The sequence below is a fragment of the Eucyclogobius newberryi genome, unplaced genomic scaffold, assembly GCF_026437365.1.
Source record: "Eucyclogobius newberryi isolate DKJ021-1_F unplaced genomic scaffold, fEucNew1.0.hap1 SCAF_20, whole genome shotgun sequence".
Lineage (NCBI taxonomy): Eukaryota > Metazoa > Chordata > Actinopteri > Gobiiformes > Gobiidae > Eucyclogobius > Eucyclogobius newberryi.
The window spans coordinates 23,078,218-23,222,396 of NW_027315835.1; the positions used below are offsets into that span (position 1 = coordinate 23,078,218).

The 144,179-nt window shown below is 40.2% G+C and overlaps 1 protein-coding gene across 2 annotated transcripts; it reads left to right on the top strand.

The window, feature by feature from the left end:
- Window positions 1-10,951: 10,951 nt before the first annotated feature.
- On the top strand, window positions 10,952-108,293 carry LOC140369159 (ras-related protein Rab-26). 2 transcript variants are annotated; one of them, XM_072456422.1, is made up of 9 exons: window positions 10,965-11,250; window positions 12,972-13,082; window positions 53,314-53,355; window positions 62,769-62,835; window positions 77,612-77,664; window positions 98,528-98,593; window positions 101,762-101,818; window positions 105,449-105,525; window positions 108,091-108,293. In XM_072456422.1, exons 1-9 carry the CDS (start codon window positions 11,065-11,067, stop codon window positions 108,191-108,193), a joined length of 762 nt encoding a protein of 253 aa, XP_072312523.1. In that variant the 5' UTR covers window positions 10,965-11,064; the 3' UTR covers window positions 108,194-108,293. The 2 variants fall into 2 exon arrangements, with proteins under 2 accessions (XP_072312522.1, XP_072312523.1); XM_072456421.1 differs by lacking the exon at window positions 53,314-53,355 and having other exon boundaries at window positions 10,952-11,250.
- The last annotated feature ends 35,886 nt before the right edge of the window (window positions 108,294-144,179 follow it).

Consider the following 144,179-nt stretch of genomic DNA (forward strand, 5'->3'; position numbering starts at 1 on the left):
CAGATAAATTGTATTAACTGGTCCAACTATTCATTGTTAAAATTTGTTTTCGAGGACATTTTACAATAGATCACGCAACCATTTATTCAACTCAAGCCACATTTCTTGTGACTTGAGTAGGATGTGGAGCAGATCAGGACAATGAGCTCATCCTTTGAATCATGAGTCACCAGAGACTCTATTCAGGAAGACTTTCACTGACAGTTTATACCAACCACAGCGGTTCAACGTATAGTGTATTTATAATGCATTAGTCATATGTTGTTACAAACTATACAAGAACATTGCAATCATATTCACTATACAATGTTACAATACAAAGCATTCAATTCAAAATACAAAGCATTCAATTCAAAATACATCAGGAAATGGCCAACAAAGAACGGATTAGTTACGCTCTCTGGATTATCTGATGTTGAATCATTGCAGTGTTCTCAAATAGAATATTTTATACCAAAATAATAGACGGTTTTAGAATTAAATATGTCTTCAGATAATCTTCCGCCATTGTGTCCTTGGGTAAGTCAGGCACTTTACCCACCTTGCCTAAAGGAAGGTGATTGTGGAGGCTGTGGATGCAGTTTGGCTGCCACATCAACAAATAACACATTTGCCTCAGGCCAGCTGTGACTTTTAGAAGTTTTAATTGCTATTAAGGTTACTGAGGAGAAAATTAAAATGTAATGAAGTTACAAGAGCTAAGCAAGACTAGATTTTTGTAAGAAAGGTATTAGTGGGTAACATTAGAGTCTTCTCTGTGATCTTCACTGTTCAGTCGAGTCTGTCTGAAGCCTGAGCTCAAGGTTTTTGAGTCTGACTATGGGTTCACATAAGCCAGCCTGAGCAGCTCCATCTCCTTCAGTTTGTTCAGGACGAGGCACCTCCAGATGATCAGCTTTTCTGAAATCCCTCCCACACTTTTCAGAGCTGCAGCTTTTCTCTTTATACCTGCAGATTTTAAAATGTTTCTGACTCGACCCAAATCCAAAAGCCTTCCTACACTTTTCACAGACAAATGGCTTCACTGATGTGGACATCATGTGTGATGTTAGGTTGCTTGAGTGGGAAAATGCCTTCTCACAAACATCACATCTGTTTGTATGCGGAAAAATCTCTTCCCACACTGGCCACAGCGTTATGCCTTTCTCGTGTGTGGGTTTGGTGGTGCTTGGAGAATTCCTGTCTAAAAGTCTTCTCACACTGGTCACATTGGTGGCAGACATGCTAGTGTACTGAGAGCATCTGATTGGTCGTGAAGGTTTTTCCACACTGGTCACACTCAAACAGCTTCTCTCCAGTGTGGATCCCCTCGTGTTCTTTGAGAGCATTCCCATAGCCAAACTTCTGAACCATAAACAGCGCAGTTGTAAAGTGATTTCTGCTGGCATCTTGAAACTCTTCTCACTCTTGTACAGCCTTTGTTCGATGTGGCTTCTCATGTGAACTTTATATTCTTTCCCACATTGGTCACTTTCAAATGTTTTCTCTCTAGTGTGAAACCTGTGAGTTGGTTGATTATGAAAATTCCTTCTCACAAACATCACAGCTGAATGGCTTTTTTCCAGTGTGGATTCTGGTGTGGCATCTGAGATTACTTGCGCTAGAAAAACTGTTAGCACACAGGTCACACTTACACATACGGTTGTTCTCCTGTGTGAGTTCTGTGGGCTGCTGATGTTATTGATTTGACATTTCTGTTGAAGTTCAAGTCTGAGGCCATTATTACCCCCAGACTTCTACCGGTAACTTGATTTGAAGGTTTTAGAGGAAGACTCTGGAAGTGACTGCTAACACTCTTTGTTTCTGTGGACCAAAGACATTGATTTCAGTCTTGTTTTAGTGTTGATTTGCATCCACACACTGATCTGTTAGATGCAGTGACAGAGTGAATCCATTGGTCCATATTCACCTGCCGACAGTGAAACATAGATCTGAGTGTCGTCTGCATAATTGCATGTAAAGGTTGAACAGAAGGGGTCCCAGGATTGACCCTTGGGACACCCCACAGGTCAGGGGCAATTACCAGGACAGTTACCAATTTCAACAGAGTACTTCCTGTCTCCCAGATAGAACCTTAACCAATTTAGGGCAGTGCCAGTGTTGCGCACCCAGTCCTCTAGTCTCTGAGTTGAGTTAATAAACAATTAATTTGATGTTTTTCAGTCAGGTTTTAGACCTCATCACAGCACACTGACACAGGCAAAGACTCAGTCTTAATTCTGTTAGATCTGAGTGCTGCTTTTGACACTGTCGATCATGGGATCCTCTTACAGAGACTAGAGGACTGGGTGGGCATCACCGCTGGCACTGCCCTAAATTGGTTACAGTCCTATCTGGAAGACAGGAAATAACTGTGTCTCAGACCACATGCCCCTGACCGATGGGGTGCCCCAAGGGTCAATCCTGGGACACCCTCTGTTGAATTTTAACATCCACATCAAATCAATAACAGCAGCTTTTTACCATAAATACCATTGTCAAAATCAAAAGTATAGTGTCTAAACCAGACTTGGATAGACTATGCGTTTGTCTCCAGTAGATTAGACTACTGTAACGGCCTGCTCACTGGCCTCTCCAAACTAGCTGTAAAACAGCTGCTGTACATCCAGAATGCTGCTGCTTAGGTCTCTGCACTGGCTCCCTGTGGCTCAGAGAATAGACTTTAAAGCAGCTGAGCTTGTGTACAAGTCTCTCTATGGCCTAGGACCAAAGTACATCTCGGACATGTTAGTGCCATATGAACCATCTCGGACTCTGAGGACCTCAGGGACCGGCCTCCTGCTGGTGCCCAGAGTCATGCTAAACATGGGGAATCAGTGTTTCAGTTTTATGCAGCTAATTTCTGGAACAGTCTTCTTGAAGCTGTGAGACAGACCCCTACTCTGACAATGTTCAAATCTAAGCTAAAAACTGTTTTGTTTAGCTGTGCATATGACTTCTCTTCTCTTTTAGGTCTTAATCTGTTTTGTGATTTCTGTCATGTCTTTGTGATTTGAATGCATCTTTTCCTGTTGTGTGAAGCACTTTGAATTACCTTGTGTATGAATTGTGCTCAACAATTAAAATTGCCTTGCCTATTAAGAGGAAATCTGTGGGCTGTTGGTAAACAACCTTTTCAAGGACTTTGACCCAAAAACTGCTCTTCTTTAGGAGAGGCTTTATGACCGCAGTTTTCAAAGACATTGGACATGTTCCAGATTGAAGCTACATGTTATCTATGTGAGTGAATGGTGCTGCAGCATGTAGATGAACTTCGACTAGTGATGGTCTCCTGGACAGTCAGGACTTGGTGGTTTTAGGCTTATTTTTTTGCAATGTGAATTTATCGCATTCTTAATGTCCTGAACTTTGTCTTTAAAGAATAATGCAAACTCATTACACTTTATGTGGAAATTAGTTCTAACGGCAGCTGAGCTGGAGGGTTTGTTTATCTCTTTACTGTGGCAAACAGAACACGCACATTGTTACTGCAACTTACAATTTTTTCAGAAAAAATATATTTAGCTAGTTCTACATAAAATTAGTTTGTACATGCACAACTTCTCTCTGTAAATCTCTTTTTGAACCTGGAGCTTTGACTTGCGCCATTTCCATTCGGCCCTGCGGCACTCCCTTTTCTGTGCCCTGACTGAATCATCATTTCTCCATGGCACCTTCTGCTTATTTTTAACAATTTTAGCCTTCATAGGGGCAATGGTGTCCAGAACACTAAAAACACTACAACACATAATTTCATTAGAACATGCAACATTTTCAAAGTTTATCATTAAATTTTCCATAAACAGTGCACCTGTGCCATCATTTATATGTCTCCTCTGAACAACTGCAGGACCAACCGGTAGTTTGGGAAAACAGACAAAGAAGATACAGAAATGATCAGATAGAGCAGCATCGACCACATGGACGTTTGAAATATTAACCCCCTTTTTAATTAAGAGATCTAGAGTATGCCCTCTGCTGTGGGTGGGGCCACTCACATGCTGAGTAAGACTGAAGGTTTCAAGGACAGCATTAAGCTCTTTCGTGTTTCTGTCACAAATATTATCAACATGAACATTAAAATCACCAGTAATGACATGAGCTCAGTGACTAAGGAGCTGCCGCTTTGTGCCAATGGCCAAATCTCCAGAATATTGACATGAAATGATTCCATATTATCAATTGGGTTGTACTTTAGGCGACTAAGGCTAGCGATCTAATTCTGTAATTAGCACGGTCATTAGCAAATAGCCACCACACAAATACTGCAATGCAAGTCACTGTTTCACAAATGTTACTGAAGGTGTGTAACACAAGTGTAAAATACATACCAGCAATGCAACTTCAAAATAAATACATTTATAGTCTATTAAGACTGCAAAACTGCATGTTGAAATGCCTGCTGCTTTCATGGTTTGCTGTTACTTGTTGTTTGATAAAGTTCTATTCAGCAGCTCAACCTGCAAAACCAGAAATGTCTGCTATGACCTTGTACACAAGCACAACTTAATCAAATCAAATAAAGGGTTCAGTGCACATACCTTCAACAACTTTAAACTACTTTTATATCCATAATAGAACAGGACAGGTCAACATTGACTAGGACCAGTCCAGGATTTGGATACAAGGGGGTGCTGTCCTGTCACCCTCTTGTAAGCTAGAGAAGTAACATTCTAGTGTTCATGAGTTCTAGTCCAAATAATCAAATATTCAGCTTTGATAATATGGAATTATTTCATGTCAATATTCTGGAGATTTGTCCAAGCACATGTATGCAAGCCAATAGACTCTTTCATGTTTGTGAAATTCATGTGCAATCTATGTGCTGTCGTGACACATATTCATGTGCAATTACTGTCGGGATCACATGCAATGGTATTTATTTATTTATTTATTTGTCTATGGGAGTTTTTATTTATTTATAGGAGATCTTCTACTGAAAGTGTTTTTCAGACTTCCTATAAGTGATCTGTTCTTCTGTATCTACCTCTGTATCTACCTGCGTTGCACCAATGAAATTTCCCCATGTGGGACAATAAAGGAATATCTTATCTTATCTTATGTTTGTATTAATTCTTATTCAAGGAAGAAGAAGCTACTTGAATGAGTGGCGAAACATTTATTCAAGTAAGTTACGTGGTGAAAAGTTTTAACTTTTTTTATCCAGTTGAAAGCATTCAATTCTCTTTTGTTATTCAACCAAATATTTGGGATTAGTTCCATGAGATTATCTGGTTTTCTGATAATTTATTCTAAGAGATTATCTTTTTGTTCATATAGTTTCAACTGCTCTCTCAGTCATCTTCAGAGGGGTCACGTGATGTTGCTGTGACATGTCTTATCAGCTGATTTACACGGCTAGGACTGTAAACGGGGACAAGGGCCCCTTTTTACCCTCCCACACCTGGGATACTTTTCTAAAGAAGTCAGACTGCAGATGGCGCTGTCGTCCTGCCTCTACTGTAAGGAAGACCGTTCTAAAACCTGTATAAATAGGCCCTCCTCATGAGACCACCCGGCTTGTTCAGATTGCCATAAAAGTGCAGATCTTTCCTTCTTGCTTTATTAAATCTCTGTGGGATTTAGACACTCGTTCATAAAAATCTAAATACAATAGATTTGACAGCAGAAAGTGAGTTTCAGATGGATAATCACTGGCAGTATGTTAAGACTTTAGCGCACATGTAATATGTCAAAAAAAAAAGAAAAAAAAAAAAAAAGACATTTATAAAAGTGTTTTTGTCTCAAAGCTAAAAAGCTAACATACATTACCTTAAATATAAAACAAACAAACTTGATCAAAGTATATGGAATATGCCAAGTTGAGTGTTTTTGTTATCAGATTAGTTCAGTTTGTGGTGTTATTTTAACATTATTGAAATAATTTACTGTATTAGCATTAGCTTAGAGAACATATAGATGGCCCCAGGTGAAGTATTGACATGATACGTAAAGGCTTTAACGTGCGGCCTGTGATAATCCATTTGTAATTCGCCCTCTGCTTTGTGTTTATTAATTATCGATTGATCTCAGTGAGACTCAGCTAATTCCGCATAAGGAATGAATGGAGCAAGAAGTGGAGCTCCGCAGTTTTAAAGTAACCAGAACTGGTTATGTGAAAAGGGACTAATAGCTGGCAAGACAAGTGAGTAAGTTCTGGAAGTTTTTGATTTATAATTTGAAGTACTTGGCAGGACAAAACATGAAATAATGCACAAAAATCAGGAATTTACAAGAGATAGACCCCCCAAAAAATAAACAACCATAACTAAAGGAGCGATGCAAGACATTTAAATGATCAAATCATTTAACAAAGCACTGTTACTCAAGTAAGAATAAAAGAGTGTTGTCTGAAAACTACATGAGAAGTAAAACTGTATTTTCCGAAAGGTTTTGAATCCTTGGCCTATGGACTTCAATTTGCACTTAGCTTTTAGTTCTCTCTCAAGGTATTGAAAGCTTCATGCAAATATCCTTTAATCTGGAGTATTGCATTTCATTTATATGAACTGACACTCGGCCCTTCTACCTATGGGGAAGTGAATGATGAGAAAGTGTGTACAAATACTGAAAAGTTTCAACTTGAATAACTTTGAACTTGTGTCTGTAGGGAACATTTTGACACATGAAAATTCACGGCTCGAGTGTCTTGTTTGATGTGCTCCAAAGAATTTCCTGCTTCCTGCTAGTTTAAATTCAAACTGTGGTTATTAGAGCCTTGCATAGTCAGGTACAGAAGCAGCAGCCTCATTAAAACTACTGCAGTGGGCTACCATGGGCTCCTGTTCTTTGTTACAGGAGAACAATGGATTGGTTCGACTCCAGGAAAGAAGCAAAGAGCAATAGCTGGGAGGAGGCAATTTGTTAAGGCTTCCTCTGCTGTTTTCACATTTGCAGTGCACTAGTAGCTTGGCAATGCTGAGTATAAAGTGAAAGATGCACGTTTTGTCAATATAGGCTTTATTGAATTATCATGCAATGTATGTATAATAAGTTTGGTTATTTTAAGTGAAGGAACACGACACCTCGTGCACACCTCCTCCTTGGGGCGAGGCAATTATGACCAAAATAAAACAAATATTTAGTTTAGTTTAGACGCTTTATTTGTATTGTCATTGGCCTTTAAAGTGCCCATGACAGGTTGGACTACTCATTGAACTAAAATGCGTTAATGTTTTACATATTTTAAATTTGGCTAAAAATCATTTAATTTTTTTTTTTTTTTTTTAATCTCAGAAGAGCTAATTTTATAGGTTTATAATTTAATTTCCTGTTTGAAATGGATGACATCACACAAGGAAATTACCCTGCGTGCCGATCACCTCCTCAGAAGCTCTAAACCTCTAAGACCTTTGTCTACATGATCATCATCATCCAATTCATATTTTCTTATTCTGAGGAAGTGGTCCTAGCCATTGAAAAAACAAAAACATTATTAGAGCCAAAGAAAACAAATTCCTTTAATAAACTATTCATGGGTTTTAAGTTGGTGGCTGTGACATTTCAAACGATAGAAATTTTGTTTTGTGAAATGGCAATGGTGCTCATTTTTTTTTTTTTTTCTAAACTTCTAGGACTAGCGCTTTACGGGGTGTACAGTAACAAGGGTGAATTTGTATATGTGACGGAGCCAGTCCGTCTTTAACTGGTGTCGGCGCTTATTTGCTGAGCAGCCGCGCGGCCCTTCATGCCCGCGCGCACTTTCCAACACACACTCATACATTCCCCGCTCCCTGCGTTTCCCTCTGTTTCATTCATTCGCATCAGACGCTACACACGCATCTTTCCCCGCACTCCTCCGTCACTAATCCGCCAAGGGTGCACACTTGCGCGTGTTAGGTTAAGTCTAAGCATACACACGTCAATTGTTACATGTTTTGTCACGAAGCCGCGCTCCGCCGATGCGTCGCGTTGGGTCGAAACCGAGCCAGGACTTCCTGGAAGTTTAAATGCGCGTTGTTCGCGCCGTGGTGCTGACCATGTGACACCGGGTATTCTATGTGTTTTATATTGCTTTATTTTGAACATGTGTATATAATTAATGATGTATTATGTTGTAGGAAGAGGCCACAACAGTTTATTGTCAGTTTATTTGGGATTTGAATTATCTAGTTATTTTGCTCAGTGGGAGGGGCAAGTGAGGAATAAAGGCGAGCCGCTCTTGGCTGGGGGGAGTCTGTCTCCAACAACAGAGAAGGTAACAGTGTGAGAGAGTGAGTAAAAGAGAGTGAGTAAAAGAGAGTGAGTAAAAGAGAGTGAGTAAAAGAGAGTGAGTAAAAGAGAGTGAGTAAAAGAGAGTGAGTAAAAGAGAGTGAGTTAAAAGAGAGAACGAGTTAAAGTTGAACTCATAGTTGGAACTCTGTAAATATATGTTTTTGGATTTTTGGACCTTTTTGCTCACTGTATATATTTTGCACTGTTACACTATTTTTGCACTTCGGTTTTGGCACAATAAATCCACCTGAGCACTTGAAATCTGACTTTGCCATATTTTTGAGAGAGAGCCCCGCTACAGTATACTCTTTGTTTTTTTTAAAAAATGATCATTTGTAGAAAATGTTGCCGGGTTATAGACATAATATCACTATTATTGACAATATACTAGCCTACTATAGTGATCGATAGACTGATTTGCCTAATACCTGTGTTAGGGGGTGCTCGGAGTGTGAGCCCAAGATTAGGGCAGGGGTTTCCAAACTATGACTCGATTACCAAATGCGGGCCTCAGATCATGTTGGTTGGCCCTCAGCCTTTCTTCTGCCCAAATACTTTTTGCACATTTAACAAATTTTGACCACAGTAACATAAATTACTTCACAACACATACCCATCTAAGTCTTATTAAATGTATGGTGGCTCTTGCTCCCATCTGAAGGACTCGCTGTAGGCTATTGACCAGTGTCAGTGGCCAGTTCTCAGAATGTTTGCTTTTGAATAAAATCTTTTATCTTAAAGGGGCACTATAAAAAAAAAAAAAAAGCTGCATGTTAAGAAAAACGTATCCTCTAAACATCATTAACAGATAGATGTTTACTAGTGTAAGCTTAAATTGATTAAATCATCATTGCCCTTTCTATGAGAGCACTTTTGATTGAAACGACTACAGCCTGAAGCTGCCCACAACAGCTGCCATTTGGGAAATGTTCTGACCAAGTTGTCCTCGTTTCAACTTTTCAACATTGAGGACCAAATGTAAAGTTGTTTATTTGTAATATTGCTTTCAAAATATTTGAAGATTTTCTATCTTTCTTGTATGTGTGTTTTGTTTTATGACTTTACAAAAAGTTCTGATTTTCAATGCATGTTTTTTTTTTTATTGTGCCAACAGTTGCCTTAAATGGCTGTCTCTGTAGCCAGGGTGTATACATTCCATGTCATTTGGAGCTTCAAAGTTAATCTCGTCCTCTAATGAAGGCTCCAAAGGCACAAACGGAGTGCCGGGAAGCATGATGATTTCCGCCAAAGTCTCTTGAGGGGCATTCATAACATCAACGTCTGTGGAAGAGGAATGCAGCTTCCTGAATCTAATATTTTAAAACATTTTTCTTCGGATGCATCCCACATTCAATTCAATTAATTTTGTAACACCCAAAATCATAACAGCTGTTGTCTCGGAGGGCGACAGTGAAAAATGAATTAAACAATGTTCATAAGGACTTGGCAATGTCCCAGGGTCCCCTGTCCTTGACCCTCCTTCTCGGCTACAAACTACAAAACCTCCTGGGGAAAAAGTAGAAACCTGGAGGAGTTCCACAGTGAAGGAGCGATCCGACTCCGTCAAAATACATTTCCATGACTCATTTCCCAAAATGAGTTGTGCAAGTATTTAAATAGTTTTCATCTGGAACAGCCAGCTGAGATAAAGCAAATTAAATCTTCTGCAAGACAAATTATCAAGTCAAATTTAAGGCAAACTGAGGTGTCTAAATCCATGATGTTCTTGTTAAAGTGTATCAGTGTGAAGTATTCATTTCTTGTTTCTATGTACCATGTGATATGATACCTTCCCTTTTTCTTTATCTTCTCTGCATAACCAGGCTCTGGCCGAGTCGAGGGTCACGCTGAAGCCCCTCTCTGCTCAGTATCCACTCACTGCACTCAAGTAGTGATCTCAGATATTTATCTTCTCCCACGACCATGCCCAGCACAAGCATTTCCAGTCGGATCAGTTACATTAAAGGGAATTACGTCTGATTTGTGCATTAAAGAGGTATTTCAGATTTTTAGGACAAGAGTAGGAATTATTGAAGGGCCTGTGACCAGTACAGCTGAAGGTCTAATGACGTGACGTCCCTGCCCTATAAGCTTTGAATAACCTATGTCAACAGGTTTATGGGGTATTCGAGTTAAAACAATTTTAGATGTCTTTGAAATGTGTCTCTTTGTTTAGGCTGTTAACTCAATAGAATTAAACATTTGCCCTTTTATAGCCAACTGGCCAACTTGGCTGTCAGTGCTCGTTATAAAAGGAGCGCACGTCATGGGCAGGCTATACTGCAATCTGCCATTTTACCATCAGGTGTCGCTTTCAGACCGAAGTCCCTTCAATGAACTATTCAAGTTTTAAAATAAATAGACTACTCCAAGTAAATCATGCGAAATCATATGGGCTAATAAGCATAGAATGTCTTAAATGGCCAGTCTTACAGTCTTAGTCTTGACTTGCCTATTGAAGTAAATTATTGAAACCCCCGTTTGTTTTACTCAGAAAGAATAAGAACTAAACCATTGTAAAATAAAAAAAGCATTTACAAAGTTGACTTTTAATAATAATTCGTGTTTTTTGGTGGTTGTATGGTTCCTTTAAGCGCACCACAACAACACGCAGACTGTCGTTGCGCGTCTCTCTACACATCCACACTCACAACACGAGACGACACAGACGGCACATCCGCCTCGTCCCCGCGCCGAACTCCCGCAGCTTTTCATCCGACATGCTCCTAAACCACAGGTGAACCCATTTCCCCGAAAACGACCCAACACCCGCCCGACCCGCACTTTCAGACACTCTTCGGCTACTTTATATTCTCACCCGCACCCAGCGCCGCTCGTTTTTTAGCGGTTTTTGTCTTTCTGAGAGACATCATGTCACGGAAGAAGACAGCGGTGAAAGGCAAGGGGACCGCGGCCACCAAGAGCCCCAAAGCGTCGCCGAGCAGTGGGAGAGCGGCCAAGGGTCTCGCCGTGGCAGCCTCTCCGTCCTCCGGCGTGGTGTACCCGAGCAGACCGTCCATCAGCAACAGCGGGGAGTTTTACGACATCTCGTTTAAGGTAAGTAAGCGGAAATAAACAGCTTTTTGATGATAAACACGGGATTTGTATGCACCTTTTTTAATTAATTTTTTTATCTGAGTCAAAATTGCGCGCAAAATTTCACTTTGACGATTTGGTATAAGTACAAATGTGAAATTAAATGTTTTTTAAAGGTATTTTAATGTGACATTTTCTTTTTTCACTTTATATTGTATGTCATTTGCTTGCAGTTTGATATCAATATATATAATTTTGCCATTTTCAATTAGTTAAAGGCGCAATGGACGATTTTTCGGCGATTTGAGAACACAGGCGCACTCCCCCGTGCGGACTGATACAACACACACGTGTGTTTGTTTATCAGCGCGATGGATCACATCACATCGCTCGTCTCCCGTAGATTTCTGTCCACTTCTGAGTCAGCTCGAACAGTCTTTCTCCGTCTTCATTTTGCCCCGTACACTGAGGGAACTATATTATGATAGATCAATGCGCTTAGACACGCGGAAATGTGGGACGATCCGCACGCGGCTGCAGGTGAGCGGTAGGTGCGCTTTATGATTGATACATGGCAGGACTAATCGGCAGTAGACGCCACGAGGATATAAAACTCAGATTTATGCCAAAAAAATCGTCCATTCAACCTTTAATTAATAATAAACTGCAACGCTTATTTAATTGAGTAATTGGGACTAGTCGACTATAGGTGTTAAAACATAATAATATTAAACATATTTTTATCATTGTTATCTGGACTATACAGACAAAAGAACAACATACAAATAGTCCTTTCATAATAAAGGTAGTGACATTATGACAAAATGTCTCATAGGAATAGACTATTTACATCAATATCATTTGTAAATAAAGAGTATCTATCTATAAATGTTCTGTCACAATATTTAAAACTCAATTTGCTTGATAATGTATTCAAAAAGTCTCTGGGACGTTTGTTTTGAAGTTTTTGTGCCTTAGTTAAAAACGTATTTATTCAGACTGGCTTTTAACACTATGTAATGTAATGACGCTTTATTTTGTACATTTTGTATAGTTGCAGCCCTAAATCATTTATTAACTAACTGACAGGACTCAATATTTGGGCACAGGCTAAAATACCCAATACAACATTATAGGGAAATATACAAAGAAAAAATCTGAATGTGTCATTGGTGGTGGTGATAGGCTGTAGAATGGCAGCCACATCACTCGTCAATCTGCCCCAAGACAGCCGCGGCCAGGAGCATTAGTAACATCTGAGAGAAGACTGAAATATCAACTGAAAAACAAATACAAGATTCATATGCATTTCAGAAAATCTTTTCAGGTCTTAACTACTGGTAGAACAAGAAAACCTTCCACTGTCCAAACAATTGCAGTCTTTGCACAAACTTTGAGAATCTAATAATGAAGTTTACAAAGTGCCGTATAAAACAGAATTCTTAAGTTTAGTTAGCTTGTTAGACGGTGGGGGAAAACTGAAGCTATAGCACAAATGGTTTGGATAAAATAAGAAGCTTTTTGTAAGGCTGTTACATAAGTTTGCGCACAGCTGTGACCATGCCTCTGTCAGCTACTGTTGACTTTACTGAAACCTTTCGCAGACACATTTTTGTTTGAGTTTTCCATGTCTACCTGCTCTTGACAACTTCCCACTGACACACTTGCTGACGAAAAAACATAGCCCTGACTTTTATGGTGTGAATCTTTTTTCCTCTCTCTGTGTTGCCGTGTGGTCTCAGGTGATGCTGGTGGGGGACTCAGGGGTGGGCAAGACGTGTCTCCTGGTTCGCTTCAAAGATGGAGCCTTCCTCGCCGGCAGCTTCATCTCCACTGTGGGCATCGACTTCAGGGTAAGAACACAGGCATTACAGTAACATTTAACAGTGGCCACGTAGGTTATACATTTCAGGTAAGTACAACATTTGCATTTGATGGTAATCATGATTTCCACCTATTGTTTAGAATTATTACTGATTTGTATTCCTTGGCCATACCTTATTTACCTTATACTGTAAGTAAAAGTATGTATCGTTCATATACGCATCTCAAGACATGAACGTACACATAAATAGACAATTAGACCTGCATTTGAATGACCTCCATGTGTTCAAGTTTCCCAAGCAATACATATAATACATAGGGCTGGGACAATATACTGCAAGGTTTTGTTGTGATACGTACACGTATTATATTGGTATTGTATTGGTAACGTGTATCGCAACACTGAACTGATAGCTTGAATAAAGGGGAGTGAATTCTGCTGGACAGACGAGTACAACTCAAGTAAGTACTTACTTACTTACAACTCACTATGGAATGTTTGTATTACAACTCCAGTCATTAATGTGCAATTTTAGAAATAGAAGATTTTTTTTAATGTAGACTATAGGCTTGTATAGGCTACTTATATAATATTGAGAAATGTGCTTTTTATCTGTACATTTAAGCCACTGTAATGCTGTTAATGACTTTTGCATTTGGTGAGGCAACAACTCCTTTGTATCTGTACAGGGTCAGAACATGATGGGCCGAAGTCAGAGCCTTGTTCATTGATAAGAGTGAGAGACAGGGAGGGGAGGGAGGGAGAGGGGTAGAAAGAGGAGTGCGCGTGCATGAAGCTGTGGCTTATCTCACCACTCCAAAAAATACTTTCAGCATTAACAGTATTGAGAATACGTGGGAGTCCTTTCCTGCGCTGCCCTGAGCAGCAGCATCAAAACGCTCATTCATTTGACGACTTCACACAATACATCAAAAATCTCCTAGTTTGAGAAGCAATGGGCAAGACACTTCACCCACATGACCTACACCAGCGATAGAATAAGTGGCTTATTATGAAAGGCTTCTTATAACAAACAACAGCATGCTACTGGTTTGCTTTCGCAATCATGATTAAATGAAAGAGAGATACAAATCTAAATTTAGAAGGCTACTCAATAAAAATACATACTGATCATGCCTTCTATAAAAGGTCACCTGCTGTAACTGACAACATAATGCAGTTTACTCTTGGAGAAAGAATACATGAATATGGTAAAAGCTACTACTGTGCAGTGTAATCTGTGCCTGCAAAATTTTGTAGCAAAGCCTCTGACTTTAAATAAAGTTTATCAATGCTCAAGTTAGCATCACAGCTTGTGATGTTTTGCGAGTTTAAACGCGCTTTGGGAGTTTAGACCACAAATGTGTCCACAGTACACACGCCTCCATCGCCGTGGGAACACCTCTGTTGTGAGCTCAGGCTCTTCTTATAAGTGATTCAAAAATATTGTGGTTATTGTTGCTTGATTTTAATTCAGTAGGAATAATCGCAATAAAATCGCAGTAGCAAAATTGCAATTGTGATTGCAACAGCTTACTTTACTGCTACTGGAATGTTTAATTATGTGATGTTATGATAAATACAATTATATCATGACTTGTAAATGTCCTAAACTCTTCAAAGTAAAAAAAAACAACTATCAAAGTACTAAATAACACATCAATTGACTATTCAATTCTCTCTTGATTCTTTCTTCAATTATCTTATCTTATCTTATCTTAATTCATTCACATTTTTTTTTTGTAACGCCCATAATCACAACAGTAGTTGCCTCGAGGGGCGACAGTGAAAAACAGATTAAACAATGTTCATAGGGACTTGGTAATGTCCCAGCATACCAGGTCCTTAGACAGGGGAGACGTCTTACGGCCAGATAGACACGAGCTTCTGTGGAAGAAATGTTATCTTATTTGAATGTTTACAGTTATCGTTAGCCCTTTATTGCCATAGGTATTCATAATGACCAAGCGTTCTAAAGCCACTTAAGCTCCAGCCTTCCAGCAAACATGCTATACAATGAAGACTTTACAAAAGATTGAACTCTTGTTCTCTCTTCAATTATGTGAGCACCACTCCAAGGTCACAATATAAGGTATACAACCTATACCTTATATTGTGACCTTGGCATATCAACCATACAATGATCTGAATGTAAATCTGGTACTAAGATTGGTTAATGATTGAGTCTTTTAGCATTCGAGATCTAGTTGTCACTTACACTGCAGAAGATGATGTGCAACCAGCAAGGTGTTCAAAGTGTTAGAGACTTTGATTCCCAACTTTGCCAGAAGCAGTAATGCAGGAAAATAAGATGTCAGCTCAGTCGACGTTCAAAACAACTGTCTGAGGCAGAATGAAACTGTATTTTCAACCAAGTATCTAAAGCAATGGAGATAAAAATAGAGATCTGTGATCAGTTAGAACTGGCCATGAACACATCCAAAACAAACGACACATCCAGAAAAGCTCCTGCGTCAAACATGTCTCTGTGGACTGACTCAGCCTCAGAGAATAAACCTAAACAGCCCTAAATGTGATGTTTATTTGAGTTTTCTTCTGAACGTTTTATGATTTTTAAGTTTGGTTTTTCAGTGACACTATAATGACTTAGGCGTAATGCAGAGAAATGTGATCAATCCAATTATAGCGTCTTTATTTTAACCCAGTTAATGGTGTGCTATTTTAGATATGAAGTACAAAATAATTGATAAAATCTGACCTCACAGGTTGCATATCGCTGTTTTTCCTCTTTGTACCATTGGGTTTAAATTTCTTTTAGGGTTGTTATGAGTCATAATGAATTACTTATCTCAGTGAGAGGTCTTACTTATTTCTGAGGTCATACTTGTCATCTCACTTGGCATGTCGTTTTCCCCTCCGCATAGTCTTTAATGATGGAATGTTTACAAGCAGAAAAAGTCCCATATTGTTTGGCTTCCTTTTCGCAATCTGTGCTGTGTTGGAGCCACTGCTGTGGTAAATGATTAAACCAGCACATTCCTGCTACATGTAGCTCTGTGGCCTGTTTCCTGACAGTGGGAGACTGCTGACCCGAACCCATTAGAATGTGTGGAACTGCTTTACATGTGTGACTGCATTCATTTCTGTTATGGTCATAATTACTCTTAGTACACAAAAACCTCCAGAAATAAATCTGGTTGACAAGTGTTTCTGCATTCCAACATTATAATTTTTTTTGGGAAAATATAAATGTATCCAGTCATATGTCACTTCCTGTGCCACCTGAATGTCCCCGCCTCCTTTTGGGTGAAAACAAACAGTGTTAACTGTGTTAACATTTTATTGTTTTGCTCCGACATACAACTAAATATTGGTACTGGCGACACAGCACACATCATTTTGAGTCCAGAATACACACTTATGAACAATTGTCACCACTCGAACGCAAACTCAAACAGAATCTTGTAATAAATATAATTATATATATTTCAGTGACACATGCGCAACATAACTTATTGCTCATCTATCATTTAGAATAAAATCAAACTTCTCCACAGGCCAGTTGTGAGTTAGATTTTTCTCTGTGTTTTATTGTGCTGTTTGGATTGGATCCATTGAAACATATTGAACACAACGACATTTGGAAGACTAAAATTGAATTGAATTGTTGACAGCTTGCTTTAAAGACCCTAGCTGTAATTCTTCATATATTATTTTTTACACTCTTACATGTGCAGAGCCTCGTGTTTAAGCCCTGGCTCCCTCCTAGGTTTAGAATTATCAGTCGGGAGAGTAGTGCTGGGTCCCAGAAGGCCTCCATCGATCTGGGACATTTCTTTGAGTCGCACTGAATGTTAATTTCCCACTGACCACTGTAGCTGAGTTCAGAGAAATCTATTCAGCTTTATTGTAGATCAGATCTTCATGCTATCTGCTTCCTGTGCAATTTGCAATTGACCAATGAGGACAACACTAGTAGTCATAGAAACAATGCACATTGAAGGACATAAGGACACAGTACAATTGAGTACAAAAATGACCCAAGGTTATTGTTCAGTGTGTCAGGACCATATCTAAAGTGATATAAGAACATGAGGTTGTGTTTGTACATCTCAGGTGTTGAATGTATCTAAATGCCATTAACACAGCTTCACAAATATAAACATTGTATTTGCTTATGGCAGAGTACCCAGAATTTTCACTGTAGCCCCTCGAGGCAACTGCTGTTGTGATTTTGGGCGTTACAAAAAGTTCAGGGTATGAGGCCCAATTTGGATTTTTTGTTTAATTCTGCTCCCAAAAAGGAGATAGTGGGTTTGATTCCCGGGCCAGACCAACATCTCATGATCTTTCTGGGTGGAGTTTGCATGTCCTCCCCTTGTTACTGTGGGTTCTCTCCGGGTTCTCCGGCTTCCTCCCACCGTTCAAAGACATGCATATGTTAGGTAAAATTGGCAACTCTAAATTGGCCCTCGTGAGTGAATGTGAGAGTGAATGTTTGTCTGTGTGTCTCTGTCTCTGTCTCTGTGTTGGCCCTGCGACAAGTTGGCCCTTGTCCAGGGTGAACCCCACCTAAGGCCCAAAGTCACTGGGATAGGCTCCAGTCACCCGCAACAAGCAGTAGAAAATGAATGAATGTTTAAATCTGACTTTTTTATGTGTTTGTTCACTGGTTTGTGTTTGTGTCTGGTGTGGCGGAATGCAGCTCGAACGTCACACGTAGCACACTGTTTACGGAAGTAAAAAAGGCACGTTACCCGGCTTTTTTTGATGTACTTGATGTATTGATGTACTTGATGTATTGATGTATTGATTTACTTGACTACTTGAACTACTTGTAGCCAGGAGCGCTTAATCCCTCCCTCGCTCGGCCAACTCCTTCACAATCTCCTCAAATGCCGCCCGATTACGGGACGAACCCCTCTATTTTGTTCTAATTGATTTGTCACCCCATATATTGATTGACTGACAGTTTTTGGCTCCTTCATCTGCCATTTATCTTCACTTTGACACAGAATTGTGACGTTCATGTCAGATCTGGGGACCTGAGCGTTCAGACTGAGTTCGCATTCGAAAAGTGTGTCTGCCACTGTCCGCACCAATGATCTCCATTGACTGACCATTTGGAAGGGTTCTGTGTATCATCAGAGTCAATACAAACCATGGAAAGAAACTTCCCTTCACCTTTAAATGTGACATAGTAGACATATTTAAATGTGACGTTTTTTTACATACCTATTAGCAAGTAACTTTAGCTGCTGTAAACACGCCCAATCTACAGCCTGACATTTTATGCACTTTTGTTTGTTATGGACTGCCAGACAAAGACAGGTGCTATGCTATGAGATGTATGATGTAAAGCCTATAATCATAGTTACACCATAGTTTGACTTTAGTCATTGTTTTGTATGACTTCTCGCAGAGCCTTGAAAACTGTTTCACTCATTTCTCAGTATTTATGTTGGCAATAGCAGATGGTGAGGTTTCGGCAAATATCCACAAATGTGCTGCTTGACTATAATGGCTTCCCCTTAAAGGAGATGAAGAAGAGTAGAATATTGAGTACGCACCTCAGGGCCTGCTGTTACCTCCTTGTCTCCAATACAAAATTATAATGTGCTGGGTATTTATGAATAAGCAGAGTTCCGAAACACGCACATGCTAATGAACTGCAACAGGACAAACCTAGAAAAACAAAAGTCTCTTATCTGAGTTATTTTATAGCTCGTCAGTCGAGTTTGTTTTATTTCATCTCTGACTTCTTGAAGCTCTGTGACCATACTATAATAACTTCACCCTTTTGAGATGATGTCATTCGGAAGCACAAAGTAAATTTCAGTCTGTCGCTGGTCTTCACCTTTTCTCATTGCGACTTACCCAGTTCCCAGAGTTCCCAGGAAACGGTTGTTATGGACAAGTTACTGTAACAGTCAAGCAAATCATTTTTGTGGAAAGTGCGTCGACCAGATTTGAGTCATTTGCCAGGCTTTTTTGACTCTCAGAATATGGCCTCTAGCTACCTCTCTGTGTGTAAAAGACTGCTTTCTAGTGAGTATTGCCAAAGGCCACAGAGCTGAATAATGACTACTAGTGATGACTGCTACTAAGCACTAGTACAGAGCTCAGGCTTGATTGGCAAGGGCTCTGTGTGCCCCTGTGGTGCTCAAGCTCGTGTTCCTTTGCCTTGTGTCCTTTAGATGCCCTCGTGGTCCCATGAATGAAGGAAGGCTATTTGCAAGTTGTACAGGAACCCTGTGTAAGCAGCTACTGACATAATATTGTCTGTAGCTTCAATAGCGCAAATTACCATTTTCTATTGACTTTTCATAAAAATAACATAAGATATAAGTCCAAGTGTCTGGAATAAGGTTTTTGACCAAATATTTTTGATAATACAATGAATAGTTAGTAGGACATTGTTAACACTAGGGTGTGTTACTTTAGTGTAAGCTATATCTATTAAGCATTAATAAGTAAATCTACATCTCTGGGGCAACTAGCCCTTAAGTACACCCTTATTACCAAAAAGCTTATCAGGATCATAATTTATTGCAAATATATATTAGTCTCATACTAATCATCAGTTATAATTTTAAGAAATGAATAAGGGTTGAATAAATACTAATTAACGACAAATAAACTGTGTGCACAATAAACCTGCGACGGTACTTCCGTGACTAGCTTGTCCGTGATGCCCTTCTGCTTTAGTTTTATGCTTATGGGGTTTTCACCCCAAATAATTAATATTTATAGATTATGCAGCAGACAACAAGTCACAGGTGACATTGTGTTAAAGTCTAACTTACGATGTGACTATTTCACCAGAGAATACGTGTGTGTTTATTAGTGTTTGTGCCTCAATGCTTTCATCAAGCACATAAACTGTGATGATTAGCAGTATTAATAAGTGTACTATAAAATAAAGTATCACCCATCTATTATATTGTTATCACACACATTTCCGTGTTATCTAATTTATACCGTGATAAAACTGTAGGCCATGTCGCGCGCAGACCTCCTGTAGATCTTCTGACGACCCACTTTAGTTTTCTGAAAATGGCTTGTTTGTTGCGGTTAACTTGCACAGCCTGGACCATAACTCACTGAGTGGGAGTGGGGTGAGCCTGCCAAACATGGACCTTTGGGCTGGCTGGGTCCCTTCACAAATCTGAGTCTGTGATACCTCCCAACTCAAACAATTTCCTGATGTCTTCCAAGTTTTATTTTTATCCAGTGGAAGTTCCTCCTTCACCTCCTCCAAAACTACTAAGATGTCCAGATCCTGTTCATCTGGCAGAATGTCAGACTCTAAAGCCTCTGAAACTTCTGAAACTTCTGAAGCTTCTGAAACTTCTGAAGCTTCTTCCTGGACAATTTCAGCCCTAGGGGCCTCTGCATCTTCCAAAGTGGCAGGAGTTTCAACCGACATATTGACTTGTTACTTTTCTGCACTGTAAGAATAATGCGCATTTATATACAGTAAAGAGCTGGCAGCAATATTTGCTTGTAGACTGTGGCAAATTTGTGGCGAGCTTGCAGTGGATGAGATAACTGCTTACCATGAAATAAAATAAAATAAGATTTACCACCCGCTACTGTTGGTGAATGTATAGCTTCTACTGTTAGAGGCTATTGTGCTTTTCAAAATAAAACTCCTTCATAGACAGTGGCTTAGAAACAAATGATTTTTATTAGAAATACAAATCTTTGTACAATAAATATCACAAAAATCAAACTATTCTATTGCTGGAACATTATTCATATTTTAGAATTCATACATTAAAAGGTACAGGCTCAATATAGAAAGACCTATTAAATCCTCAGCTCAACTTCAGATCACATAAGTATTTTTCTCTTTCAATTACTGCATTTACAAAAAAAAAATAATGTATAAATACAAATAATAAATGAATTAGCGCCGATTCAACACGTGTAAATTAAATGGATGGGATTTTACCTCCCTGAATACATGAAAACAATCTAATCAAATTATTTCTATTTTAGTAGTATAAGTAATACTATAGTTCGAGGGGCTCTCATGAGTTAAAAACACATCAAAAGAGGAATGTGTGTTTGTGTTGGAAAACTTCCCCCTCAAACCCATTTGGAAATGTTATGCAGTCTTGTGCATACTAACAAAAAGTATTTGCCCAAATTTAACACTTAACCCTTAACTTTTATTACAGACTCAGGACTGGGCGATATGTGTATATGAATATTTATTAAATATATAAATACATTGGCCGTAATTATCAGTTAGTTAGTTATTAACCTTTATTTAACAAGGGGCAAAGTGAAAATTATGACAGCATACGAGTCATGAAAAATATTTACACAATTAAGAGATATTTAAGACAAAACAAATAAAAACACAGAATATTTTTTTAATAATTATTTTTCTTTTCTTTTTTAAATTAATTGAAAACCACTAAGTGAGACCAGTTCCCCCAACCTCAAGTTCGCTCACAGGGAGTTCCAAGCTGTGTGAGCAGCGTAGGATTGCTCTTTTTCCCCAGTCAGTCCATACACGAGGTACTGACAAGCTAATACTGCGGGGAACAATAACCCTCCACTCTCTGTGTTAGGGCACACAAGTAGGTAGGTGCACATTTACATTTGGTTTATACACTTAAAACATAACATTTTTTAACTTCCTGGCACCTTAAGAAGGCGGGATGCCTTAGCATAGAGTTCAAGGTGGTGGGATGGGCCTGTCACAATCTGTTGTGAATCTCAAATCCTAGTGCTATACAATATCCAAGGATTTCAGACTGTATAGTGTAATTCTGTTTTGTGTGTTCTCCACTGCTCCGCCTCCTCCTCTCACCCTGCACAGACCGGTCGCAGGGTGAGAGGTCTGTGCAGGATCCTCTTCTTTGGACTAAACTGCTCACTGTCCACCGTGACCCAAAGGAAAATCTTTCCAGAATTTATCTTACGTTTGAGTTGTCAGAAAAAGGCGTTAACACGTCGATGGCCCAGCACTCCATTCGCTTTTTCCAAACACTCCTGTGTCCGCTGCAGCTTTGTGTTAGACAGCTTCAGTGCGAAATGTGCCCAGAAACTGTCCTAAACTTACTCCGTGCTGTGCTCATGCAGAGCACTGGGACGTGTGGGCTGTACTTTCTCTCATAAAAGTTTTCCAAGAAGCGAAATTATTAGCTAAGCTTTGCTGGATGTGCTGAACTGCCATGTTTCGCTTTCCACCTGCTAGAATAAATCCTATCAAGCGTGAATTACAATCAAGATGAGAGAATGAAGAGTTGATCAATTAGACTTATTATTTGTTATGGGCAAAAAGTATTATACCCTATTACCAGTAGTTTATAAGACCTGTGTGATGCATAATTTTATATTTATTATTTATGATAGATTGAATTTGAATCACCTCTCCTTGAACCGACACCTTAACGTGGTGGAGGGGTTTGAGTGCCCGAATGATCCCGGGAGCTATGTTGTCGGGGGCTTCAAGCCCCTGGTAGGGTCTCCCAAGGCAAACAGGTCCTAGGTCAGACAAAGATCGGTTCAGAAGCCCTTTATGATGAGTTCACAAACAAGGCCGATTACGTCGCCCGGATCTGCGTCACCGGGGCCCCATCCTGGAGCCAGGCCTGGGATGGGTGCACCATGGCGAGCGCCTGGTGGCCGGGTCTTACCGCACAGGGTCCAGCCGGGCACAGCCCGAAAGAGCGACGTGGGGCCGACCTCCCGTGGGCCCACCACCCGCAGGAGGATCCATAAGGGGCCGGTGCAGAGAGATCTGGGCGGCAGTCGACGGCAGACCTCGGCCTCGGCGACCAAATCTCCAGACACAGAGACTAACTCTGGGCCACGTGAACTCCACCACGTGTTGGAGTTCACCCGAGTGAAGAGGGTCGCGTCCCTCCTCCTTCGGGTGGGGGACAGGTCTCTCACTGTTGTGGCCGGACAGCAGTGCAGAGTACCCGGCCTTCTTGGAGTCCTTGGAGGGGTACTGGACAGTGCACCGACTGGGGACTCCGTTGTTCTACTGGGGGACTTCAACGCCCACGTGGACAATAACAGTGACACCTGGAGAGGGGTGATCGGGAAGAACGGCTTCCCCAATCTGAACCCGAGCGGTGTTCAGTTATTGTACTTCTGTGCTAGCAACGGATTGTCCATAACGAACACCATGTTCAAGCACAAGGGTGTTCATCAGTGCACATGGCACCAGGACACCCTAGGCTGGAGGTCAATGATCGACTTTGTTGCGTGTTTCTGACCTCCGGCCGCGTGTCTTGGAGGTCGTGAAGAGAGGGGAGAGTTGTCAACCGATCACCACCTGGTGGTGAGTTGGATCCGCTGGCGGAGGAGGAAGCCGGGCAAAAACCCGGGCCTGGGAGGAGTTCGGGGAGGCCATGGAGGAGGACTATCGGTCGGCTCCAAAGAAATTCTGGCAAACCGTCCGGCGCCTCAGGAGGGGGAAGCAGTGCCTCACCAACACCGTTCACGGTGCGGGTGGAGGCCTGCTGACCTCGACTGGGGATGTCGTCGGACGGTGGAAGGAGTACTTTGAGGATCTCCTTAATCCCTCAGTCACGTCTTCCGAAGAGGAAGTAGAGACCGGGGACTCGGAGGCTGGCACATCCATCACCCAAGCTGAAGTCACTGAGGTTGTTCGCAAACTCCTCGGTGGCAGGGCTCCGGGGGTGGATGAGATCCGCCCTGAGTACCTAAAGTATCTGGATGTTGTAGGACTGTCTTGGTTGACACGTCTCTGCAACATCGCGTGGCGGTCGGGGACCGTGCCTCTGGACTGGCAGACCGGGGTGGTGGTCCCTCTGACACACCCTCTGACCGGAGGGTGTGTTCCAACTACAGAGGGATCACACTCCTCAGCCTCCCGGGTAAGGTCTATTCCAAGGTACTGGAGAGGAGAATCCGACCAATAGTCGAACCTCGGATTCAGGAGGAGCAGAGCGGTTTTCGTCCCGGTCGTGGAACACTGGACCAGCTCTATACCCTCCATCGTTTGCTCGAGGGTTCATGGGAGTTTGCCCAACCAGTCCACATGTGCTTTATGGATCTGGAGAAGGCTTTCGACCGTGTCCCTCGGGGTGTCCTTTGGGGGGTGCTCCGGGAGTACGGGGTCTAGGGCCCTTTGCTCAGGGCTGTCCGGTCCCTGTATGACCGGAGCAGGAGCTGTGTTCGCATTGCCGGCAGTAAGTCAGACCTGTTCCCAGTGCATGTTGGACTCCGCCAGGGCTGCCCTTTGTCACCGGTTCTGTTCATAATTTTTATGGACAGAATTTCTAGGCGCAGTCAGGGGTCGGAGGGTGTCCGGTTTGGGGACCACAGGATTCCATCTCTGCTGTTTGCAGACAATGTTGTCCTGATGGCTCCATCAAACCCGGACCTGCAACATGCACTGGGACGGTTTGCAGCCGAGTGTGAAGCGGCTGGGATGAGAATCAGCACTTCCAAATCCGAGGCCATGGTTCTTGACTGGAAAAAGGTGGCTTGCCCTCTTCAGGTGGGTGGGGAGTCCTTGCTCCAAGTGGAGGAGTTCAAGTATCTCGGGGTCTTGTTCACGAGTGAGGGAAGGATGAAGCGTGAGATCGACAGACGGATCGGTGCAGCGACTGCAGTGATGCAGTCGCTGCATCGGACCGTTGTGGCAAAGAGGGAGCTGAGCCGAAAGGCAAAGCTCTCTATTTACCGGTCGGTCTACGTTCCTACCCTCACCTATGGTCATGAGCTTTGGGTAATGACCGAAAGAACGAGATCGCGGATACAAGCGGTCGAAATGAGTTTCCTCCGCCGTGTGGCTGGACGCTCCCTTAGAGACACGGGGGGAGCTCGGAGTAGAGCCGCTGCGCCTCCACGTCGAGAGGAGCCAGCTGAGGTGGCTCGGGCATCTGTTCCGGATGCCTCCTGGGCGCCTCCCTCGGGAGGTGTTTCAGGCATGTCCCACCGGGAAGAGGCCCCGGGGAAGACCCAGGACACGCTGGAGAGACTATGTCTCTCGGCTGGCCTGGGAACGCCTCGGGATCCCCCCGGAGGAGTATTTACATTTCTACTAATTAAATTATAGGCTTTGCAAAAAAATATTGAATTTTACAAAAAGATACACTATAGTTACATTAAGAGTTACACAATAAGACTACTAATATCAGTGGTGCACCGGTACCCATGTTATGGAAATAGCTTGGGCCAACAATAACCGATATTGGGCCAATATTTTCAATATACCGGTACGATGTTTGGTTATTTGAAACACTTAAGCACATAATTTTAGAAAATATATTCCATTCTATGAATTTCCTGTTTTGTTTGTATTATATATCAGACTAAGGTGTCTCTCTGAACGTCTCCAGTTGTGTGTCATCATCGTGTTGCTGTGCCTGCTCCTGTCACAGTGAGTCTCTCTCCGCACTCTCGCTTCTCCTTCTTAAAACATGTCTAAATAGATTCTTTAAGAGGAAAACGAGTCACGGGTGAATTCATCGCGCTTATATTTATTTATAGGTATATATTTTGTCTAAAACTTTGTCATTTCTGGGTCTTTCAATTCTGAATAAAGACTGGATTAAAGTTTACTGTCTGTTCTGTTATAATATAGCAGCCTCTGTCCACGGAACTGTTGTTTTCTTTCTTGTTTTCTTCCTGTTTCTGAAGGGACGGCAGAGTTAAAAACTCTTTCAATACCGGAGCGTAATATCGGCGTATTGATATCGCTGCTTTTGGCTGATACCGATATTACTCAGTGAAGTGAATATTGGCTAATACCAATACTGGGCCAATATACTAGTGCATTCCTAGAACGTGAATATGGTCAGGTTTAGCTGGCATGCCACATGATTAAATCCAAACCATTATCTTGTCTTTACTCTCCACTCTGAGGGCTTGTAATTTCCACATTTTGTCAGTCACTTGAATGTTAATACACTATGACATCTAATGATGTTGTAGTGGTGTAACTGCTGGGCTTTGTTCTGTTTTTGATAAAATGAATGAATCCATTTTTAATAGAAATCAGGAGTATTGCTTGTAGAGATCCATTAAATTGTCTGTAAATATGAGACCTATATTTAGTTTTACACCCAGTTCAATACATTGTGCAGAGCTGTTGGATGATTATAGATGATGTTTCTGTGTGCAGAGTTAGTTTGTGCAGAAGAGAGGGCCTGACAGTGACTAAATCAGTGCAAGATGGATTAGACCGGAGAGGGCTGTTAACAAACTCCTTTGTTACGCCATTGTAAATTCTGTTGCAAAAAGGAGAGTCTGTTTCTAATTTGTCACTGTTGTGAAGAATCACAACACTGCTGTATTCACTTCTGTTCTCTCCATCTGCTTCATATAACTATTCAAATATTCAGATTATGAGCCCTAGTAGTTGCATACACGAGAACAAATTCATTATTTCTTACTTAAAGAAGTTATATATTTGCATTCAGAATAGATCTGTTTTTATTAATGGCTTGTGTGTGAGGTTTAAATGTCCAGTCTCTGATTAATTGGCCTAACAAACAGTATGTTGCATCTCTGAGTTATAAAATGCCCGTCCCAAAAAAGTTGCCACAGAAAAAAAGCCACACACTAAAATATTATTTTGTTGTACTGTCTTTAGCTTTGGTTACTGCATGCATTCACTGACATTGTTTTAATAAGCTTCTGCAATGTCAAAATATGCATTTAATTCCAGTTTTATTGTATTTTTTCACCGAAATCTTGTGTTGACCTTGGCAGTAACTGCGCAAAACCTTAACTAAAACAATAGCCTGTATTTTATTATAGATATTTTTACTGCGCTAAAAGGCTTTAAAAACATTGTGCCATTTTTTTATCCCAGTAAAATGAACACAATAGTTTTGGAGGGTTGAGGTAGTGCCTTGCAAAACAATCTATGTTGCTGTGTCTTGTATGAAATAATGTTGCAGTGCTATCTCCTTCTCGTCCCACAGATAATGAATAAAGACTAAACCGCACTCATATTTACAAATCACTTCTGTGGACAAGCTCCGGCAATGCGCTACGTTGTATTTTAATTTATCCACTTCAAAATGGCAGCAAGATTACCTCCATATTTTTTTTTTGTGCACATCCATAAAGTGATATAGTTATATTTTCTTCTGCTAACAATATTATTTAGATTAATAGGGACAAAGATACATATATAAGTTTTTATAAAAGTCATCAAGTGTTATTGTCTGAACAAAATTAATGGTATCGGTTCACACATGTACAGAGTATTTAAGTATTTCTTAAGAATATTTTTGTACTTTGTTAATAATGAAATATGAAGGTTTGATATTTCCGTTAATATTAAAAAACAAATATGGATGTGTTGGGCTAGATTGTTGAATAGGTCTGTTATAAAGATGCTCAGATGACTCACCACATATTGTGACAGTACCACCACAGCTACCATGGGCAATCGAACGAGAACACACTTATAAAACCCTAGACTGACCCCTGTAGACAGCTCTGACCGCCTCTGACATCAATAATCCACACAGTTGTACCTTTAGCTTGAATTGGTTATTATTTTATACATACATCTTGTCAAATTCATGTACACAGTGCAGTGCTCTTCCTGTTATGACGGTCTGACACTTTCACCGCTGACCCTAGAGATCAAGGATGAGCTGCTGAGCTTTAACGCACACAGGCAGTACCGTAAATGCAACAGAATACATTTTGCATCTGCCCTGACGCATTGAAGATCCCAGTCACTTCATATTTCCCCTCTCTAAGAAACCCATTTGTCATTTTTTTGTTGTACTGCCTCCAAAGTATTATTTTCTGCTACATGGAAATGCAACAATTTCTCTTAGTTAGTGGCCTGGGGGGGCCCTAACTTTTCAAAGTTAGGGGCCCCCAAGCAATTTCAGGGGCCCACAAGCGCGCGCGGCATCGCGGCGTCATAAGAACAAGATAAATGTGTTGTTTTAAACCTGGTTATTAGCATGTAAAAGAATTTAAAGTACTTTTATCTGTTATTTGATATGAAGAGCACAAATACTGAATCATATAAACCAGAGATCATGATCTTTCAATACTGTTTAATTCAATATAATAATGTTTCTTATATACAAAATAAATACTGTTTACAGCATTTGACACAAGGAGATCTTGTGGAATATATGAAATCACGTCCTACAAAATAAACTACTAACATACATTGTACCTGTAAATAAGAGTGTTCTATTTTGTTTTTATTCGGTTTACTTACCTGCTAATAGTATTACCTAGTCTTGTGCTAGCTATTTTTACTTTATTTTATTTTTTATTTTATTCTATTATCATTATTTTATTATATTTATATATTTATTTATATATTATATTTTATATATATTTATTTTCATTTATCTATTTTATTTTATTTCCCCCCCTCCATTCCCTATTAAGATAGGAGAGGAGTTTTTGTTAATAAGAGTTTTTTGTTTTTGTTCATAAGAGTTCTATTAAGAGTGTGTTTTTGAAACTTCCTATAATCTGTCCTTTCCTCCTGTTCTACTGCGTTGTAACAACGAAATTTCCCTTTGTGTGGATATTAAAGGATTATCTTATCTTATCTTATCTTACATTGCCCCGAAAATTAGACCGGGCATTTCCGAGAACACTTGAACGCAACATGAACGCAGTGGCCAATCAGATGCCTGCTTTCATCGATATTACATCATGGAGACCGCTCGGCCAATGAGAAGCGTGTCTGTCAAAACGAAACTTTAACGATGAAAATGCCCCGAATATTGCCAAATTACTAGTTAAATCTTGATTTTTTTCGAGGAGGGGCACGGCGGGCCCCCTCCTATTTCAAACCGCGGGCCCGCCGGAGATTCAACTGCTTGCGGGCCCCGGGCCCCCGTCTATTTCGCAGCCTGCCTATATCTAGAAAAATGTCTTAAAGCTTTTTTTCTTCAACAAGAGATAAACAGTGACTATCCATCATGCTGCCACTTTTATACTTCCAACAGACGGCTCCAGTATCACAGTAGATGCTCTGAATACTAAGCGAAAAGCCCTTTCCCACAGTCATTTAAATAATGAGAGACATTGGTGGGACTTAGAGGAAGGTTTGGAAGACTTAGTGGAGGGAAGCGACAAGCCCTAATAGGATTTCCAGCCTATTGTCGGGATATTGTTATCATGGCTAAGCAATGACCAAATGGTTTAATAGGGAATTACATGCACACAAGAAGTGATGTTAAGTGTAGTCTAAAGCCCAGACACAGCTCATTCAGAATATCCTTCAGAATGTCTTGGACAATTAATTCTAAACCTGTTTCTCCTAACTTTCTGGCTGATCATTAACTTGGCATTGATTAATAAATTAAGGAATTGAAATGCACAGGAAAGTAATGCAGCTTCTATGAAAATGTGTGTGTTTAATAAATTACAAAATAAATTCCTGATTCATATCTAACAGCTAGATTGAATTAAATAAAATGGAAAATTTCATAATACAGTTTCTAATCCGAAATATTCCAAGCCCTTTTCACAGATGGCATAAATGCACCCAAAAGTTCCCAAGGTTAGATCACAATCTTGTGCTGTTTGTTTGTGTAATGTTGTTGTTCTTGCAAGGGTAATCAATGACAAATTAAGAACTTACATATAATACTGAGTGTATTGAATTCAACTGTTTCTAAGGTTATATGTTGTGATATACCATAGAAGTGTAACGATGCATCATGTCACATGTCTCGATCTGTCTCGATGTGAAATTGAGAGATGCATGCTGAAAAACATTAAAACAGCACTGCAGCCATGTCCGAGGAGCCTGCTGAGCACCCGTGTCTCTGTGTGGCAAATGACTATCTCCTTAAAAGTGCTTGTGTCCGCGCAATGTACTCGACAATGCTCTGATGACGCACAGAGTCAGAAACTAACTGCGATTGAGATACAGGCGAACTGTGAGCAAGAAGCGCGCACACACACACACACACACACACACACACACACACGTAGGGACAAATCAGACGGTGGTCAACAGCATGTAAGTGTTCCCAACAAATACATCTGGCTAATATTTTCACCATTTGAGGTGTCATATGAAGAAGATCAGTCTAAATGTAACTACAAGAGGACTATTAAACTAAAAAAATAAACTAAAATATAGCCGCAAGCGGCAATGATCGGCCCTCGCCACGCCGCCGCCACGCCGCAAGAGGAGGGGGCGCTAACGCGCCCCAATTGTCCTTTTATTGCGCCTACTGCTGAATCTGTGACGCTGTCACATCTTCTCCCCTTTGTTTTACCACTCTGCGCTTTTGACTTGATAAAGATGGCGCCCTTATTGTGTGTTGAATAAAAAAAGAACTTGACAGACGGCGACACATTGGACATGGCCAATCCAGTGCAAATGAACACAAGTGTCAGTCAAATTTGCTGCGCCGCCGCACAGAGACCGTAGCACTTGGAATAAAAATATGGATAGCTTTTGATGCCCCGTTTGTGTAGATGATTTTCCCCAAATATGAGCTTGATCGGGCAATCGGCCTAGGAGGAGTTCGTTAAAGTGTGAAGCGTAAAAATGTGGTGATTTTAGAGATTTCGCTGTTTTCCCATTTCTGACATTTATTTGCGGGTCCGCCACACAGAGACCGTAGCACTTAGAATCAAAATATGGGTAAGTTTTGATGCCCCGCTTGTGTAGATGATATTCTCCAAATATGAACTTGATCGGACAATCGCCCTAGGAGGAGTTTGTTAAAGTGTGAAGCGTAAAAATGTGGTGATTTGAGCGATTCTACGATTTTCCCATAAGGATAACATGGGATGTTTCTGTCAACGCTACGGTTACGCCGTACAAAATATGACTTTGGCTCTCATACTTTTATGATCAGGATGGCAAATTAGAATTTTGTTCAAAATATCATGTCATTTGGAAAAACTCTATTGTTAATAGGCCACTCTGAAGGCCAAATAGTCAGAATTCTGGGAAACGTTTGCGGCTCCGTCGCACAAAGACCGTAAAAGTTATCCTTAAAATTTGGATAACTTTAGATACACCACTTGTCTAGAGGACGTACACCGATTTTGAGGTTGGTGGGCAAAACGCACTAGGAGGACTTCGTTAAAGTGTAAAACATAAAAATGTGGTAATTTGAGAGATTTTGTGGTTTTCCCATAGGGATAACATGGGAGGTTTCTGTCATCGCTACGACTACGGCGTAAAAATTTAGGCATTTTTGTGATTGGCTTTTGTGATCGGGACGGCAAAATAGAATTTTGGGTAAAGTTTAGACAATTTTGGTAAAACAAATTTTTGACCTTCAATGTTAATTTAAAGGTCACTCTGTAGGGGGCGCTATCACTGCCATTTCAATTTTGTCAGCCTAAACTGGTCCAAACTAGAAAGTTTAACAACTGATTCAAATTTGGTCCTAATCGGACTGGTTTTGATCAAATGGGAGCAATTTTTAGACCTGCAATATTCCAAAATAAGTTGTCCAACTTTGCGGCTGCGCCGTACACAGACCGTAAAAGGTATCTCAAAAAATTGAATAACTTTAGATGCCCCACTTGTCCAGAGGACGTACGCCGATTTTGAAGTCGGTGGGCAAAACGCCCTAGGAGGAGTTCGTCAAAGTTTGACGTAAACAAAATGGCTAACTCAGCTTGTTTTCATTTTCAAAGGAAGATGGCGGCCATAGGGTAAGTTTGGGGGCGTGGCCACAATGATTTTTTTTGTTTATCCTCACGAGAGGAATGCGTGTCCCGAATTTCGTAGCTTTACGCCAAAGTTGACCTCGGGGCGTCTCCCATAGGCGCAATGTATTTTGACTTTTGTCGGTGGCGCTGTCGCGCCATTTTTTAACGAAAAAAAAAATGGCCCAGAAAAAACAAAATTTTTCGCCGATTCTGAATTTTGGGCAAAGTTTGGTGAGTTTTTGAGCATGTTCAGGGGGTCAAATTAGAGATCAAAGCGCTGAAGAAGAACAAGAAAAATTAAAGCCGCAAGCGGCATCCAACGGCCCTCGCGGGCCGCCGGCCTTCCGACTCTGCGCTTTTGACTTGATAAAGATGGCGCCCTTATTGTGTGTTGAATAAAAAAAGAACTTGACAGACGGCGACACATTGGACATGGCCAATCCAGTGCAAATGAACACAAGTGTCAGTCAAATTTGCTGCGCCGCCGCACAGAGACCGTAGCACTTGGAATAAAAATATGGATAACTTTTGATGCCGCGCTTGTGTAGATGATTTTTCCCAAAGTAAAGCTTGATCGAGCTATTGCCCACGGAGGAGTTTGTTAAAGTGTGAAGCGTAAATGTGAACATTTCAAGGATTTGGCGTTTTTCCCATTTGTGACAGTATATTTGCAGCTCCACGGCACAGAGACCGTACCACTTAAAATCAAAATATGGATAACTTTTGATGCCCCGTTTGTGTAGATGATTTTCCCCAAATATGAGCTTGATCGGGCAATCGGCCTAGGAGGAGTTCGTTAAAGTGTGAAGCGTAAAAATGTGGTGATTTTAGAGATTTCGCTGTTTTCCCATTTCTGACATATATTTGCGGGTCCGCCACACAGAGACCGTAGCACTTAGAATCAAAATATGGGTAAGTTTTGATGCCCCGCTTGTGTAGATGATATTCTCCAAATATGAACTTGATCGGACAATCGCCCTAGGAGGAGTTTGTTAAAGTGTGAAGCGTAAAAATGTGGTGACTTGAGCGATTCTACGATTTTCCCATAAGGATAACATGGGATGTTTCTGTCAACGCTACGGTTACGCCGTACAAAATATGACTTTGGCTCTCATACTTTTATGATCAGGATGGCAAATTAGAATTTCGTTCAAAATATCATGTCATTTGGAAAAACTCTATTGTTTATAGGCCACTCTGAAGGCCAAATAGTCAGAATTCTGGGAAACGTTTGCGGCTCCGTCGCACAAAGACCGTAAAAGTTATCCTTAAAATTTGGATAACTTTAGATACACCACTTGTCTAGAGGACGTACACCGATTTTGAGGTTGGTGGGCAAAACGCACTAGGAGGACTTCGTTAAAGTGTAAAACATAAAAATGTGGTAATTTGAGAGATTTTGTGGTTTTCCCATAGGGATAACATGGGAGGTTTCTGTCATCGCTACGACTACGCCGTAAAAAATTAGGCATTTTTGTGATTGGCTTTTGTGATCGGGACGGCAAAATAGAATTTTGGGTAAAGTTTAGACAATTTTGGTAAAACAAATTTTTGACCTTCAATGTTAATTTAAAGGTCACTCTGTAGGGGGCGCTATCACTGCCATTTCAATTTTGTCAGCCTAAACTGGTCCAAACTAGAAAGTTTAACAACTGATTCAAATTTGGTCCTAATCGGACTGGTTTTGATCAAATGGGAGCAATTTTTAGACCTGCAATATTCCAAAATAAGTTGTCCAACTTTGCGGCTGCGCCGCACACAGACCGTAAAAGGTATCTCAAAAAATTGAATAACTTTAGATGCCCCACTTGTCCAGAGGACGTACGCCGATTTTGAAGTCGGTGGGCAAAACGCCCTAGGAGGAGTTCGTCAAAGTTTGACGTAAACAAAATGGCTAACTCAGCTTGTTTTCATTTTCAAAGGAAGATGGCGGCCATAGGGTAAGTTTGGGGGCGTGGCCACAATGTTTTTTTTTGTTTATCCTCACGAGAGGAATGCGTGTCCCGAATTTCGTAGCTTTACGCCAAAGTTGACCTCGGGGCGTCTCCCATAGGCGCAATGTATTTTGACTTTTGTCGGTGGCGCTGTCGCGCCATTTTTTAACGAAAAAAAAAATGGCCCAGAAAAAATAAAATTTTTCGCCGATTCTGAATTTTGGGCAAAGTTTGGTGAGTTTTTGAGCATGTTCAGGGGGTCAAATTAGAGATCAAAGCGCTGAAGAAGAACAAGAAAAAATATAGCCGCAAGCGGCAATGATCGGCCCTCGCCACGCCGCCGCCACGCCGCCGCCACGCCGCAAGAGGAGCCCCAATTGTCCTTTTATTACGCCTACTGCTGAATCTGTGACGCTGTCACATCTTCTCCCCTTTGTTTTACCATCAAAAAGCTATTTTATTTTGAATTCTTGGCAAAATGTGCGGCTTTGCCGCACAGACACCGTGACTCTTTGAATGAAAATGTGGATAACTTTTGATGGTCTTGAAGATGAGTCTCACCAAATTTCAGGTTAATAGGGCTGACGCCCTGGGAGGAGTTTGTGAAAGTCTAAAGTGTAAACATGAAAGGTTTCGGTCATCGTTACGGCAACGCCATAACAATTATGACATGAGTCATTGACTTTTTTGATGGGGATGCTAAAATTGAGTTGTGTGTCAAATTTCATATAATTTCGCAAAACTAAACATTTAACCTCCATATAAAATCTGTAGGGGGCGCTGTGGCGCCAAATGAATTTATTTCACTTCAAGTAGGTTTAGGGCAAAGAGTTTAACAACTGATTCTAATTTGACGCAATTCGGACTTTATCTGCGCAAACGGCAGAAATTTTAAATATGGGAGATTTCTGAAATTCTAGCTACAGTTTGCGGCTTCGCCGCTCAGAGACCGTGAGAGGTATCAATGTAATTTGGATAACTTTTGATGTCCCACTCCTCAGTAGCATTTTCACCAAATTTCAGCTTTTTAGGGCCAACGCCCTGGGAGGAGTTCGTAAAAGTACGACGTTTGGAAAAACTCCGAAGTCATGTTTAGCCATTTTTGAAGCAATATGGCCGACATTTGGTTGGGCGGACGGCATTGCCGTAATAATATTTTTTACTTCTCTTGTCACCATCTACCTCTGCGCCAAATTTCATGATTCTACGATCAGATTTTTTTTGGGTCATTTCCCATCTCTCAATGCATTTTTGGTACATTTGGTGGCGCTGACTATAACAACAAATGATACATCGTTTGAAAGCTCTAAGCCTTCCCGATGCCGCCATGGGGTGGAATCATCATTACGAGCGCTTACGCGCTCGTCACTCCCTATTCCGTCGGGATGCCCCGCCCACTCCCCATAGACTTCCATTGATTTGAGCAGATACAAGCATGGCCCATGCCTGCGGCATGGATTCTCGCGTACGGGACGATGCCAGGAGGGTTTTTGGAGGAATGCAGCGCTTCGCGCTGCTGTTGTCAACAATTAGTGAATGGGCTACGCCCATTCACTAATTGTTGACTATTTCTGTCATAGCAGGAGTAAGTATGCATGATCCATGCCTTCGGCATGGGTCAGACAGTTGCAACGCTGCCTTCGGCAGCGTTGCGGGAGCAATAGGCCCTCCCCCTGCTGGGGCTCGGGCCTAATAATAATATTTTTAGCAAAAACAATATAGCCGTTTTACTATAACAACAAATGATACATCGTTTGAAAGCTCTAAGCCTTCCCCATGCCGCCATGGGGTGGAATCATCAGCACTAACTATTTCTGTCATAGCAGGAGTAAGTATGCATGATCCATGCCTTCGGCATGGGCTAGTTCACTGTACTTGCCAGGGGCGACGGGGTACCAAACATGCGGGCTGCGCCCGCATGTTTGGTCAGACAGTTGCAACGCTGCCTTCGGCAGCAATAGGCCCTCCCCCTGCTGGGGCTCGGGCCTAAAAATAATAATATTTTTAGCAAAAACAATATAGCCGTTTCCACTATAACAACAAATTATACATCGTTTGAAAGCTCTAAGCCTTCCCCATGCCGCCATGGGGTGGAATCATCATTACGAGCGCTTACGCGCTCGTCACTCCCTATTCCGTCGGGATGCCCCGCCCACTCCCCATAGACTTCCATTGATTTGAGCAGATACAAGCATGGATTCTCGCGTACGGGACGATGCCAGGAGGGTTTTTGGAGGAATGCAGCGCTTCGCGCTAATTGTTGACTATTTCTGTCATAGCAGGAGTAAGTATGCATGATCCATGCCTTCGGCATGGGCTAGTTCACTGTACTTGCCAGGGGCGACGGGGTACCAAACATGCGGGCTGTGCCCGCATGTTTGGTCAGACAGTTGCGGGAGCAATAGGCCCTCCGCCCTGCTGGGGCTCGGGCCTAATAATATTCCGATGCGAAAACAATGTTTCCCATTTTTCAAATATCATAAACTATACATTTTCGGAAAGCGCTCGCGCTTTCCTACCTCATGGTGTGGGTCCCTGGTCACTGACGGGTACTTTCGTTAATTTTGAGTGGGCTCCGCCCACTTTGTGTTTTTGGCCCTCTATACAGTAATAATGTTCAATTTTTGCATTACATGCTTATATGCACGGAACATGCAAGAGATGGGGAACGTATTCGTGAGCTACTTAGGGCAAATGAGTGCTTTATATGGGGATGACGACCGCGAAGCGGTCGTCATCCCAATGTAAAGTGCTCGTTTAGTGCGCACTTTTGCACGGGCTTCGCCCGTTTACAACGGTAATGTTCCATTTTCCTACTATTAATTAGTATGCACGGGGCGTGCGTGCGAGTGAAGGAGTGCGTTAGTGAGTGTTTGGAAGTGGGCGAGCGCTTCTCGCTCGATTTCGTGCGCACTACGTGCGCACTTTCGCAGCCGTGCTTCGCACGGCCTTACGAGATTAATAGGCCTCTCGCCAGCTTGTGGCGCTCGGGCCTAATTAGGCTATGGTTGGGCAATTTACATATTCCTGGTATTATTGAAATAAATAATTTAGCTGTTTTATGTCCCTAAAAATTACTAGAAAAACGATTAGAATTGTGACAGAATTGTAATGAATCAAATCGTAGGTCCTAAATCGAGGATTGTACAGAATTGTTACAACCCTAATATACAATACCTGTACGTTTTTGATCTACAGTTTCTATTAATGCATTTGGGTTAACTTAAGTTGATTCACTGAATATCCAGAGTGAAGGCCTTTTTTTGTCTTTGCACACGGCTCCTACAGCACTGAAATGATTCACAAAGTGTCTCCTGGTTTAAGACTAATACTCCCTCTTGAGATTGAAAGAAAACAAGCAAAGCGGTCAAGCTTTAAGTGGACATGTCAGGATTTCTGTGGTTCACTGCCCCTAAATCGGCTCCAAGATTTGTGACAGTAAAGAAATGAAGAAAAAGTTAAAGCCCTGTGGGTCCTTGGCGAGGCAAAGCTTAATCCTCACTTTTTAGACAAGCCAAGCCTTTTATTTCAACCAACGTTGTATGATGCCAGCGAGCTTGTAAGTGCGCATAGAGAAGCAAATGACCTGCTATATCAAAGGGCAGTGAGTGAAGTTGAATACTATAAGGCAACAGTTTGAAGACCAGAACAGACCATAAGGAATGGTTTTGTTTTGATGGACAGTAGAAGCTGTGTGGTAATTCATTGAGAGCAGCAGCAAAATAGAAGTCTAAGGTTGTTTTTACACTAGTTAGAGCGACGTACAAGAACTTTCTCTTCGAGAGCATGGCATCCGAAAGTCTGGACAGCAGTAAACGGCCGCTATGACAGTGCATAAAATAGCTGATCTCGGAGTAGCATCTTCCATATTCTGGTGTGGAGCGAGGGTGATGTGAACTCAGCCAACTTCGGGCCGACCTAAACTTGCAAAAGTGCTTGGAATTTGATGAAAAACGCTTTGATCATGAATAAACCTCTGCCTCTGCGCAGCAAGTAAAGACTCTGACAGCTTTTTGTCTGTCAGCAACAGCGCGCACGGTCCTCATGGTGCATTAACCCAAAAAACACCACATAGAGCATTGGGGAAGTAACATCCCTGTGCTTGAAGCCTATTGTCATGGAAACAAATGCGGTGGTCAGCCAATAAGAATTGTGTCAGAATCAGGATCAGTGTAAACTACTGAAAAAGTAAGTGCTAACAGGATATTGGAAGAGAGCAAACAGTTCATATTGTATTTTTTTATTTTTTTTAAATCAAAACCATAGTCCAAAACACTTATTCTGTTGAGTCACATTGACAAAGGTGTTAGTGGACTATATATTAATTATAATTGCAAGTGAACTATTGAGTGATAGGTCTAGAGTCATGCTTTTAAAATAAATTGCTATGCTTATCAATTGTGATTTCTCAAAGTATTGTTAAATATACTGTAAATTGTTGAATTAAGATTTTACAATACATTACCAGTCTGCTGCTATGCATACCGTACTCTGATTCATCAACTGCTTTAGTCTAGAGATGCACCGTTCAATCGGCCGCCGATTTAAAAAGCCGGTTTTATGCCGAATCGGCCAGAATCGGTGACCGGCCGGTCCATGTCGTAATTGCCGGTTTTCGGCCGATCCAAACTGACCCGCATGCGCGGTGCGTAGGAGCTCAGCGCGCCCAGAGCAAAACAGCTAAAAACTAGCAAGACTCTTTTGGCCAAAGTGTCTAGTTTACATTCAAAGTCCATGTAAACGAGCGTCGAATACCTCCTGCGTTTTCCGCGGCGCGATTTCTGCTTTTTCGGCATGGAGCGCGGCGCAGAGGGTGCGTTTTGCCATTTTCCGCTCTAGACAAAAGCTTTGACAAGCGCATAAGCGTCAAGGCGTTAAAATTGTTCGTCGCAGAAAAGTTCAGATTTGTTCAACTTTGGTGGAATATAAGAAGGGCCGAGCCTGGAGGAGGATCCGTGAGGAGACTGGACTGTGGGGTAAGTTATTACAACTTTGAGACGATTCAAATCTACGTGTTGATAGTTGAAGCGGTCCAAATAATTTGCGCTGGTTTGTGTTTGACGAGTTCATGTGTTTATTCAGAGTTATCTGCAGAAGAGTAGGGACACATGAAGGGGCCAGAAGAAGCAGCAGCAGGGCTGTCAGAAGAGTTGTTGTTCTGCTCAACTAGCAGAGAGCTAGGCTACGAGATAATGCTAACAAGAGATCTCATCCACCTGAAATGAGACTTTAAAAATACTTTGATGCATTTGAGACATACATTACGTAGACACAAAACTTAAAATTACTGACCCGAACAGCGAAATGAGTGACTACAACCTCATCATCAAATCAAATCAATTTATTTTTGTAAGGCCCAAAATCACAACAACAGTTGCCTCTGAGGGCCACAGGGAGAAATGACCTCAGGCCTATTTAATTGTCCCACAGCCTCAAATCAGCTGTGCTCTAGATTCTATAGTGCACAGCTAATTGTGCTTCTAGTGAGAGTGTGAAGTTATCAAAGAGCTGATGAAACTGGAAAATGATACTGGCAACATTTAATCATTTAATATACTGTATTATAATAGTAAAAGTTTGAATAATATTGCAGTAAATGTACTGGGCTAAAATATAACTGCTGTACAATGTTCTTTAAGATCTGGATTTGCCTTCAGACCTCCCTGTTGCTCCTGCCCCTGCCCCTGCCCCTGTTGCCCCTGCGCCTGCTCCTGCTCCTGCTCCTGCTCCTGCTGCTTCAGGGGATGCTTGCCCTTCTGCTGCACCCACAGGTGTGTAAAAGCATTTGGTTGGATTACAATTTGTTTTTTAGCCTGTGTCATCTAAATTGCAATGTGTGTTTTTTTTGTAGAACCACGAGGAAGAGGACCTGGAACCAGAGTCCTCCTGCTTTGAGAGGGAGGCCCTGGCAGCGCTCTGGGACTGACCCTCCTCATGTTCCATCTGCTTCCTCTCCTGCAGAGGGTTCCAGCTCATTCAAAAGAATGTGTAAAATTACAAATGTATAAATTACTGTATGAAAATAGTTCATTTGATTTCAATCTGGAACCATTGGCGCATGAAGATGAGATAAATGAGCTGCATCTTCTGCAGGAGAAATCGACTCCTTTTTCCTCTATGTGTGTCCCCCACTCTTCTCCAGGCCATATATTATTTAATATATAGTTCTGCATATATATATATTATTTTTATATATAGTTATTTATTTTTCTATTTTTCCACAAAATAAATTACATTTTATATTCTAAAACGTGTGTCCTGTATACATGCACCTTTTTCATATATATAATACTGGGTAGTTTGTGGGAAAATCAGTGGCTAGATAGAAAATCGGTATCGGAAAAATCGGTTTTGGCAGGTCAGACCTCCTTAAAAACCGGAAATCGGTATCGGCCAAGAATTTTGGAATCGGTGCATCTCTACTTTAGTCATGTCTTCATCTGTTAAGATAAATGTGGGTGAGGTGTCTATGGCTTTATTTCAATTATTGAGCAGTCGTTTGATGCCAGCTCTCATAAGATTTTACTTCTTGGGGATGTGGAGACGTTCTGTGGTGTGTTTTGCTGCTACTATTGGCTGTAGGACACAAACACTAGCCTCAAAACTTAAATAGTGTCAGTCATCTCACCAATCCCCATGTAGACAAAGAATGAGTCATAAAAACACATTATACAATTATGTAATTTCTTTGTCTGTTTAAATACAGCTGCCAGAAGGAGAGGAAAATAGTTTGGAAATTTAAAAACCCTATTTTTTCCTGGAATTCGTCCAGCTTTAATCTTTCTTTCCAGGTTTTGTTTTGGCTAATATCCTGTTTGGACCCAGTTTTGAGACTTTGGACCTGGTTTATTATTGATATAGTCCATTAAAAACATAGAAATGTGAACCATACGAAAGCTTTTGCATCTGATCGATCTATGTGGAAAATATTGAGGCCAAATCTCAATCATCATTGCTAGGAAAGTTACTGTATTTAAACAGATAGTAATGTCAGTGTCACGACACATTCAACCTTAGAAGTCAGATGCAACTGGGAATAACAACTTTACATTTTCGAGTGATTTCTCTAAAGACCTCTTCAAGTCTTCACAGCAGTAAACCGTGTAGCATTAAATGTGTCAACAGAGTGAGAAACAAGCCTGTGTGTTGCCGCTAATGACAAACCAGAATACAATTTTTAGACTTAATTTCATTACTTTCTGCATCTTGGCTTCAATTGTTAGTCTATTGACTCAATTTGTCTAGATGTATTTTCTGGAAGCTGTCTCAAAGATGATAATCTAGGGCATAATATCTTAAGAGACACAATTTCAATGTCATTGATTTACTTTTGCTTTAATCTGCTACAATTATTGTAGATGAAAATGTGTTAGTGTTAAACAAAGACTAATGGGCTTCATTCAAGTGTTCTTATGCACAAATGTGGACTTCAGGTTTTTGGCATTCATAAAAAATGTTTCTTAACTGAACAAATCCTACGAATAGTAAGGAGCACACTTATGCACATACATCCTGTTGATCAATATGAAAATGATTGCAACCAAATTCCTACATGATTGTTAGTTTAATATATTTACAAATTATTTTATTTTTTTTAAAAAAGGAATGTTGATACTAACAGTATGATCTGTTGTGATATAAAGCACAGTCAAAAATAGACACTCAGCGGTCCCCGCCTGTCTGACCACGCCCCCAGTGCCTCTGTATGGCCCACAAGACTCCAGACCCCCTGTCATCCTGTCATACATATTAATTTTTATGTAAATAAACAAGTAAAGGAATGATGTAGCGTTCTTACCTGCATGTTCTTTTGGCGCAACTCTCATTTGAGAAGGAATTTGGCTTCTTAAAAGCGTATCGAGGATCTGGCTCACAGAGTTCTCTAAGTGGAAGTGACATTTTCTTAGAAAACATTCTTGAATGAGGCCCATTGTCCTTTTGAGGCTGTCCTTGAATTTCATATCAATTGACTCCTTATTTTCTTGAGATGCACCTATTGTTCTCCTCAAATATGTGTTTGACAAGTGCTTCCATTGCAGTACTTGTCAGTACAGAGTTGCTTCATTCATCCTATGAGCCTTTTTGAATAGCATATCCATAATATAGTTGAATAGCTTATTTATTAAGATATTTTTAGTTCTACTAAGTAATTCTGCACTTTTCAGCTCCTGGAATTGTTTTACATTACAATCTGAGGCTGAACTTTACTAGCTCAGAATGGCAAGGAGCCCTCACAATGTTTGAAAGTCAGAAAGCTAAATGTTCATTTGGCGTTTATCTCTATGACAATCTCAGATCAGAATAAGTTTATTGCCATTTATCAATGAACAGGATTCACGGACATAGGAACTTGTCCTGGCTGTTCGGTGCAACACAAACATTACACTGAACAATAAATACAAAAACAATGGACAATAAATAACAAATAACTACCGGGTATTAAAATGGTTAGGTAGAGTTAAAAATAGACATAATTTGTACACAAAATAAAATATGTGGTGCAATAAAAGTGGACAGTACAGTGAGTGCAAAGTGCTTAAGAACTGTTCATGAGTACAACGGCAGAGGGAAAAAAACTGTTCTTATGACGGGAGGTTCTGGTCCGGATGGACCGTAGCCTCCTGCCTGAGGGGAGTGGCTCAAATAGTCCGTGTGCCGGGTGAGAAGGGTCGGCTGTGATTCGACCTGCACGTCCTAGAGTCCTGCAAACGTACAGGTCCTGCAGAGATGGAAGGTTGCGGCCGATCACCTTCTCAGCGGAGCGCACAATGCGCTGTAGTCTCTGTTTGTCCCTGGCTGTGGCTCCAGCGTACCACACGGTGATGGAGGAGGTGAGGATGGACTCGATGATGGCCGTGTAGAACTGCACCGTGATCTCCGCTGGTAGCTTTGCTTTCTTCAGCTGCCGCAGGAAGTACATCCTCTGCTGGGCCTTCCCGGTGAGGGAGCTGATGGTGAGCCCTCACTTGAGGTCCCGGGTGATGGTGATACCGAGAAAGCGGAGGGAGTCCACAGTGGAGATGGGTGAGCCCCAGACGGTGAGGGGGAGCTGGGGGGCTTTACCTTTCCTGAAGTCCACGACCATCTCCACTGTTTTCTGGGCGTTGAGCTCCAGGTTGTTACCGCTGCACCAGGACACCAGTCGGTCCACCTCCCTCCTGTAGGCAGACTCATCCCCGTCCGAGATGAGCCCGATGAGGGTGGTGTCGTCCGCAACCTTGATTAGTTTGCGTGGCTGGAGGTGCAGCAGTTCGTGTATACTTTCACTCACTGCTCAACTGCAAGATGACCATCAAATTATGTCAAATAATTCTTAGCATCAGGGCCACATAGAGATGAGTACAAGTATGAATGACCAGAGAGTCCCGTAATTCTTCCCCTAGTCACTAATCCTGTTCAAGTTTTCGCTAAAATATTATCTGTCCAGGATCAGTAGTACAGGGACAGCTCCAAACTGCACCTGAGGCAGAGAAAACCGACAGACCAAGCACCCAGCACTACACACACAAAACACATTCAGCAAAGCTATGGCACATGCTGATCAACATAGAAGTCGCATTAATCCAAAGTCTTTCAAATGTGTCCATTTTCAAATTAAGTCTGAATGTCATTTTCTCCATTTGTTTGTTGTCTGTCACTATGTCAGTCCAGTCCTTGATCGTTGTTGAGATCTCAGCCAGCTCTTTGTGTTGGCCTTTTTTCCTGCTGCAAAGAGTATGGTACCCATTTATCGTGTCCAGTCGAGTCTTGAGGCCCAAGTACATAGTTCTAAAATTAGGAGGGATGGCATTCTCAAAAACAGTCTGCAGTGCATTATTAATTTCAGTCCAATATTTTCTAACAGGACAGTCCCAAAACACGTCAGCCTCCTGGCTGCCACAGTTTCATCAACAGTATACATTTCCTTCTGTATAATGAGCACTTTGACATGGACTTTGTGGGCCTCCACTGGGATGGACACACACTTTCCCACTCTTTCTCCGTCAAAACAAGGTTGCTCTCTTTTTCCCATGTGTTTTTAATATTTTTATTTGCATAGCTGTCCAGATTGGCAATGCATTGGTACAATTTAGATATTATTGTAAGTTCTGATTTGTAAGCTTTGATAAAAATTTCAGTCAAAGGGTTATAGTCCATCCATCTTCTTCCAATTTTCAGCAGTTTAACCAGTTTCAAACTATTATTCCAACTCCCCTGTTATGTTTACCTTTGTATGTGGAATAGTACAGTAGCCAAAGTTTTTGTTGTTCTAGGTCATTTAAATGGGTTTCTTGTAATTAAATCATGTATTATTATTATAATGTATGTATATAATATTTTTTTCTTTCCTCATTTTAGTTATTTTCTTTGATCTTTTAATTGGGCTTAATATGCCGTTAACTTTAAAGGATGCTTTTCGTAACCTGTCAATTGTCAATTTTATTGAATTCACTCTAATTAATTTACCAATGGTAATAAATGATCTGGTTGAAAGCAACACATACATACAAGAACTGCAAAACAGGAAGAAAAATAAAATTAAAAATAAAATATTCCATGCCAATCAAATTGGCCAAATAAAAGCTCAAAAGTGGGAAGAAAGTCCATTCCTAATGAAGGGCCCTCCAAGCTAAGATCCCCCACATTCTCCAGGTACCAATCCTCTCAAAGAACCTCCCCAAACCACTATGCTCTGTTTTCAGTCGGTCAAGATTTATTTGTATAGCACCATTCATACAAAACATAACGCAGAGTGCTTTACAACTGTAAAAACAAATGGAAATCTAAGTACAAATTACCTCACAATGCAAAGAATTTAAAAACACAAATAGTCACATTAAACTATATTAAAAATAGGGTTAGGGTGGGATCTGAGTGTCTTGATTGATTGATACAATTCCCTCATGTGTCATGTCCACAGCTAAAACTATATATTTATAGCCTAGATTTCAAATACATTGTTAAAGTAGGGGCCTGTCTCACAACCTCAGTAAAGCTATTCCAGAACTTAGGTACGTAATTAGAGATGAAGATTCCAAAATTCTTGGCCGATACCGATTTCCGGTTTTTAAGGAGGTCGGACCTGCCAAAACCATTTTTTCCTATACCGATTTTCTATCTAGCCACTGATTTTCCCACAAACTACCCAGTATTATATATATGAAAAAGGTGCATGTATACAGGACATACGTTTTAGAATATAAAATGTAATTTATTTTGTGGAAAAATAAATAACTATATATAATAATAATAGATGTATACAGAACTATATACTATCTAATATGGCCTGGAGAAGAGTGGGGGACACAGAGGAAAAAGGAGTCGATTTCTCCTGCAGAAGATGCAGCTCATTCATCTAATCTTCATGCTCCAATGGTTCCAGATTGAAATCAAATTAACTATTTTCATATAGTAATTTATACATTTGTAATTTTACACATTCTTTCGAATGAGCTGGAACCCTCTGCAGGAGAGGAAGCAGATGGAACATGAAGAGGGTCAGTCCCAGAGCGCTGCCAGCACCTCCCTCTCAAAGCTGGAAGACTCCAGGCCCTTGTGGGCCTACAAAAAAACACACATTGCAATTTAGATGACACAGGCTAAAAAACTAATTGTAATCCAACCAAATGCTTTTACACACCTGTGGGTGCAGCAGAAGGGCCAGCATCCCCTGAAGGAGCAGGAGCAGGGGCAACAGGGAGGGCTGAAGGCAAATCCAGATCTTAATAGTTGTGAGCAGTTGGTACACAAAACGTTGTGACGAGCCCCAGTGCGTGTCTTCGTGCTTCGTGCGCATTTTACAGGCTGACTACATCCCGATGCCGTCTGCACCTTCACTTTAGCCCTATGAGGGACTATCGGACTAGCGAACCTTCGGACCAGCGAACCTTCGGACTAGCGAACCTTCGGACTAGTGAACCTTTAAAACCTTCGGACTTGTGAACCTTCGGACTCGCAAACCTTCGGATTTGTGGGGGGTAACCGATTCGACATAAAACCGGCTTTTTTAATCGGCGGCCGATTGATCGGTGCATTTCTATACGTAATGTTGAAATACTGATTCCCCACGTTTAGTCCTGACTCTGGGCACAAGCAGAAGGCCGGTCCTTGATGTTCTCAAGAGTCCAAGACGGTTCATATGGCACTAACATGTCCGAGATATATTTTGTGGGAGGCCATTGAGAGACTTGTACACAAGCAGAGCTACTTTAAAATCTATTCCCTGAGCCACAGGGAGCCAGTGCAGGGACCTGAGCACAGGACTAATGTGTTGTTATCACTCCTAGGTGTATGTATAAAATGCCAAACATGTTCACATTACATCAACAAATTAAATGTATTGAGCATTTATGTCAATATAAATATGATTGTCATTCTACTGTCACTATTATCACTATGACACCCAATTGTTGTTCTGGCAGTACGAAATAATGTCAAAAAAGAAAAACAACTATGAAATAAAGAAGGCTTAATAAAATATATAGCATTTTAGAATAGCATCCTCACAATCTGCTTCATAATAATATTCTAATAAAATTAGATACCCAAAGCAAAAAGATTATGAAACCACCATGTGGGCTTCTTCAAAATAACAGAATGGTGCAGCATAGATGTGAATCTACCTAGGACTCTTCTGTCCCCCACCTCCTGCACCGAGTCCAGAGCGCAGCCCAGGACGGAGCTGGACTTCTTGATGACTTTGTCCAGCTTCTTCCTTTCCCTCTCTGTGATGCTGCTGCTCCAGCAGACCACATCGTACAGGAGCTAATGCCAACACAGAGTCGTAGAAGGTCTTCAGGAGTGGCCCTGTCACTCCAAAAGACCTGAGTTTCCTCAGGAGGTAGAGCCGACTCTGGTTCTTCCTGTACAGTGCGTCTGTGTTATGAGTCCAGTCCAGTTTGTGGTTCAGATGAACACCCAGGTACTTGTATGAGTCCACTCTCTCAATGTCCCTTCCCTGGATGTTCACTGGTGAGGGGGCAGCAGAGTGGCGTCTACGGAAATCCACCACCATCTCCTTGGTCTTTCCCGCGTTGATGAGGAGGTGGTTCCGCTGACACCAGTCCACAAAGTCCTGTGCCAGTCCCCTGTACTCCGCGTCATCGTCGTCCGTGATGAGTCCGATGATGGCAGAGTCGTCAGAGAACTTCTGCAGGACACAGCTGCCCGTGTCGTGTCTTGAGGTCTGCAGTGTAGAGGGTGAGGAGAAAGGGCGCGAGGACAGTGCCCTGGGGCGCCCCCACACTGCAGGTCGGAGTGTCAGACACACAGTCCCGGGCTCTCACAAACTGGGGTCGGTCTGTGAGGTAGTCCAGGATCCACTCTGCCAGGTCATACTCCACACCAGCAGTCTCCAGATTGTCCCTCAGGAGCAGCGGCTGGATGGTGCGCTGGAGAGATCAAAGAACAGGATCCTCACAGAGCTGCCAGGCTTTTCCAGGTGAGAGAGAGAGCGGTGCAGCAGGGAGATGACGGCGTCCTCCACTCCGATGCCAGGCCGGTATGCGAACTGCAACGGGTCCATGGCTGGGCTCACAGTGGAGCGGAGGTGGTCCAGGACCAGCCGCTCGAGTGTCTTCATCAGGTGGGACGTGAGAGCCACCGGCCAGAAGCTGTTGAGGTCTTTGGCGTGCGGTGTCTTGGGCACAGGTACCAGACAGGAGGTCTTCCAGACCTGTGGTACCACCCTTAGCTTCAGGCTCATGTTGAAGAAATGCTCCATAACTCCACACAGTTCTGCGCAGAACTTAAGGAGCCTGGGGCTGATGCCGTCAGGTCCTGCTGCCTTCCTCACTTTAATCCTCTTCAGCTCTCTTCTCACCTGTGCTGCTGAGACTGTCAGTGGTTGGCAGGGGGACTGTGTGCTGGGGGGATGGGTGAGTCCAGGTGAAGTGGGGGGATGATGGTCCGGAGCAGAGGTGTGAAGGGGAACGGGGGTGGGCAGTTGTCAGACTGTGGAAGAGAGGGCATACAACTGTGCAGGGGGAGGGGTGGGTGATTGATCAAATCTCAAGAAGTGAGTATTTAAATCGTTCACCCACTGTAGGTCTCCCTCTGTCTGGGCAGGGGGGGTTTTGAAGCCTGAAATGGTTTTCAGGCTTCTCCACACTCCTTGAATGTTCTTTTGCTGCAGCTGCTCCTCCATCCTCCTCTTGTGAATAAGGAGGATTTAGCAACATATTCTTATTGATCTCGGGGCACCAGGATAAAATCCAAAGCTAAAATAAGGTCCTTAATCACGCTCGTTAAAATAATCCGAAGGGCTGACTTCACGATTCAGGGACTTACACATAGTCTAATCAAACAAACAATAGTCAATAACTTTTTTGTGTAGTTTATTTATCAAAAAGGCAATCAAAATGGCACCGGAGCAGCTGATTCATGCAGGTAAATCACAGGTGATGTTCGTATCAGATTTAAACAGCAGATTCATGCAGATAGTCAGGTTAAACCAGGGTTTTTGCCTTGAATAATCAAACGTGTCTATGCTAATCTATATCAAAAAGAGGGAAAATGAGGAGCTAAGGGATGAGGAAGGGTTACCAGATCTACCCAAATCACGCCACACTGCAAATTAAGACCACACACTGAGATCGGCTTACGATTTGTAGAACTCGGTCCGTCTCGTGTGCGTGTCAGCAGGAGGAGTCCGTGACGAAGGCAGCGGCGTCCGTGGCGCGGGGCGGCGGCGTCCGTGGCGCGGCAGCGGCGTCCGTGGCGCGGGGCAGCAGCGGCGTCCGTGGCGTCCGTGGCGCGGGGCAGCAGCGTCCGTGGCGCGGGGCGCGTTGCTTGAAACTGGTCCAGAGTTCCTCTCTTAGCGATGGAACGCGTTAGCGGCGTGTTAGCTCCTCACACGGCCTTTACTCAGATGAGAACGTAGTGCTGATCCACGTAAACGACGTAGATTACTTCAAAAGAAAATTAACGAGGTAGAAAAGAAAAACTCTGTCCGGTTAAGCGCTTAGCTTAATTCCAGGTGTTTCCAGGTGTTTTCAGAGGTCAGAGGGCAACGTAGCTGGCCTAGCGTTGTCGACCCACGTGTCGGACGCTTGTTGAGACAAAGGAAGGGTCAAAGCTCGTCCGTGGAGACGGCTTCAAAAGAGAAAGACAAAAGAAAAAGAATAGCGTTTGCCTGCGGGCGCTTCGTTTTTGTCTAACGCTCGCAGGGGCGGCTGAAAGTGGAAGGACAAACATTCATGACATTATCACATAAAACATAATTTTCATCGACGGCAGTCTTCCTGTAAGGAATGTTTGTTAGGGGAGAATGTCTGTTATCACTAAAGTACCACAGCCCTCCTGTGGTGAGGAAAGAGAAAAAAAAACATTGTTCAGAGAGGTTTTCCTGTTATCTTGCAGTTGAGGAATTTAACATTCATTCCCCTACACATGTTTCAGCTCCAAGACTAAACATGTTTTATACTACCGGTAATCTCAAGCACTTAACCTGTCTCAAGCACTTTTTGTCATAGATATTAATGCATTTGTGAGTAAACTGCAAACTATGTAGACAAAATTGTATACTTAAAACTGAAAATTCGAAATTTCAGATGGTCTCATAGCTCAGAGAAATAAAAAAGTAATTCTCCTCAATAGCATAAGCCATTTTCCAGCCCATTGCAGGTGGTAGATTGCATTTCAGTCCAATTACCCTTGGTCTGCTCTGGTCAAATCTGCTTTTGTTTAGGTCTCCATTCAGGTCTGGCAGCCCTCCTCTGTTGTGCACCTCTAATATATTACATTACACCAGATAATATTCAAACTACAGGCCAGACAAGCTCAAAGTATAATTGTTTTCATGAAACCCCTTTTTAAGTTGACTTGGTTATATGACATAAAGTTGAAGCCTAAGATTTTCCCCACACTTGACTTAGTAATGCTTACATTTGTATAGTTAAACAAACAGGTATCAAAACCTTATTGAAGAACAATGGAGGATAATTTTATGATACAAAAGAAAATTAACAAATTGTGTAGTTTGCTATAATAGCTGGCTTCCTGTTATTTTTTACTTTACATCACAGTGTTTGGACGTTTGATTGCGCTCTGAAAATGGACTCATATACCATCTTGCTCACAGCTGAATTGGAGCTACTTTCTAAGGCTTTGTGGACGTTAGGCCTTGTTCCCCCTACTCAAGGATTTGATATTGTTATATCAGGTTGGGTTCAGGGTTCAGGTTTTTATTGCATTTTTATTAAGGATGTTTTTTATTACTCTTAGTTTAGTCCTGTACGTTTATAATGGTTTAAGAACGCAAGGCTAAATCTTACTCCACTTTAATTAAATCATTACCTGAATAAAAAACACAATAGGACGACGCGGTGGTGCGACACAGGCTTTAATCAGTATTCCTCTGCTTCACACTGTAAACCTGCCAACTGTTTAGTTCATGGCAAAATGTAGCCTCATTTCTATGCTGCCCTAGTCTGTGTGTGCTTATATGTCCTTGGTGCATTTTTTCAGTCTTTTTGAACAGACTAATGAATAAAAATAAAAATATAATAGACAATAAACAATGTGGCTGCATGTTTAAACATGTTATGTTATGCAACAAATTATTTAATATCTTTGAAAAATGTATTTTTAATCATGTGAAATTTAATCATGACTCGTATTATGATATAATACAATAAAACCCTTAGTACAGTTCCGAGTTTTACAACAGGAATACAGAATATTGCTTTATTAGTATTTCATGGGTCAGTATTTTTGGGTTGTCAGTAGCTTAGTAGTGCTCGTCTTCTAAGCCCGGAGGTCGGCGGTTCGACCAACAAAAACGTTGGTTGGCTGTGCGTTTGCAGCTGCCTCTAATGAATCCTGCCAATGCTTAACACTTAACCTGCCCCACCCCCAGTGGTTACGAACAACTAGTGTGTGAATGTGCATGTGAATGTGCATGTGAATGCATGAGTTGTTCCTTGAAGAGTGCCTTGAAGGTAGAAAAGCACTACATAAATGTGACCATTTACCATTTAATAGTTTGCATTTGGTATTGTTTCCTGCATAGGATTACTAAAGAATTGCAAAAACTTTGGGTTCTTATAACATCATCCTGATAAAGGATCATGCTGGACCCCCTGCAGTTTGCCTACAGCGCCAACAGGTCTGTAGACGACGCCATCAACCTGGCACTCCACGGGAACCTATGCAAGGATCCTGTTTGTGGACTTTCAGCTCTGCATTCAACATCATCCTCGCTGCTCTGCTCCAGGACAAGCTCTCCCAGCTCAACGTGCCTGACTCCACCTGCAGGTGGATCACTGACTTCCTGACGGATCGGAGGCAGTGCATGCGGCTGGGGAAGAATGTCTCAGACACTCGGACGATTAGCTGAGGAACTCCACAGGGCTGTGTACTTTTCTTCTGCTCTTCTCCCTGTACACAAACTGCTGCACCTCCAGCCACAACTTTGTAAAACTGCAGCGGTAACAATCTGGAGTTCAATGCCCAGAAGACAGTGGAGATGATCGTGGACTTCAGGAAAGTCAAGGCTAAGCAGTGACGTGCATTCAGGGGAGGCAGGGGAGGCAGTGCCTCACCTGTCAATCTTGGAAAAAATAAATAAATGAATATATATATATATATATATATATATATATATCAGGGTTCAGAACAAGCGGTATCGCATCGCAAAATGCGACGAAATTTCTCTCAAATGCGATGCGTTTGTCAGAAAAAAGTGCTTTTGTATCGCAGCTTTTGCGATACAAAAATGCTTGTTCAATTGTATAACCAAAGCGCCTAAAAGTACTGATCACTCGTCAATAGATCGTCAACAACGGCATGACACATGTAGGACGCTGTGTTGACATGACGAGTCCCGCTGCTGTCACAGATCAGACTCTGAAAGTGGGAGGAGCCACGTGCGCTAAAGTTAGCATCACAGATTTGGACTTCCGAGGTCAATAGCTCCTAAACGCAAAAGTCTTTGCAGATCATTCAAATGCCAAAATACAAAATACTCACATTTACACAGCCAAGTGACTACAACCTCGTTTTTAACAATCAGATGCGTATTTTGGGCGCAGCGAATCACACGGATCCGAATGCGCAGCCGGAGCCAAGATGAGCGCTTAGGGACCGTCATCAAATGTGCAGCTAAAGCCGAGACGAAGTACTTAGAGACCATCATCAAATAGCCACAGCAACCTTTATTTTTCCATCAGAAGCTTAACACATATTTTTCGTGAGTGTAAAGATAACATTTTTGTCATCTGGTATGTATTATAAACCCCCTTTTCGTTTGAATCCAATATTGAACAATATTTTATCAAATAAGAATGCCAAATGTTCAGATACAGGGAGGAGGCAGCACCTGCTCTGCCTCTGGGAGCACACACACACCCCTCACAAACTGAGCTGGTGCAAAGCAAATGATGTGTCGCTCTCTCCCTCAGTTTAAAACAAATAAAACACCCTGACGATGTGCTCTGTGCTTCCATATTCTAAATAATGTATGAAATGTATTTCTGAAACGTGTTTTAGGCTTACAGATTCATTATAAAACCCCAGTAAAAGTTCACTCAGCGAGGCATCATTACATGTGCCGCATAAAGAGGGCGCTTCTGATCCCGGCCGTGTGTGAACAGGTCTCTATCTTCTTCCTTATTATTTTGTATGCAGAATCCGGACAATATGGACGATTACATTTCCAGGTTAAAACGTTTTGCAAATCTGGATTTTCAATCAAAGCAAGAGGTTATAACTAAAGGAAGACCTACACCGGAGTTGAACGTGTTGCTTCAGGCAGAGTTATATGTCTAAAAACGCTAATTCTGTTAACAGATCCCTTAGCCTATTGGTTAGCAACACAGCCTGGAGTTCAAAAGATCGTGGGGTTGACTCCTGCTTGCCCCGAGTTTTTTTTTTGTGTTCAAACTTAAACTTTTTAAACTTATAGATTGCTCTGTCTAGTTTGTTTTGGGATGAGTTATGCCAGTCAGAGATGAACGGAGGCAATGGTTCTTTAACATTTTTGATAACATCAGTGATCAGATTAAAGTCAGGTTTGATCATTTTGGTAGCTAGCTTTCCTTGGTTTAAACTCAAGTGGATTGCACAACATAGTGACATGTCCCAACATTTTGATGACACAAACTGCAGAGCCTGTCAAAATATGCAAGATTTTTTGACTTTGTGAGACTAAGGGCGGATCTAGTTGGACTGTATAGCAATGAATGCAAGTCTCCTGCACAGCTTCTCCTCTTCCAGAGAATGTCCAGAATGTCCTGTTTAAGGTGCTCTTTTGGGTTCATTCACGTTTGTAAATCTGATTCTGAAAGAGTTGGTGTCCTGAACCTCACCGCACGTCACCGAGGCCAAGCCCCCCCTCACAATCACAGACTCCCCCATCACCACCGTGGACTCCTTCCGCTTCCTGTGCACCACGATCACCCAGGACCTCAAGCGGGAGCCCACCATCAGCTCCCTCATCAAGAAGGCCCAGCAGAAGATGTACATTTTTCTATTTTATCATGCTATGCAAGCCAAACTCAATTTTGGAAAAAAGGAAAGATTTTTGAATACTTCAGACAAGCTTACGCTATCTCTTCTTCATATGCTCACTAACGGAAGAAGAACGACAGAAGAAGATGTGTAAGGGTGTATCCACAAATAATAATAATAATGATCAATGATAATAATAATCATTATTATTACTACCATCAATATTATTATTATTTTCTTATTCAAAATGCTAATCCTTTCAAAAATACTGTTCTTACAGATGTTTACTTTTTTGTTTCCTTTGTCTTACAGAATAAAGTGCTGACCATTGATTCAGTAAAGGTCAAGCTGCAGGTGAGCATTTTAATCTAATTGCTCCTGAGCTTATGTAAATGCCAGTCTGTGCACACTCACTTCAGTAAGCCTGTCTCGAGTGTTTGGATGTAATTTTATTAACAAATGACTGACAACGCTTTCCTGTGGTGTAAATGCCTCCCATATGTCTTCATAACCTGCTGCGGCGGTCGGCCAAACCAAGGCCTTGGTTAATCTCTATCAATCAATTTGCCCAGCTCAGAGTATCAACAGAAAATGCATGGGGATACAGTTGGTCCAGTATATACAGAGTTTATTTATGTAACCATAAATTAGGGCTGTACTAAAAATATTGTTACAGCAATATATCACGACTTCTTAGCAATATGCGGATTAATACAACGATGCAGTAAACTGGAGACACCCTATACAACATTCACGTTTAGTCCCTCTCAGTCGCAGCTGCTTCAGTCACCTAGTGTGAATCAGGAAAAGATGCTTCTAGACTCTAGAGATTTTGGCTGTGCTCCGGTGCAGCGGCATGTTTACTACATGTAACATGAAAAAACCCATGTCTGGGCTATAACTTCTGTTTATGTCTTTACCGAAATAACAATGCACAAACAATGACAACAGCGAGACATATGCTTAATATTACTGTCTAAAAAAATCATAATATAGAAACAGCACATGCATTTTCTTCCTCTTCCTCTCTCATTAAATGATCCAAATGACAGGTTTTCCTCTGATAAAATCCACAGAAACACTTCTTTTCAGATCATCCAGCAAAGTTAGCATCACTGCAAATGCCAGCTCTAGAGATGTTTTAATTATATTTTTTTATCGCTACAACTGTTTTGACCAGGGGTTATATGACGCTGTTTAACCAATGAAAAGTAAGGAAACATGACAGCCTAAATAAAGCATTAATGCACTTTATAATTATTATTATTATAGACTGTTGTTTTTGTGGATTATTGATTGCATATTATAGGATAAAAGTAGAGCTGGGTTGAAATAATCGATTTTCCAATTTTTAATTGATTCGCATATTAATGACCGATTATCGATTCGTACGTCCAAAGATGGATTTTTTAATTATAATTTTTTTTTTAATTTTAATTTTTTTTTTAATTTTTAATTTTTTTTTTTAAATTAAAATTATTTTCTACGTTTCCCTCAGTGAACTTCAATCTACCTTCAAGAAAGATAATTCAGAACTCCTGGATTATCTTTCTTGAAGGTAGATTGACCCTTAACCTTTTCATCAGTCTTCCAGCCATCAGTAACTACCAATACTTGTAAGATTTGCTGTTTAATATTGATATAATACTAGTTTTAATATTTTGCTTCTCTACACAGTCATGAAGTGAAGGAAACGGTTCAAATACATTTGTAATTTTTAATAACATTAACCCCCGGATCGAATCGAAATCGGATCGAATCGGAAATCAGATCGAAATCGGAGCGAATCGGATGGGATCTGAGAAATCGGAAAAAAACTATTTTGAAACATAAAAATCGGAATCGAATCGATTCTTGAAATTTGAATCGAAACCCAGCTCTAGATAAAAGTGTCTTCAGTCTCATGATTGTCAGTTTTAAGTGTGGACCTCAAACTCAGTCCAATCATATAGTGAGGACCCTTCTCAACTTTCTAAATCTCGCACAACTGGAAAGTCGTGTGTCCCCAGCTTCAGGAGCTACTTTTAAACAGCATCAGTTCATTATAAACTGCAGAGACTCACCTTAATGCATTAAGGTGGAATCTGCTGGGCTGAAAAGGTACTTCGTATTCATAAACCTGATATGAAAGGCATTGTGGACATGAAATTTCAATGCATGTTGTTATTCTGGATGAAAAATTGATGAATCAAGATCTGAATAGGGAGTGCAACCAAGACCTGTCAGTATGTACATAATAAAATAAAGTTTTGTAGTGCAATAGGAAGTGAACAGTGTAGTGAGTGCAAGGTACTTAGGCCGTGTTCATGAGTTCAACGGCAGAGGGAAAGAAACGGTTCTTGTGACGGGAGGTTCTGGTCCGGATGGACCGTAGCCTCCTGCCCGAGGGGAGTGGCTCAAATAGTCTGTGTCCAGGGTGAGAAGGGTCGGCTGTGATCCGACCTGCTTGTCCCAGAGCCCTGGAAACGTACAAGTCCTGCCAAGATGGAAGTTTGCGGGCGATCACCTTCTCAGCAGGGCGCACAATGCGCTGTAGTCTCTTTTTGTCCCTGGCTGTGGCTCCCACACGGTGATGGAGGAGGTGAGGATGGACTAAATGATGGCCGTGTAGAACTGCACCATCATCTCCGCTGTCAGCTTGGCTTTCTTCAGCTGCCGCAGGAAGTACATCCTCTGCTGGGCCTTCCCTGTGAGGGAGCTGATGGTGGGCCCCCATTTGAGGGTCCGGGTGATGGTGGTGCCCAGAAAGTGGAGGGAGTCCACAGTGGAGATGCGGGAGTCTGAGATGGTAAGGGGGGGGCTGGGGGGCTTTGACTTTCCTAAAGTCCACGATCTTCTCCACTGTTTTCTGGGCGTTGAGCTCCAGGTTGTTCCCGTTGCACCAGGACACCAGCCGGTCAGACTCATTCCCGTCTGAGATGAGCCCGATGAGGATGGTGTTGTCCGCAAATTTAATTCGTTTTACATAGTCGTGGCTGGAGGTGCAGCAGTTTGTGTACAGGGAGAAGAGCAGGGGAGAAAGTACACAGCTCTGTGGAGATCCTGTGCTTATAGCATGTCTGAGACATTCTTCCCCAGCCACAAGCACTGCCTCCGATCTGTCAGGAAGTCAGTGATCCACCTGCAGGTGGAGTCAGGCACGTTGAGCTGGGAGAGCTTGTCATTGAGCAGAGCAGGGAGGATGGTGTTGAATGCAGAGCTGAAGTACACAAACAGAATCCTGGTATAGGTTCCCGGGGAGTCCAGATGCTGCAGGGCCATGATGCACATGTCCATTTCCTCACTGTGAATGTAGTAGCTAACTATCCACACAGATGCTATGGACGACAACGTGCAAAGTGTCTTTTTAATGTTGATGAACGTTCCGCTGTCTGGGACGAGTCATCAGCCACAAGCAGGTTCAGTTTGAGATCTTAGAGCACTCTCTCGGCCCCGCTTCACAACCGGAGCCTGCACCGATCCGGGGCTCTGCTTCTGTTGTACCTGACATGTTTGTGCTGCTTTGGTCATGTGTTGGTTTGGCAGAGATACATTTCCACAGATTTCCTGCTAATCTGATCACAGTACCAGCAGGCCCCTCTGTAGAGAATCCCTGTCATGCCTACCCTTTCAAAATGAAGGACATGGGGAAGGTCTAAAAACAAAGAAATGGCACGGCCCTTGTTTGGTTCTCAGTTAAATTTTCATTACAACAAGTAAAGTAAAAAAAGTGAGGTGTTATAATAGAATATGTCTAAATAATTAACCTATATGATGATGATGACTATATTGATTTGTAAAAAATGCTTGTGAACTTCAGCAGACTGATGCTGTAGTTATTGGATGTTTTTATTTGTGTTATTTAAAAATAGACATAAGATTTTACATTTTGTGTAGCCTATATACTCTATAGTCAGGTTGGTCAGAGCAAAATAAGCAGTGCAAATGGATAAATTGTTGACGTGCTCATTAAAGTGACAGATTGTGTTCAAGAGGGAAGGAAACTGTTCCTATGGTGAGAGGTTCTGGTCCAGATTCACAGTAGCCTCCCGCCCGAGGGGAGTAGCTCAAATAGCCCATAGTCCATGTATAGAGTGGGAAGGGTCGGTGGTCTCAATCTCTGCTTCCTCACAATGTCTCCTCTCTACAGACAGGCTGTCTCCCCGCTCTGCCCTCTCACTCAGACCATTGCAGACCCCGGACACACTGCGGCCTCACAGCGGGTGCAGAGAGGCTGTCTCCCCGCTCTGGCCTCTCACTCAGACCATTGCAGACCCCAGACACACTGCGGCCTCACAGCGGGTGCAGAGAGGCTTTCTCCCCGCTCTGCCCTCTCACTCAGACCATTGCAGACCCCAGACACACTGCGGCCTCACAGCGGGTGCAGAGAGGCTGTCTCCCCGCTCTGGCCTCTCACTCAGACCACTGCAGACCCCGGACACACCGCGGCCCCACAGCGGGTGCAGAGAGGCTGTTTCCCCGCTCTGCCCTCTCACTCAGACCATTGCAGACCCCGGACACACTGCGGCCTCACAGCGGGTGCAGAGAGGCTGTCTCCCTGCTCTGCCCTCTCACTCAGACCACTGCAGACCCCGGACACACCGCGGCCTCACAGCGGGTGCAGAGAGGCTGTCTCCCTGCTCTGCGCTCTTACACAGACCTTTCAGTATTTCAAATCTAAATTGCAATGGCACACTGCAAATAAAAACTCTAAAGAGCAACATTTTGAATTCAAAACTATAATTTAAGTGCTTATTAGTTACTTCTGTGTGTTTATTTAATCAGAGTATTTTCATATTTTACTGAAACTCCACCTTTCCCTTGGTGTGAGCATGTGCATCTGAATTGTTTGCATTTGAAGGGGTGTGCAGCCCTTTACTTAGGTTGTAGTCTGGACTTTTCAAATCAAATCAATTTATTTTTGTAAGGCCCAAAATCACAACAACAGTTGCCTCTGAGGACCACAGGGAGAAATGAATCAACAATGTCTGTGGTGGCGATGAAGTCAGACAATGTCTGTGGTGGCGATGGAGTCAGACAATGTCTGTGGTGGCGAGGGACGATGTCCCAGGGTCCTCTGTCCTTAGACTCTCCTTCTCGGCCAGGAAAAACTACAAAAAAAACCTCTTTGGGAAAAAAGCGCAGAAACCTGGAGGAGTTCCAGTGAAGGAGAGATCCGACTCTCACAGACGGACAGACGGACACGAGGGAGACTGGAGCTGGACCCACTCTTCAGGCAGATGAGGGACCGACTGAGGCGAACTGGACCCACTCTTCAGGCAGATGAGGGACCGTCGGAGGCGAACTGGAGCCACTCTTCAGGCAGATGAGGGACCGTCGGAGGCGAACTGGACCCACTCTTCAGGCAGATGAGGGACCGACTGAGGCGAACTGGACCCACTCTTCAGGCAGATGAGGGACCGTCGGAGGCGAACTGGAGCCACTCTTCAGGCAGATGAGGGACCGACTGAGGCGAACTGGACCCACTCTTCAGGCAGATGAGGGACCGTCTGAGTCGAGCTGGACCCACTCTTCAGGCAGATGAGGGACCGTCGGAGGCGAGCTGGACCCACTCCTCAGGCAGATGAGGGACCGTCCACACAGGGCAGGGACCACTTCACCAGGAGAGGGACATCTGGGTCCACAGGTCCTCAGGAGTGAGAGAAAGAAAAAGAAGGCGGTGAACAGTTTGCAAGTGGAATTAAAAAATAAATATTGTTTGATAGCATAAGTAGTCAGAAGAAGAGGATAGTGCTCAAGCTGTCATACTTCCCCCAGCACAGTTACTCCTAGGGCAGTGTAGCTAAAGCTGTGGGTTTATGTTTCTGTTCCTAACTAGTCTGACCATAAGCGATTTCGAAGAGGAACGTTTTAAGCCTGGACTTAAATGAAGAGACTGTGTCAGCATATTTAACATGGGTCGGGAGCTGATTCCATAACACAGGAGCTTGGTAGCTAAACGCTCTACCTCCTACAGTACTTTTAGAGACTCTTGGGACCACCAGAAGGCCGGCATTCTGAGAGCGAAGAGCTCTGTTTGGATGATATGGTTCTATAGCATCTTTGAGGTAGGATGGGGCCATGTCATTTATGGCTTTGTAGGTCAAGAGTAGAATTTTAAATTTGATTCTAAACTCGACGGGGAGCCAGTGAAGAGACTTCAGCACTGGCGTAATGTGCTCTCTTCTTTTTGTTCCTGATAGTAATCTTGCTGCTGCATTTTGAACCAGTTGAAAGCTTTTTATGGAGCTTTTAGGACACGCTGCGAGCAGGGAGTTACAGTAGTCTAATCTAGTCGTTACAAATGCATGGATAAGTTTTTCAGCATCGCTTTTAGGCAGGATTCTTCTGATTTTGGCTATGTTGCGCAAATGGAAATAGGCTGTTTTACAGACTTGATTTATATGAGCTTTAAATGAGAGCTCCCGGTCAAAAAAAACCCAAGATTTCTTACAGTAGAACTAGAGGCTACACTAACATTGTCCAGTGTGGCTATCTGCTCAGATAGACCGTCTCGTAGATGCTTAGGGCCAAGCACAATGACCTCGGTTTTTTCAGGGTTAAGAAGCAGGTAGTTAAGTGTCATCCAGGTTTTTATCTCCTTCACACAAGCACTAAGTCTGTCTACTTGATCGCTCTGATCAGGTTTCATTGATAAATACAGCTGAGTGTCATCTGCATAGCAGTGGAAGTTAATGCCATGCTTTCTGATAATGTTGCCTAATGGCAGCATATAAAGAGTAAACAGAATTGGACCGAGTACCGAACCCTGTGGCACACCGTAAATTACTTTAGAGCATGGTGAGGAGCTCTTGTTTACATTAACAAATTGGTACCTATCAGATAAATAGGATTTAAACCAGCTGAGGGCTGTTCCTCCAACACCTACATCACATTCTAACCTCTGCAGTAGAATGTTGTGGTCAATGGTGTCAAACGCTGCGCTGAGGTCCAACAGAACCAGGATTGAGACCAGTCCATCGTCAGCGGCTAATAACAAATCATTTGTGACTTTAACTAGTGCAGTTTCAGTGCTGTGGTGGGCTCTGAACCCTGACTGGAAAACTTCAAATAAGTTATTGTCCTGCAGGTGGCGACAAAGCTGTTTTACTACAACTTTTTCAAGGATTTTAGAGACGAAGGGAAGATTTGAAATAGGTCTGTAGTTTACCAATAGGTCGGGATCTAGATTAGGCTTTTTCAGAAGAGGTTTAATGACTGCATGTTTGAAGGACTGTGGAACATAGCCACTTTCGAGTGAAGTATTTATTATATTAAGAATAGGGTCTGTAATTAGGGGGAGAATGTCTTTGAGGAGTCTGCTTGGAATGGGGTCTAGGACACAAGTTGAGCTTTTAGAGGACATAATGGCTGAAGTTATCTCTGCTTGATCAACAGCTGTGAACCTTTCTAAGTTTACAGGTGGATTTATATGGGACGTTAGATTTACAGCTTGGGCTAGTTCAGGGCTAATAGCGGGGGTAATTTCATCTAATTTATCTCTGATTGTTTTTATTTTATTGTTAAAAAATAGGAGGAAATCATCAGAGCTGAGTGTAGCTGGGATTGAGGGCTCTACTGCACTGTGACAGTTTGTTAGCCTAGCTACAGTGCTGAAAAGGAATTTAGTGTTACTTTTGTTGACTTCTATTAGATTTGAATAATATCTGATTTGGGCCTTACGCAGAGCCTGCTTATAGGACAGCAGGCAACTTTTCCATGCTTTTAGGGATTCTTCTGTGTGAGAGCGACGAAATAATCCCTCTAACTTTCTAACTCTTTGTTTATGTGAACGCAGTTCTTGGTTGTACCATGGGGAGGCGCGCTTTGGCCTAATGACCTTCTGTTTTAATGGCGCTACAACGTCAAGGGCAGACTTCAGAGAATTCATGGTCAAGTCGACAAATTGATCACTTATACTGGGACTAAAACTATTCTCAGCAGGATCACATGACATGTTACTGAATATTGGCTCTATTATTTCTTTGAATTTTGAGATAGATTTTTCAGATATTGTCCTTTTCATTATAACTTTATTTTGTGGGACTGGATGATCTTTAAGAATAAACTGAAAGGTAATTAGGAAATGATCTGACAATATAGGGGTTTGAGGGAGGACAATGAGGTCACTAATCTCTGTTCCATACGTTAGGACAAGATCCAGAGTGTTCTTGTGAGTGTGAGTCGGTTTATTTACATTCTGAGTGAAACCAATGCTGTCTAACAAGGCGCTGAAGGCATTACTGAGAGCGTCATCACTCATGTTCACGTGGATATTAAAGTCTCCAGCTATAACTATTTTATCCCAGGCTAACACTAAGTTTGATATAAAGTCAGAAAACTCTGTTAAAAACTCTGACTAGGGACCAGGAGGTCGGTAGATAACTATGAACAAAACTCCTTTTTGGTTTTTCATATTTGGACATGTGATTGACAGCATAAGGCTTTCAAATGAGTGAAATGCATTGTTAGTTTTAGGGCTCATGAGTAGGCTTGAGTGTGAGATCACTGCCACACCACCACCTCGGCCTGTGCTCCTGGCAGTCTGAAAGTTAACATGGGTGGGTGGGGTGGACTCATTTAGTCTGACGTAGTCGTCTTGTTGAAGCCACGTTTCAGTTAGAGCTAGAAGATCTATGTTATAGTCACTAATTAATTCATTAACTAAGAGTGATTTGGAGGAAATTGCTCGAATGTTTAGCAGTCCACATTTTACGTGTTTATTCATTTGTATATTTGTGTCATTTGTGATTGTTATTTTCCTTAAGTTATTTGGTCTGACGCCTGAAATATTTTTTCTGAGATGGGACTTTTTGGCATTATTTGTACGAGGGACACGAGGGACACACACAGTCTCTATCTGTCTTGAATCTGAACACTTCACATGTAACAGAACGGGCGAGAGTTCAGCGACAGAGGAGCGTCTTAAACTGCTGTTCTGCGCCCGGGGCTCATCCCTAGATGGTCACTTAACACGACTAAGACTATCGGTCAAATTCCGAACTAATAGGGATGTACCCTCCGAAGTCGGATGGATGCCATCCCTGCGTATGAGCCCGGGCTTTCCCCAAAACGCACTCCAGTTATCAATAAAGACTACGTTGTTTTGAGTCTTTTGAGTATTTGTGGAGTTAGTGCTCAAAATAGCAGCAGAGAGGCAACCTAGTCCATCATTGCCATATTGGAACCTCCCAACAGAGAGTTTTCACCCACGTCAGACTATGCCGCCTCAATGACTGTATCTATAGTGGCAACAAATTACATTCAACCTTAATTTCAAGAAGCTATTTTTACATTCAAGTGCTCTACAATAACCACATAAAACCTAAAACTGTACCTTACCTTTTTTTTTCCAGTCTTCGACTTATTTCTCACATACAACCTCAACACTTAATTAAATGCATCCAGTTTGGCTGTTCAAATGACCTTTTTTACTTTATGGATGAAAGACATGTGTAACTCTTAATAACTTTGAGTATTCAACTTAAGGGATAAAAAGGTACTATTCTGTAGAACTTTTGCGCTAAACTTTTTAGTCTCAATATTGAGTGGAGCTGTGCATAACAAACAGCAACTTGCTAATCGCTTTCTTTTTATTATGCTTTAATTATGTTCTTTGTAATTACTTCAGACCATTGTTTGTTTTGCTGTTTAATTATGTGTTCTCAATTTCAAGTGGAACTGGAAGTAATCAATGTGCAGGAATGAAACAGTGGTGTTTTTAATGCACTTTACAGTGTCATTCCCCACAGTGGTCCACGTAGTCATCTCCTCTGATTGTGTTTCAGATTTGGGACACCGCAGGGCAGGAGCGATTCCGGAGTGTCACACATGCTTACTACCGAGACGCACATGGTAAGGCTCGAGCTTCTCTCTGTGATCTTCTTTGAACGTTACTGGCATTTTGAACAGTCCATGATGCAACTAAACCAGCGTCAACATTGTATTGTAGTGTGTGAATTATTGCTTTCTTTTCCCAGATGCCTGTATAACTTACACAGCAATTCATATTGGCTATAAGCTTTGTTACTTAGAGTCTGGGAGAGAACATGAAGCTGCCCATCGTTTTATGAGGTATACCCGCGAGAATCTGTGTGTGGAGCAGGTACCTGCTCGTCAAATGTAGCAGCGCCAATATGACGATTATCAAGTAGTGTTGTCAAGGTAATAACGTTTCAAACTCAATTTTGATTCTAAGGAAAAGTTTTCATAGTTCATACTAATTGAAACATAAATAATGTCAGTCCCTCTTATAGTACCATGTGGTTTTATATTACTTCTGACCAATACCTCTATTCAAACTTTTCAAAGGTGCATTATGTACCATTTGTTAGATGGCCTGGAGATGTTTTTTTTGTTATTCTTAATTCTTAAACACTACTAGTACGGGCAACATTTTTAAATTATTTATAATAATATATACAGTAGGCCGGAATATCTCTTTGTGGATAATTTTGAAACAATGGGGAAAACACAGCATGTTCCGCGGGTGGATTAGACGTATTAGATTTTTGTTGAAAAGATTTTTTTAACAGATCTTAGCACTGATTATTTGCATCAATGTCTATCACTACGACATAAAAACAGGGACAAAAATAGTTCTCTAAAAGAGTCTTTTAACAACAGCTCTCAAAGATGCGCAATGACTGGTCAATAATTCTTGTAAAAGTCTCGTGGCAATTTGATCTCATTAGGTGTCCCATCCCTAATTATTAGTATTTTTTTTTTGTTTTTGTAGTTGATGTAAGAATGGGATTTATTAATATTACTGTACTACTGTTGATATTGCTGCTCAATGCTATTTTTAATAGTAATATACAAGCATTTAAAGCAAATAGTATACACATGGAATAAATAATTTACAATTTCTCAAATAATATTAACCACTGCATAATTTAAACATATTTTAAAACTGGTTAAATTTAGGACAGGGGTGTCAGATGTTTGACTTGTTTTATTTATTTTTAGTCTTAATTCACTAGTCTGTCTGTAAATCCTTTATTTGCTTATTTTTTGTTTCATTTCTATTCAAGCTGAACTCACTGCCCTCTCTTCTGTACTCTGCACAACATTACTTGTAAGGAGTAAACTCGACTCAAATCTAAAAGTTTGCGTTCTGCACTTCTCATGTTGTTGTCATAGCTACTCACACCGAGGGGGAAAGGGGTGGAGCTGGAGAGGAGCTGCTGCTCTTACTTGTGTGCGCTCACAAATCACATGCTGCGCCTCTAAAGGTTTGGCAAAAAGACACCAGATTGTTTGGACTTTTCACGAAATGGCAAAGTGGAACTGAAAGCGGCTGCAATGCGAATAAACTTGTAACTTTCACAGATAAAACTAATTAAGGCACCATAAAGATGCAACTTACGGCTCTCATTAAGAGATAACTGCTCACTAAAAATGTTCTTACATTTTTCACATTTTCAATTATTTAAGGCTTTAAACAAATTAATTTGTAGGGCTTTTGCCAATCCCTACAAATAACTATTACTAGGCTATACTGTATAAAGCTATTTAATTTGTATTAAAATATTATGTTATATTCGACCCACCATGAGGGTCAAAATTCAGCTCGCGGCCCATAATAAATTTGACACCCGTGATTTAGGACATAGCAGTAGCCTGTTTCCTTATATCAAGGGTTAATAAATTGCCTACACATTTCCAGGAACCTGAAAGAACCAGCATCCCAGTGTACATTTTGTATACATTATTTAAGTTACAAAGCTTGAAATATACCATAATATAGAATCTAAAAATGATTCCCCACACGCCTTTTTCTCACATTGAGGCCATAATAGATATTACCATTTCAGCTTCTTTGCTCTACTGAAATATTCTGTCACCACACAAAGTGGTAAATTGAAGCATCCACTATTCTTGATGAAAATGTCAGGTGAGTAGCCCGCTTTCATATTTGTCACACAGAAACTTCTCCAGACGATTATATTAGTATGAAAGCAAAAACATTAGTCATTTCCTTTAGATAAGTCCCCTCCTGTTCAGCATTCAAGTTTTGTTATATCTATGGTCACACCTTAAACCCACACAGCAGGAATGGAACCATCTGACGTGTAGAAATTTCATCACTTTTAGAAGTTAGCAACAGAAATACATATAAACATCTTCTGTACATGTACCATTTACCCTTTTTGTATTAGTGCCAGGCGTTATTGCCAAGTAAGTTGTCAAACTATAACTTTTCTTATCTGATACACCTCTGTGATTGACTTATTATTTACACAAAGCGAGGTCTATATTTTTACAAGATGTAGTTAATAAGTTTTAATTTCAGCCTTAAAGGCGGTATGGACGATTTTTCGGCGATTTGAGAACGCAGGCGGAAGTGCGCATGCATACTCCCCCGTGCGGACTGATACAACACACACGTGCGTTTGTTTATTAGCGCAACGGAGCGTATCGCATCACTCGTCTCCCGTAGATTTCTGTCCACTTCTGCGTCAGCTCGAACTGTCTTTCTCCGTCCTCATTTTGCCCCGTACACTGAGGGAACTATATTATGATAGATCCATGCGCTTAGGCACGCGGAAACGTGGACACGAACCGCACGCGGCTGCAGGTGAGCAATAGGTGCGTTTTATGATTGATATGTGGCAGGACAAATGATTTATCCCCGCCACGAGGAAATATGATAAAAAAATTGCTGAAAAAAATCGTCCATACCACCTTTAATCTTTTTTGCACAGCAGTTATTGACTTAGATGTGCATTTAAAATACTGGTGTCATTCTTTCAGGTGATAGAAGCATATTGTTTTTAATTAGGGGATACAGGGCGAGAAATCCTATATAAAAGCAAGAAAATAAATTAACTGGAGCAAGGACGGAACCTTGACATTACGAAACTATTCATGGCTGGCTTCGCTGGGTCGCTGCTGCAGTCATTATGCCTTTAACAAGAGCACATGGATCCAGACAATCAGCGCATATTAGCGGTTGGCTGCACCGAGTTGCTGCATCTGCCTTAGCCATCTGGAGCTTCAGCCACCTTGAAGGTTCAGATAACAGGTAGCAGCCTGATCCTTTTATTCCACTTCTCAGTCGAGCAGACCATTTGTCATTTCCCCCCCAACAGAGCAGAACCAGAGGTGTGAAAATACAAGCAACCGAGGTGGTGATGCTTGTCTATGTACAAGAATGAGGCAAACTGAAAGCAGAGGATAGCTACATAAAAAAGGAGAAAAGATCTAGCTGGATTTAACTGCACTCCAGAGACATGGGCTTTTATTGATCACTTACAATATAATTTCCTAGGATTGATCTGAACAGGAAAGATAAAGGGCCTTTAGGAAAAATTCAAGTTGTAAACCTGAATTAAAAACCTTTTTATCTACCACACTAATTGGAAAACCATGAATAACTCATCTATACAGTATCGCATGGCTTTCTATCATCTTTGTTACGTAAACAACTGGCGATCTAGTCATATATTGTATTAGACTTAAGTATTTCTACTAGTCCAAGTACTCTAGTGTTATTCATATCCTCCCACTTATGAAAGAGGGCGACATTCGAAGTTGATATTGATTAAAGAATTGGCTCAAGATTTCAAACATGCAACACAGCATGATAGTTATCTGGGGCACCAGCCATTTCAGCCAATTCTCAATTCGAATATCTAATTGAATTAATATTTAAAATAAATAGTCAGTTCATCTGGAGGTTTGTGAGAATGACATTGACCTCTTTTCGGAAATGCCATACAAAATAATGTCAACGTTTTTCACTGAAAACCTAATGTTGTAAAGAAATATAATGCAAAGTCAAGTGTTATTTATACACCTAGTAATGGAGTGCTATTACCTAGATGAGGTAGAAACTGTAAGGCAGTGGTTGGGTCCTTGATATTTGCTTGGAATGTGGCGACTTTCCAAAATCGGACAAGCTCTAAACCTCATTAAACCTTTTGTCAACAGTGCTTTTATGCAGCTGTCATTCTGTAATGCACCTCATCTGTCTTTGTCTCTGAAAGTAGGGCTGGTATAGTTCAGGACTTTGGACCGACAATTTCACTTAATCTCACCTGTCAATATATTTCTTAAAAGTATAATGAGTGTGCATCCATATTTTAATTTTCTGTCTCCATGTCCTGTGTCTGGCTGTTAGCCAGACCTAGAGCCAAATCCTGTTGTGCAGAGTGTGTGACTTGATTGCAGGAAAGGCACTACACACCTTCAGGATTTTGTTGTTTGGCTGTCAGTCAGTGATTGGGGTTGAACTTGTCACCAGTTGCAATCAGCATCAGCAGTGAGAGCATTCTTTTTCTTTAGACAGAATAGTTAGAAAAGATCCAACGTTTAAATGTCTATATTATGCCACTGTCATTACTTAATTGCCTCATCTCAAGGAATCCAAACGGTCTGAACCTGCATTTTTAAAACACCAGTGGACTTAATTTGAACTTCAGTGAACCACACAAAATAATGGAAATACAGAACAAACCTGGATCAACTTGGTGTAGCTCCTGTGATGTTTATGTAACTAGATAATTATTCCTTAAAAATAGGAACTAAAACATGTATCCAAGGTCACATTCAAAGGTATTTCAAGGCCTCTTTCATGTGTGAGCTCAAGTGTCCAAGCATCTGATTTTCCAATTCTAATATCAATGTCAATATCCTCAGCATGGATCAACCTTGCTGCACCTGTTCTGACCATGAATATGAATATCTTCAGCTGGAGGAGAGTTCACTAATCGCTTGTTGCTTGTATTGATCCACACGTCCCTCGAATGGACACCTCAAAATGTAGTGCCTTGGGCCAAACTTAACAACTTAACTTAACTTAACAAAGGTTTAAAAAAAAATAACTGCTGCTCTGAGTATGAGGATAATGATGAGGCTGACGGCCTGAGAAGATGGCTGATGGCTATTTCAGAGGCTCGTACTCATTCTGTTGACATCTGTGACAGGGTGCCGCGGTTTAAGGAGGGATGAAGGAAAACTCATTAGACAGAAATGGCAGGAATTGCCTGCATTGCTTCTCATTAGTTGGTCTCCATAGTGAGCAAATCAAAAAGGTGTGCTTTTCATGTTCCAGGCACTAATGGACCTAAAGAGTGACAGCCGCTGCTATTAACGATTTGAAATGTTCCTGTCATATTTATAGCTTGATTGTCCAATTCTGACTGTTTTGAAATATCCGTTATTCTGTGTCCTTAAACTTTATGTCAACTAGCACAAACTAGGCTGTGCAGAGCTTAGCTAGCTTTTTAGCCAATGGTAGGAGCAGAAACACTTGAAGTCACCCCACAACAATTCATTTCCTCAATACTATTTCTTATTTAAGAAAGATAAGAATTATACTAAGTTCAACTATGTATGATCCAAGTCTGTATCAGTCATAAATGTTTGCTTAGCCTTAGAGCTGGGTTGAAATAATCGATTTTCCGATTTTTAATCGATTTGCATATTAATGACTTTCGTCGATTTGTACGTCCAAAGATCGATTTTTTTTTTTTTTTTTTTTTGAATTAAAATTATTTTCTACATTTCCCTCAGTGAACTTCAATCTACCTTCAAGAAAGATAATTCAGGACTCTTGGATTATCTTTCTTGAAGGTAGATTGACCCTTAACCTTTTCATCAATCTTCCAGCCATCAGTAACTACCAATACTTGTAAGATTTGCTGTTTAATATTGATATAATACTAGTTTTAATATGTTGCTTCTCTACACAGTCATGAAGTGAAGGAAACGGTTCAAATACATTTTTAATTTTTAATAACATTAACCCCCGGATTGAATCGAAATCGGATCAAATCGGAAATCAGATCGAAATCGGAGCGAATCGGATGGAATCTGAGAAATCGGAAAAAAACGATTTTGAAACGTAAAAATCGGAATCGAATCGATTCTTGAAATTTGAATCGAAACCCAGCTCTACTTAGCCTGCAGTGTTCTTTTTGTTTATCTGGTTTTCTAGTTGTGTTAATTGGATTTTTGATTTTTAGCTGTCAGGTTCATATGTCAGGTCAGGTCATGTGTGTTTTGAGTTCTTACTGCAGAAAATGTCATCAATTCATAAGTTCTATTATCACAATATTAAATTCAGGCTACAATATTTGGATCACATCAAGCTATATGCTAAGAGCGAGCGGAGCATTGACTCCCTGATCCACACCACCAGCATCTACAGCTCAGATATCGTAATGTAATTCTGACTAGAGAAGTGTGGTCGGATGGTGACAGGGAAGGTAGTCCACGCAGAAGGATAGCAGACATTGAGGACAGTTACAAGTACCTGGGAATCCCACAGGCAAATGGCAACCTCAAAGAGGTAGTAACAAGGAAAGCGGCTACGGCCAAATACCTACAACGAGTGAGGCAAGTCCTCAGAAGCCAGCTCAATGGTAAGAACAAGTCCCAGTCAATAGTTAATGACATCGTCGACAGGGTGTAAAAAAAGGACTAATTATTTCATAGCACTACCCTACCACAACTACCCTCATAGTAACCTGGGTCTGCCTGACCAAATGTTGTGATATTTGTTTCACAAACTCTTGAGAACCGTCTGGGCAGGCTCATGCTGTTAGGTTTGAGCCCGGCCGCTGTGTGCCTGACCAATCACTGTGCAGAATTGTAATTTGGTCTGAAGTCAAAATGACGAACCTAAACAAACATTTTTTTTTTTTTAAACTTGCACATAGAAGCACTTTGTGTATTTGAGGATGGAAAGAAGTCTGTGTTTTTCTCTAACTGGATTTAACAACAGTTTGATTTTTCTGCATCCTGTACTTGTGACTCTTCGACCAATCAGATTCAGTAATAACTTCTCTGCATGCCATACACTTATTTTCATCTACTTGTGTCTCGTCATATGATTTGTTGATGCTGTTTATTTTCACAAGGTCAGTGCGTAATTATTGATGCAGATTACTGTCTCAAAGAAGATGGATGGGAATGCTCTAAATGCATCACATCACCCCATCACGGTTCAGAAGTGTGTACAAGGTAGGCTCGAGGTAATAGAGGTAGTGGATCAGTATGTGGCTATTCAAGAGGGTTGTGTGTAGATGGCGTTCTAGTAAATATATAGTTATGTTAAATGTTATGCTGGAAGTGGAAAACATGTAGAGCAACAATGTGTATTCTCCGTCAACCGATCAACATTCTGTGGTCTGTAGCTCCACCTTTTTGAAAGTGTTCCAAGTAGTTCCAGTATCAAAGGGGTTTTAACGGTAGGATTTAGTTTTTTTCTGTTGATACCATGAAAGAAAATGGAATGATATCAACTGGACACAAGTTTTAACAGTGAATACGTTTTGATTGCATCTTCGGTTCCTCCAACAAGGTTCTGGTAAGTTACTGTCTGAAGGGTGGAGTTAACTACAGTGAAACCCCGAGTTATTTACAGTTGTTTTGTACAAACAGTCATCCATTTACAATGTCATCCTCAGACCTAAACCAAAACAAAGCAAACAATAGGGCTAATTAGAGTCTGTTAATTGAAGATAGATGGCCCATTTTGGAAATGAACAATTATGCGACTCAGGTGTCAGTTCACATTTTAGATTTAACTAGCAATAGACACTCCTTACTGTGAACAACTAGGGTGTGTTAGTTTCAGTGTAGTTAGCTCCTCCCTTCAGACAAGTATTTGGCAGTGACTAACCAACTGCAGAAGCTACTTGGATGAGAAACATATTCAAAACATATTCACTCTTCAAAACTGTCCCCCTTCCAGTTGACAGAATTCAGTTTTATTTTATTTTATGATCAAATGTCCCTGTATGACTGATGGATCACACACTCCGTAGGATAGAAATTCAAGAATAGACTGCAATATGTGGTTACCTTGATTTTTTTAATTGAAACCATTAATTGTAGATTGATTAAGATAAATCTTGTAACCTAATTCTAGTGCCAAGGGCATTAGGTACTAGGGTGCCATGTATTGATTTGAGGCTTATCTATCTATCCTATTTTTTAGTAGGGGTGTTATCAGGGCCGCTGCTAGCCATTTGGGTGCCATAAGCAAAAATATTCCCATGCCCCCAACCCACACTGAAGTTGTACAAAATACATAGAGGTTTGATGTATGTAATACAGCATTAGGGTGACTATTTCTAGTTATTTTTATTTTTTTTATTTGTAAACATTGCATAAATCACAATCCTAAGTGTGATCTGGGGCTCTCAACCCCCAAAGTTTTAAATGTTTTATTTTCTGTATTCTGGTGAATTTTAGATATAATATTATTAATAACTCATTACTGCATTACATTTATTTTGAGCCCCCCCACTGTCCCTACATTTCCTTTCTACGCTCCTGCTCCAGTGTCACTTAAAGCCCTTCTTCTGCAGAACAGATCAAGCCTCTAGAAAACACTACAGGCTGCAGTACAAACTATTTAAGCATTCTGTTGCATTTATGAAAGCATGATTTAGACATTTGTAAGAAGTTGAACCGCTTTGGCTTTGCTCCTGCCGCGGTGTCAGCTCTGCGGTTCGCCGTGCCAGCTGACGCTTCACATGTCTTGTTTCATTCTCTCTTTTTCACGGTTTCTAATTGAATACGAGGCCAATTTTTAACATCTTGAGACCGTTTTGCTCTTTGTGGTTTGTAGAATATGCATGCGAAGTTCCCAGCTGTGCCCCCGATCTGTCTGTGTCTGTTTAAACCGTGGCTTGTGTAGCTGCCCCTGCACATCTCAAACTTCATATGGAGAGAGGGCCAAGACCTAGTTTGAATTGCCCCCCCAAAAAAAAGTAAAGACAGATTATGCCTACTGAAGGCTCCCTGTTTAATTGTAAAAGAACAGTACAGCTGCATCACAAATAGTGTCATTCAGTCCAAACAGCCTGGTCGGGTTGGGGCCCTTCGGAGCACTGCCCTACGCTCTCTGCGTTGTGTGTGTAATGAGAGCGGCGGCACTGGGTGTAATGATTCAGTAATCTCACAATCAAGTTCAATTCACGATTCAGGACCTACAATTCATAAAACAATAAAAAAAATGTCATTATTCCCACTTTGGGGACAAAAAAAAACCTGGAAGATCTGGTTCTCCTTCTGAAGATCTGGTTCTCCTCCTGAAGAACTGGTTATCCTCCTGAAGAACTGGTTCTCCTCCTAAGTGGGTCCAGCTCCACTGTCTCCTCGCGTCCGTCTGTCCGTTAACTGCTGGATGCATTCAGCCTGTGGTTATCATACTGTATTTATCTTTATTTACTTTTATTTAACTAGGTAAGAACATGAGCTTGAGACTTCCTTTTCAAGTATGACCTGAGCTTCTTTACTGCCTAAAGAAGGGTTTCTGTGTTTGAGACGATTCGCCAGATTTACTTGTTGGAACCATTTAAGTTTTCATCCCTCTGTGCTGCATCCGTGTGTGTGTGCGTGTGCGCGTGCACAGCCCTCTGCCCGCCTGTCACTCAGTACTCTTCTCTTTCAAACACAGAGGAGGAGGTGTCTGACTCTGCGCGTCGTCAAAGTGGTGTCGATCAGGTTGCGTGCACATACAGTGTGAGAGGACATAGTAATTTGAGGCTCGCATTTGTCCGTGTGACATTAGTGCGGATGAGCAGTGCAGGGATACACGGCACGCTGTCAGGTCGTAGCTGTGATTATTTTTTAATGTTGTTTTAGCACGCAGCTCAAGACATATTGAGACTATGCGTACCGTGACATTTAAAGAATTGCGATGTATTGTGGCACGATGCATTGTTATACCACTAAACGCAGCAGATTCTCTACTCCTGCCTTTTTGCAATATGCCACTTTAACCAAGGAATAATGAGGCCATTCTCGTGACACTCCTCACCTATTGGGTTCTTTGGTGGAATAATTGTATTTTTATATTCTGCCAGCGATGCTCATCCTTATGAATGAATGATAAAGTTCCATGTGTTGTGATTGCAAGAGGACTATGTCTTTGGCTACAAAAATAAATATAAACTTGATGTTGTTTCCTTTTTGCTGCGCACTGTCCCGGATCCGGTCTTTGTGACTGTAATTGAATTTGAAGAGCTTTGTGTGCTGGCTGATGAACTAACATCTTTCTCCCTCTGCTTCGTTACGCTTCTCTCACTTCTTGTTAATGTTTCTTAGTGACAAGGCAGAAGCCCTCACAGTGATTATAACTCATTAAGCACACTTCATGGACTTGTCTCGAGCAAATAAACAAGACATTAACTTAATACCAGAATGCTAGAAAAGCTGCTACTGTTAAGATTGGAGGGCACAATGATATGGGGGAAAAAAGATAATGATGACTGAGAGATGTAAGAGATTTCTGGTAATTAGCATGTGCCTGGTGATGCTGGATCCAGCTGAGAAAATGACTTGGAATTGTCGATGTAGGTGTAATTATTTTTCTAATGCCCAGCCTCAACGTGGGCTAAAAAGACCTGAGGTGATTCCCCTGAACGCCTGCATGGCGCAAGACAGATCATTACAATACTCATGTGTGCCGGTGTTGTCAGGTCTAACAACAACGTTTGGATAATTAGCCTGATAGCTCAGCACTTCTGCAATTGAATTAGAAAAGTTACAAAAAAACACTGTCTGCAAAAACTCAAGTTTCAGCAAAAACATACCATATTTACCATCGTTTAATGGTATGGCACGATACTCGGTTCCAAGTTGGAACCGACCAATAATGTCCGGCAAATACTAGAACCAATTTTTATTTTAAATATCTGTGTCAATGAGCGAACACAGTTCAAAGAATCCCTGCAGACCATGTTCACAACTGCATCCTGCACAAACAGCACAACGGCGCAAAGGGTTTTTCATATTGGTTTTGTCACTGTTTGTTTTAAAGAAAATGTTTGTTTTAAAGAAGATGTACAATTTCTTGAAAAAGTAAATGTAACTAAATGCTACCACCTCTGCTGTTCTGGTCTGTATGCAGCTAAGTCTAAGTCCGATCCCACACAGAATCACCACCACTGAACTTGCAAATTCTCAAACTGGTTAAAGCGCTGTTTTCGAACATTACATGAACTCACAGTTGCTCTCTTATGGACGTTTCACTCACTATTCACTGAGTTATTTCTATTTTGTGGGTATTTTGCACTGGACTAAATGTAAATACTGGGTTTTATGTTGTTTGTCAATTACACTGTTAAATATATGGCACAGCCATGAAACATAATTAATTTGTATTCTGTATTATTACTAACACGCACCTCCGATAGTTGACCTAGAATCTTGCGCACCCCCTTCAGAAAATCCTGGATCCGCCTCTGATTGTTAACGATACCCAGCCCTAACCGTTGTACATTATTGTGTGCCATATAGCCTATGTCAGTTTGCAGCTTGCATTAATCACAGTGAGCAGACGCAAGGACATTCTGTGACTTATTGATTTTAAATGCTCTAATTTATGTATACAGCCAAAATCTTTACATTATCTTGATGTTTTAAAACAGAAAATAGAGATAACACACAGAAACTTGTTATTAAACATAAACAGAAAAGGGCAGTGGTAGAAAAATTGCTAAAGTTTTTATGGATTTTGAGAACACTTAAAGGTGCCATAACATGCTTTTTTTCCCACGTTTCGTAGTCTATCCTAAGTGTATAATTGATAATAATAAGTGTTGTGCAACACCCTTAACATAATAGTTAAAAAATATCACCCAGACCTTGGACCCCCTCACCAAACCGGAAATGCAGACGGCTTGGTTTGATATTCGCCCCCACCCTTGCGAAGAGCGATCTGGCTCCCCCGCCCAACCCGTGACGTAGTCTCAGAGAGCGCGTGTGTGCCCCGCCCACCCGTGACGTAGCCTCACAGCTGTCTGCTCCTGCCGCGCGACTGAGTGAGAAACGATAGAACTTCAGATCAACACTACTTTGAGCCGAAATAAATCTGGTGTTTATTCTAGGCGGGAAGGGGGTGGAGAGGGGGGAGGGGGAAGGTGAGGGGGGATGATGACGCGTGCCTGTGATTATGACGCGGTCCTGTGAACACCCCCCGTCAGTTTGGAGATTCGAGGAAAGGAGATAGTCTGTAGTATAGCTAAACACTGCGGGAATCAATAAAAAAAACCTCTGGGTACATATATGAAGCACAAATAGCAATGTAAGAAGGTTAAAAGCTCTGAAAAGTCGATTTTGCATGTTATGGGACCTTTAAAGCATATATTATATTTTTAGTACCTGCTATCCATGTAAAATTTACTTAAGTTATGCATAAATCATTTAAACTGGCACATTATATGTTGATGAAATTGGATTCAAAACTGATTCCATTGAATTCTTCTTCCTTGGTGTCACTTCTAAGGCCAAATAAAATAAATAGTGTGTTTTCGGTAATATGGAAAAACAATTTCGGATTTTTTTTTTGGTATTTTAAAATCCTCGCACAGGTTTTGCAGACAGTTTTCTTTTCTCAGAATTGAGCGCTTAGTGGCCTTATTGGTATGCAGATATTGAATAAAATAGTTCTTTACATCTATACTAGTCCAACCACCGGAAAAGAGCCATTAGCAGACAACTCTGTTGCGGTGCCCCCACGCCGTGGTCCGCGCCGTGGTCTGCGCCGTGGTCCACGCCGTTGTCTGCGCCGTTGTCCACTCTGTTGCCGCGCCGTGGTCTGCGCTATTTTTCTTATTGTCACTACATGATGTGAGCACTTTTCGACCGTCACGCTGCTACCCCAGGCCATGGCTGCCAGTCTGCACGCTGACCAAATTTGAGCATCTGGGCGCAAACATGGATGCGCCCATAGGTAAAACAAAACCTCAAAAATCAAAAGTCAAAAGTGCAGCGATTTTCATATCTTAGGATCCCCACAGATGATTTTTTCCCGCAGCTTTTAGATTCTCTCTGACAATTTGACATTCTCAAAACGTACGGCCAGAAAATATGCGATGAAAATGTTAATGTTTAAGGTTCGGGGGTTTTTATTTTGAATTTTTTTTTTTGGCCTAAACAATTCTGCAAACTCCAGAGGTAGAGGAAGTGCCTATTCTACGTCTGTGTCTTTTAGAGCCTAGAGCGCCCACTTGTGCTTATCAGTGTGAAAATAATCAACATGTGAAATGCGGTTGCGAGTGTGAAAATAACGAATGATATCACACATAAGTCGCTCTGGAGTACAAGTTGCACCACGGCCAAAACTATGAAAAAAGACTTAAAGAAAATACAGTAATGTCCAAAGCGTCTTTTACGCAATCAATGTGATATTTTAAAAATAACAATCATCAGTAATACCAAATATGGGGTTTGAAAAATGGTATTAAACTAAGTCATAATCTTAACACATTGCATTCATTTTTATGGTGTCAACATACATTTTTTCAACCTCCATTTTAATCTTCCACCTTGTCACTCATACATAAGAATATATTTTTCCAAATGCCAATGACTCTAGTGGTGGGCTTCTAAGATGACAAAATAATGATTTCTCCTCTGGTCTGTACAGTACCATTCAGTTGACATTTCTCATGTTTCAAGGGAGATGATTCAGGAGCCAATTTAGTCCTCCTCGGCTACAAGAACCACGTTGGACAAAGGAACTTCTCTGAGCGTGTCATGATTCATTTCTGCCTTGAACTGTATTATTTTGGGTGTCAAGGATGTTCCACTGACACATCCATACTGCTTTGTTTGATACACCTCTTTTTGCTCTCATGTGGGCTTTCATTTCCAAGCAGTGTTGACTACAATGTATTTATCATTTGTAGATGGCTTGAGCCCCACGTCTACTGCACAAAGATTTATGATCGTGGAGAAAATTGTGAATCGTGGCTCAAAACCGTGGGGTGCAGGTCTCACAGCGAGACGGACAGTTTACGCTTGGAACTGTCGCACAACCAAAGACGAGCTGTAATTTATATAAAAAAGACTAGTAATTTTGTCTTGTTGGATCCCGTTACTTACCACTAAGTGTCATGCTCTGAGTGGCAGACCGATTTAATCAATTACAGCAAAATCCTAACTTTCAGAAGAAGCAGAAGCTACTGACAAAATAGAGTGCGGGGGTTCCCAGAAATTTCAGGCTGGGACCCCCAAAATAACCATGCACCCGACTCAGGACTCCCACAGTAAAATCAAAAAGATTAACATGCACAACATTAAAAAGGGTGATGCATGGAACAAGATAGCTGGACATTTGGCACAGTTGAATTGCCTTTTCCAATGCAGTTTTAATTGCATTTGTATATGTTGTTTCTGTGCAAGACTCTGATCATTTTGAGTCTTGTCTTCCCGTTTTAGTGAAATAATCGATGCATTGCGCAGGTCTTTAGTCAACCATGAGTTTCTTTAGGCAACTATAGCCCCGGTGTGAGTTTATAATTATATCATAATGCTGTTGTTGTTGTTGTTGTTGTTGTTGTTGTTGTTTTATGGCGGTTGGCATCCAATTGTTGCATTACCGGCAGACTTTATTCCTCAGACTTTTCGTAGTGTTACATTACCGCCAGACTTTATGACACTTTATTCCTTAGACTGTCCTCAGACTCTGTCGTAGTCCGTTGTTGTTTTATGGCGGTTGGCATCCAAGTGTTGCATTACCGCCAGACTGTATTCCTCAGACTTTGTCGTAGTCCTCAGACTCTGTCGTAGTCCGTAAAAGTACTCCTTCCATTGCTTTGGTGTTACAAAGCCCATGAGGTCATGATGTTCTTGGCTCTAATTTTGGCTTTCTTTATGTCCCCAGCACTCCTTTTGCTGTATGATGTCACCAACAAAAGATCTTTTGACAACATCAGGGTAAGACACGTTTTTTCTCTTTAATTACGAAGTGATTTTTAATGACGTACTGTACTTACTCTGTCTGTGGAATATATTTAAATAGACTTGCCTCTGTTACCTGGCAACAAGCAGTGTATTATGAAGGGAACATGTGTAATGCATAGAAAATAGCAGCTCATTTCCCGCAAAATGACCATATTTATTTGAAGGTACCATAAAGCTCAGTCCGCTCCCACTGTGATTTTCCTGCCATTTCCGACCTCATTCCAGTTCTTTTGATTATGGAGCAGTTTAGAGCAGAAATATCAAAGAACTGTAAAGCAACGAGAAGTATGCGACTTCTGTGAACTGATCATTTGTTAACTTACCACAAGCAGACTGTATTCCTGAAATAATCATATAATACAGAACTTAAATTAACCAGATGATTAATCAGACGTAAGGTTAATTTATACTCAATTTTTGTGTGTAAGTCACCTACATATATTGAGGGAGGAGGAGAGAGAGAGGAGGGGGAGAGGAAGAGGGAGGAGGGAGAGAGAGTGGGAGGGAGGAGGGAGAGAGAGTGGGATGGAGGAGGGAGAGAGAGAGGGAGGAGGAGAGAGGGGGAGAGGAGGAGAGAGAGGGGGCAGGAGAGAGGGAGGAGAGGGAGAGACGCAGACACTCTAGCAATCAGCCATTGCAAATTATCTAGTTCATTCATTCATTCTTCTCCAACAGCCTTGTGCTCTGCCTCTCATTTTCTGCAGATAAAACACCTTTTTATTAGCCATGACGTGTTCAGTGTGTGCTTGACCCGCTTGACCTCCTTAGAGAATTGACCAAACTGGAAGAAAAAGAGCAAAAAGAAAAAAAATATGAAGGCTCCCATGGCAGTTTTAAAGGACACTTAATCTAAATGAAGGGCATGTTTTGTGAGCTTAACACGTGCACTCATATTTTAGTCAAATTGATGTCGCGTGATGCATTTAGCCTGTGCCTTTTCTGGTGGAGAGTCCATCATCTGGGGAAACAACGAAATTTCCCCATGTGTGGACAATAAAGGAATATCTTATCTTATCTGCAGCATGTCAGGAAAGTAAGTAACAGAGACAGTATTAACTTGAGTTGTCTAGACTTTATTTAATTGTCTGCCTCCAATTCCTGGTCCATTTGGTTATTGTCTGTTTGTCGGATGGTTGTGATTAATGTCTTAAAGCTAGTATTACTGGCACCAATTATCAGCAGAGCTTGTGTGCCATTTTAACCATTTGCGAATACAAGCTGATTAGTTCCATGTCTCCTTGTAGCTACCTGTGAAAGGCGTCCTCAGTGTGTCACAGTGGAGCTCATGTGTTGTGCACGAGTTGCTTGTTCTCCACGTGACTGCATTAGTCGTGCAGATTAGCGGCAGATGCACCCTCGCTGGGGGGCCGAGCGGACAGTCCCTGTGTGTGGACGGACAGCGTGGGCAGTATACCCCGTAGAGAGGTCAAAGAGCACACCTGTTCTACACCACGAGATTCAACCCATGACGCACACCAACACAAAAGCTGCTGTCATTTGTTCTGCTTATTAGTCCCACTGAGTGCAAAACTCCCAAAATATATTGAACTTGTTTTATACTATATTCAAGTTACTGTTACATTTCTACATTTTGCACAATCTGTCTTCCACAGTAAAATATACATAATACACAGTAAAATATAACAGTTCAGATTAATATTTTGAAATATCATCATCACATTCGTATTAGTCATGTGATAGTGGGGGCTGAAGAGTAAATGTAACAGTGGATCCATAGGTTTGCAATTCAAATAGTCAAATAGTTTGAAGCCGACTTGTGCCCTCCATCATGCAGCAGCTTTAGGCTTGTTTAGACAGTATTCTCCTCAACAGAGTGCCACATTTCCAAGTGGTACAACGAGGCCTAAAAGAATAAATAAACAGTAAACACAGGACTAACAATCCTTCCAAGGTTGATTTGCTGTCAGCTAATGGCGAGCTACTTGTGCCTATGACCCAGCTGTCAGTCAGAACAGCCATTTGACTGCAGTTTGGACCACTTCACTTCAGCTGTTATTCTTTGCACCTTCAAGTTGCATTTCACCATTGATATGGTAATGTTGGTAAAAAAAACGCAGGGCTGTCCAAGAGCACGCTGAAATAATGTTGTCAACTTTCACACTATGTGGTTCTGCTTCTCTCCTGAGAGCTGTGAGCTGAACAGGCCAAATAACATGCCTTTCCACCTCATACATATCACCGCATGTTATGAAACCGGCAAACAAACTGAAAACTTCCATATTGTCATGCAACACCTAAGGCTCGCCTTATGGGCACATGGAAATGTGTAGTTCACTGTGAATCCATTTGCCACCCTCTTTCTCTCCATCAGGGGTCCTGAACTTCACAGCGTTTATGCCACTCTTCCACTCTTATGTTATAACATAAAGAGTATTAGAATAGGCCCAGTTATTTTTCACAATTTCACATAATAATTATATTTTATATCAAATAGTCTAATGATGGGTTTAAAATAAATTTAAATGTTTTATTGCTCATTTAAAAGTTGATTTGAGGTAGAATATAGGCTTAAAGTTGATATGGGATGAAGTAGAATTATTCTTTTGTTCTGATCAGAACATCACACACTGAACTCTGACTTTCCTCTGCACGAAACAATGCAGCAATGTGATTGGCATTCCACGTAAAAACATTTGTGTTCCTCTTGTTGCTCTAAAGAGCATAAAAGTTTAATGTTGCAAAGCGAAATATCTCATCAGTCAGCGCTGCGCTTCTTTCTTATTTATTCAAAATAGAGCAGACATTATGACTGATTTACCAAGGTATAAAAGCTTTCTCACGCTGCCGCATGGTGATGCGCGGGCAGCGGGCTCGTGGTGCGGGTTTGGAGAGCGAGGGGACGTGGGGGAAAACACCAATATCTCATCTCTAACACGGGGAGGCTGCGCTGTTCGTTCTCCATGAATCAGGGGCTTATGCTGGTTTGGATTCGGACCCGGACTGGAGTCTGCCAATTAGTGACCTGGGCTCTACATTGACCTAAGACAGCCTCTGAGACTGATTTTACACCCAATGTCCACTGAAATGTTTGAAAGTGGCCCTATGAGCATCCTCAATCCAAGCAGCTTTATACTTTGATTTTATAATTTGCAACACTGCAGCATGTTCCCTTCAATACCTTGGATTAAATTATAATCATCCCTCTCACCAAAGAGATTGTATGTCCTTCAGAATCTTAAAATGTCTTTCCGTTGAAAAATATATTTAATATTCTACCTGTAGTTTCATGGAAAAAATCTGCTAATTAGTACATGAATATGGAAACATCATTATGCAGAAACCAGGTTCACAACATTCTAATTGAGGTAAGATCCTTCGAGCAGAGCCACTGGGACAGCCTGTCAGGAACAGAGAGCTGATGGGGTGCAGCGCTCTGGGACCCATCTCCACATCTTGAGCTTGGTCAGGACTCCTTTATTTTACCTTTTTTGCATGTTCTGCACAATAAGTGGACAATGCAGGATTTACAGTGAACCTATCTGAGTTTTAACAGGTGCTCCCTAAGTACTTAGCTCTGTGTTGGTAAAAGGTGAAGCTTGGGGCATGTATACAATAATACTAGGATGTACAGACATGTTCACAGATGTCTCCTATATTGATCGTCAGACCCCAGGGCATGCAGGCCACGGTGAAAACCTTAAATCATTACTAAAGGCTTCTATGGAATGAACTTGGCATGTCAGCTGACCCATGGCAGCAAAATGCTCGACCTGCTGAGGAATGTGGAATCATAACCATTTCATTTACCATGTCATATTTTTCAATTTATTAGGCCCGAGCGCCACAAGCTGGCGAGAGGCCTATTAATCTCGTAAGGCCGTGCGAAGCACGGCTGCGAAAGTGCGCACGTAGTGCGCACGAAATCGAGCGCGAAGCGCTCGCCCACTTCCAAACACTCACTAACGCACTCCTCCACTCATGCACGCCCCGTGCATACTAATTAGTTGTAGGAAAATGGAACATTACCGTTGTAAACGGGCGAAGCCCGTGCAAAAGTTCGCACTAAACGAGCACTTTACATTGGGATGACGACCGCGAAGCGGTCGTCATCCCCATATAAAGCACTCATTTGCGCTAAGTAGCTCACGAATACGTTCCCCATCTCTTGCATGTTCCGTGCATATAAGCATGTAATGCAAAAATTGAACATTATTACTGTATAGAGGGCCAAAAACACAAAGTGGGCGGAGCCCACTCAAAATTATCGAAAGTACCCGTCAGTGACCAGGGACCCACACCATGAGGTAGGAAAGCGCGAGCGCTTTCCGAAAATGTATAGTTTATGATATTTGAAAAATGGGAAACATTGTTTTCGCATCGGAATATTATTCTTTCTTCTTCTCGGGACCAACCCCCCTATTTTTCACCCAGTGAACATTGACGAAAAGTCACAAAAATGTTCACACCTCTAAAAATCGTGCCTCTCTACATTCTGGCTATTTCCCTTTTCTAAAACAAAAAAAACTGGCGCGTCAGCGCCCCCAAATGTACCAAAAATGCATTGAGAGATGGGAAATGACCCAAAAAAAATCTGATCGTAGAATCATGAAATTTGGCGCCGAGGTAGATGGTGACAAGAGAAGTAAAAAATATTATTACGGCAACGCCGTCCACCCAACCAAATGTCGGCCATATTGGTTCAAAAATGGCTAAACATGACTTCGGAGTTTTTCCAAACGTCGTACTTTTACGAACTCCTCCCAGGGCGTTGGCTCTAAAAAGCTGAAATTTGGTGAAAATTTTACTGAGGAGTGGGACATCAAAAGTTATCCAAATTACATTGATACCTGTCACGGTCTCTGTGCGGCAAAGCCGCAAACTGTAGCTAGAATTTCAGAAATCTCCCTTATTTAAAATTTCTGCCGTTTGCGCAGATAAAGTCCGAATTGCGTCAAATTAGAATCAGTTGTTAAACTCTTTGCCCTAAACCTACTTGAAGTGAAATAAATTCATTTGGCGCCACAGCGCCCCCTACAGATTTTATATGGAGGTTAAATGTTTAGTTTTGCGAAATTATATGAAATTTGACACACAACTCAATTTTGGCAACCGCATCAAAAAAGTCAATGAGACCCATGTCATAATTGTTATGGCGTTGCCGTAACGATGACCGAAACCTTTCATGTTATTCCAATGGGGAAATCGCCAGAACATGTTTACACTTTAGACTTTCACAAACTCCTCCCAGGGCGTTAGACATATTAACCTGAAATTTGGTGAGACTCATCTTCAGGACCATCAAAAGTTATCCACATTTTCATTCAAAGAGTTACGGTGTCTGTGCGGCAAAGCCGCACATTTTGCCAAGAATTCAAAATAAAATAGCTTTTTGATGGTAAAACAAAGGGGAGAAGATGTGACAGCGTCACAGATTCAGCAGTAGGCGTAATGAAAGGACAATTGGGGCGCGTTAGCGCCCCCTCCTCTTGCGGCGTGGCGGCGGTGTGGCGAGGGCCGATCATTGCCGCTTGCGGCTATATTTCTTTCTTTCTTTCTTTCTTTCTTTCTTCTTCTCGGGACCAACCCCCCTATTTTTCACCCAGTGAACATTGACGAAAAGTCACAAAAATTTGCACACCTCTAAAAATCGTGCCTCTCTACATTCTGGCTATTTCCCTTTTCTAAAATAAAAAAAATTGGCGCGTCAGCGCCACCAAATGTACCAAAAATGCATTGAGAGATGGGAAATGACCCAAAAAAAATCTGATCGTAGAATCATGAAATTTGGCGCAGAGGTAGATGGTGACAAGAGAAGTAAAAAATATTATTACGGCAATGCCGTCCGCCCAACCAAATGTCGGCCATATTGCTTCAAAAATGGCTAAACATGACTTCGGAGTTTTTCCAAACGTCGTACTTTTACGAACTCCTCCCAGGGCGTTGGCCCTAAAAAGCTGAAATTTGGTGAAAATGCTACTGAGGAGTGGGACATCAAAAGTTATCCAAATTACATTGATACCTCTCACGGTCTCTGAGCGGCGAAGCCGCAAACTGTAGCTAGAATTTCAGAAATCTCCCATATTTAAAATTTCTGCTGTTTGCGCAGATAAAGTCCGAATTGCGTCAAATTAGAATCAGTTGTTAAACTCTTTGCCCTAAACCTACTTGAAGTGAAATAAATTCATTTGGCGCCACAGCGCCCCCTACAGATTTTATATGGAGGTTAAATGTTTAGTTTTGCGAAATTATATGAAATTTGACACACAACTCAATTTTAGCATCCCCATCAAAAAAGTCAATGACTCATGTCATAATTGTTATGGCGTTGCCGTAACGATGACCGAAACCTTTCATGTTTACACTTTAGACTTTCACAAACTCCTCCCAGGGCGTCAGCCCTATTAACCTGAAATTTGGTGAGACTCATCTTCAAGACCATCAAAAGTTATCCACATTTTCATTCAAAGAGTCACGGTGTCTGTGCGGCAAAGCCGCACATTTTGCCAAGAATTCAAAATAAAATAGCTTTTTGATGGTAAAACAAAGGGGAGAAGATGTGACAGCGTCACAGATTCAGCAGTAGGCGTAATAAAAGGACAATTGGGGCTCCTCTTGCGGCGTGGCGGCGGCGTGGCGGCGGCGTGGCGAGGGCCGATCATTGCCGCTTGCGGCTATATTTCATTGATTATTCTTGTCGCAATATTATCTTAAGAACGATTTAGTTGCAACATTATGTATTTTCCATTCAATGTTTAGTCCAAAAAACTGCATTTAAATGTAAAGTTAAATGTTTTTGTCATTCAGAACGTTTGATTTTGTGAAGCTGGTTATAAACTTGAGGAATGCAAGGCAAGTTTATTTGTAGAGCACAATTCATACACAAGGCAAACAGGAAAAAATGCATTAAAACCGCAACAGTTTAAGAAATAAAAGAGGTGAGTGCAAATCAAATCCTTTCAGTCATAATCACAGCTAACCAAAACATTTTTTAGCTTGTTCCAGATTTTAGCTGCTTACCCTGATTCTCCATATTTAGTCCTGACTCTGGCACCAGCAGGAGGCCGGTCCCTGAGGTCCTCAGAGTCCGAGATGGTTCATATGGCACTAACATTTCCGAGATGTACTTTGGTCCTATGCCATGGAGAGACTTGTATACAGGCAGAGCTGCTTTAAAATATATTCTTTCAGGACTAATGTGTTAGAGAATGAAAGAATATGAAAGCTTTCACAGATGTTTGGTCATGAGCTCAGTAATCATGGATAATTGTTAAATCACAGTGTTTTTTCTCACAATAATCATAACACTAAAATGTTTATATTGTCATATCCCTAGTTGTGGCATTGGTTACTTTAATCCTTGTTTTGTGCTTGTTTAAGCATGTTTAATTATTGTGAAATAGTAGTATTCACATGCAAAACTGTGTTATATTACCTTGAATGACTTGAATACAAATTGCGAGGTTTTAATAAACCATTTTGAATCTGAGAAGCTAAAGAGCAGAAACATTTCAATATGACATCTGCAATAAGATTAATCAAAACTGGTTCAATAATATCTTCCAACCAGCACAGTTTTAGATTCACATTGAAAACCTCTCCAAGCCAATTTTACTAATGGGGCTGCAGCAACATAAAAGGCTTTGTGGTAAACAAACAAAACTGTTGAATGGAGGGAGACAATGCTCTACAAGGTCTTTGCTTTAGCCTGGCACAAAATTAATGGCACCAAATTACTTTCCGGCTCTCAGCTTGTTTACAGCTTTTCATTTCCACTTTTTCATTCAAATTGGCAGTAAAAGTTGGATTTATTTCTTAATTCGAATCATAATTTTTTTCAAATCTTTCTTTAAACTTCTGAACTTCTGTACATTTCCTAATGTGATCTAATTGCAACTTCAGTTTCCAGTAACATATCAAAGGACTGAAGGATGGCTCCTCTTTTGATTAAAGTTCTAGAGATTTTTGACTCTATTTATGGGTTTCAAGATATGGCAATGGTCCTCTGTTGCCATAGCAATTCAGAAATTCAATTAATAATAAATGAATTTGCCTGAAATCCATCGATATCACCCACTGACATTGACACATTAGATATTTATTTAATATATTCTCTCTGTGCATATTTTGTTTCATCTATAGATAACACGAAGAGCTAAATAAGCCAAATGAGCCTTTGTAATATCCCAAAATTCTGTGTTATTTTCTTTTTTGTGTCCAGTTATTAAGTATTATCATTCAATTTTCAGCTGGCTACGCCCATTCACAAATTGTTGACTATTTCTGTCATAGCAGGAGTAAGTATGCATGATCCATGCCTTCGGCATGGGCTAGTTCACTGTACTTGCCAGGGGCGACGGGGCACCAAACATGCGGGCTGCGCCCGCATATTTGGTCAGAAGTTGTTTTTTGTTTGTGTTGTTCTGAATTTGGATATATGTGTTTATGTAATATATGTTAGTTATACTCTATGTATATGGCGCAGCCCGCATGTTTGGTGCCCCGTCGCCCCTGGCAAGTACAGTGAACTAGCCCATGCCGAAGGCATGGATCATGCATACTTACTCCTGCTATGACAGAAATAGTCAACAATTTGTGAATGGGCGTAGCCAGCTGAAAATTGAATGATAATACTTAATAACTGGACACAAAAAAGAAAATAACACAGAATTTTGGGATATTACAAAGGCTCATTTGGCTTATTTAGCTCTTCGTGTTATCTATAGATGAAACAAAATATGCACAGAGAGAATATATTAAATAAATATCTAATGTGTCAAAGTCAGTGGGTGATATCGATGGATTTCAGGCAAATTCATTTATTATTAATTGAATTTCTGAATTGCTATGGCAACAGAGGACCATTGCCATATCTTGAAACCCATAAATAGAGTCAAAAATCTCTAGAACTTTAATCAAAAGAGGAGCCATCCTTCAGTCCTTTGATATGTTACTGGAAACTGAAGTTGCAATTAGATCACATTAGGAAATGTACAGAAGTTCAGAAGTTTAAAGAAAGATTTGAAAAAAATTATGATTCGAATTAAGAAATAAATCCAACTTTTACTGCCAATTTGAATGAAAAAGTGGAAATGAAAAGCTGTAAACAAGCTGAGAGCCGGAAAGTAATTTGGTGCCATTAATTTTGTGCCAGGCTAAAGCAAAGACCTTGTAGAGCATTGTCTCCCTCCATTCAACAGTTTTGTTTGTTTACCACAAAGCCTTTTATGTTGCTGCACTGAAAATTCAGAATCGGCGAAAAATTTTATTTTTTCTGGGCCATTTTTTTTTTCGTTAAAAAATGGCGCGACAGCGCCACCGACAAAAGTCAAAATACATTGCGCCTATGGGAGACGCCCCGAGGTCAACTTTGTCGTAAAGCTACGAAATTCGGGACACGCATTCCTCTCGTGAGGACAAAAAAAAAATATTATTGTGGCCACGCCCCCAGACTTACCCTATGGCCGCCATCTTCCTTTGAAAATGAAAACAAGCTGAGTTAGCCATTTTGTTTACGTCAAACTTTGACGAACTCCTCCTAGGGCGTTTTGCCCACCGACTTCAAAATCGGCGTACGTCCTCTGGACAAGTGGGACATCTAAAGTTATCCAATTTTTTGAGATACCTTTTACGGTCTGTGTGCGGCGCAGCCGCAAAGTTGGACAACTTATTTTGGAATATTGCAGATCTAAAAATTGTTCCCATTTGATCAAAACCAGTCCGATTAGGACCAAATTTGAATCAGTTGTTAAACTTTCTAGTTTGGACCAGTTTAGGCTGACAAAATTGAAATGGGCGCGATAGCGCCCCCTACAGAGTGACCTTTAAATTAACATTGAAGGTCAAAAATTAGTTTTACCAAAATTGTCTAAACTTTACCCAAAATTCTACTTTGCCGTCCCAATCACAAAAGCCAATCACAAAAATGCCTAATTTTTTACGGCGTAGTCGTAGCGATGACAGAAACCTCCCATGTTATCCCTATGGGAAAACCACAAAATCTCTCAAATTACCACATTTTTATGTTTTACACTTTAACGAAGTCCTCCTAGTGCGTTTTGCCCACCAACCTCAAAATTGGTGTACGTCCTCTAGACAAGTGGGGCATCTAAAGTTATCCAAATTGTAAGGATAACTTTTACGGTCTCTGTGCGACGGAGCCGCAAACGTTTCCCAGAATTCTGACTATTTGGCCTTCAGAGTGGTCTATAAACAATAGAGTTTTTCCAAATGACATGATATTTTGAACAAAATTCTAATTTGCCATCCTGATCATAAAAGTATGAGAGCCAAAGTCATATTTTGTACGGCGTAACCGTAGCGTTGACAGAAACATCCCATGTTATCCTTATGGGAAAATCGTAGAATCGCTCAAATCACCACATTTTTACGCTTCACACTTTAATGAACTCCTCCTAGGGCGATTGTCCGATCAAGTTCATATTTGGAGAATATCATCTACACAAGCGGGGCATCAAAACTTATCCATATTTTGATTCTAAGTGCTACGGTCTCTGTGTGGCGGACCCGCAAATATATGTCAGAAATGGGAAAACAGCGAAATCTCTAAAATGACCACATTTTTACGCTTCACACTTTAACGAACTCCTCCTAGGGCGATTGCCCGATCAAGCTCATATTTGGGGAAAATCATCTACACAAACGGGGCATCAAAAGTTAGTCATATTTTGATTTTAAGTGGTACGGTCTCTGTGCCGTGGAGCTGCAAATATACTGTCACAAATGGGAAAAACGCCAAATCCTTGAAATGTTCACATTTACGCTTCACACTTTAACAAACTCCTCCGTGGGCAATAGCTTTACTTTGGGAAATATCATCTACACAAGCGCGGCATCAAAAGTTATCCATATTTTTATTCCAAGTGCTAAGGTCTCTGTGCGGCGGCGCAGCAAATTTGACTGACACTTGTGTTGATTTGCACTGGATTGGCCATGTCCAATGTGTCCCCGTCTGTCAAGTTCTTTTTTAATTCAACACACAATAAGGGCGCCATCTTTATCAAGTCGAAAGCGCAGAGTCGGAAGGCCGGCGGCCCGCGAGGGCCGTTGGATGCCGCTTGCGGCTTTAATTGTTGTTTATTCCCTCTATTCATGTGTTCAGCTCTGCCTTGAAAGAGTTTTAAGATGTTCTGAACATTGATTGAGTAGTTTTGAAATTTACTCATTTGTTTAGAAAAAAAGGAAAAAAAATACCTTTAGTATGCTCATTATAATTTGCTTTATAGGTAATCCTAACAGCCCTGTTTTGTAAAGTGATTAAAGGAAGGAAGTTGGTTTTGTAACAGCTTCCCCACACCTCGGCACAATAATTCAAGTATGACTTTAAAATGAATGAGACAGTAAAAGCAAAGCATTTTGGTTGAGTATGACTTGAGATCCTCATTACATCTATGCATTTGTCAACTTTTGACCTCAAGTTGAGGTCAAAAGGTTGAGTATGAGTTTTCCAAGTATGATCATCAATGACCACTCCCAAAAATACATTACTACAATAGCATAGATTTGGTCTTTTTCAGATTTATTGATAATGTATTCTCATTAAACCACCTTTTGAATATACTTATTTTGACATTTTTATCCTTATCTGTGCAAATGATATTTGAATCCTCTACAAAATTCTGTTTTTCACTGTCGAGGCAATAGCTGTTGTGATTTTGTTTCTATGTTTTTGCATAATTCAAAGCTAACCAACCTGCAGCATAGCCCTAAGTGTGTACTATAATAGCCTGTTCAGCCGAGCCAAACTTCCACTGTGAACCAGATTCAGAATTAATGCTGTGCAATGAATCTAATTTTAATTGAGAGCTTGAGCATTTTCAATTGAGAGGTCCAATCCTCTGTCAGTAAAAGCATGTACTTTGAAGAAGAATTACATTTTTTGTGTTCATCATTGCAATGATTAGTCTGTATTGTTTGTGTTTACGAAATGTATATTGTTACATGTACTTGTATTTCATTTGATGGTAAATGGCAAATGGTCAGGGGCTGGAATTTACCCACGACGCTACCACACATGTGCAACTACCTTTATTTTTTTATTTTTGTTGTTATGTTATTTGACCAGGTGTAGGCAGAGCCAAGGCTTATTGTGCCTTCCGCCTACCCTACCTTAACCACTAAACCACTGGTGAGCCCCATTTTATTTGTTTTTAATAAAACAAATACACACACGCGCACACGCACACACACACACACACACACACACACACACACACATAAATGCTGCTCCTCTTTGATTGTACACTATCTTTAAAGCAGAACTAAGTACGGTGTGCAGCTCTTTTTTCATTATTTTTTTTCTTCTTTTTTTAAATCATAATAAAACAGTATAATCACATACAAAAACATTTAACTTTGCCAAATATAAAAAAGATTCAGGGTTTGCTCAACTCAGCCGAGTTGTCTTTGGGTCAATAAGGCAAAATGTTATAAGGCTGATTTTCTGCCTGGAGACAGCAGGGGGCGATGACGAACACTTCAAACGGCCCAAAAATACATATTTAATTTTATCACAGGGATTTACAAATAAGGTGAAAATATTTCAGTAGTATTATTACTGTTATGAACAGTTGAAAAACTGGATAATTTTATCAGACACAATCCTTAACAGTTGTAATGGTCTGTATTTTAATCCCTAAAATGTTATAAAAACTGCCGCAAATTTGGAGATCTAAAGTTCACAAACATCTGGAAGATGTAAAACAACATCTGCATTGTTTGGCATACATAACCTACTGTTTTATTCTGGAACACAAATCACAACAGGGTGCCAGGTGTGTCTTTGGCAGGCACACAATCCGTCAAGAAAGGAGGTCTTCTTTTTGTCTCTGCTGCTCTTCAAACTCTGAAACCCAGTTAATCTTGTTACTATTGACTGACAGAATGAAGGCCCACCAACCTTGGCTCAATCAATCAAATTCAGAGCAAATGCACTACTTAGCTTCTGGAATAGTGAAAAAAACAAAAATAACTTACTTTCCTGCATGCATATTTCCTCAATTGATCATCAGGGTTTTCTTCAAGGTTGTTCCTGGTTGGGCCTTGTTTGAATTGATATCGCTTGTGAAAAAGCAATAAGTTTAGCTATTTGTCTGGTTCTTTCGGTTTTGACTGGAACCGGTGGAGGTTTTTTGACTTTTTGTTCATTCTTCCCTACATTGTCCTCAAAGACATCATCAGAGCAAGACATACTATTCACATGACACAATTTGACAGTGCACAAATCCTCTGCGGTTATCTGCAAAGTAGTTCTGGACGATCTGAGAAAGGCCAATGAGTCAGAGTTGTGTCGACGAGATATTCTTGCACCGTTGGACTCGGGGAAAGAAGAGTTTGAAGAGACTTGAGATTGTTTTTCGGGGAATATATCAGAAAAAGGGATCTGAAGTGAAACTCTTCCAGCACGTGAACGAGACGAGGAGTTGCTGTTGCTAGATTTCCGCCGAAGTTTCCACCCTATAGGATCAGGACCTGTAATCGTGGAGGTCTGGACGAGAGGTGGAGACGAGCAAGTTGAGAAGGAAGAAGACGGAGAGATGTTTTGTGGTATAATCCCAAAAGCTGGGCATGAGTAGCGTTTGCTGGTTGGTTGTATTGCTGGGTCAGGTCTCAGTAGAGATACACTTCGCCGAGGGGGTTCTGGCTCTTTTTTATTTTTCTTCACAATAATAAAAGTAGAAGTGGAAGGCTTACCAAAGTCTACCGTTGACTGACAATAATGGGAACTCTCGCTGCATGGACCAACATCTGACAAAGGCCGTTGTCTATAATGTGGTGAGGCGTCCTCCCCTGTTCCTGTACGATTGCTCTTAGATCTTTCCATGGATATCTTCAGATGGCTGAACAATTAATAGCATTAATGTTGTACTTGTTACAGTGCTTCTTGAGTCTGATGATTGCAGAAGGAGAATGGGTGTTAACAGTGTTAGAAAGAGGAACTAAACCACTGGTTGAGTAAATGTATTTGCAACATCTCTTGCAAAAGTTGCAGAAAAACAAAGTGTTACTTTGGTAACAGTGAAAACAATGGTGTTTTGTAAGATGTTGTGTATATACCGTACAAGCTAAACAAGGACACATCATTTAGATTATTTTTCTTCTCAAAATAAAAATGAATATATATGGTAATTAAGGAAATAAACGTGACTTTGTTGTTGGACAAATAAATAAGCATAGTAAAAAACAAAGTATTGTTGGGGTAAAATTTCTCATACAGTATCTTTATACTCTCCTTCACAACCAGGCTTCATTGCTTATTTAGATTTGCCTGTTCACTTTGGAGTAACTTGAAGAAACCAGAGTTCCCAGAAAGCACCAGCCCTAACTGGCCGTCTCTGCTTTTATCTCAGTGCTGTGGTGCCTTTCATCTTCTCTCTCATTTGTCAGATAAAAGTGAAAGTTGCACAAGCATGTTCTGGGTGACGGTTCGTAGCACATGTCGAGCTGCGCCTACACGTGCCCTGCCTACATACTGTAACACACACTGCTCGAGTTGTTTGAAGTTCCAGCACTTTTCTCTCACTTCCCCATAATCCATCTACAGGGCGCCGGAGCTTTCAAGGCTGCGAGTAATTGGCTTGTTGTGGAGCGTCAGGCTGCTAGGCGAGGCCCGCAACATTAATCTGTGTGTAATGAAGCAGCGTAAACCCAGCAGGATTGACAAGGGAAAGTGTAAGTCTGCTAGTGAAGAGCTGGGATTTAAGGCTTATTCAAGTGGATTCAACGGGCTTTAGGTGTAACCTGGATACATGTGCGTGCAGAGATGACCTTTGTCCCGCTATTCAATACCAATGAAAGATAATTAATTGAGCCGGTCCACAAGTCATAAACAGTCAATACGTGCTTATTGATGCTTGAAAGGGTAACAGCAGCTCTGCGCTCAGGTGGCCATCTCTACTCTGCTTTTATTATGGCTATATTTCTCCTGTAGACACTCTGCAAATCTGAGGCAACTGAAGCATTTTGTTGACCTTAAAATGGAATCAGCAAAACATGTCATAAAACAAACCTTAACTGAGCAATTTGTATATATATATATATATATATATATATATATATATATATATATATATATATATATATATATATATATATATATATATATATATATATATATATATATATATATATATATAATGTATACATAAACATATATTTTTAGAGTTTAGATGTTAGATTTAAGTTGCTCAATATACATGTTTGATTCTAACATTCAGAACAGACCTCTAATTTTGCATCATTATGATTTAGCAAATAGCAAAAACAAAACAAAACAACCTCCCCAACAAAGATGATTTACTGTAGATCAGGGCTATTCCCCTAAATAAAATAGAAAAGGATTAAAAACAACATTGATCTTCCAATACTGAAGCAGAACTAACCTAGGACGTGACTAAATAACCAGCTCTGCTGGCACCAAACCAGATTTAAACTAGTAATAACCCAAAATTAAACCAGAAAACAAGAAAATGAAAAAAAGGTCATATTTGGTAGATGGATGGCAGGCCGGATCAGATCGTTTGGTGGGCCAGATTTGGCTCCCGAGCCTTAAGTTGACTAGCACTGCTGTAGATCATTATTATACTGATGAGCTTCAGAAGTCTCATTTTGAGGGTAAATACCTTGTGCTATTTCCTTGATGGCTGTATTGTCTTGCAGTAGATAATTTCAAGGGAAAAATGTGGCTTCACACATTAGTTGGGTTGAGTAAGAGAATAACTACATATGTCTGCCACTTCTGGGAGTTCAAGCTTCACTGTGATTGGTTTAACCCACCTGTCACTCACTCTCATGACGGTGGCTGACCAATGGGAGGAGTAATTTGGGGGGAAAGTTGTTTGTGTTTGAGCATAGAGCTGCTTTACAGGAAGATGCACTAAATCACTTCACGATATAACCAAAACAGAATATTCTCACAGGGATCAGATCACAATGTTATTTTTATTGTCATATTCATCAGCCATGATTTTCTATCCACGCAATAATAATGCAAATCTGTCAATTGAACTACTCAACTTTTACTGAATTTTCCCTAATTCCAAGGCCATCCCTTCTTTTCAAATGCACACAATTCGCTCTCATGAATATTGACTTATATCAACCTTGAACAGCCCCAAATCCCTGAAACGTTTTGTTCCAAAACAGATTTTATTTTAGTGGTAAAGTGTGACCTTCCTGAAATATATTAATGCATTTTCTCTTTTACAAATGACCTCCGGTATAAAATGTCAGCTTTTCTCATTCTAATGCATGCTCATGCTGCTGGCTTCAGATATTAGAGAGAATGTTCAGTGTCTACAATGACATGGGACTGTTCCATCATCTAGTATTGTTAAAACATAAAAGTAGGACAGAAGCTCTGCTAATATGTAAAAGCATTACCATACCTATTATTTTTATATCATTACAATTAATGCCATTGCTGTTATACATTTCTAGTCTACAGCATGGTTGCATAAACGACAGAGAGCACTATAAACACTAATAAAACCAACAAGCAGAGATGCTTTGGAGGAATAATGCCGAACACAAAATGCTTTCAGAACTCTTTATAGTTAATCTGTTACTTTCATTGTGGAGCCAGTTCAATCAATACTTCATTGTTTCTTTTACTTCACACAAGTAGCTGTTATAACGACAGATTGGCAAGTTTTTAGTAAGTATTGGTTTGTTAAAAGACACATATTATGCAATTTTCTTGCATAATATGTGTTTTTAACCATGTTCTAGCTTTGTTTCCTCACTGAAAACATGGAGTAGCATTTAGCTTAATTTGAGCTAGATGAATCCTGGTTAGAAAGTCCTCTCCCCTCCGAGTGTTAAAGGTCCCATATCATGCAAAATCGACTTTTCAGAGCTTTTAACCTTCTTACAGTGCTATTGGTGCCTCATATATGTGCCCAAAGTGTTTTTTTGATTGATTCCTGCAGTTTTTAGCAAGAGTACAGTCTGGAGCCTTTTCCTCGGATCTGCAGCTGGATGGGGGCTACTCACAAGGATGCGTCATACTCACTGCATGGCCCGTTTTATTCTTTGATAACTTGGCATTCCCGTGTGCCGCTGTGTAGCGACACCTCGGCCTGTGTTTACACCTCCACTTTCTCGCTGAGACTACGTCACGGGTTGGGCAGGGGAGGCAGATTGCTCTTTGCAAGGGTGGGGGCGAATCTCAAACCAAGCAGTTTGCATTTCCGGGTTTGTGAGCAGGGTCCAAGGTATGGGTGATATTTCATAACTATTATGTTATGGGTGTTGCACAACAGTTATTATTATCATTATGATCAGTGGTCCCCAAACCACGGCCCGCGGGCCGCATCCGGCCCGCTGGGCCTTTCAGTCCGGCCCGCCAAGCTTGTCCAAGTTATATTAAAAAATAATTTTGAAAAAAAAAAAAAGGTTTTTCTTTTTTTTTTTTGAGCAAATGTCGGAGTCAAACTCATGATACTGTGGCTGGCCGTTCACTTTACCTTTCGCCTGTAATGTCCACATTTCCCCAAAAGATGTCACTGTTCCGTCTAAGCTACGCACCGCTCGCACCGCTCGCACATGAGATCTATGGCGCGAAGAAAATAAAATTGACCACAAACGGCCACCGGGGCCAATCAAGCAGGAAGCACAAGTGTTTGACACACTGTAGAAGACTCTTGTGGACAGTAGAAGCACTGTCCAGGGGACACGTTGTGTTCTCTACATTTTTAGTTTCAAAACGCGGTGTACAAGCCTCAATTACAACGTGGGCACCTGCGTTTATGACAGGTGCGGCACTGTTAGTTTATGAATAATATCATCCAGAAATGGTCTTCAAGTGGCACATTTTGGAGCAGTTGATGAGCATAAAGTCACAGCAAGAAGCAAACGCAGCATCAACCTGGACAAAGTGTCCAGGTTGATGCTGGAGAAGTGAGAAGGACAGGCGTGCAAAAATGTAACATTCAAGTCAAAATGTTTGCATATTCTGGTGACATTTATTAAGATTTTTTATTTATGGATATTAATCATTCCATGCTGTTACTACTAGATCATTTGTGGGTAGAAGAAATGCTAATAAAAAAAACGGTCCAACAGTTAAACTTAACGACTTTTGTGCTTCACTGAACAAAACAAAACCTCCGGAGGACGGCACAGAAGATGCTGGTCTTGTGGCTCGACCTACATATGTGAGACATTCAGTGTCATGAACATTAACAAAGCCCATCACAGATCCAGCTTCACTGACCAACACCAAAGGATTGATCCTGAGAATTGCCACAACAAAACTTACACCAGACTTTGATGCAAAACAGGGAGATCAACAACACTGTTCCCACTGAAATTGAAGGTCAATTTTCCTGCTGTGTTTATTCAACTGAAATGTAATTAAAATAATCATTATTTAATGCATTTGAAAAACAATTTGTACATTGAGCCTTGCATTTGTTGCTTTGTTACAAGTTACAGGTAAAATCTTGCGTGTAATTTATAGTAATTCATTAGTTCGCACAAACACTCCATATTTTCCTGGCCCGGCCCCTCGGTCAAATTTTAGAACCCAATGTGGCATTCGAGTCAAAAAGTTTGGGGACCACTGATTATGATCATCGCCAGACTCGTTCTGTGAATGTCTCCTGTCTAATCACAATCAGTTCAAATGCGTTTTGAGACCAGGAAGAAAACAGGCCAGCATGCGACATGTGCAAAAATGTTTTGTATTAAACTGTGTGTAATTGTCTTTGCAGCCAGTAGATGGTGCCAAAACACTGGTAGTCCCGGGTTAAACACCAGAGATACAGATGTAATTTTGTTTGTTATAAACTTATTTTTTATTGCTAAAACATGAGATTTTAAAATAAAGGTACTCAAGAGCACATTTAAATGCTAATAACAATATACATAATGATACAAACAATCCACAATATTTGCCCTTTAAGCGTACAAAAACTTCAAAAGTAAGATCGGGGAAATGGCCAGAGGCAGGTAGTGCAAAAGCAACATAGGGTGAGTTTTGTATAACATTATTAGTTAGCACACCTTAAAAACAACGCAAACTAAAAGGTTTGCGTTGTACCTTTTCTGGAGCTTGTTTCCATGGAGATGTTATTGCTTTGCCTGGAATATACCACAGTACGACCTTAAATTCCATGGAGACAAGCAGGCAATGCCACCAGGGCAAGTTACAGCATTTATAGAAATAAAAACACAAACAATTGAATAAATGCAAGCTAGACTGCGTTGGCTACATCGAACCTATGAATGGTCATCGTGTCGTCTCTGTCTCTCACAATCTTCCTTTAACTTTTAAGAACTGAGATTACACTTAGGTTTCCTCTCCAAAGAGCATGTTAAAGCAGAGCATTGATGTTTCTTTATATTTCAAAGTAAGGTTGGAGCATCCTTTGAAAATAACACACTTTCTGGCTTTTGATATTTTAGTAATGTTACTGTAAGAATGGAGCAACTGTGAATTCTAAAGCAACTGGCATGCATTATTTTTGTACAACCTCACACGTAGTTTCAAGACGTTTGGGGAAATGTGACAAACGTGTTTTGAGCAACAAACAACGCCCAGTGCCAACACAGGGTTAATCTCAAAATACACGAGAGCAGCGGAGGAGTGGTCAGCCTTCCTCTGTGCCCCTCACACACGTTTGCTCTCTTTTATCAACAGTCACACTTCACAGGGGCAGCAGACAAGATGAGATTTTTTAGCAGAAAAAGCAGCCTGTATCAGCCGAGCGGACACTGTTGTAGCTGTACCCTGTATCTTTTTAAACGTTATGGAATCAGTGACGAGGGTTGAGAATGGTTTCTCTCACTTGGTGATGTTAGAAGAGACTAGTTTCTAACCCTTGGACAGCAAACAGTTTGTTGTATTCACCAAGTGGCTATGGCAGTTTGTGGGACCATGGTATAAGGACTAAACAACTTGGAGGCGCGTGTTACACAATTAAAGCGTGGCGTTCCAGAGTCGCACCGCTCCTCGTTGTTTAATCTTAATACTTAATACTATCTGCCAAGAATTAGTCACTTCTGCCTCATTGGCTTGTTAATCCCACAGCATTTACATCGGAATGTAAAGACCCCAATTATTTTTTGGGTATTAGGAATTATAAAATGGCTGGAGACTTTTTGGTGGATTGCAACTAAATTCTTCCTGTGTAGTATCAGATTTTTTAAGTTGTATCAGCTTTACTGACCACAGACTTCTGCATTGTGCAGTGTCGTACTTGCATCCAGCCAAACATTCTGTGAGTTCTATGACTCAATACTATTGCGTTGTGACAGAACTTATGATTTTACATTCCTATAGTTTAAAAAAGAATGTTATAAATGCCCTAATTTCTAAGTTTACTGTCCCAAATCATGCCAAAAAACTGTATTTTTTGGTATTTAATGTTTTGGTTTATTACAATTTTTTTTTTTTTTTTTTTTTTTTAGATAATTGAAAAAAAACTATAACTGATGTCAAACTATTACTATATTTAACATCATGGCCAACATATTTTTTCAGAGCAATTGCAATTATTCTATCCTTCCTTTAAGTATTGGTGTTTTCAGTTGAATGCCAGGGCTCGTACAGAACTGAGGATGGCCAGAGCCTCTCCGGGGACGATGTGATGTGTGTGCTTGTGCGTGTGAGGGAGCAGAGAGCTGGGAGAGCTGTAGCCTTTAATTGGCACAAGACAGAGCAGCAGCAGCAAAAGAAGTGAAAGGTGAAGAGGACAGGAGCGAAAAGCACCAGGGCTGGCTGAAATGAACTGCTGTCAGGATGAATGCTAAATGAATCTGCTCTCTTTCCCTTTCTTGTGCTCCATCCATCTCCTCTAAACCCCTCTTCACCTCGCTATCGCTCCCTGTGGCTGCTGCGGCCGGTGGGTTCTAGGCGTGGCTGACAGAAATCCATGAGTATGCTCAGCAAGATGTGGTCGTCATGCTGCTGGGGAACAAGGTGAGACAACGCAGAGAATGTATGTGAGGAGCTTTATTCACTGGTGGAACATTACAAAAAGTACTTCTCTCTTCACCATTTAAAGGTGACATTCTGCAAAATGAGCCTGAATGAGTCTTTAATCTTGTTACAACAAAGGTTCATCATCATTAGATTACGCAACATTGTATTTTGGTGTATTTTTGTATGTAACCTGTAGTTAATTCAATTTTGATAAGTGCTCAGATAATTCCTGTTTTCACATACCCCCATCACTGCCCACTTCCCTGCAATAATTTTAAGAGGAAGACTCTGAGTGATACATGTCTAGGTTCTGAAATGTCACAAAGCCATTATTTATAAAAAATAAAATACAATTTGCTGCTTGTTACTGTTAGCTACTTATATTGAAATCTGATATTAACACCCTAATAAAGCCTCCTTTGTGTCTCCTTTAAGTATAGTTTAAAAGTAGCGCCTTTGGTGTGGCAATGATGACTACTGAAAAAAACTCATATTAATGTAAACAGAAAAGTAATTTCAGAACACGTTATACACAAAATAGGACAATATTGGCTTGCACAAAAGCGGGATTCTGAGGCAGATGAAAACATTTCATTAGCCCACACATGAAAAAACATAATACACAGATCAAAAGTGATCAGGTGCAGTATAAAAGTCACATAAATGTTAAAACTTGTGTTATTGAGATCCACTGTGCTACATAATTATTAAAGAGATTTAACACAATCTGTAGAGTAGCTCAGGACTTTATCTTAATAATAATAATGTAGAAGATGGGCACAAAAGACAGTATGAAGAGTAACTTCTACAGGTTAATTAAAAACCCAAATTAATGTTTCCTACAGTATAAATACAAAATATAGCCTTGTCAATAACACATGGCGTCAAAAATGCTGTATGTAATTGATAATTACAAATAGTGAAAAGGAAGATAAATAAATGATAAATATAAAAAGACAAGGCTAATATAACGATGCAACTAAAACAGCCAAACTTGTATTAAAAGCCAGTGAAAATAGGTGGAAGTGAGGATTAAAAACAATTTTGAGTCTAGAGCAGGGGTAGCAAGTAGCGGAGGGCCGGCCCGCGATCATTGGTGTGAAAAAAAAAATCAAAAAAATTTAATATCAAATAAAATATCACTTTTCTGTCAAATATAGGCTATTGAATCTATTATTTAATTCATTTCACGTCATATTAATTAAGGATACAAGTGCAGACAGATGCCTGAGAGCAAAAAAGGAAAAAAAATAATAATAATAATATTATGTAGGATCTCAAAACTACATGTATTCAGTTTATGATTAAGGAAGATTTCTTAGCAGAAACGAGACAAGACGGGGCACCAGGGTTAAAGAGCTAAGATACGGTCCTTAATCGCGCTCGTTAAAAAGGTCTGAAGGGTGTTTCACGATTCAGGGACTTACACATAGTCTAATCAAACAAACAATAGTCAATAACTCTTTCGTGTAGTTTATTTATCAAAAGGGAAATCAAAACACCGGAGCAGAAATGCGCACAGGTAAATCACAGGTGATGTTATATCAGATTTAACAGCAGATTTCATGCAGATGATGTTAAACCAGGGTTTTGCCTTTGATAGCCAAACGTGTCTATGCTAATCTATATCAAAAAGAGGGAAAGTGAGAAGCTAAAGGGAGGAGGAACCGCTGAGCTCTACCCAAATCACGCCACAAAACGGACCGCACGCAATTGACTCGGCTTACGGTTCTGTAGACTCGGTCCGACTGGTCCTGGTCCGCGGACGAGGTCCGGAGCGAAGCGTCGCGTGGAGCGGTGTGGCGGCGAAGGTTCGTGAAGCGTGCGGCGGCCGTGGAGCTGGCGGCGGTCGGGGAGCGATGCGTCGCGTGGAGCGGAGGAGGCTGCGACGTGCTGTAGGGTCCTTGGCGCCGGGGAGCGAGGGGTCGCGTGGAGCGGTGTGCTGCGACCTCCTTGAAGCGGCGGCGGCAGCGGAGGCGATGTCGGGGAGTTCCTTGGCGGTAGAACGCTTTAGCGGTGTGTTAGCTCCTCACGCGGCCTTTACTCAGATGAGGACGTAGTGCTGATCCACGTAAACGGCGTAGATTACTTCAAAAAGAAAAGAAACGAAGTAGCAAAGAAAGTCTCTGTCCGGTTTAGCGCTTAAGCTTAGTTCCAGGCGGTTTCAGGTAGTTCCAGGTGGTTTCAGAGTCCTAGACTGGCATGGCCTTGTCGACCACGTGACGGACGGATTTTGTTGAGACAAAGGAAAAGTGAAAGCTCGCCCGGGGAGACGGCTTCAAGATAGAAGAACAAGAGAAGAACAAAGAGAAAGTTTCTAGCTTGGAGCGTCCTTTTGATACCTGGCCCGCAGGGCATGCTGGGAGCGAAAGGGGCGGGCGCTACTGCGAAAACTTCCTGTTTAACATTTTCCTGACCGAGAAAATAAAACTGGAGTAACGTAAATAATAATGGCAAAAACATTGAACCCTGTTTTAACATTTACACGTTAAACACTTTTGGCAGTTTGTGCACATTATTTCTTGAGGTAGACACATTTTACATCTTCTTTCACCTGTGATAAAAAATATCGAGTTAAAGCATTGGGAATATAAAACCTTAAACAGTGGAAAAATACGTAACACAAGGTGAAACATGAGTTGATTCGAAAAACATTCATGGCATAATCACATAAAACAGTTCATCGGGGCGTCTTCCTGTAAGACTGTGGGGAGAAGAAGGTCTTTTATCACACAAGTCACAGCGGCTCCCCTGCGGTGAGGGACAGAGGGAGAACGAAAAACCCCCAATGTTCAAAGAGAGATTTTCTGTTATCTGGCCGTGGAATGTCCATCTCCATTCCCCTACAATTACTTGGACAAGCTTGGCGGGCCGGATTGAAAGGCCCTGCGGGCCGGATGTGGCCCGCGGGCCGTAGTTTGCCCTTGTCTAGAAGGTAGACTGTTCCAAAGAGATTCATTATTTTGGTCAAGATATAGTGTCCTTTTTTTTCACATGCAGTTTTTTTTGCTTAAACGTGTTTTGTAAATTCCAGTGGTCCAGTTATCCTATTGTTTATAGTTTTTTATAAGAATAACAAGTGAACACCTAGTTAAAATATGTCGTATGACCAACACCTGTACATTCTTCTACAGGTCATATTATGTGCATATGTTTGTGTTGCAGGCTGACTCATCACATGACCGAGCCGTGAAGAGAGAGGAGGGCGAGCGGCTTGCCAAGGTGATTATTTTAGGCTTGAGACAAGATCTCATGCGATAAGATCTTATGAGAAAACTACCAGAAGATTGAAAATTATTATCATCATAATCATAATCATCAAAATTAAAGTGAATTAATGCTAATGAGTTGCACCTTGTGAGAAGCAATTTTAAAAAGCAACGCTACAAAGACCAAAAATATATCTAAAATAAATAATAAAATTAATAAAAAATTGTGAGTCTTGGCTTGTCTCGAACTCGTGGACGCCAGCTCTAATATTTGTACACGTAAAGTGACTAAAAACATGACTAATTTATTCTCCCACATGCGGCGTAAAGCCTTTGTCGTCTTGATTATCTTGACATTATGCATTCAGGGGGTGGTTGTGGTATTGTTTAGAGTTTATTACAGCGGAGGGGCACTTGCTTACACAATTTTCCAGGCTGTTTCACTCAGCTAAGCTCCGAGAGGCGTGTTTGAGTCAATCTCAACACAAGTGTTTGGGACTTACTGTGGCAGAAGAACAACAGCTGTCAAGTCCTTAGACTTGACACAATTTCGTTTGAATTAAAATCCTGTGGGATTGGTTTGCTGACAATATATGTCTAAAATATGCCATGAAATATTTTAATTTGACTGCCTATTTGAAGATAAACCAGAACTAAACCTGCTCTGAAGGGCTGACGAAATAAACCATTTAGCTAATTTCAAAAATAAGTGTGTTGTTATTCATTCACTAACCCATGGTGGCTGGATAAACAGGCATCAGCTACCAGGAACAAAAGAGCTTTCTATACTGTTTTTGATGCACTATGCTCTATTCTCTTTATAAATCAAGATATGAACAATAATTACTGACTTATAAGATACTGTCTTCTAATAACGCCGGTCTCAGCTCAAGTTAGCGACAGATTTAATTTAATTAATGCGCTCACCCCATGCCACTGGTTTTGCACGGGGTGAGCACATTAATTAGATAAAATTTTGATGTAGGGGGGCAGTGAATGCCAATAAACACTCAAAGGAATTTCAGGGGTGGGTGATTTATGAATTATTATCTTTATAATCGTGGTAAGTCTAGTATTATTATTCTCAGTAATAATGATAATAATGATATGCTATTATAAATAGGCTCTGGTATTATTGAGTATTTTAACTGAGTTATAAATGCTTGTAGGCTGTTGCCACAGGTCAGGAGTGTTTGTTGCTCTTTTATTCCCTAACACATCCACAGTATGAGTTTGGTTCAAAGTTTTGAAACACAGCAGGGTCTATTTCCCTGCTCACACAATCTCCTCCGCTCACTGGTCTGAACAGACAGAACACCAGAGGATAGATGGAGGAAGCAGAGAGCGATAGTGAGGTGCAGGTTGTCTTGAAATTCTCATTTAGTTGTGGGGCGGGTTATAAAATGCTGACCGTGGTATCGCATGTCCACACTCCATGATCTTTGCACTTAAACGCTTCTTAGGTCCTCATTAGACTCATTTATCACTGAATATGGTTCAAATTATAATAAAAAACATACAGCATTTTGAAACTTAACACACAGAGAACATGTCTGAACAGTCCGTAGTGTTCCCTCTGTCCTTGATCTCTCTGTGTGAGCTGATTTAACCGTGTCTGGCTCTGCTCCTGGGCTTGTACTGAGCAAGTGAGAGAGAGAGTGAGAGCGAGGATGAGAAAGACACTCTCGCAAAATCCCAGTTCAGTTTTGTGGCTGTGCTCAGTTTTTGATTATTAGTCGTACTGACTTTGTTAAATGCATCATTGCTCAGATCCTACATTATTTTGTCAACAGTTTACTTGAGAGCTTTTAGGTACGTTTTCAGACTGAATCAAAACCATAGTCCTAATTACTCTGCATTTCAATACGCAACCTTTTAAATAGACACAGAGCAGATCGGGGTAAACAGAAAAAAATGGGCCGTGCCGAGTCAGAGAACGTCAAAATTGCGGAAGCCGTGGGGTGGAATAAAACACAACCCGTGCAACTCTAGAGAGCATCGTCAGTTTGCGAAAAACTGACTGCCAACTTGCCCAAACCAGTTGCCTCTCCTCTCTCTCTGTTCAGTCGGACTGATCCAAGTGAACAAAAGGAGGGGGGTTTGTTACTTCAAAACAATCCAAATTTCTTCAAATATAAATTACATGGAAGAGAATTAAAGTAATATTTAGATGCATATTTGAAACTGACTTAATTCTAAGGTTGAGTCAGTGAGAGGATCGGGGGGGACAGTGTCAGAAAGTGGGGGAAACCATTAGCGGAGGGGTCGTGCCCCCCCGTGATTTCCGCCTATGCAGGTGGGAAGGGGCATATACCTATTCATGGGTCCGAAGTGATGTCACACACTCGTTGCTACTGCCATCTTAAGCACAAAGCTGCATGCTCACCGTGGGCCGTGCCAACAGGAAGTCTCAAAACAATGGATTCCTCTGCTGTAACATTCCCAAAGACCCCGTTTGTCGCTAGAAATGGATTACTGTGGTCAGGAGGGACCAGTGGACTTACAGAAATCACTCCAGACTGAGGTTGAGCTGTTTGTTACAGGTAGTTAGCAGCTGCCTAATGCTTTTTACATTATTATTCTGTTTATATTCCCCATAGCTGTTAACATTAGCCGACAAAGCACGCAAGAATAGTCCAGAGATTGTCAGCTGGTACCAACCCATCATCCACATTAAGGTGAAGTCAAAGCCTCGTTAAGAATCATTATTGATTGCGTAAACCGCTTGGTGTTTTAATATAGATGATAATTAGTGCGTAATACTGGCGTCTAACTAACTTAAAGTTGACATTTCTGAACTTGGTGTAAGAATCTAATGACCACAAAACATCATCTACATCCCTGGTGAAGAGGGCCAACAATAAATATCATGAAATAAACATTTTATAAACCGTATTTTCCGGACTATAAATCACACCGGAGTATAAGTCGCACCAGCCAAAAAATATAAAGTATAAGTTGCACGCCGACCAAAACTATGAAAAAAGGTGCGATAATAATCTGGAAGGCTTAGTCACATTAGCCAAGTGATCAGAGTTTGTGCAGCAATAGGGAATTATGAGTCTATGAATGTCTATGGGCCTATAACGATACTCTACATACATTATACTGCATTACAAAGTATCAGTAATATTTTGGTGGTTCTGCTTTAAGGCATGATTCAATACAAACAAGCACCCAAGAGCAAAATGTTCAACATTGTACAAAACTTGGTATGATACATTTGAAAAAATAAAAACCACACATACACAAATTGGCTATTGTTCTCATAGAGAGTGCATATTATGGTATATTTTATTCATAAAATTGCATTGTGTTCAATTGATTTGTGCCATCACATATACCGGACAAATATGGCGGTGCGCTGTTTGTATTGTAGCACCTGGACAGAGCTACCAGTTTTGCATCTATGAATGTGGGAAGAGATGCGTATCTTCTACAACCCCGTTCCTGACTGGCCAAATTTTGAATTTGGCTCCAAATTAGCCGCTATAATTGTTAGCAGCGATTGGCTTCAATTGGCTGGAGCCAATTGAAGCCAATTGTCTTTGGTGGTTTTTTTTCGTATTCTTCACAAGAAAAGAGTTGCCAGCCTTGACGAGGACACACAACTCTTAACAGATGTTTGTCTGGGTGTGCGCAGGAGTTTGGAGTACCCTTCATGGAGACGAGTGCTAAATCTGGGCTCAACGTGGAGCTGGCCTTCACTGCTGTGGCCAGGTGAGTCACACACTACAGCAGAAGCACTGGGAGGCGAGCCATCACTGCCAAACAGGCACTAAAACGTTAGAGAGTCTTTGGGGGGTTTTGGGTTCATGCAGTGTAGGGAAGAAGTGGGATCTTAACTTCTGGTTCCATTTATTCTCTGTAGGAATTAGCAGAATCGTGCTCATATAAATAAAAATCTAAATTATATGACAGCAGAGTGCGAGTTTCAGATGGATAATCACTGGCAGCGTGTTAAGACTTTTATATACGATATAAATATGTTGCCGGTGGAAACCTTTATAAAAGTGTTTTTGACTCAAAGCTAAAGGCTAACATACATTAACTTAAATATAAAACAGACAAACCTGATAAAAGTATATACGTAGAATGCAAAGTCGAGTGTTTTTTCATGGTACGTAAAGGTCTTAACGTGCTGCCTGTGATTATCCATCGCTCTCTCCTTTCTGTAATTTATTATGGATTTATTTTAGCGAGACTCTATGGCTAATTCCCCATAAGGAATGAAAAGAGCAGGGAGTGGAGCTCCGCAGTTTTAAGGCAAACGGTGAGTGACAGAATCAGAACGTAAAACCATGCTTTTTTTAACAAGAGAACGATTCATTTAAGTTGCACATTGAATGGTAAAAGGATGGTAACTGCAATATTCAGAACTAACCATACAGTATATCTTCAAGCTGGTGTACCTGATTCGTTCATGATCAGCTCACAGTATCACTCCGGATAAAGATGATGTAGAACGCTGTGTTCCCAAAGTGAAGAGGGTTCTATTTCTGCTGTTGACAAATTATAGAATGTGACGCTTTGAAAAAGTAATGCAGCGTGGACACATTAGGGCACATTTACCGAGATGAAAGGAAATGCAGATGCAAATAGCTGTATTTTCTCTAAGGGGACCACTATAACCATTCGCATAGGCTCTTGATGATAAGTTGATGATGAAAGAAAACAGAATTAAATAGTATTTTTTTGTCCATAATACAGCAGGAGGTTAGACGTGTGTTGTTTTTCTCCTATTCAAATGATGGAGTAGTATCTGTATATCTCACCTAGCTGAAAGTGTTGGACAGAACGTGGGTGCTTCTCTCCATTTATAGACCGTTATAGTCACAGGCTGCTGGCACGCCGAGGTGTTGCCCAGAATAGAAGGACAGTCTGGAAAGGAGACAATACTCCTCCCGTTTTGACTGCTTTCTCTTTGGTATTTTTTCTTTGTTTTTTTGCTCGCTCCTTTCAATTAGTTTGACTTGGAAATAACACCGCATCGATGCATTGCCCCGAGAACAGACATAACCCTATTTATCTTGCACAATTATATCAATAAAATGTGCAATCATCTGTAAATTTTACAGACACACAGAAAACATATTTTGTGAATCCAGTGCACTTTCATCTCCCCTGGCAAAGTCGAAGATAATTAAAATGTTTAGGGTTGTAACTAGTAATTTTATTTCTGCCTTCTATTATCTCAATAGTTAATGAGCTTAATATTCAGTTCACTGTTTTTATGAGACATAATTGTGAGCAACCAGGCCGTTACAGGACTCCACGCTGCAGTCAGACTCACAAGCAAAGCAAAAAAGGCAAATCTTTTATCAATATAGTATAAAATGAATAATAAAACCCTTTTCATATGAAGCTAGTCAATGTTACGTCCCAAATATGGAGGCATAAGCTTTTACCCACCAACTGTGAGGTCATAAGGCTTAACCAGGCACATCACACACTTTGTGAAATGTCCAGTGATAGAATACTGAATGGAAAACTGCATGGAAAATACACCAAAATCACAATACAAGTGCAATAACAATTTAAAACATAGTCATTTTAACATTAACATTATATTGTGTAGAACTGTGACAGAGGAATCAAACTGATTTGTTTCAGGAGCTTTTATTTAAAAATGAAAATGTTATAGGGGGTGCACAGTGGAAAAGGCAGTTAGCGCTCTTGCCTCTCAAGAAGGAGATCATGGGTTCGATTCCCGGACCAGACCAACATCACATGATCTCTCTGGTTTGTCTGTAATGTCTATGTCTCTGTGTTGACCCTGCGACGAGTTGGCCACCTTGGACAGTACCTAAGGCCCGAAGTCACTGGGATAGGCTCCAGTCACCCGCGACCCCAAAAGGGAACAAGTGGTAGAAAATGGATGGATGGAAGATGTTATAGAACAGTTATCATTATAGAATGATGCCAAAAAACGCACTGCACGCAATGCACTTTGAATAATAAGCTTGCTACATGGTTGATTTGTTGCGATGAAAATACATTTGCAAGTCTGCTCTTAGTTATTAATGTATGCAAATGTATGCATTTCCGTCTTAAGCCAATTTAGGAAGCCTCAGTAAGTGGTGTGCTCTTAACTGTCAGCTCTGGACACCTTAATAGTGCGAAACATTCCTCCAATTTCCAGCACAAACTATTCAGCATTAGTTCTGCCAAATAGTTATAAATATGCAAAGTGCTTTCTGACTCAACTTCATCACCATGGCAAAAAGCTGTTGTGTAGTCACTGAAAAGGGCTGCTGTGTGTGTGTTGTTGTGTGTGCTGTGCAGGGAGCTGAAGCACAGGAGCATGAAGGAGCCGGACGAGCCCAAGTTCCAGCTGCAGCAGTACGTGGACAGCGAGATGAGGACTGTGGGCTGCTGCCGCTCTTAGACCTCCTACACCACCCACCCACCCACCCACCTGTGCGTGTGCGTGTGTGCGTGTGTGCGTGTGTGCGTGTGTGTGTGTGTGTGTGTAGGTGTGTGTGTGTGTGTGTAGGTGTAGGTGTGTGTGTAGGTGTGAGAGAGAGAGCGAGAGAGAGCAGATACTGTCCAGCACAAGATTAACCTGGCTTTCTGAACTAAAGTGTTTCCATCTGGGCTGTAGTAGGGTTAGGCTCAGGATGGAACTGAAAATTATGTTTGAAAAAGCAGAGCCCTGTGAAATATATGTACACAGAGGTGTAACGAGTTGCCAAAAATGTTACTCAAGTAAGTGTAACGTTATAAAATATTACTCAAGTGAAAGTACAAAGTAGTGGTCCAAGTGGACTCCAGAAAGTGTAAAAAGTACTTGGGTAACTACTTCTCATGTAAAAGTAAAGACTTACATCTGATTTATCGTAATTGGAATGAACATAAATTAATGCACAAAATAAGGATAGACACAAACTACAAGAAATTCAAGAAATGGAAATGTTCAAATCCTTTCATATTGTAAACATTTGTCACTCACGGTGGGAAGAGGAACCAAGACCTTTAAATAAATATTAGTCAAAGAAAAGTATATTGTCCAAAAACGTTTCCAAAAAGTGCAATTTCTTTAAAAAGTTACCCAAGTAAATGAATTTGAGTAAAGGTAACTGAATACTATCCACATACACATAATCTGTGTAATCCTTCTGTGGCTCAGGTGGAACTCAGAACAAAACAGGTTCAAATGATTTCACCTGGTTAAAGGTTTAAGGAAGAACTTAATTGAAACAAGTTTTGCTAAAACATACTGTGTGTATCTTAAGCTGAAACTACAACACACCTGGTAGAAAAGGGGCACGCTGTCTTAATGATTCTACACTGAACAAAGATATACACACAACACTTGTTTGGCTCCCATTTTCATGAGCTGAAGATAAGAAACGTTTTCTATAAACACAAAAGACCCACAGCTCTCCCAATATTGTTCACAAATTTCTCACATTGTGTCTTAATATGCAAAAACATTTTTTATTAATAACCCACTCCCCCTCAAAGGTGTGGCATATCAAGATCTGCGGTGACCACCAAAATGGCTAAGAATTTGCTGGACAACAAGGTGTTGTACACGCCAATCCAGAGCAGTGTCCGGTGAGTACGCTGGCCAGGCAAGAACAGCTTCCAGGTGTGCAGCTCCGGGCTGTGCATTATCATGCTGCAACATGAAGTAATGCTTGTGGAAAAATGGAACAGCAATGTACATGTCAATCATTGAGCATGTTTGTGATGCTCTGGATCAGCGTGTACGACAGCGTGTACGTGTACGACAGCTTATACGGCAGCTTATACGGCAGCGTATGCGTGTACGTGTACGACAGCGTGTATGTGTACGGCAGCTTATACGGGAGCGTGTACGTGTACAACAGCGTGTACGAAAGCGTGTACGTGTACGAAAGCGTGTACGACAGCGTGTACGGCAGCTTATACGGCAGCGTGTACGACAACGTGTTTCAATATCCAGCAACTTCGGCAGCCATTTTTGTGGTCACACCAGATACAGTTTTCTGACCCCCACAGACCCTTTCAATTAAGCAAAACCGAACATTTCAGAGTGTCCTTTAATTGTGGCCAGCCTAAAGCACACATGTGCTTTACTCATGCCGTCACATCAGCATGTTGATATGCCACACCTATGAGGGGTGGTGGATTATTAGTATTAATATGAATTGCTCACTAAGACATATTTTGACAGATTTGTGAACAATATTTGAGAGATATGGGTCTTTGTGTACATGGAGTTTAGCTCAGTGTTACATATATATTTTTTGTCAGTATCTCCAAACCCACCTTTCCTCTGCAAATGTGAATGTAACATAAGCACTACAGATGCATGTCCACACAGCTGTCTGTGGTGTGTGTGAATGGCCTGTTCACCTCTGTCTGACGTACACTACAGAGAGCTGAGTACATCATCATTTTGTGCTCTAAATCTTTGTCTTATTAAAGTAACATATAATGTTATTTATGTTGAAGTAATGGACACATTTGTACAGAGAAATACTGTCTTTATCTGTGTGCTGTTCAAGGCACAGTCTTGTTTCTAGATAAACATTTGACTGTATTTGTGATTATGACTATTATATCCATGAGTCTATGAAATATTATGTAGTGTCATTTTATACACTGTTTCAATAATTATTAGTTTGACTTAATCAACAAAGTTTTATCTGCAGCACCAAATGGAGGCCACGGTTGTTCATTGTTTCTTAGAGGTCCACTTTTTATGTTTCTTTATCACAAGCAAAAACGTAAATCCTGCGTGGGGGAAAGGACTATTCACAGCACAAACCCTTTTTGTCCACGGGCACAGTTGTTTTCAAAAGCCATTGAAGCCGAGAGAATATTCATTTTGTATTTTGACAGGAGTTTTTACACACACTTTCCCTATTCTCCTGGAGTATTTTTAATGAAAAAAATGCAAACAACAAAGCAGGACTTGGAGCCCAGACAGTTTGCAGATTTTGAAGTGTCAGACATAAGTTACCTACATGTATTTTACTCTTTCTTTGTAAGAACATCCTACAAACAACGTGTGTCTTGAATGTTTTTTATTCCTGGTGCCAAATTGTTCTAATGATTATTTAAAACTCATTCACACAATGGTTATTTGATGTTAAAGTTTCATCACCACATATTTTCTGATTGAAGTCGTGAAACTGTCTGCTATAATCAGTGTATTACATCGTATATGAAACTATTTGCATTGTATTTGCGAATTGTTCTCAATAAAGAGTCTATATTGAACGCTGTTTTCTTTCTCAGGCCATGAGACAAGCCAGTGGAGGCTCTATAGCTCCATCATGTGGTACTAACATCCTATTACAAGATGAACCTTCATTTGAAAGTAAGCCTGGACTAGAATAGAGGTACATTATATATTGTCAGTACTTCGAGAGTAGAGTAGTACATCAGCAGGGATTTGAACACTCCAGGTTTGTTAAAACCATAGTGTGGGGTTTGGAGGAGAAATGTTCAAGTTTGATGATTAGATCGAGACATATTGTGGTTGTGTCTCAGAGCAAGACACTAAACCCACTTTGCCTTCGCTGTCTGTAAATAGTCAGTTTTAAATATCATAAAGCAAGTCCATATATATAGTGCAAAGCAAATGTACAGTTATACAAACAAATCTGAACACATTCATGCACTCACTTTTTGAAGACATTGTACTTTACAGAGTTGTTTTCCTACACCATACTTTTACATATTTAGTTTGAAGTAAAAGTACGCTTACTTGAGTAAACATTTGGATTATTCTATAGAGTCAAACGTGTTATATGAAAGATGAAATGTTTTGTTTTCTGTGTATTATTTCATGTGTTGTCAGTCCGACTAGTACATTAACTCAATGTATTAACATATTTAAAGTCATTTTACCTCCAAATTGTCTCTCAGTACTCAAGTATTAGTTTCTGCAAAGAGTTATTTTTTTTACTATTCTTTTATTATTATTATTAGTATTAGTATTAATATTAGTAGTAGTAGTAGTAGTAGCAATCAAGTAATCTTGATATTTTGGAGCTTATTTCTTCTGTAAGTTCTTCCAAAACCAACTAACTTCTTACAGCAAAGCTGACATTTTCTGACAAATTTCCACGTTTTTTTCTGGCAGAGTTGAGTGGGTTTTTTCCCCTTAAAAAGAAAAGTATAAAAACTTGTACATTTGCATGTTTTGTTTCTCACAAATTTGCTACTTTTTTCAAGTAGCATGTGCGAAATCTTGTAAATTTGTGATAGATTTTAATTTAAAATAAGTATTTTCTAGCGATATAATTAACGTTATTTAAAGCAGACATTTTTACAAAAGGTTTAAACTATTTTACAAAAACCCCAAACTGGTGTCAATTGTTTTTGCACGTTTGCCTCTAGTCAAACACGTGATGAGTGATGTAAATTCGTTTTTCACTTCAAAGCCTCTGTAATATCTAAAGCAGAGGAGCAGCAGGTCTGATGCACTGTCTGCTGTCTGCTGTGGCTTTGAACCGGTCTGATCCGTGACACCTCGCTGCACCATCACACTCCTCACACTGAAGATCAACCGCTGCAGCGAGACACTCAGCTCAAAGATGGGATGAGAACAGGTAAGCAGCAGCAAAGTGAAAAGGTAAGCAGACACAGGCAAAGCATTTTGATGAGAGGTTTACATATTGCCTCTGAAACGATGTTATTGAGCACAGCGACGAATAATACTAAAGCAATAATACTAGGCAATTATCTCTACTGATATATACATATATATTTTTTAAAGAAAAGGCTTCAAACTATTTCTGAAACTTAACAAAGTCTCTCATATTATGATCTAATTTTCACACTTTTTCACATCAAATTAATTATATCTGATATAGAATAATGGTTTTAAAATCAATAGAAATATTGTTCATATGAAGTAGAAAATAAAGCTGACATGGGCATGACATGGCACTCTCCTCAGACATGCGCTGGACTCTGTTACTGACTCTCTTCTGGTCAACATGTGTCACCAAATGCAGCGATGCCATTGGCTCATCAAGTGAGAGAAGGGCAAGTCACAGCGGAAACGTTAACGTGGCAAAGTGATCAGTCTGCATTATCAGACCATCGGGTCCGGACAAGACGGCGATTGGCATAAATGGTATTATAATAGTAATAATAATAATAATTGTATCTCCTTATTTTGTGTCATGCACCATTTGAAAGGTGTCCAGCCACAAGGGTTTATAATACACACAAACTAAGCAATAAGCAGACAGATAGTGTCCTAGGACACGGTGTTCAGGCCTGTAACACACGTAGCCAGTTTAGATATCTTGAAACAGTTATGCCAGTCTCTCTTCATCTGACATGGCTAACAAATAAATCAGAAAACAATTCTCTATGTAAGTCACGATACAGGGGACAGTAGTGCAAACAATGCATTTCATTTTCAATATAACTGAATTCACACAGAGTGCATATGAGCATATGCATAGGCAGAGTCCCACACCTCAACTGGGCACACACTGACCCCGAGCTCAGGTCAGATTCAGAGTGACGTTCTGCTCAGGACTAAAACTTTCTTTAATTCAAATATATGTTCTCAGTTTTGGTTTATATAAAATATATTTTCGCATTTCTGTTTATATGTTTCAAAGTAGACTTTCCTTATTTGTTTAATTTTGCAGATTATTTTATTTCTATAGATTAACTGGAAATCACAAAGTCTCTCCAGGTAGTTTTATGTGACATACTCCAATTGAATATATGTTAAGTCAGTCTTATTATTTTATAAGCAGATCACAGATATGTCTCCCTTCACACGTTGACTGTTGTCAACCGTGGCTCATGCCTTTGCCTTTACTCCTTGAAAGTAATCACTCATGCAGCCAAACACGCACGCACACATTCATCCAGTATTAAAATGTCATTGTTTGCCTATCGAACAATAAGTCAATGATAATGATATGGTCATTATTGCGACAGGCCTGTGTGATTCATCCTTACGTTTCTTAAAAGCAATATAATTAGATTCTATTAGAAAGCATGCAGTTTAAGTCAGTTGTAAGAACTCAGAAACACCTTACAAGTGCAACTCAATGGTGCATTAAAGTGCTTGAATCAGGCATGAACGCTAATGAATAATAAATGTTGCATAAATAATGATAACTAAATCATTTGCAATGGCTGAAGCCCAGTAGCGGCTGGTCCATTAAGGGCAGATTGACAGCCGCCCCCCTGTCAATCTGCCAACTACGTCAATTTTTTTGTGTCTAAAAACAATATAATTTATTCAAAAATATCTTATATTCTTAAGATAAGATAATCCTTTATTGTCCACACATGGGGAAATTTCATTGTTGCAACGCAGGTAGGAAAAGAACAGATAACTTACAGAAAGTTTGAAAAACACTCTCAATAGAAGATCTCTTATAAACAAAAACTCCTATAGACAAAACCTCCCATTTCCCAACAAGGGATGGAGGTGAAAAATAATAAAAATAAAATAAATAAATACCGTTGCATGTGATCACGACAGTAATTGCACATGAATATGTGTCACGACAGTAATTGCACATGAATTGCACAGTAATTGCACATGAATCACAACAGTAATTGCACATGAATATGACAGTATTGCGAGTGTTCAGGACTAACAGTGTTTGTTATAAAGTCTGACAGCAGCAGAAAGGAAAGACCTGCAAAATCTCTCCTTCAGGGTGGATCAGTCTCTCACTGAAGCTGCTCTCCAGAGCGGACAGAGTGTCCTGCAGGGGGCGACACTCATGGTCCAGCATAGATGTGAATCCGAACCGAGTCCAGAGCACAGCCCAGGACGGAGCTGGACTTCTTGATGATTTTGTCCAGCTTCTCCTCTCCCTCTCTGTGATGTTGCTGCTCCAGCAGGCCACACCGTACAGGAGCTGAATGCACCACAGAGTTGTAAAAGGTCTTCAGGAGTGGCCCTATCACTCCAAAAGACCTGAGTCTCCTCAGGAGGTAGAGCCGACTCTGGCTCTTCCTGTACAGTGCATCTGTGTAATGAGTCCAGTCCAGTTTGTGGTTCAGATGAACACCCAGGTACTTGTATGAGTCCACTCTCTCAATGTCCCGTCCCTGGATGTTCACTGGTGAGGGGGCAGTGGGGTGGCGTCTGCGGAAGTCCACCACCATCTCCTTGGTCTTCCCCGCGTTGATGAGGAGGTGGTTCCGCTGACACCAGTCCCCTGTACTCCGCATCATCGTCGTCCGTGATGAGTCCGATGATGGCAGAGTCATCAGAGAACATCTGCACGACACAGCTGTCCGTGTCATGTCTGAAGTCTGCAGTGTGGAGGGTGAAGAGAAAGGGCGCGAGGACAGTGCCCTGGGGCGCCTCCACACTGCAGGTCCGAGTGTCAGACACACAGTCCCGGGCTCTCACAAACTTGGGTCGGTCTGTGAGGTAGTCCAGGATCCACTCTGCCAGGTCATACTCCACACCAGCCGTCTCCAGCTTGTCCCTCAGGAGCAGCGGCTGGATGGTGTTGAAGGCGCTGGAGAGATCCAAGAACAGGATCCTCACAGAGCTGCCAGGTTTCTCCAGGTGAGAGAGAGAGCGGTGCAGCAGGGAGATGACGACATCCTCCACTCCGATGCCAGGCTGATCCATGACTGAGCTCACTGTGGAGCGGAGGTGGTCCAGGATCAGCCGCTCCAGTGTCTTCATCAGGTGGGACGTGAGAGCCACCGGCCTGAAGCTGTTGAGGTCTTTGGCACGCGGTGTCTTGGGCACAGGTACCAGACAGGAGGTCTTCCAGACCTGTGGTACCACCCTCAGCTTCAGGCTCATGTTGAAGACATGCTCCATAACTCCACACAGTTCATCTGCGCAGGACTTAAGGAGCCTGGGGCTGATGCCATCAGGTCCTGCTGCCTTCCTCACTTTAATCCTCTTCAGCTCACTCCTCACCTGTGCTGCTGTGACAGTCAGTGGATGGCAGGGGGATGGGTGAGTCCAGGCGAAGTGGGGAGCTGATGGTCCGGGGCAGAGAAGTGAAGAGGAACGGATGCAAGGCATTGTCCAGCTGTGGAAGAGGGAGCATGCAGCTGTGCAGGGGGAGGGGTGGGTGACCGATCAAACCTCAAGAAGTGAGCATTCAAATCATTCACCCACTGTAGGTCTCCCTCTGTCTGGGCAGGGGGGATTTTGAAGCCCGAGATGGTTTTCAGGCTCCTCCACACTCCCTGAATGTTCTTCTGCTGCAGCTGCTCCTCCATCCTCCTCTTGTAGCCGGCTTCCGCCTGCCATTATTAGTGTGAATGTGTAAAATAATAATATACATCCATATATATACATACATCTATATCTATAAATAGATATAGATGTATACTTTGTTGGCGCGCTGCGTGGTCTGCGGCCTGGCGCAGCCTGCGTCACTTTTCTACGTAGCCGTGAGACGGTTTGAAAGAGTCCCATACAAATAGCAATGGGGATTTTTAGTTAGCCAATCAAATCACAATCAAAAGTGACTACGTCACTATGGCTTTCTCCATAGGAAAATAGCGACTGATGGGCGCAATCTCGAGCGCCCTTTTGAACGTAGTAGTTACGCCATGGAGCTACGCTTTTTACGCTAGAGACAGAGGCATGTGCGCGCGCCTACGCGGAAGTGCCACACACGCCGTGTTTTCCGTGTTTGTGTCTTAAAACTGCATCTACAGACGTATGTGTACAAAAGGTACGTCCAAAACGACTCAGAATGAGCTGCTCAACTGTTTGTTGGCTTTATTTGTGTTGAAATGAAAGCGGCTGATTTCGTATCAATCCGAGCCAAGACATTTGTTTTGTCAAACTCCGTGCTCCATTAACCATGACAACAAACAGTAACAGTAAACAGCATTTTTTTTTAGTTTATTACTTGCATGAGGCTAACGCTAAGTATTAAGTATCGCTTACTTTTATTGATAAAAATACGCTTTGCTTATTAGAAAACCTATGAAAGAAAGCCATAAATGACAACTTTCCATACAGCAATAATGGTTGTGATGATTAAATATAAAAATGTAAATGTTACACATGTAGTTCAGGTACTAAACTAATGCCACTTAGAAGCTGTTTTGTGCCAACAATTGTTTGTGTTTTTATTTCCTCTTAATGTAGTAATTGTTACTCTGCATTATAAGTGACAGTATCGCTGAGATTTTTGATTTGCTCTTTTCAATCTGAATTTTATAAAGTGTAAAATGTAATTTTATGTCAAATGAAGCCTGCATAAATTCAGCCTGGAAGACCTAACTCCATCCATCTACATCAAGGCCACCATGGAAGGACCCCTCTCCCCAGTGCCATCATCGCACTCAAGCGGGCGCCCGCCTGTCCGTCTGTGAGAGTCAGATCCCTCACTTCACCATGGACTCTCCCAGGTTTCTGCGCTTATCCCAAAGAGGTTATGCAGTTTTTCCCGGCCAAAGAAGTAGGGTGAAAGGTCAGGGGGCGTCTGTACCATGGCCCTCGCACCTGCTCCTCATCTCCAATCAACGCTCTCAAGTGACTCCTCCCCGCTCCAATCGGCACCAGGCGGTCGCATTTAAGCCCTCAGGCAGATGGCTCGACCGCTCAAACCGTACTGCGTGCACGCTCCGCCGTCTGCCCCGGCGCACTGCGTGCACGCTCCGCCGTCTGCCCCGGCGCACTGCGTGCACGCTCCGCCGTCTGCTCCGGCGCACTGCGCGCTCGCAACTGCGGCACGCTCCGCCGTCCTCCCCGGCGCACTGCGTGCGCGCAACTGTGTGCACGCTCCGCCGTCTTCCCCGGCGCACTGCGTGCGCGCAACTGTGTGCACGCTCCGCCGTCTGCCCCGGCGCACTGCGTGCATGCTCTGCCGTTCGCCGGCGCTTCCAGGTCTACATTCTGCCGTTCTTTCCAGGTCTACGTTCTGCCGTTCTTTCCAGGTCTACGTTCTGCCGTTCTTTCCAGGTTTCCGTTCTGCCGGCGTTTCCAGGTCTACGTTCTGCTGTCCTGCCAGCGTTTCCAGGTCTACGTTCTGCCGTTCTGCCGGCGCTTTCAGGTCTACGTTCTGCCGGCGCTTCCAGGTCCACGTTCTGCTGTCCTGCCGGCGTTTCCAGGTCCACGTTTTGCCGGCGCTTTCAGGTCTACGTTCTGCCGTTCTGCCGGCGTTTCCAGGTTTACGTTCTGCCGGCGTTTCCAGGTTTACGTTCTGCCGGCGTTTCCAGGTTTACGTTCTGCCGGCTTTTCCAGGTTTACGTTCTGCCGGCGCTTCCAGGTTTACGTTCTGCCGTCTGCCGGCGCTATCCTGTCCACGCTCCGCGGTCTGCCGGCGCTATCCTGTCCACGCTCCGCGTCTGCCAACACCTCCACTTCCTGTCGTCTGCCGCCTCCTTTGTTTTGGGGGTTATTAGAAGTCTATCATGTAACTTTCAAATCCCTAAAGGCAAAACCCCTGCATCTCATAGCCGCACACATGGCACATTCCGCCTCTTAGAGCTTCGGCTAAACTCGCAATCGGGTCAAACTACGGCGGACCTCATCCCCGGTGCTCCTGACTCCAGGAGGCCAGCCCATGACTGCAGCACCCTGGTTTCGGAAATATCCGAGGGTAACATCAATCCCATGCAATCTGCCCTCTCGTCTTCACACCGGGCACTGGTTTAAAATAGGAGCCGCTACATCCGCGGCCACTCAGGGCATATCGTCCACAGCCCTCAAACAACTCGGGCCCTTCTGCTCGTATGTTCGTTCCTACCTGCCTCCGATCTTGGTGGCTCAACGCCCCTCGCATCTCTAGTAAGTCTCGTCTCGCAACAAATACTGGTGGTGGTTCATATTCCTCATTACCTGTTCCCTAGCAGCATCCTCTTGCTCTCCCCGTGTCTACTTCATTTCTTATCTACTCCCAGGTACTTCATATTCCTGTCCCCGGTCCTTCACCACATGTCCGTGAATAGAGGCCTCCATTTCAGACGCTTCGAGTTTTCAGGGCATCGCCCCCTACTCTCCCCGTCACTACGCATCCGCCCCTCTCAGGCCACCACGTGATCAATGGCGGCCTCGTGGCCTGACCAGTCTACTCTATATTAAGTATCTGCTGTCATGTTCTTTCTGAGTATCAGTAATAACCTTGGCACACAGCTGCTCAGACCCTGGGTTTTTGGGGGGAGACATCTAATACAAATAGATCATGGAGTGCCCATGATTGCAACGTCTTCTGCCGGGGTCTGAGCGCCAAATAACTCTCGAATAAAGCTTGCTCAACAGTCCATTCTCGTGGTCTCTTTGTCTCTCCAGGGTGAAATGTATTTTCTCACAAATGGAATCTGCCTCTAAGTCATTGTATTATCATTAACAAAAGTGGAAATAAAGTGTGTTTACTTCATTAATTCAGTTGTAAATGTGTATTTAAAATATGCATCCATACAGTCAATGTTAAAGATTTCAATTTTGGACATTTAAAAAAAACAAAACACACGGTCATGTCAAATAGCCCCCCTATAATTTATACCACCAGCCGCCACTGGATACAGGTGCCAAATATACTCAAGTAAAAGTAAAAGTAGCACATACGGAAATCTACTTGAGTAAAAGTATTAAAGTACCCATTTAAAATGTACTTTTTGCTCAACGTTATTGATTAGAATCAATTTCCTTTTTTTCTAGTGAATCTGATGTATCCGTTTTGTTTGCTCAAAGCTGGAAAAAACAACACCTCAAATCAGAAAAAAATTACTTTCTATTTTTTTCCAGTTTAAAAATGTTAAAAGTACAGATAGTTCCTTTCAAATGTGAAGTAAAAGTAAAAAATATGTACTGTAAAATGTACTTGGGTAAAGTACAGAGATACTTTTACTTTTGAAGTTACTTTCATCATTGTATAATAGTTTCTCTAATGTTACTTTTTGGTCTTGATATACATAAAGATGATTATAATACAATAATAATAATAATATTTATATAAAACTGTCCATGAAATGTCTCATTTTGTGCTTTTTAATATGAAATTTCAAGTGTACAAACACAAAACGATCCAGGACCCAGACTTGGACCCGGACTTGGTCCCGGACTTGGACCCGGACTTGGACCCCAACTCTCAGGAACGCATTTTCCACTGTGAGATCTGCAACGTCCGAGTCAACTGAGAGATGCAACTCAAACAGGTCCGCAACAACAATAATATCAGAGAGTAGACGAGAGTCGTAGTCGTTAATCCATTCCAGATGCAGCAGCTCACTGTCCCTATGCAGATAATGTTTATGTTCAAAAGCACCAACATTATGTATATGTATACCACCCAAGCTTCAAACAGGGACAATCTTTTATGTAATTTATGATTTATTAATTTTATCAACCATTCATTTCACATAAGTGAGTCTCAGTATGTTTTTTGTATAGATTCATTTCATTTCTGGGGGGAAAAAATTATCTCCTTTTTGTGCAGAATATTCTCTTTCAGTCAAACATATGTTTTACTTATACAAGGGCAAAAATGTAACGTTTGTTTGTATTTTTACAGTTTCTTCATCTGGAAATTGAAAGTGAGGAAAAGATGGTGGACAAATGGGATGAAGATGCGATGGCAGCCACTCTTGAAGCCATGTTGGACTGCAGTAATTCTACAGACAAATGGGATATAGATGCTGTGGTAGTCCGTCTTGAAGCCATGTTGGATGTCATTATTACGGACACGGAGAGTCAAATTCCTCCAGCGGCACCTTCATGTTCACTTGGACCTGCACCCAAGAAGAAGGATCAACAAGTACCTTGAAATGACCCAATCATCAAGTCATTGTCCTGTTATGACCAATGAGAAAGCTATGTTCCAGACAATGGGACAATTTACCATTAATCCAGCCGAAGCAGTAGCCGGCAGAGTCACTTCGGGGTGAGTAACATGATATAAACACACAAACACACACAGCAGAATCTGAGGGACCGCTCACAAATCAAATCAAAATGCAGCCACAAAGAAGAATAAACTGGTCAAATGGCTCGAATGTGTATAATTATGCAAGAATGCTAAAGGCACCTGCGAGCTGAATGCTACTGCAGTGCTAGCTATATTATAACCAGGAAACTTCCTAAAAGAGGGGAAAAAGTTGAGTTTACCATTGAATAAATACTCACTCACCTGGTTAGGTCAATTTGACTAGTCTAGTGTGTCCAAATGCAATCTTCAACTGCAACATATAGTGCAGCCTTTCGGTCTGTATCTATCCAAACTGGAAATTCCTGATGTTGTGTCTTTGTCAGTGTTTTGTAACATGCCGGTACTTACCTACTTGTCTCCATTTATAGGATGAGAACACAAGATGCTGACAAGCCATCAAGGCCTCCAAACGCCTTCATGATCTACAAAAAGGAGCAGAGGGAGACAACCAAGCCCCGTACTTTGATAAGGAGCGGGTGGCCAGGAGGGAGCATGAAGCCAAGTACCCTGGGTGGTCCGCTAACGACAACTTTGGGAGAACGAGAAGAAGAAAGGCCAACACAGCCCCTGTACAGCCAGGACTTTACTACAGTTGTACGATGGTATCACAGGAGTACTATCACACTGCCCTGCAAATACCAACCCAACACAAGCCACAAATGTCATAGGTTCTGTTGCTCCATTTCAGCACACACTCTTCCCCACTGTAAATATGGTACCACCAACCCACCAACACCTATAGCAATCAACCCACCGACCAACCAGGCAGCATCTTCTACAGCCCACCCAGCAGCACCCACCAACGACAGCAGTAGTGCCATTCCACATGCCAAAGTTCTGCTGCTGCCAGAAAAGTCACCCAAACACAAGCCTGGAGCACTTGGCAAACTGGAGAAGATTTGAGGAAAATGAGACATTTGGACTTTCATCCAGAATCACAAGGTCAAGAGCAGCTTCAGATTGAAACTCCTCCTTTGGGACAAGAGAGCCATGTAAATACTAGATATATAATTTTTTTTTTTTTTTACTATGGATTACTTCAAATAAATCAAAAGTTGCTTTCAGTTTTTGAATCATTATCGTTGTCAGAGTGTTATTATTTTATGAATTGTTAATAAGGAGGTAATAAACCATTCCTACTGCTGATTAGGGCTGAACAATATGGCAAAAGGATTGATGCTGTGATATTGGGTAAAGAGACAGTCTAATGGTGCTTTTTAAATAAATTGAAAAGTTTTATTGCTCTATTAAAAGTTGATTAGAATGTTAACGTTTGTTTCTGATCAGAACATCACACACACTAGACTCTGACTTTCCTCTGCATGAAACACATGGTGATGTACGGGCTGCGTGTGTTTGGAGAGAGAGAGAGAGAGAGAGAGAGAGAGAGAGAGAGAGAGAGAGAGAGAGAGAGAGAGAGAGAGAGAGAGAGAGAGAGAGAGAGAGAGAGAGAGAGAGAGAGAGAGAGAGAGAGAGAGAGAGAGAGAGAGAGAGAGAGAGAGAGAGAGAGAGAGAGAGAGAGAGAGAGAGCAAACTCAATAGTTTCATCTTTAACCGAGGCTGCACAGGGACGCACACTGTTCACTCCAAAGTCTCATGTCAGAGGTTCTAGTCCGGACGAGCGCCCTCACCGCCCTCACCTGCAGCTAACACTACCGGGCATAAATGTTAAGCTTAATATCCTTCATTGAGACATATTATGCGCGGTGCTCGCGCATAATGAAGTTGACCAATCAGCGCAGGTTTGGTGCCTTGGTTGCCAGATTGTCATTACAAAAAAAATGTTATATGTTACCGCTGTGTGCGCTGCGCGCTGCCGCGCTACTATGGCACTAGTGGCGCACGCTCATAATACATCCATGTGCACGCTGGATCTTGTGGATAAAATGGTCTTATTCGTATATATATATATATATATATAAACACTCACACATTAAACATGTCAGCAATCAGCTGCTCCTTCATGCCAACTGCGACTCTGAATGAGTACATCATTAACGTTAAGGATGCGGTCGAAGATCCGGCTTCTGCATCCACCTGTGCATAGCAACGTTGCCGCTGCACCGACGTGCCCTCCGCGAGATACTGCAATAGATAACTTGTATTTAACTCAAATAATACGTTTTCCAAAACCTAATATGATAGACTCAAACTTTAAACTCTATATTGTGCTCTTGCTCTTTTTTTCAAAACTCACAAACAACTGTTCATGGGCTGAAAAGGCTTTTGGAGCAATAAAACAGTAAAAACTGCTATAACTATAAAAATGCAATAAGATAGGTTCAAACTTTAAAAGACATGTTGTGCAGATGTACAAGCCCCTCTTGCACAGAAAGTATGGAATAGATATCTCTAGCAGTTTCTTAAGAACACACAAATTATGTGAAAATGCTTTTGAAGCAACAGAAAACAAACCAGCTATAATTCCAAAACCTAATATGATAGACTCAAACTTTAAACTATATATTTTGTAGATTTAGAGGTCCTACTTGCCCAGCAAAAAGGGTTCGAATAGCTCTTGCACTTTTTTCGAAACTAACAAACAACTGTTCATGGGCTGAAAAGGCTTTTGGAGCAATAAAAACAGTAAAAACTGCTAGTACTCAAAAATGCAATAAGATAGGTTCAAACTTTAAAAGACATGTTGTGCAGATGTACAAGCCCCTCTTGCACAGAAAGTATGGCTTAGATATCTCTTGTAGTTTCTTCAGAACACACAAATTATCTGAAAATGCTTTTGAAGCAATAGACACAAAAACAGCTATAAATCCAAAACCTAATATGATAGACTCAAACTTTCAAATTATATATATTGTGTAGATTTACAGGTCCTACTTGCCCAGCAAAAAGGGTTCGAATAGCTCTTGCACTTTTTTCAAAACTCTCAAACAACTTTTCATGGGCTAAAAAGGCTTTTGGAGCAATAAAACAGTAAAAACTGCTATAACTCAAAAATGCAATAAGATAGGTTCAAACTTTAAAAGAAATGTTGTGCAGATATACAAGCCCCTCTTGCACAGAAAGTTTGGGTTAGATATCTCTTGTAGTTTCTTCAGAACACACAAATTATTTGAAAATGCTTTTGAAGCAATAGACACAAAAACAGCTATAAATCCAAAACCTAATATGATAGACTCAAACTTTAAACTAGATATTGTGTAGATTTACAGGTCCTACTTGCCCAGCAAAAAGGGTTCGAATAGCTCTTGCACTTTTTTCGAAACTCACAAACAACTGTTGATGGGCTGAAAAGGCTTTTGGAGCAATAAAACAGTAAAAACTGCTATAACTCAAAAATGCAATAAGATAGGTTCAAACTTTAAAAGACATGTTGTGCAGATGTACAAGCCCCTTTTGCACAGAAAGTATGGGTTAGATATCTCTTGTAGTTTCTTCAGAACACACAAATTATCTGAAAATGCTTTTGAAGCAATAGAAACAAAAATAGCTATAAATCCAAAATCTAATATGATGGACTCAAACTTTAAACTATATATTGTGTAGATTTACAGGTCCTACTTGCCCAGCAAAAAGGGTTCGAATAGCTCTTGCACTTTTTTTGAAACTCACAAACAACTGTTCATGGGCTGAAAAGGCTTTTGGAGCAATAAAAACGTAAAAAAACTGCTATAACTCAAAAATGCAATAAGATAAGTTCAAACTTTAAAAGACATGTTGTGCAAATGTACAAGCCCCTCTTGCACAGAAAGTTTGGGTCAGATATCTCTTGTAGTTTCTTCAGAACACACAAATGATCTGAAAATGCTTTTGAAGCAATAGACACAAAAACAGCTATAAATCCAAAATCTAATATGATGGACTCAAACTTTAAACTATATATTGTGTAGATTTACAGGTCCTATTTGCCCAGCAAAAAGGGTTCGAATAGCTCTTGCACTTTTTTTGAAACTCACAAACAACTGTTCATGGGCTGAAAAGGCTTTTGGAGCAATAAAAACGTAAAAAACTGCTATAACTCAAAAATGCAATAAGATAAGTTCAAACTTTAAAAGACATGTTGTGCAGATGTACAAGCCCCTCTTGCACAGAAAGTTTGGGTTAGATATCTCTTGTAGTTTCTTCAGAACACACACATTATCTGAAAATGCTTTTGAAGCAATAGACACAAAAACAGCTATAAATCCAAAACCTAATATGATAGACTCAAACTTTAAACAATATATTGTGTAGATTTACAGGTCCTACTTGCCCAGCAAAAAGGGTTCGAATAGCTCTTGCACTTTTTTCGAAACTCACAAACAACTGTTCATGGGCTGAAAAGGCTTTTGGAGCAATAAAACAGTAAAAACTGCTATAAGTCAAAAATATAATAAGATAGGTTCAAACTTTAAAAGACATGTTTTGCAGATGTACAAGCCCATCTTGCACAGAAAGTATGGCTTAGATATCTCTTGTAGTTTCTTCAGAACACACAAATTATTTGAAAATGCTTTTGAAGCAATAGACACAAAAACAGCTATAAATCCAAAACCTAATATGATAGACTCAAACTTTAAACTATATATTGTGTAGATTTACAGGTCCTACTTGCCCAGCAAAAAGGGTTTGAATAGCTCCTGTACTTTTTAAAAAAACTAACAAACAACTGTTCATGGGCTGAAAAGGCTTTTGGAGCAATAAAACAGTAAAAACTGCTATAACTCAAAAATGCAATAAGATAGGTTCAAACTTTCAAAGACATGTTCTGCAGATGTACAAGCCCCTCTTGCACAGAAAGTATGGCTTAGATATTTCTTGTAGTTTCTTCAGAACACACAAATGATCTGAAAATGCTTTTGAAGCAATAGATACAAAAACAGCTATAAATCCAAAACCTAATATGATAGACTCAAACTTTAAACTATATATTGTGTAGATTCACAGGTCCTACTTGCCCAGCAAAAAGGGTTCGAATAGCTCTTGCACTTTTTTCGAAACTCACAAACAACTGTTCATGGGCTGAAAAGGCTTTTGGAGCAATACAAACTTAAAAACTGCTATAACTCATAAATGCAATAAGATAGGTTCAAACTTTAAAAGACATGTTGTGCAGATGTACAAGCCCCTCTTGCACAGAAAGTATGGCTTAGATATCTCTTTTAGTTTCTTCAGAACACACAAATTATCTGAAAATGCTTTTGAAGCAATAGACACAAAAACAGCTATAAATCCAAAACCTAATATGATAGACTCAAACTTTAAACTATATATTGTGTAGATTTACAGGTCCTACTTGCCCAGCAAAAAGGGTTTGAATAGCTCTTGCACTTTTTTCGAAACTAACAAACAACTGTTCATGGGCTGAAAAGGCTTTTGGAGCAATAAAAACGTAAAAACTGCTATAACTCAAAAATGCAATAAAATAAGTTCAAACTTTAAAAGACATGTTGTGCAGATGTACAAGCCCCTCTTTCACAGAAAGTTTGGGTTAGATATCTCTTGTAGTTTTTTCAGAACACACAAATGATCTGAAAATGCTTTTGAAGCAATAGACACAAAAACAGCTATAAATCCAAAACCTAATATGATAGACTCAAACTTTAAACTATATATTGTGTAGATTTACAGGTCCTACTTGCCCAGCAAAAAGGGTTCGAATAGCTCTTGCACTTTTTTCGAAACTCACAAACAACTGTTCTTGGGCTGAAAAGGCTTTTGGAGAAAAAAAACAGTAAAAAAATTGCTATAACTCAAAAATGCAATAAGATAGGTTCAAACTTTAAAAGACATGTTGGGCAGATGTACAAGCCCCTTTTGCACAGAAAGTATGGGTTAGATATCTATTGTAGTTTCTTCAGAACACACAAATTATCTGAAAATGCTTTTGAAGCAATAGACACAAAAACAGCTATAAATCCAAAACCTAATATGATAGACTCAAACTTTAAACTATATATTGTGTAGATTCACAGGTCCTACTTGCCCAGCAAAAAGGGTTCGAATAGCTCTTGCACTTTTTTCGAAACTCACAAAAAACTGTTCATGGGCTGAAAAGGCTTTTGGAGCAATAAAACAGTAAAAACTGCTATAACTCAAAAATGCAATAAGATAAGTTCAAACTTTAAAACACATGTTCTGCAGATGTACAAGCCCCTCTTGCACAGAAAGTTTGGGTCAGATATTTCTTGTAGTTTCTTCAGAACACACAAATGATCTGAAAATGCTTTTGAAGCAATAGACACAAAAACAGCTATAAATCCAAAATCTAATATGATGGACTCAAACTTTAAACTATATATTGTGTAGATTTACAGGTCCTATTTGCCCAGCAAAAAGGGTTCGAATAGCTCTTGCACTTTTTTTGAAACTCACAAACAACTGTTCATGGGCTGAAAAGGCTTTTGGAGCAATAAAAACGTAAAAAACTGCTATAACTCAAAAATGCAATAAGATAAGTTCAAACTTTAAAAGACATGTTGTGCAGATGTACAAGCCCCTCTTGCACAGAAAGTTTGGGTTAGATATCTCTTGTAGTTTCTTCAGAACACACACATTATCTGAAAATGCTTTTGAAGCAATAGACACAAAAACAGCTATAAATCCAAAACCTAATATGATAGACTCAAACTTTAAACAATATATTGTGTAGATTTACAGGTCCTACTTGCCCAGCAAAAAGGGTTCGAATAGCTCTTGCACTTTTTTCGAAACTCACAAACAACTGTTCATGGGCTGAAAAGGCTTTTGGAGCAATAAAACAGTAAAAACTGCTATAAGTCAAAAATATAATAAGATAGGTTCAAACTTTAAAAGACATGTTTTGCAGATGTACAAGCCCATCTTGCACAGAAAGTATGGCTTAGATATCTCTTGTAGTTTCTTCAGAACACACAAATTATTTGAAAATGCTTTTGAAGCAATAGACACAAAAACAGCTATAAATCCAAAACCTAATATGATAGACTCAAACTTTAAACTATATATTGTGTAGATTTACAGGTCCTACTTGCCCAGCAAAAAGGGTTTGAATAGCTCCTGTACTTTTTAAAAAAACTAACAAACAACTGTTCATGGGCTGAAAAGGCTTTTGGAGCAATAAAACAGTAAAAACTGCTATAACTCAAAAATGCAATAAGATAGGTTCAAACTTTCAAAGACATGTTCTGCAGATGTACAAGCCCCTCTTGCACAGAAAGTATGGCTTAGATATTTCTTGTAGTTTCTTCAGAACACACAAATGATCTGAAAATGCTTTTGAAGCAATAGATACAAAAACAGCTATAAATCCAAAACCTAATATGATAGACTCAAACTTTAAACTATATATTGTGTAGATTCACAGGTCCTACTTGCCCAGCAAAAAGGGTTCGAATAGCTCTTGCACTTTTTTCGAAACTCACAAACAACTGTTCATGGGCTGAAAAGGCTTTTGGAGCAATACAAACTTAAAAACTGCTATAACTCATAAATGCAATAAGATAGGTTCAAACTTTAAAAGACATGTTGTGCAGATGTACAAGCCCCTCTTGCACAGAAAGTATGGCTTAGATATCTCTTTTAGTTTCTTCAGAACACACAAATTATCTGAAAATGCTTTTGAAGCAATGGACACAAAAACAGCTATAAATCCAAAACCTAATATGATAGACTCAAACTTTAAACTATATATTGTATAGATTTACAGGTCCTACTTGCCCAGCAAAAAGGGTTCGAATAGCTCTTGCACTTTTTTCAAAACTCACAAACAACTGTTGATGGGCTGAAAAGGCTTTTGGAGCAATAAAACAGTAAAAACTGCTATAACTCAAAAATGCAATAAGATAGGTTCAAACTTTAAAAGACATGTTGTGCAGATGTACAAGCCCCTTTTGCACAGAAAGTATGGGTTAGATATCTCTTGTAGTTTCTTCAGAACACACAAATTATCTGAAAATGCTTTTGAAGCAATAGAAACAAAAATAGCTATAAATCCAAAATCTAATATGATGGACTCAAACTTTAAACTATATATTGTGTAGATTTACAGGTCCTACTTGCCCAGCAAAAAGGGTTCGAATAGCTCTTGCACTTTTTTTGAAACTCACAAACAACTGTTCATGGGCTGAAAAGGCTTTTGGAGCAATAAAAACGTAAAAAAACTGCTATAACTCAAAAATGCAATAAGATAAGTTCAAACTTTAAAAGACATGTTGTGCAAATGTACAAGCCCCTCTTGCACAGAAAGTTTGGGTCAGATATCTCTTGTAGTTTCTTCAGAACACACAAATGATCTGAAAATGCTTTTGAAGCAATAGACACAAAAACAGCTATAAATCCAAAATCTAATATGATGGACTCAAACTTTAAACTATATATTGTGTAGATTTACAGGTCCTATTTGCCCAGCAAAAAGGGTTCGAATAGCTCTTGCACTTTTTTTGAAACTCACAAACAACTGTTCATGGGCTGAAAAGGCTTTTGGAGCAATAAAAACGTAAAAAACTGCTATAACTCAAAAATGCAATAAGATAAGTTCAAACTTTAAAAGACATGTTGTGCAGATGTACAAGCCCCTCTTGCACAGAAAGTTTGGGTTAGATATCTCTTGTAGTTTCTTCAGAACACACACATTATCTGAAAATGCTTTTGAAGCAATAGACACAAAAACAGCTATAAATCCAAAACCTAATATGATAGACTCAAACTTTAAACAATATATTGTGTAGATTTACAGGTCCTACTTGCCCAGCAAAAAGGGTTCGAATAGCTCTTGCACTTTTTTCGAAACTCACAAACAACTGTTCATGGGCTGAAAAGGCTTTTGGAGCAATAAAACAGTAAAAACTGCTATAAGTCAAAAATATAATAAGATAGGTTCAAACTTTAAAAGACATGTTTTGCAGATGTACAAGCCCATCTTGCACAGAAAGTATGGCTTAGATATCTCTTGTAGTTTCTTCAGAACACACAAATTATTTGAAAATGCTTTTGAAGCAATAGACACAAAAACAGCTATAAATCCAAAACCTAATATGATAGACTCAAACTTTAAACTATATATTGTGTAGATTTACAGGTCCTACTTGCCCAGCAAAAAGGGTTTGAATAGCTCCTGTACTTTTTAAAAAAACTAACAAACAACTGTTCATGGGCTGAAAAGGCTTTTGGAGCAATAAAACAGTAAAAACTGCTATAACTCAAAAATGCAATAAGATAGGTTCAAACTTTCAAAGACATGTTCTGCAGATGTACAAGCCCCTCTTGCACAGAAAGTATGGCTTAGATATTTCTTGTAGTTTCTTCAGAACACACAAATGATCTGAAAATGCTTTTGAAGCAATAGATACAAAAACAGCTATAAATCCAAAACCTAATATGATAGACTCAAACTTTAAACTATATATTGTGTAGATTCACAGGTCCTACTTGCCCAGCAAAAAGGGTTCGAATAGCTCTTGCACTTTTTTCGAAACTCACAAACAACTGTTCATGGGCTGAAAAGGCTTTTGGAGCAATACAAACTTAAAAACTGCTATAACTCATAAATGCAATAAGATAGGTTCAAACTTTAAAAGACATGTTGTGCAGATGTACAAGCCCCTCTTGCACAGAAAGTATGGCTTAGATATCTCTTTTAGTTTCTTCAGAACACACAAATTATCTGAAAATGCTTTTGAAGCAATAGACACAAAAACAGCTATAAATCCAAAACCTAATATGATAGACTCAAACTTTAAACTATATATTGTGTAGATTTACAGGTCCTACTTGCCCAGCAAAAAGGGTTTGAATAGCTCTTGCACTTTTTTCGAAACTAACAAACAACTGTTCATGGGCTGAAAAGGCTTTTGGAGCAATAAAAACGTAAAAACTGCTATAACTCAAAAATGCAATAAAATAAGTTCAAACTTTAAAAGACATGTTGTGCAGATGTACAAGCCCCTCTTTCACAGAAAGTTTGGGTTAGATATCTCTTGTAGTTTTTTCAGAACACACAAATGATCTGAAAATGCTTTTGAAGCAATAGACACAAAAACAGCTATAAATCCAAAACCTAATATGATAGACTCAAACTTTAAACTATATATTGTGTAGATTTACAGGTCCTACTTGCCCAGCAAAAAGGGTTCGAATAGCTCTTGCACTTTTTTCGAAACTCACAAACAACTGTTCTTGGGCTGAAAAGGCTTTTGGAGAAAAAAAACAGTAAAAAAATTGCTATAACTCAAAAATGCAATAAGATAGGTTCAAACTTTAAAAGACATGTTGGGCAGATGTACAAGCCCCTTTTGCACAGAAAGTATGGGTTAGATATCTATTGTAGTTTCTTCAGAACACACAAATTATCTGAAAATGCTTTTGAAGCAATAGACACAAAAACAGCTATAAATCCAAAACCTAATATGATAGACTCAAACTTTAAACTATATATTGTGTAGATTCACAGGTCCTACTTGCCCAGCAAAAAGGGTTCGAATAGCTCTTGCACTTTTTTCGAAACTCACAAAAAACTGTTCATGGGCTGAAAAGGCTTTTGGAGCAATAAAACAGTAAAAACTGCTATAACTCAAAAATGCAATAAGATAAGTTCAAACTTTAAAACACATGTTCTGCAGATGTACAAGCCCCTCTTGCACAGAAAGTATGGCTTAGATATTTCTTGTAGTTTCTTCAGAACACACAAATGATCTGAAAATGCTTTTGAAGCAATAGACACAAAAACAGCTATAAATCCAAAACCTAATATGATAGACTCAAACTTTAAACTATATATTGTGTAGATTCACAGGTCCTACTTGCCCAGCAAAAAGGGTTCGAATAGCTCTTGCACTTTTTTCGAAACTCACAAAAAACTGTTCATGGGCTGAAAAGGCTTTTGGAGCAATAAAACAGTAAAAACTGCTATAACTCAAAAATGCAATAAGATAAGTTCAAACTTTAAAACACATGTTCTGCAGATGTACAAGCCCCTCTTGCACAGAAAGTATGGCTTAGATATTTCTTGTAGTTTCTTCAGAACACACAAATGATCTGAAAATGCTTTTGAAGCAATAGATACAAAAACAGCTATAAATCCAAAACCTAATATGATAGACTCAAACTTTAAACTATATATTGTGTAGATTTACAGGTCCTACTTGCCCAGCAAAAAGGGTTCGAATAGCTCTTGCACTTTTTTCGAAACTCACAAACAACTGTTCATGGGCTGAAAAGGCTTTTGGAGCAATAAAAACTTAAAAACTGCTATAACTCAAAAATACAATAAGATAGGTTCAAACTTTAAAAGACATGTTGTGCAGATGTACAAGCCCCTCTTGCACAGAAAGTATGGCTTAGATATCATTTGTAGTTTCTTCAGAACACACAAATTATCTGAAAATGCTTTTAAAGCAATAGACACAAAAACAGCTATAAATCCAAAACCTAATATGATAGACTCAAACTTTAAACTATATATTGTGTAGATTTACAGGTCCTACTTGCCCAGCAAAAAGGGTTCGAATAGCTCTTGCACTTTTTTCGAAACTCACAAACAACTGTTCATGGGCTGAAAAGGCTTTTGGAGCAATAAAAACAGTAAAAAAATTGCTATGACTCAAAAATGCAATAAGATAGGTTCAAACTTTAAAAGACATGTTGGGCAGATGTACAAGCCCCTTTTGCACAGAAAGTATGGGTTAGATATCTATTGTAGTTTCTTCAGAACACACAAATTATCTGAAAATGCTTTTGAAGCAATAGACACAAAAACAGCTATAAATCCAAAACCTAATATGATACACTCAAACTTTAAACTATATATTGTGTAGATTCACAGGTCCTACTTGCCCAGCAAAAAGGGTTCGAATAGCTCTTGCACTTTTTTCGAAACTCACAAAAAACTGTTCATGGGCTGAAAAGGCTTTTGGAGCAATAAAACAGTAAAAACTGCTATAACTCAAAAATGCAATAAGATAAGTTCAAACTTTAAAACACATGTTCTGCAGATGTACAAGCCCCTCTTGCACAGAAAGTATGGCTTAGATATTTCTTGTAGTTTCTTCAGAACACACAAATGATCTGAAAATGCTTTTGAAGCAATAGATACAAAAACAGCTATAAATCCAAAACCTAATATGATAGACTCAAACTTTAAACTATATATTGTGTAGATTTACAGGTCCTACTTGCCCAGCAAAAAGGGTTCGAATAGCTCTTGCACTTTTTTCGAAACTCACAAACAACTGTTCATGGGCTGAAAAGGCTTTTGGAGCAATAAAAACGTAAAAACTGCTATAACTCAAAAATGCAATAAGATAGGTTCAAACTTTAAAAGACATGTTGTGCAGATGTACAAGCCCCTCTTGCACAGAAAGTATGGCTTAGATATCTCTTGTAGTTTCTTCAGAACACACAAATTATCTGAAAATGCTTTTGAAGCAATAGACACAAAAACAGCTATAAATCCAAAACCTAATATGATAGACTCAAACTTTAAACTATATATTGTGTAGATTTACAGGTCCTACTTGCCCAGCAAAAAGGGTTCGAATAGCTCTTGCACTTTTTTCGAAAACTCACAAACAACTGTTCATGGGCTGAAAAGGCTTTTGGAGCAATAAAAACGTAAAAACTGCTATAACTCAAAAATTCAATAGGATAAGTTCAAACTTTAAAAGACATGTTGTGCAGATGTACAAGCCCCTCTTGCACAGAAAGTTTGGGTTAGATATCTCTTGTAGTTTCTTCAGAACACACAAATTATCTAAAAATGCTTTTGAAGCAATAGACACAAAAACAGCTATGAATCCAAAACCTAATATGATAGACTCAAACTTTAAACTATATATTGTGTAGATTTACAGGTCCTACTTGCCCAGCAAAAAGGGTTTGAATAGCTCTTGCACTTTTTTCGAAAACTCACAAACAACTGTTCATGGGCTGAAAAGGCTTTTGGAGCAATAAAAACGTAAAAACTGCTATAACTCAAAAATGCAATAAGATAAGTTCAAACTTTAAAAGACATGTTGTGCAGATGTACAAGCCCCTCTTGCACAGAAAGTTTGGGTTAGATATCTCTTGTAGTTTCTTCAGAACACACAAATGATCTGAAAATGCTTTTGAAGCAATAGACACAAAAACAGCTATAAATCCAAAACCTAATATGATAGACTCAAACTTTAAACTATATATTGTGTAGATTTACAGGTCCTACTTGCCCAGCAAAAAGGGTTCGAATAGCTCTTGCACTTTTTTCGAAACTCACAAAAAACTGTTCATGGGCTGAAAAGGCTTTTGGAGCAATAAAACAGTAAAAACTGCTATAACTCAAAAATGCAATAAGATAAGTTCAAACTTTAAAACACATGTTGTGCAGATGTACAAGCCCCTCTTGCACAGAAAGTATGGCTTAGATATCTCTTTTAGTTTCTTCAGAACACACAAATTATCTGAAAATGCTTTTGAAGCAATAGACACAAAAACAGCTATAAATCCAAAACCTAATATGATAGACTCAAACTTTAAACTATATATTGTGTAGATTTACAGGTCCTACTTGCCCAGCAAAAAGGGTTCGAATAGCTCATGCACTTTTTTCGAAAACTCACAAACAACTGTTCATGGGCTGAAAAGGCTTTTGGAGCAATAAAAACGTAAAAACTGCTATAACTCAAAAATTCAATAAGATAAGTTCAAACTTTAAAAGACATGTTGTGCAGATGTACAAGCCCCTCTTGCACAGAAAGTATGGCTTAGATATCTCTTGTAGTTCCTTCAGAACACACAAATTATCTGAAAATGCTTTTGAAGCAATAGACACAAAAACAGCTATAAATCCAAAACCTAATATGATAAACTCAAACTTTAAACTATATATTGTGTAGATTTACAGGTCCTACTTGCCCAGCAAAAAGGGTTCGAATAGCTCTTGCACTTTTTTCGAAACTCACAAACAACTGTTCATGGGCTGAAAAGGCTTTTGGAGCAATAAAACAGTAAAAACTGTTATAACTCAAAAATGCAATAAGATAGGTTCAAACTTTAAAACACATGTTGTGCAGATGTACAAGCCCCTCTTGCACAGAAAGTATCGCTTAGATATTTCTTGTAGTTTCTTCAGAACACACAAATGATCTGAAAATGCTTTTGAAGCAATAGACACAAAAACAGCTATAAATCCAAAACCTAATATGATAGACTCAAACTTTAAACTATATATTGTGTAGATTTACAGGTCCTACTTGCCCAGCAAAAAGGGTTCGAATAGCTCTTGCACTTTTTTCGAAACTCACAAACAACTGTTCTTGGGCTGAAAAGGCTTTTGGAGCAAAAAAACAGTAAAAAACTGCTATAACTCAAAAATGCAATAAGATAGGTTCAAACTTTAAAAGACATGTTGGGCAGATGTACAAGCCCCTTTTGCACAGAAAGTATGGGTTAGATATCTATTGTAGTTTCTTCAGAACACACAAATTATCTGAAAATGCTTTTGAAGCAATAGACACAAAAACAGCTATAAATCCAAAACCTAATATGATAGACTCAAACTTTAAACTATATATTGTGTAGATTCACAGGTCCTACTTGCCCAGCAAAAAGGGTTCGAATAGCTCTTGCACTTTTTTCGAAACTCACAAACAACTGTTCATGGGCTGAAAAGGCTTTTGGAGCAATAAAAAAGTAAAAACTGCTATAACTCAAAAATGCAATAAGATAAGTTCAAACTTTAAAAGACATGTTGTGCAGATGTACAAGCCCCTCTTGCACAGAAAGTATGGCTTAGATATCTCTTTTAGTTTCTTCAGAACACACAAATTATCTGAAAATGCTTTTGAAGCAATAGACACAAAAACAGCTATAAATCCAAAACCTAATATGATAGACTCAAACTTTAAACTATATATTGTGTAGATTTACAGGTCCTACTTGCCCAGCAAAAAGGGTTCGAATAGCTCTTGCACTTTTTTCGAAAACTCACAAACAACTGTTCATAGGCTGAAAAGGCTTTTGGAGCAATAAAAACGTAAAAACTGCTATAACTCAAAAATTCAATAAGATAAGTTCAAACTTTAAAAGACATGTTGTGCAGATGTACAAGCCCCTCTTGCACAGGAAGTTTGGGTTAGATATCTCTTGTAGTTTCTTCAGAACACACAAATTATCTAAAAATGCTTTTGAAGCAATAGACACAAAAACAGCTATAAATCCAAAACCTAATATGATAGACTCAAACTTTAAACTATATATTGTGTAGATTTACAGGTCCTACTTGCCCAGCAAAAAGGGTTTGAATAGCTCTTGTACTTTTTTAAAAAACTAACAAACAACTGTTCATGGGCTGAAAAGGCTTTTGGAGCAATAAAACAGTAAAAACTGCTACAACTCAAAAATGCAATAAGATAGGTTCAAACTTTCAAAGACATGTTCTGCAGATGTACAAGCCCCTCTTGCACAGAAAGTATGGCTTAGATATTTCTTGTAGTTTCTTCAGAACACACAAATGATCTGAAAATGCTTTTGAAGCAATAGATACAAAAACAGCTATAAATCCAAAACCTAATATGATAGACTCAAACTTTAAACTATATATTGTGTAGATTTACAGGTCCTACTTGCCCAGCAAAAAGGGTTCGAATAGCTCTTGCACTTTTTTCGAAACTCACAAACAACTGTTCATGGGCTGAAAAGGCTTTTGGAGCAATAAAAACTTAAAAACTGCTATAACTCAAAAATGCAATAAGATAGGTTCAAACTTTAAAAGACATGTTGTGCAGATGTACAAGCCCCTCTTGCACAGAAAGTTTGGGTTAGATATCTCTTTTAGTTTCTTCAGAACACACAAATTATCTGAAAATGCTTTTGAAGCAATAGACACAAAAACAGCTATAAATCCAAAACCTAATATGATAGACTCAAACTTTAAACTATATATTGTGTAGATTTACAGGTCCTACTTGCCCAGCAAAAAGGGTTCGAATAGCTCTTGCACTTTTTTCGAAAACTCACAAACAACTGTTCATGGGCTGAAAAGGCTTTTGGAGCAATAAAAACGTAAAAACTGCTATAACTCAAAAATGCAATAAGATAAGTTCAAACTTTAAAAGACATGTTGTGCAGATGTACAAGCCCCTCTTGCACAGAAAGTTTGGGTTAGATATCTCTTGTAGTTTCTTCAGAACACACAAATTATCTAAAAATGCTTTTGAAGCAATAGACACAAAAACAGCTATAAATCCAAAAGCTAATATGATAGACTCAAACTTTAAACTATATATTGTGTAGATTTACAGGTCCTACTTGCCCAGCAAAAAGGGTTTGAATAGCTCTTGCACTTTTTTCGAAACTAACAAACAACTGTTCATGGGCTGAAAAGGCTTTTGGAGCAATAAAAACGTAAAAACTGCTATAACTCAAAAATGCAATAAGATAAGTTCAAACTTTAAAAGACATGTTGTGCAGATGTACAAGCCCCTCTTGCACAGAAAGTATGGCTTAGATATCTCTTTTAGTTTCTTCAGAACACACAAATTATCTGAAAATGCTTTTGAAGCAATAGACACAAAAACAGCTATAAATCCAAAACCTAATATGATAGACTCAAACTTTAAACTATATATTGTGTAGATTTACAGGTCCTACTTGCCCAGCAAAAAGGGTTCGAATAGCTCTTGCACTTTTTTCGAAAACTCACAAACAACTGTTCATAGGCTGAAAAGGCTTTTGGAGCAATAAAAACGTAAAAACTGCTATAACTCAAAAATTCAATAAGATAAGTTCAAACTTTAAAAGACATGTTGTGCAGATGTACAAGCCCCTCTTGCACAGGAAGTTTGGGTTAGATATCTCTTGTAGTTTCTTCAGAACACACAAATTATCTAAAAATGCTTTTGAAGCAATAGACACAAAAACAGCTATAAATCCAAAACCTAATATGATAGACTCAAACTTTAAACTATATATTGTGTAGATTTACAGGTCCTACTTGCCCAGCAAAAAGGGTTTGAATAGCTCTTGTACTTTTTTAAAAAACTAACAAACAACTGTTCATGGGCTGAAAAGGCTTTTGGAGCAATAAAACAGTAAAAACTGCTACAACTCAAAAATGCAATAAGATAGGTTCAAACTTTCAAAGACATGTTCTGCAGATGTACAAGCCCCTCTTGCACAGAAAGTATGGCTTAGATATTTCTTGTAGTTTCTTCAGAACACACAAATGATCTGAAAATGCTTTTGAAGCAATAGATACAAAAACAGCTATAAATCCAAAACCTAATATGATAGACTCAAACTTTAAACTATATATTGTGTAGATTTACAGGTCCTACTTGCCCAGCAAAAAGGGTTCGAATAGCTCTTGCACTTTTTTCGAAACTCACAAACAACTGTTCATGGGCTGAAAAGGCTTTTGGAGCAATAAAAACTTAAAAACTGCTATAACTCAAAAATGCAATAAGATAGGTTCAAACTTTAAAAGACATGTTGTGCAGATGTACAAGCCCCTCTTGCACAGAAAGTTTGGGTTAGATATCTCTTTTAGTTTCTTCAGAACACACAAATTATCTGAAAATGCTTTTGAAGCAATAGACACAAAAACAGCTATAAATCCAAAACCTAATATGATAGACTCAAACTTTAAACTATATATTGTGTAGATTTACAGGTCCTACTTGCCCAGCAAAAAGGGTTCGAATAGCTCTTGCACTTTTTTCGAAAACTCACAAACAACTGTTCATGGGCTGAAAAGGCTTTTGGAGCAATAAAAACGTAAAAACTGCTATAACTCAAAAATGCAATAAGATAAGTTCAAACTTTAAAAGACATGTTGTGCAGATGTACAAGCCCCTCTTGCACAGAAAGTTTGGGTTAGATATCTCTTGTAGTTTCTTCAGAACACACAAATTATCTAAAAATGCTTTTGAAGCAATAGACACAAAAACAGCTATAAATCCAAAAGCTAATATGATAGACTCAAACTTTAAACTATATATTGTGTAGATTTACAGGTCCTACTTGCCCAGCAAAAAGGGTTTGAATAGCTCTTGCACTTTTTTCGAAACTAACAAACAACTGTTCATGGGCTGAAAAGGCTTTTGGAGCAATAAAAACGTAAAAACTGCTATAACTCAAAAATGCAATAAGATAAGTTCAAACTTTAAAAGACATGTTGTGCAGATGTACAAGCCCCTCTTGCACAGAAAGTATGGCTTAGATATCTCTTTTAGTTTCTTCAGAACACACAAATTATCTGAAAATGCTTTTGAAGCAATAGACACAAAAACAGCTATAAATCCAAAACCTAATATGATAGACTCAAACTTTACACTATATATTGTGTAGATTTACAGGTCCTACTTGCCCAGCAAAAAGGGTTTGAATAGCTCTTGCACTTTTTTCGAAACTAACAAACAACTGTTCATGGGCTGAAAAGGCTTTTGGAGCAATAAAAACGTAAAAACTGCTATAACTCAAAAATGCAATAAGATAAGTTCAAACTTTAAAAGACATGTTGTGCAGATGTACAAGCCCCTCTTGCACAGAAAGTTTGGGTTAGATATCTCTTGTAGTTTCTTAAGAACACACACATGATCTGAAAATGCTTTTGAAGCAATAGACACAAAAACAGCTATAAATCCAAAACCTAATATGATAGACTCAAACTTTAAACTATATATTGTGTAGATTTACAGGTCCTACTTGCCCAGCAAAAAGGGTTTGAATAGCTCTTGCACTTTTTTCGAAACTCACAAACAACTGTTCTTGGGCTGAAAAGGCTTTTGGAGAAAAAAAACAGTAAAAAACTGCTATAACTCAAAAATGCAATAAGATAGGTTCAAACTTTAAAAGACATGTTGGGCAGATGTACAAGCCCCTTTTGCACAGAAAGTATGGGTTAGATATCTATTGTAGTTTCTTCAGAACACACAAATTATCTGAAAATGCTTTTGAAGCAATAGACACAAAAACAGCTATAAATCCAAAACCTAATATGATAGACTCAAACTTTAAACTATATATTGTGTAGATTTACAGGTCCTACTTGCCCAGCAAAAAGGGTTCGAATAGCTCTTGCACTTTTTTCGAAAACTCACAAACAACTGTTCATGGGCTGAAAAGGCTTTTGGAGCAATAAAAACGTAAAAACTGCTATAACTCAAAAATTCAATAAGATAGTTTCAAACTTTAAAAGACATGTTGTGCAGATGTACAAGCCCCTCTTGCACAGAAAGTTTGGGTTAGATATCTCTTGTAGTTTCTTCAGAACACACAAATTATCTAAAAATGCTTTTGAAGCAATAGACACAAAAACAGCTATAAATCCAAAACCTAATATGATAGACTCAAACTTTAAACTATATATTGTGTAGATTCACAGGTCCTACTTGCCCAGCAAAAAGGGTTCGAATAGCTCTTGCACTTTTTTCGAAACTCACAAACAACTGTTGATGGGCTGAAAAGGCTTTTGGAGCAATAAAACAGTAAAAACTGTTATAACTCAAAAATGCAATAAGATAGGTTCAAACTTTAAAAGACATGTTGTGCAGATGTACAAGCCCCTCTTGCACAGAAAGTATCGCTTAGATATCTCTTGTAGTTCCTTCAGAACACACAAATTATTTGAAAATGCTTTTGAAGCAATAGACACAAAAACAGCTATAAATCCAAAACCTAATATGATAAACTCAAACTTTAAACTATATATTGTGTAGATTTACAGGTCCTACTTGCCCAGCAAAAAGGGTTCGAATAGCTCTTGTACTTTTTTAAAAACTAACAAACAACTGTTCATGGGCTGAAAAGGCTTTTGGAGCAATAAAACAGTAAAAACTGCTATAACTCAAAAATGCAATAAGATAGGTTCAAATTTTAAAAGACGTGTTCTGCAGATGTACAAGCCCCTCTTGCACAGAAAGTATGGCTTAGATATTTCTTGTAGTTTCTTCAGAACACACAATTGATCTGAAAATGCTTTTGAAGCAATAGACACAAAAACAGCTATAAATCCAAAACCTAATATGATAGACTCAAACTTTAAACTATATATTGTGTAGATTTACAGGTCCTACTTGCCCAGCAAAAAGGGTTCGAATAGCTCTTGCACTTTTTTCGAAACTCACAAACAACTGTTGATGGGCTGAAAAGGCTTTTGGAGCAATAAAACAGTAAAAACTGTTATAACTCAAAAATGCAATAAGATAGGTTCAAACTTTAAAAGACATGTTGTGCAGATGTACAAGCCCCTCTTGCACAGAAAGTATCGCTTAGATATCTCTTGTAGTTCCTTCAGAACACACAAATTATCTGAAAATGCTTTTGAAGCAATAGACACAAAAACAGCTATAAATCCAAAACCTAATATGATAAACTCAAACTTTAAACTATATATTGTGTAGATTTACAGGTCCTACTTGCCCAGCAAAAAGAGTTCGAATAGCTCTTGCACTTTTTTCGAAACTCACAAACAACTGTTCATGGGCTGAAAAGGCTTTTGGAGCAATAAAACAGTAAAAACTGTTATAACTCAAAAATGCAATAAGATAGGTTCAAACTTTAAAAGACATGTTGTGCAGATGTACAAGCCCCTCTTGCACAGAAAGTATGGGTTAGATATCTCTTGTAGTTTCTTCAGAACACACAAATGATCTGAAAATGCTTTTGAAGCAATAGACACAAAAACAGCTATAAATCCAAAACCTAATATGATAGACTCAAACTTTAAACTATATATTGTGTAGATTTACAGGTCCTACTTGCCCAGCAAAAAGGGTTCGAATAGCTCTTGCACTTTTTTCGAAACTCACAAACAACTGTTCTTGAGCTGAAAAGGCTTTTGGAGCAAAAAAACAGTAAAAAACTGCTATAACTCAAAAATGCAATAAGATAGGTTCAAACTTTAAAAGACATGTTGTGCAGATGTACAAGCCACTCTTGCACAGAAAGTATGGCTTAGATATTTCTTGTAGTTTCTTCAGAACACACAAATGATCTGAAAATGCTTTTGAAGCAATAGACACAAAAACAGCTATAAATCCAAAACCTAATATGATAGACTCAAACTTTAAACTATATATTGTGTAGATTTACAGGTCCTACTTGCCCAGCAAAAAGGGTTTGAATAGCTCTTGCACTTTTTTCGAAACTAACAAACAACTGTTCATGGGCTGAAAAGGCTTTTGGAGCAATAAAAAAGTAAAAACTGCTATAACTCAAAAATGCAATAAGATAAGTTCAAACTTTAAAAGACATGTTGTGCAGATGTACAAGCCCCTCTTGCACAGAAAGTTTGGGTTAGATATCTCTTGTAGTTTCTTCAGAACACACAAATGATCTGAAAATGCTTTTGAAGCAATAGACACAAAAACAGCTATAAATCCAAAACCTAATATGATACACTCAAACTTTAAACTATATATTGTGTAGATTCACAGGTCCTACTTGCCCAGCAAAAAGGGTTCGAATAGCTCTTGCACTTTTTTCGAAACTCACAAACAACTGTTCATGGGCTGAAAAGGCTTTTGGAGCAATAAAAACGTAAAAACTGCTATAACTCAAAAATGCAATAAGATAAGTTCAAACTTTAAAAGACATGTTGTGCAGATGTACAAGCCCCTCTTGCACAGAAAGTATGGCTTAGATATCTCTTGTAGTTTCTTCAGAACACACAAATTATCTGAAAATGCTTTTGAAGCAATAGACACAAAAACAGCTATAAATCCAAAACCTAATATAATAGACTCAAACTTTAAACTATATATTGTGTAGATTTACAGGTCCTACTTGCCCAGCAAAAAGGGTTCAAATATCTCTTGCACTTTTTTCGAAACGCACAAACAACTGTTCATGGCCTGAAAAGGCTTTTGGAGCAATAAAAACGTAAAAACTGTTATAACTCAAAAATGCAATAAGGTAAGTTCAAACTTTAAAAGACATGTTGTGCAGATGTACAAGCCCCTCTTGCACAGAAAGTTTGGGTTAGATATCTCTTGTAGTTTCTTCAGAACACACAAATTATCTAAAAATGCTTTTGAAGCAATAGACACAAAAACAGCTATAAATTCAAAACCTAATATGATAGACAAACTTTAAACTATATATTGTGTAGATTTACAGGTCCTACTTGCCCAGCAAAAAGGGTTTGAATAGCTCTTGCACTTTTTTCGAAAACTCACAAAAAACTGTTCATGGGCTGAAAAGGCTTTTTTGAGCAATAAAAACGTAAAAACTGTTATAACTCAAAAATACAATAAGATAAGTTCAAACTTTAAAAGACATGTTGTGCAGATGTACAAGCCCCTCTTGCACAGAAAGTTTGGGTTAGATATCTCTTTTAGTTTCTTCAGAACACACAAATTATCTGAAAATGCTTTTGAAGCAATAGACACAAAAACAGCTATAAATCCAAAACCTAATATGATAGACTCAAACTTTAAACTATATATTGTGTAGATTTACAGGTCCTACTTGCCCAGCAAAAAGGGTTTGAATAGCTCTTGCACTTTTTTCGAAACTAACAAACAACTGTTCATGGGCTGAAAAGGCTTTTGGAGCAATAAAAACGTAAAAACTGCTATAACTCAAAAATGCAATAAGATAAGTTCAAACTTTAAAAGACATGTTGTGCAGATGTACAAGCCCCTCTTGCACAGAAAGTTTGGGTTAGATATCTCTTGTAGTTTCTTCAGAACACACAAATTATCTGAAAATGCTTTTGAAGCAATAGACACAAAAACAGCTATAAATCCAAAACCTAATATGATAGACTCAAACTTTAAACTGTATATTGTGTAGATTTACAGGTCCTACTTGCCCAGCAAAAAGGGTTTGAATAGCTCTTGCACTTTTTTCGAAAACTCACAAACAACTGTTCATGGGCTGAAAAGGCTTTTGGAGCAATAAAAACGTAAAAACTGCTATAACTCATAAATGCAATAAGATAAGTTCAAACTTTAAAAGACATGTTGTGCAGATATACAAGTCCCTCTTGCACAGAAAGTTTGGGTTAGATATCTCTTGTAGTTTCTTCAGAACACACAAATTATCTGAAAATGCTTTTGAAGCAATAGACACAAAAACAGCTATAAATCCAAAACCTAATATGATAGACTCAAACTTTAAACTATATATCGTGTAGATTTACAGGTCCTACTTGCCCAGCAAAAAGGGTTTGAATAGCTCTTGCACTTTTTTCGAAACTCACAAACAACTGTTCATGGGCTGAAAAGGCTTTTGGAGCAATAAAAACGTAAAAACTGCTATAACTCAAAAATGCAATAAGATAGTTTCAAACTTTAAAAGACATGTTGTGCAGATGTACAAGCCCCTCTTGCACAGAAAGTATGGCTTAGATATCTCTTGTAGTTTCTTCAGAACACACAAATTATCTGAAAATGCTTTTGAAGCAATAGACACAAAAACAGCTATAAATCCAAAACCTAATATGATAGACTCAAACTTTAAACTATATATTGTGTAGATTTACAGGTCCTACTTGCCCAGCAAAAAGGGTTTGAATAGCTCTTGCACTTTTTTCGAAACTCACAAACAACTGTTCATGGGCTGAAAAGGCTTTTGAAGCAATAAAAACTTAAAAACTGCTATAACTCAAAAATGCAATAAGATAAGTTCAAACTT

What these genes read in the sequence shown, in the direction of transcription:
- LOC140369159 (XM_072456422.1), top strand. Translation starts at nt 11,065, where the DNA reads ATGTCACGGAAGAAGACAGCGGTGAAAGGCAAGGGGACCGCGGCCACC. An exon ending in TTACTACCGAGACGCACATG is followed by an intron (nt 62,836 to 77,611) that starts GTAAGGCTCGAG and finishes TTATGTCCCCAG; the next exon opens with CACTCCTTTTGCTGTATGAT. An exon ending in GCCTTCACTGCTGTGGCCAG is followed by an intron (nt 105,526 to 108,090) that starts GTGAGTCACACA and finishes TGTGCTGTGCAG; the next exon opens with GGAGCTGAAGCACAGGAGCA.